Here is a 112,996-nt window from a genome sequence, read left to right as displayed (position 1 = left end):
GTTGCAAGACTAGGTTTTGTCAGGTGTGCCATCAAAAAAGCAAGGGAGTTGTCTCAAATTTGCATAGCGGGGACAGTTAAAGCCAGTATTTTTTTTTTCTTTTTGTGTATAACTTTATTTGAGTTGTTTTTCATTCAGGGTTGTCTTTCTTTGGAGTAAGGATGGTATGGTCCAGCGTGATGTAGTGGTTAATAGCGGTGGACTCTGGAGAACTGGGTTTGATTCCCCACTCCTCCACATGAGCGGAGGACTCTAATCTAGTGAACTGGGTTGGTTTCCCCACCCCTACACGTGAAGACAGCTGGGTGACCTTGGGCTCTCTCAGCCTCACCTCCCTCACAAGGTGTCTGTTGTGGGGAGAGGAAGGGAAGGCAATTATAAGACGGTTTGATTCTCCTTGAAAGGTAGAGAAACTCTGCATATGAAAACCAACTCTTCTTCTGTGTACTGCTTTTCACCATGTGTTCAGAGAGCATTGCATTAAAATTAATGCTGCAGTAGTGTTGCCTTCAGCTAGCACTGGATGCAGAGGAAAGACATGCCTTTCTTCTTGACCAGCTACCATGGACAGCACATGTTTGAACAGCGGCTCCTCAATTTGGTCATAGCAAGCTACATTTAAATTAGAGGAAGGAGGAAAAATCCCGCTTGACCCCCTTTCAGGATAGCTAAAGATAGACAACCGGAGGCAGCAGATTTTGATTTGCAGTGATTGTAAGGCGGCTGGAGAAGAAGGGAAGGGACGGAGCCCCGTTAGGCTTTTTGCCAGTGGTGGAATACAGGCTGGACCCTGTGATGTAATAATCAGGCCCATGGGCCTTCATGCTTCTGCCTAGCTGTGCCCCCAGCCCCTGCTACATATGATTCAGCTTTCCATGTTTTCAAGTCTCTGAAGAAATGGCTGCAGGAAAGAGAGGCCTTGAAAAAGGTGAGATTTGAGTCCAGTAGCAACTTGGAGACCAACAAGATTTTCAAGGCAAAGCTCCCTTGTGCCCTGCGACAACTGACTGTCCACACTTTTGGCTTGTAGCCAGGAGGTCTACTGTGGGCCCTATGTCCAAAGAAAATACTTTGCCTCAGTTGGGAGAGGTTAGGAATGCTTTTTATGGGATCCTGCTGCATACTTGGAGAGAGATGGCGCTAGCGGAGCAGAGGCTCAGGAAAGGAAGCTAACAAAGGCTGAAGATGCTAGCCACAGTCTCTTGACTTGGGTGAGTCTAGTTTCAATTCCCATTGCGGCTTCAGCAACAGAGATTCCTCCAGGAGTGGCTCTCCTGCACTTAGCATTTTTGTGTGCCTGTATATCTAGCTTTGGTTTCTACCACTGCTAATCCTCCAGCAGTGCACAGGACAATTGGCCTGTTTTTTTCGGTGTGTATGTGCATGTTTGCCTTTTTTCCTTTCCTTGCCACTCCCCTCCTCCCCAAGTTTCTGGCAGGAAGCAGTGAAACTGACAAAAGGCTGTCAATTTTTCCAGGTCAAAGAGAGAGGGATTACACTATCACTCTATAATGGCACTTCTACATTCATTGCTGATCCTATAAGATAACATTTTGCCAGAGTCTGAACAGTTTTTCACAACCTTTTTGGCTTAAATTCCATCGACTAGACTGATGAATGCTAAGTAGGGGACACTCCCCCCAATACTATATATTCAAATGGATAACTTTTTTTTTTGAGCACGTATAGTGGTTTAATAGAGGGCCAGCGTGGTGTAGTGGTTAAAGGGTCGGACTAGGATCTGGGAAACCCAGGTTCGAATCCCTACTCTGCCATGGAAACCTGGTGGGTGACCCTGGGCCAGTCGTACACTCTCAGCCTTGACCCTAGCTAGCATCTGGATGGGAGACCTCCAAGGAATACCAGGGCTGTGACTCGGAGGCAGGCAATGGCAAACCACCTCCCAACGTCTCTTACCTTGAAAATTCTGCGGGGTTGCCATGAGTCTGCTGTGACTTGATGGCAAAAAAAGAGGCTTGACCTGGCATCAGCAGCTGACAGATCACCATTTGTGGTGTTAGAGAAGAGTCTTGCTTCACTTGGCTTTCGGTCCAGTGTTCGACTGGGATTTAGAGAAGTTAGTTTAATTTTGTCTGTCTGCATCTATTCTTTCTGTTGCTGCTTATCCAACCAGACGTGGCTTCATTCTGCTCATGACTGTGCTAGCGCTTCCCATACTGAGCAGCCACATTAAGACTCAGACTGCGGTCTCTCGCAGGCAGAACATTTCCTCCACGTAGACTTCACAGTCTCTGTGTGCTGATGGCCTATAAAATGTTTGAACCGGTCATCTGGGAAGAAAATCCCCATTTCTTTGTCAGTTTGGGTCTGAATGATAGTTGAACAGGGGAAAGGGCTGGCTATTCTCTCTCTGCCCAGGATAACCTGATCTCATCAGAGCTCAGAAGCTAAGCAGGGTCAACCCTGGCAAGTATTTGGATAAGCGACCTCCTAGGAACTCCAGGGTCATAATGTGGAGGAAGGCAATGGCAAACCACCTCTGAACGTCTCTTGCCTTGAAAACCCCACGAGGGGTCAACATAAATCAGATGTGGCTTGACAGCAAAACAAACAATTCTCTCTCTGTACCCCATTCAAAATGAGCTGTTGCCCTAACCTTCCAACCTAGCTTTCATTTCTGTCCCGCTGTTCTTCTACCACGGAACCCAGGGCAACATACCGTATTTTTCGCTCCATAAAACACACTTTTTTCCTCCTCAAAAGTGAGGGGAAATGTCTGTGCGTCTTATGGAGTGAATGTCGGCTGGGAGTGTGTGCGTCGGGATGGCGCAAGCCGGCATTCCCCGTCCGGACGGCCAGCTGGGAGGCGGGCGGGGCGCACAGAGCCGGCTGGGCGCGTGCGCTGTCTCGCGCCGTCCCGACGTGCACGCGCCCAGCTGGCTCTGTGCAGCGCCACCCGCCTCCCAGCTGGCCGTCCGGGCGGGAAACGCTGGCTCGCGCCGTCCCGACACGCACGCGTGGCTCTGTGCGGCCTTGCCTGCCTCCCAGCTGGCCGTCGGGGCGGGGAACGTGCACACGCCCAGCCGGCACTCACTCCATAAGACAAGTTTTTAGAGGAGGAAAACAAGATTTTTTCTTGATTTCCTCCTCTAAAAACTAGGTGCGTCTTATGGTCAGGTGCGTCCTATGGAGTGAAAAATACGGTACTTAAATTCTAGGAAAGTGTTTCTTCCAAGCAGTGACTAATCCCGCACCTAGCTAGCTTCAGCAAGGATGTTGCATTGTGCCGTCTCTGATAATATCCTGGCGTTTATATCTATTCAAGTGGGACTGTAAAATCCAGAATGCCTCCATATTTTTAAAAAGCCCTGTAGCAAGACTTGCGCACTTAAAATACCCCCAAGTGCTAAGCACTTTGAAAGTTTTTGAAACCCTGCATTAAATACATCTCTAGATCTTTTGATCTAGAGAGATCTTTTGATCTAGAGAGGACACTAACTGCTTAGACCAGTCCTGAGGTCCACACGAAGCTGCCTTCTACTGAATCAGACCCTCGGTCCATCCAGTTCTGTGCGGGCGCCCCCCTCCCCAGTTCTGTGCGGAGGGAGTTCAGACTTTCCAAGGGAGGGGTGGCGAAGAGTTGACTCAGCCGCTTGGATCGCAGGCGGCGGCGCTCTCCCCTCGCCCGGCAAGGAAAACGGTGGCGGGGTCTCCTCCGGAGTTGCGTCCGCCCGAGGGGGGATGGGGGGAGTAGGAAGGTCCCGAGTTTGCAGAAGGAAAGGAGCGGAGGTCGCGCCTTTGTGCCCCATCCATCGGGAGCGCCTCTTGTGCAAGCGCGGGGGGACTCTGCGCAGGAGAACGTACCGGAGGATCGTTCCCTCGCGGTTCCCTTCCTTCTCCGGAGACTGGCCGAGCCCTGCCCAGCTGGCTCCCGTGGCTGTCTGTCAGAGGGCCCGGGGAGGCGCGGTGCCCGGCCTGGCTTTCCAGAGCAGGTGCACAGGATCATGCGCAAAGCCTGTCCCCCCTCCTCCTCTTGCCCAAACGCTGGGACTTTCCTCCCCTGCGGTCCCAGGGCAGCGCATATGCTCCGTCGGGCAGGGCCCTGCCATTGGGGAGCGTGGGGCGCTGCCTCAGAGCCGCTTCCACCGCCCCCTCTTTCGTAGGCAGCACTGGCTCGCCCCTGCCTGGCGGTCTGTGTCTCTTTCCGGCCGGCGGCCAGAGCCGTCGGGGGCCCTGGGTTGCAAGGCCGGCCGGACACTGGAGCGGGTTGCGAGGAGCGAGATCGGCGGGGCACGGACCGGCAGCACGGAGCACGCCCAGCCCGGAAGGGGCGAGCAGGAGCCACCCTGGCTTTCTCGGTCCCCGGGCCGGACAAAAGCCCTCGAGGGCAGGATCCGGCCCACGGGCCGTAGTTTGAGGACCCTGGTATAAGCTTTCGTGGGACATAGTTCACTTCATCAGATATTTTTGTGAGTACAACTTACTTCATCAGCCACCTTCCATTGTTTGATGAAATGAGCCTTACAACCTGGAAATTTTTGTTAGCCTTTAAAGTGCTACTGGTCTTGAATGTTGTTCTTCCATACAAAAAGTTTATATGATTATGCTGCATCTAATTTATTCATGGCACCTCTGTTGGCCTACTTTTTATTTCTGACATTCCCAAAGTGGCTTGAAAATTCAAAATTGCAGAAGTCAGTTAAAATTAGGAGAAGTGAATCCTGTTTGAAAATGAGTACACAGTCAGCAATGACAATAACTTCTATGTATTTTTAAACATATTTTTATTTGGCATTTTTTTAAAGTGCTTCTCATAATCTTATGTATTCTGTGCACAGCATAAAATTCTGAATTCAGAAATGAAAGGAGAAGATGCCTTCAGGAACTCTGAAGGAGACCTGGTGTGTGAAGCCATGACAGACTCCAGCTTCAGTTTGCTATATTGTTTCCTCCCCTCTCACCTTCTTTTTCACATTTTAAGAAAACTTTAATTGGAGGGCAGGGGGAATGTCTCCTAAAAATCTAAGGCTTTGGTTTAAAATTCTTTTATTTGAGGATTTGTGAGGCGAGCCTATCATCTTTTCGGCATCAAGTCTACTGCTAAAAAGTGAAAAAACATACACACATACACTAAGATTTATGAGATACTTGAAGATCACCTTGTGTGTGTTAAATTTTTCTGTTCTTGTCCTTTTTGTCAGTAGTGAGTAAGTGGCCCTGCTCTGCTAATGCTCTCAAGACTTCCTCCAAAGTGTGCTGATCAGATCATTCTAGCATTAGCAAAGATTTGTGTGTTTTTGGCTGATTTACTGCCACTTCCCTACAATGCATTAAAAAAAAAAAATACAAGCAGGGATATGCATTTGTCGGGAGCAGCCCCGTGGCGTGTGCTTTTCCTTTTGACATGCTTCTTGGCTTCCTTGCTGTCTGAGAATTTTTCTGGTGCTTACGCCACCGTCTTCCCTACAAGGTAGTTAATGAGAAAGAGAAGTGAACCGGATCGAAGCGGAGCCTGTGCTGTTCTGGCAGCCAGCGCCAGACACACTGCTGCTCCTTCTGGGAACCGGCAGTAGCAGCTTCAGCTGGGTGGGAGGGCGACCGCTCCGGTCACTGTCTGCCAGCAGAGGCTGTTCTGGCAAGCTATGCGCAGTCATTCTCTGCCAAGGGGGGGGGAAGCAGCTCATAAGTAGATGTTGAGGCGGCATCCTGTACTGCATTGCAGGGCATGAAATTGTCTTTTCTTCATGGTCTCTCTCTGTCACTCTCTCTCACACACACAGGCTTCTGCATCCACTCCCTGCACTGTTTATTGGCTTATTGAAATCTGATTGCCATTTATGCTAACGTAGCATGCTGGCTTATGATGGTTATATATGTGTGTGTGGAGGCAGGATATTTATGTGAGGTCCATTGTCTGGAGCCAGCCTGATAGTTTGCAGCTTGGTGTCTGGGTGAATTCCGGCTTAGGTATTGGGCGGGGTTTTTACCTAACAATATTCCTGCCTTCCTGATGGGTGGGATGAGCCCTGAGAGACAGCATGTATATGTAATCAGAGGATCCCCAGGATGGGAGGGAGGAGTTCAGCATGCACACTATAACAATCGCCCCACCCCCCAGTCACCTAGAGGATTCTTTTCACCGAGGGCATGGCCGCCCATCCTCAGGAGCTTTTAAAAATTGTAAGGAGTGGGCTTGCTCTAGACCAGTGGTCTAGACTTATTTGTTACGGGGCTCGATATGACATAAATGTCATTTGGTCGGGCCGGGCCAGGCCACGTATACCAGCCCACAGCAGGCTCGCCAGCCCAGATCTGGAGCAGGGGAGTGGCTTCCTCTGCTGGGGAGCCCGCTGCAGGCTCAACAGCCCATATCGGGGCAATAGTGGGGTTGACTGCCTGTGCTGGCGAGTCCGTAGTGGGCTTGCCAGCTCAGGTCAGGAGCTAGGGTGTATGGCTTCTTTGGCTGGAAAGCCCAGTGTATACATCACTCTCCCCAACCGCCCCTGACATCAGGGGAGGCTGTGAAGGGTGCTCTACGCGCTGGGCTGGACCCCCTCCTTCTGATCCATGCTCCCTGCAGGCTAGGACCTCCACGTGGAGGTCCCAGCTGGCAAGCGGCGTGGATTGGAAGGCCCCCAGAGCCTAGAATTGGGAGCTGGGAATGGGTAGGGAGCAGGGGTGATGTCTGCCTCTGCTCAGCTCACGGGCCAGATAACAGCAATTCTCCGGGCCAGATTGGCCAGGGATCCGGGAGGAGGGTTTTTTTTTTGGCCATCTTCTAGGCATGGCGTAGGGGTCATTGGGAGTGTGTGGGGAAGCAGTTGTGAATTTCCTGCATTGTGCAGGGGGTTGGACTAGATGACGCTGGTGGTCCCTTCTAACTCTATGATTCTATGATTAACAAGAGAAGTAAACTGCCTCAGACCGATTCTTCAGTGAGAGTTAAGCAAGATGGCAAAGCGAGGCTGGCGCTGTGAAAATAAAGGCTTATAAGCTCCTGCTTTTAAAGATATTAATTGATTGCCATCTGTATTGGTGTTCTTAGGAGGAATTTCAGTGTGGGAACATAGTTTTAGGTGGCTGGCCGTGTTGGTCTAGCACCTTAGAGACCGGCGAGATTGCCAGGGTATAAGCTTTTGATTTCCAGGGTATAAGCTTTCGAGGGCCCAAACTCTCTGTCATTTGCTGTATCTGACAAATGGAGCTTTGTCTCTCGAAAGCTTCTGTCCTGAAGTTCTTGTTGGTAGTTAAAGTGCTACTGGACTCAAATCTTGCTCTTCTACTGTAGACCAACACGGTTACCCACCCGAAACTGTGAACAAATCACAGACTGAAACTGTGGTACCCATGGAGATATAAAGCCAACTGCTTGTCAGTCCACAAGCCGCTCTGTTTGCCTGCCTCACAGTATCTGATGACAGGAACTTTGATTCTCGAAAGCTTATATCCTGGAAAATGTTGTTGATCTTTAAGGTGCTACTGGACTCAAATCTTGATTTGTATATGAGTGTTAAGCAGAGGCCTAACTGATGCAGCCAACCTTGTTTTTTGCCTTTGGCAGCTCTTATTACAACTTCCGTCTTTTTGTACCTTCTGCTTGCCTTGCCTCAGGTTTGCCCTACCGTGACCTGCCCTGGAAATGGAATCTGAAGGCTTCGGCGAGCTTCTGCAGCAAGCAGAGCAGCTTGCAGCAGAGACTGAGGGCATTGCCGAGCTCCCTCACGTGGAACGTAACCTCCAGGAGATCCAGCAGGCAGGGGAGCGTCTGCGCTCTCGGACTCTCACCCGCACCTCCCAGGAGACTGCAGATGTCAAGGCGTAAGTGCTCAGGCCGTTCAAAGTTTTCTGTCGTGTAGTTAGAGATACCAAACCAATGTAAAATTTTGATCGCCTGTAGGCAAAACAAAGTAGCCGTTTGAAAAATCAGTTGCCTCATCGGTTGGTTGAAGAGTCAGCATGTTGTAGTGGTTAAGAGCAGTGGATGCTAATCTGGAGAACTGGATTTGATTCCCCACTCCTCCACATGAGCGGCGGACTCTAATCTAGTGAACCAGGTTGGTGTCCTCCCTCCTACACATGAAGCCAGCTGGATGATCTTGGGCTAGTCACAGTTCTCTCCGAACTCTCTCAGCCCCACCTACCTCACAAGGTGTCTGTTGTGGGGAAAGGAAGAGGATTGTAAGCCCGTTTGATTCTCCTTAAAAGGTAGAGAAAATTGGCATATAAAAACCAACTCTTCTTTTTCTTCTTCTTCACCTCTCCATGGCTACCAGTCTGGACACTTGGTGGACCACTTAGTTTTTCCATGCTTAAAAGACAAACTAGATTAATTTTAATATCTGTAGATTCAAAGGCTAGTAATGATCAAATTATGTAATTAAATATGTGCAATTTTAGGATGTGTAAATGGGGAAATACTGTGTATGTTAATCATCGTCACTGATCCAAAACTGGGACTCTCTGCCTCTTGTGTGAAAGCACCCATAACCTTCTTCCTTCTCATCTGTCTCATAGATCGGTTCTTCTCGGATCCAGAGGGCTTGACATATCCCACATCTCTCAGCGGCTAGAGAGTCTCAGTGCTGTCACAACCTTCGAGCCTCTGGAGCCTGTGAAAGACACAGATATACAGGTAAGGGGCTATAGGCAAGACAGGCCTTGTTCATACAGTCAAGAGATGAGCAGCAGTAGCTTCTCTACGGCTCGCAACTCTTTGTGCACTGGGATCCATTTCTTGAATTTTTGCCACTGGGAGGGTTTTGTTCACTGAACTCATGTGAGGATTGTCCAGATTTCTTTCTAAAGGGTTTATACATGTGTTCTGTTTGTAGTAGGTAGTGGCAAAATGTGGCATAGCAGTTGGTGTGCTGGCCTAGGACTGAGGAGATTGGGGCTCAGATCCCCTCAGGGACCTCACTGGGTGGTCTTGGATTGCTATCTTTTAAACTTAACATACCTCAACATGACATAACATGTTGTGAGGGATAAAATATGGGGAGGGAAAACATACGTTGCCCCGGTTTAATAAAATCTGATAATGGAGAAGTCACCTGCCACAAATTCAAATATAGAAGAGTGTCCTCCACCTTTGATAATACCAATTATTTGATGCGTCAAATTCTGGGTTCAAAAGGGGTGTGTGTGAGATACGAGGTCCTGTAGATACGATGGCCCGAAATCGTTTAGGGTTTTATAGGTTGTTTAGGGTCTTATAGGTCAGTACCAAAACCTTGAACCTGATTCGGTACTCAATTTGGAGCCAGAGCAGTGGCGGAGCACAGGTTGAATGTGCACTCTCCGCGGGGTCCCCATAAGGACCCTTATCACTGCGTTCCTTACCAGTTGTAGCTTCTGGAGCAGTCTCAAGGGTAGCCCTATGTAGAGTGAGTTACAGTAGTCTACCCTGGTGATGACCGTTGCATGGTTCACTGTGGCTGGATCAGGCTGGGACAGGTAGGGGACCAGCTGCCTAATTTAGTGAAGGTGAAAAAATGCCCTCCTAGCAGTATCTGTGACCTGGGCCTCCATTGTAAGGGAGGCATCCAGGACCACGCCCAGTCTCCTGACAGAGGATGGTGGCACCAATTGAACCCCATCAAGAGTTGGCAACTGGAGCCCATACTCTGGGCCTCCCCGACCCAACCACAGGACCTCCGTCTTAATTGGATTTAGTTTCAGCCAGCTCTGCTTCAACCACTTCACCACAGCTCCTAGGCACATGGCCAACGTATCTGGGATGGTGCCTGGCCGGTCACCCATCAACAGATATAGCTGGGTGTCATCAGCATATTGATGACACCCAAGCCCGAAATGCCGAACCAGCTTGGCGAGAGGGCACATATAGATGTTAAAGAGCATTGGGGAGAGGATCGGCCTCTGGGGGACTCCATACACCAATGGGTTGAGACCCCCTCCCCTATTGCCACCCCCTGTCCCTGATTCTGAAGGAATGAGTTCAGCCATTAAAGGGCTGTCTCCCGTATCCCAGCATCGGCAAGGCGGTGGGTCAATAGGTCGTGATCAACCATGTCGAACGGTTTTACCACTAATTTTTTGTTCTAAACTGCTTCCTACCCATCTGTACTTCTTTGGAAAACCCAAATGTTGCAAAATTATAGAAAATCATATTGAGAATGGGTTCATGCAGATCTGCTTCTTGGGGGTGGGGGTACTTTGAGCTGGCGCGCGTAACTTGTTTTCAGCATAGACTTCCCCCGGAATTAATTTTGAGTGTGGTTGTGGTACAAAGTACAATCTGTCCTATTCCATTCCCGCATCTGATGTGTCTCCTGTCTTCTCATGTTGCATTGTGGTGGGTGTTGCAGACAGATTTGTTGGAATTTTAGCCTTTCAAATGAGGTGGGGAGGGGGGCAGGATTTGCAGTCAGAGCATCCCTAAAAACTGCTTTCCTGTCGATCAAATGCAACAGTAAACAAATACAAACAAACAGTGCTCTAGCTGGGAAGGCAGGTCCGTAAAAACCTGTGCCTTGAGTGGCTCAGTGATAATAGGGAGTCCAGAATCGTTTTGTCGTATTTTGTTAACCAGTAGTTTCTGGCCTGAATCTTTGGTTAAAAACAAAACAAAAAAACTTTAAACTATACTTTTTAATGCTGACGAGAGCAAGGCGTGCCAAATTGCACCTCGGTTAATTATGTGAATTATTTAGCAGTAATAAAATTTAGATGACTGATATAAAAAGCGGGTAATTCCAGAAGTGGCTCCCATTAGGGTAATTGGCCAGGAACCTTGTAGTAGGTTCCTGTCACTTGAGTGGGATGGGTTTGTTTTGTTGTGTTGTATGTCTTGGGAACGCAGTCGTCAGTTCTGAGAATATAAAACATTGCCTGTGTAATACAGCTTTCTGTTTCCAGCAGCGTATAGCCTGATGCCTGTGGTTTGCTTGCACGTGTGGCGTGAAGTCATGGGCCTTCCCACGTTTGTACTAATATTTAGTCATCAGAAGTGTACTGCCTTTGAACATGGAAGTTGTGTTTGGGTGTAATGACTAGTAACCGTAAAGAGATCCCGTACTGGATGAATTTGCTTACCGTATATACTCGCGTATAAGCCGAGTTTTTCAGCCCCCAAAAAGGGCTGAAAAAGCCGAACTCGGCTTATACGCGGGTCAATACGGTAGGGGAGGGGAGGGGGGAGGAGGGAGGAGGGAAGAGAGGGGAAAGGGAGGAGGGAAGAGGGAGAAGGAGGGAGGGGGAACTTACTGCCGCCGCCGCCGGGCCCACGCCGCTTCCTGGTGCCAAGAGCCGCCCTCGCCCGGCCGCACCGCCGCTTCTGCCGGCCGAGGGCGGCCTGGGGCGGTGGCCCCGGCCCTCGCCCGGCCGCGCCGCTGCTTCTGCCGGCCGCGGGCGGCCTGGGGCGGCCTGCGGCGGCGGCCCCGGCCCTCGCCTCGCCGCGCCGCCGCTTCTGCCGGCCGCGGGCGGCCTGGGGCGGCGGCCCCGGCCCTCGCCCGGCCGCGCCGCCGCTTCTGCCGGCCGCGGGCGGCCTGGGGCGGCCTGGGGCGGCGGCCCCGGCCCTAGCCCGGCCGCGCCGCCGCTTCTGCCGGCCGCGGGCGGCCTGGGGCGGCCTGGGGCGGCGGCCCCGGCCCTCGCCCGGCCGCGCCGCCGCTTCTGCCGGCCGAGGGCGGCCTGGGGCGGCCTGGGGCGGCGGCCCCGGCCCTCGCCCGGCCGCGCCGCCGCTTCTGCCGGCCGAGGGCAGCCTGGGGCGGCGGCCCCGGCCCTCGCCCGGCCGCGCCGCCGCTTCTGCCGGCCGGGGGCGGCCTGGGGCGGCCTTCTGCAGCTCCAGGGAGGCTGCCCCGGCCCTTGCCCGTTCATGCCGCCGCCAGGACCGCGCCGCTTGCTCCTGCGCCGGGAGCCCAGGTAAGCCTGCGGGGGGGGGAGGGGTTATAAGCCGACCCTCGGCTTATACGCGGGTGCCTAATTTTTCCCCATTTTTGGGGGGAGATTAGGCACCTCGGCTTATACGCGGGTCGGCTTATACACGGGTATATACGGTAATCCTTTTAAAACTGCTAAACTGGTAGCCATTACTACATATAAATTTAACAGTCTAATAAGTGTCAGGTAAAGAAGGACTTCCTTTTATCAGTCCTGAGCATGCTATCAGTCATTCATTGGATAATAACCCCCATTCTTATATTACGAAGGGGGGATTTGCTTTCTCAACAAAGCTCATAATTTTATAGTCTCTCACATTTGAGAAGACAAGATTCACTGGAAAATACAATAATGCTAGGAAAAGTTGAAGGCAGCAGGGGGAAAAGGAAGACCCGACATGGTATGGGTTGGCTCAATAAAGAAAGCCAGGCCTTCAATTTGCAAGACCTGAGCGAGGCTGTTAATGATAGGATATTTTGGAGGTCATTAATTCATAGGGCCCCCATAAGTCAGAAACAGTTCTCAACCTTGAGTTTTGTCTATGACACCTCTGTACAGTGAGTTGGTCTTTTCAGGGCGATGAGATTTCCATTGAAATCCCAAGATATTTCATGAATACTCATAGTTAGGTTTTTTTTTCCCCAAGGGTTTGCTTTGCATTTTTTATTTGTAATTTTTATTGAGCGATCCATTTGGATCTTCACAGTCTGCTTGTGGATTATCTTCTGATCTACAGATGAAGATCCCCCCCTTAAATCAGATGCAGTACATGAATACTGACCAGTGGCTCTTGTAATGGAATCAGGCTGTTAAGAAACTGCAGCTGTCTTCTTCTCCAATGGACAAGCAATTACTCAAAAGGTACTTCTCAAATTTTGAAGTGAACGTGCCTGTAGAGAAAAAGGCAGTTTCTGAAAAGGCCAGGTGCTCTACTCTGACCTCTCCCCAGTTCAGTTGTTGTATGATTGTGTTAGAAGGTGATGTTGGAGAGAGACTTCCCCCACCCCTGTTCCCAGAATGGGGACCAGAATTTACAAGGTTCTGCTAACTGCTGTTGCTTTCGGTAGTGAAGGAAGAAATGTAAAACAGAGAAGACTTAATGCTGAAACCAGCCCTCCTGTTTCCTGTAAGCATTTTTTCCCTTGTCTGTTGTTCTCAGGTTTTACTTGCTTTCAGAGTAATTCCCACTTGGATCAGCTAGGCGCTGAGGATGACGTGTCTTGTGGGCACACAATGCATTTCTAACAGTAAGGAACTGGATGTTTCCTGAGGCTGCTTGCTTGAATGATACGACAGATGAACACTTTCCTTTACTTGGGAGATCTCTGGCCCTCACCTGGAGGCGTGGAAGGCTACTTGCCTGTCAGTGTGTGTGCCGGTGTCTGGGTTAGAAGGGTTTGGCAGGCCCAGTGAGCTTGTGGGTAGATTTGGAAGATGGAGAATTTGCCACCTGGACTTTGTCATCTGGACTTTTAGGGGATAGGCCATGGCTCAGTGGTAGAGCATCTGCTTGGCATGCAGAAGGTCCCAGGTTCAGTCCCTGGCATCTCAAAGAAACTAGGCAAGTAGGTGATGTGAAAGACCTCTACCTGAGACCCCGGAGAGCTGCTGCCGGTCTGAGTAGACAATGCTGACTTTGATGGACCAAGGGCCTGATTCAGTATAAGGCAGCTTTATGTGTTCATGTGTCTGAGAGCCCTCTCCACCTCCAAAGCAAATCAGCAAGGTCGAGCTTCTAAGTAGAATGCTTATCACCGGTTAGGCAGGGCAAAAGTATGTCTGTGGTTCTTTCCTCCTGATTCACACCCCACCTAATAAGAACGGGGAAGAGGGGGGAGATCACTTGGAAAGGGAGGCAGCGTGCAAAATCTCCCTTGAAAGCAAACAGTTGGCAAAGAGAACTTATGCTGGTTGAGCAGACAGAGTGCACTGCAGGATTTGGTGTAGCTTGCCATCCTGTAGGCAAAAGGGATAAATGCTGGGCCCTAAGAAGAACCTAAGTGTCTGGTCGGCCAAAATAAAAAATGGCTGGGAATCTGTCATCTAGGGATGCCTGTCAATATTTGAAAATGAGTCCTTTGTTGGTTATAGTGGTTAGAAATGTCAAGCCGTTTACAAGCCTGGTGAAGAAAGAAGAAAAGAAAGGGAAAAAAGACGCTTTTGAGTTATCGAGTGCATTGATGAAGTGTCTTTCACAAGAGTTCTGCTGAACTCAGTGGCTTGTGTACACCAGTGGAAATTGACCCAGTACAAGAGACTGTCTTCCTTTCTTTTTGTGGTATATTGCACTGTGGAACTGGGCATGGCAAGAAATATCTATTTCAAAATATAGGGCCGGTGATACCCAAATGATTTTTTTTTTTGTATTTATGATTCCCTGAAATCTTTACACACTGTTAACCCTTGTGATTGTGTGCATTTTCCGGTGGCATTTCAGATCTTTTAGACTTGCAGAGAAAGAACCTTAAAAAGAAATGACTTGGTAGACAAATCTGGGGGAAGTTATCAGACTGCCAAATACTCTTCTAATCTTGGGGAAGTAGGGGAATTTGCAAACGTTCTTGGAAAAACTCTCTCTTCCTATTCCATCTGTTTGGGTGGGGCTGGAGTCAATGGAAGAGTGTCTGCTTTGTGTGCAGAAGGTCCCTGGTCCAGTCCTGGGCATCTCCAGTTAAAAGGATCCGGTAGCAGGCCGTATGGAAGATCTCTGCCTGACACCCTGGAGAATCACTGCTAGTCGAAGTAGACAGTGCTGATCTTGGTAAACCAGTGGTTTGACTCGGTGTAATGCAGCTTCATGTTTCTGCTCTAATTCAGATTCTGTTGTATTGATGCATGAATGTGCAGCTAAATGGGGGCAGGGGAGTAAAAAAATAGTACTGCAGTAGGGAGCTTCATGTTATCCTCTCTGTAGTAATAGATTTTGTTTTTCCTGCAGTGAGTTTACAGTAACTAAGAGAGCACGTTTGTTATTTCTCTCTTCTAGGCCCTGAGGTCATTAGAGAAAATGGCATATTTGAACCTTTTCTGTGCTGTCTTGCAAAATGGATACAAAGACTTGATAGGGTCTGATGGATGTAGAACTCAATAAGCTGAATACTGGTTGTATGATGAGGCTGCTCTCTTTATGGCGATGCGCCTAAGGGTTGTTTCACATGGTTGAATCTGGCCTCGCCACCAACTGCATACAGTCAACAAGAAACCAATTCTGTTGTTCAAATGAACATAACAAAATTGGCATGCGGGCTTGCAAACAAGCGTGTTGCCTTTGCACTTGACGTTTAAAACCTCCTGAGTGCCTGCCTAAAATCTGTACTGCCTAGAGCCTTTTTCTTTTGTAATGTTTTGCTTGATTCCATATCGTAAGCCTTGTTACATTTTGCGCATTCTCTATTCAGTGTAGTTCCCACTTAATCTGCCTGGAATTAAGGGTGACACATCCCATAAATGTGAAATGCATTTGTAATAATGGGGACAGAGATGTTTACTGGGGCTGTTTTAGTGATACAGCAAATCAGCAAGCAGTCTCTTCTGCTTTAGACTGTTTGGCTTCAGAATTGCCTGTAGGAAGATAGGCTTAATGGCATTATGTAAACTCCATTATATCGAGCTGTATATTTTTCGTTATTTCTCTGTGTTAAATCCACAAGGAAGCCATTCCACTCTTCAGCTGTTCATGAAAGCATCTTTTTAAAAATTGTATTTGAATATTGAGGGGTCAGCATGCATTTGTTTTTCCTTCCCTGTGAGTGAGTGTATTTTCAACAATAAATTGTAATTTGTACAGGGGTAGATAGGGCCATGGGGGATTACAACATGCCAGGTAAGAGAGCTCACCCCCTCTCTGGTTCGTCTCCCAGATAGTAGAACTCTAGTTGCCATATCAGTGACCATTATACCCTTAAGATGCTGTAGATAACAGGTTGACCCAAGTGGTAGACATGATACCTACTTGATGTCTTCTCCCACTGGCTAGATATAGATTGGCTCTCTATTATGCTGGGGATCTGGGGGGGGGGCAATAAAGCATTTGAGTCAACAATTACTAGAGAAAACACATGAAGTAAAATGTGGGACAGATGTGGCTGGTGATAGGCTAGAACAAGTTAGCAGGTCTTCTCAGAGGTGGTGATAGTAGAAGAAGAAGAATTGGTTTTTATATGCCAACTTTCTCTACCACTTAAAGAAAAATCAAACCGGCTTACAATCATCTTCCCTTCCCCTCCCCACAACAGACACCCTGTGAGGGAGGTGGGGCTGAGAGAGCTGTGACTGGCCTAAGTCACCTAGCAGGCTATATGTGAAGGAGTGGGGAAACCAACCCGGTTCACCAGATTAGCATCCGCCGCTCATGTGTAGGAGTGGGGAATCAAACCTGGTTCTCCAGATCAGAGTCCACCACTCCAAACCACCGCTCTTAACCACTGCACCATGCTGGCTCTCAAAAGAAGAAACGTTTCTTCTCTTGCTGCCATTGTGTCTGCTCAGTGCTTTCCTGATAGTGAAGGTGACCATGTAGATTCCAGAAGCTGGCCACTGTGATATGTTTTCTGATAACTTTCTCTCCCTGAACCCCATTTCTGTTGTCTGGTTGCTGGTATCTCCTTTTGGGGCAAGTTGCTCAAGCAGGTGGTGGTGGCCCACCTCCAGTCATTTTTGAGTAATGCCAATGGTCTAGCCCTACTTTACCTTGCCTTTCAGTCCTGTTATGGATCGGAACTGCCTTGTTCTCCCTGGTAAACAACGTACTGGGAGGTAGAGGGGGAAATGCAGCCCCTCTGATCGTTCTGAACCTTTGTCAGTTTTTAGTACTTTTAGCAATGGCATCCTTTTGGATCACCTCGGTTGGGAGTTTCAGGCACTGTACTCCACTGGTTCTGCTCCTACCTGATAGGATGGCTTCCAAGGATGCCCATTAGGGGCCTATGGATCTGGATCATGGCATTTATGCTATAGGGTACCATAGCGTGTGTGTGTTGTCCCCCATGCTATTCAATATTTGTGTGAAACTCCTAGGAAAAGTTGCCTGGAGATATGGAGTGATGAATCATTGGTATGGCAATAACACCAAACTCTCTTTATCTTTTTCATCTAATACAGGTGAGGCGATGATCGTTAAGCATAGTGTGTAGAGTCAGTAATAGGGTGAATGGGGGCTGATAAACTTGAATAAGACAGGACAGAAGTGCTGTTGGGCGGAATGCCAACCATGGAGGTGGTGTTCAACTTGTCTTACACAGTATCCTTAAAGATCAGGTCCGCAGTTTGCTGTAAGATTCCATGTTGCTTGTGAACCCACAAATGGTAGCCCTTTATAAACTTTGGTATAGTGTGGCAGCTGTAGCCTTTCCTGGAGAAGGGTGATCTTGCTACAGTTACCCGCACTGTAGCTGTCCCTTTGCTGGATTACTGTAATTTTGCTGGATTACTGTAACGTGTTGCATATGTGCCTGCTTTCGAAAATTGTTCATAAACTTGAGTTGATCCACTATACACTGACCAGTTCGTTAATGTGTTATCTGCTGTAGACGTCGTGTAGCTGCAGTACTCGGGGAACTCTACTAGCTCCCAGCTTGTTTCCAGAGAAAATTCGAAGACCTGGTTTTTATTTTTAAAAGCCCTGAACAGTCTGGGATCTATCTCATAGAATCATAGAATTCTAAGGGACCACCAGGGCCATTTAGTCCAACCCCCTGCACAATGCAGGAAATTCACAACTACCTCCCCACCAGTGACCCCTACTCCATGTCCAGAAGATGGCCAAGATGCCCTCCCTCTCATGATCTGCCTGTCATAGAATCAGCATTGCTGACAGATGGCCATCTAGCCTCTGCTTAAAAACCTCCAGGGAAGGAGAGCTTACCACCTCCCGAGGAAGCCTGTTCCACTGAGGAACCGCTCTAACTGTTAGAAAATTCTTCCTAATGTCTAGATGGAAAGGACTGCTTGGTCCTATATGAATCTGCCCATCAGTGGAGAATTTGAGTGCTCTCTTCTAGGCTTCCCCTATCCTGATCTTCCCCACCCCAGGCTATAAGCTTCCAAGAGACTGGGGGATCATTGTGTGTGAGAGGGCACTTGAACCCACTTTTAGGGGAACCCTAACTCCCCCTTGCCCCTTTACCTCATGTAAATTGTTGCTACTGATCAGACTAGCCCCCCCCCCCAAGCCTCAGTGGCTCAGCTCACCGAAAGTGGGGTGTTGCCTCTAAATATGGAGTAATTATCCCATTCCTTCCCTGCCTGCTAGCCCGGTGGTTTGGTCAGGTGTTTGATCATTGCATGGATGAACAGCTGGGCCTGTGGGTGAGCAGTTTAGTCACAGTCTGAGATCTTTAAAAGGCAAAAAAGACCCTTGTTTAACTAGAAAACACTCCTATCGCCAAGAACACAAAGGCAATGGGAACACATAGCAGAACAAGGCTGCAGGTGTTACAGAGACTAAGAAAAGAACCAAAAACAAGCAATAACTAGATTTTCTGGTCACTGGTTTTATTTTGGCATTTTGCCCTGAGAAATGGGCACAAGAAGGCTGCAACTTATAGAAACAGAGGGTGATCATTACGGACTTGTCTTTCCTGTTAGTCCCCAGGTTCTTGCATATGCATCTTGCGCCAAGTGGGATCTGTTAACCCTTTCCATCTGGAAGGGGTTCTGTTTGACGTATCCTGAAACGGGGGCTGAGTCCCCACGTTCCCTGCCAACTGGACATCGAACCAGTTGTCTCAAGATGTGCGTTTCTGGTACTTAGGGCCTCCTTGGCCAGGATATCAAACTTAATCAATCTTGCTTCTTCCTGGCCGTATGGCAAATAGTCTGTCGGTTGATGGCTGTAAAGGGGGGAACTTTCCTTCCTGCTTGTAACAAGAGTTTTTTATGGCCTGGTTCCCATACAGTCTTAGGCCTGTTGTAAAACAGGCTCATGTATGTTATTTCGAGGTATCCCACATTCCCTTGTCATAATGGAATTTAGGCAGATTTCTTAAGGGGGGTGCCCTTTATGGAGCTGCCCCCTGTGTGTGGGACTCTGTTCTGAGGGATATTTGCCTGGTGTCATCTTTGTCATTCTTTAGATGCCACACTATGCTATTTAGATTGTTGATTACCCCCCCCCAACTTCCTAGTGTATGTTGTAATTTCCTGAGTATTTTATTGTGTGCTCTAATTTGTAAGTCATCTCAGTTTCACTGCTGCAGTGATTTGTAATTTATTAGCTTGTTTATATTAACTTTTTCAGTCGTCTTGTAAGTGCCTGTGAGGCAGAAGGGTAGCATACTTTAAAAAACATCACTGTTATCTGTAATGTTTTGCTTTCTTCTGAGACCCCTTATATGTAACACCTGTAAGGCACCTCTCTGTAGTGTCTGCGGTGAAGTGTGTTCTGCTGCTTTCTTGCCTTCCTTAGTGTTTCTTAGTTATTTTTGCTGCTACCAAAGGCTCTTGCCTTAGAATTCTTAGTTGGACCCAAAGAACAGGATGGCTTATTTATATTTGGTAGAATCACAGAACAGTCAGCACATTAGGGTGGCTTTGAGGTAAGAGGAGATCCTTTTCTGTAGTTAAAACAGTTGTATTATCTTAAACATAGAGGTAAAACAGCATAACTGTTTCAGTAAAGGTCATAAGAGTAATGGTTTCAGATAGGTACAGTTGCCCTTTTTTCTCTGAAGTTTCTTAAATAGACCTAGCCCCTAAGGCTTATTTTCTCACTTGCCACTTAAGCCTGTGTGGAAGTCATTAGCCAGTTTTCCTCACTTGCCCCTTAGGTTAATGACTTCCACACAGAATTCCCTCAAACTGCACACTTCTTTACCCAATCCGCTCTCTTCTTCAATCCTTCTCTGTGAACAAACAAGAACTCCACCCCCTAGGGTACAGCTACTATCCAATCATAAAACACTTTGATCACCCATCCAGCCCCTCTCTTTCTTACTCCAGAGCCAGCGGATACCTTTGGAAATCTGACACAGGTGGTGGACACAACCACAAAATGGATGTTACAGGAAGCAGAGCCATCCTCAGAATGATATCATTAATAGCCTTGCTCAGGTCTTGCAAATTGAGGGCCATGGCTTCCCTGATTGAGTCACTCCATCTCTTTTCCGCTGCCTTCACGTTTTCCTAGCATTATTATCTTTTCCAGTGAGTCATGTCTTCTCATAATGTGACCAAAGTATAATAGCCTCAGTGTGGTCATTTTAGGTTCTAGAGAGAGTTCAGAGAAGATGCTTAATGAAATTAAGGTAACAGTAAAGGTAGTCCCCTGTGCAAGCACCAGGTCATTACTCACCCATGGCATGACATCACATCATGATGTTTACTAGGCAGACTATGTTTACGGGGTAATTTGCCATTGCCTTCCCCAGTCATCTACACTTCACCCCCAGCAAGCTGGGCACTCATTTTACCGACCTTGGAAGGATGGAAGGCTGAGTCATCCCTGAGCCGGCTACCTGAAACTGACTTCTGCTTTGACTTCAGTACAGCAGCTTACCACTCTGCCCCATGGATACACAATGGTACAACTTAAAAATATAGTCCAATCTCCCAGTGGTATTTTGCAGAGGTTTTCTGACAGTGTTGGTTGGCCAGCTTTGTAGTTTTCCAGTATTGGTGATTCAAGTAAGTACTTTTTAATGGATTTGATTCATCCAAATGACAAATTACATTTTACTTCTAGTGCTCTGAGACGGATGGATCCATTTTGGCCCAAGCTTGTGCTTTCACAAAGACAACTGATTCTCACTCTGAGGGGAGGGCATCTTGAATGATGGGTGATTCCCACCAGCTGCTCAGGGAGGCAGGATTTATTTTGTCACTTCCTGTCTCTTACGTGGGACTCTGCTAGCTGAGTTTGAGTACTTCCCGAGCTAGGATGGACAGGAAGAAGTATATATATCTATAACAAACAAATGACAGGTGAGAGAACACTGACTACAGTGGTGTTAGTCAATGGTTAAAAAGGTGAACTGGATCAGGAAAGGTTAAAGTAGTAGTCTTCTTCCCTTGGTATCTGAGTACACAAGATGTCCCGAGATCTTTACATTCTCCTGCAGACTGGTTCCTGTTTCCCTTTCTCCTTTTTCTTTCTTCATCATTTTTGGTGGGGTGGGGTGGGCAAGATGCCCTCCTTACCTCAGAGCAGAAGGAACCCTTCACTGTAAGTATCCAATGGTCCAATTTGATTTAACTTCCACGCTTGTTGGTCCCTCAGTTACAAGGTCCCTGTTAACAGAAATGCTTGTTGATCAAGTTGTGGCATCTAATGGTGCAGCTGCATCCGTAGTAAATGGCCAACGATCTTAATTTGATGACTCCAGAGACTTACCAACACTTTAAAAAGAGAAACTGCTGAGTTGTAATTGCAATCCATTTTCCATGTCAGTGCAGAGCATCCGTTAGCCAGGGTCATGGGGTTTCTAGCAAAATTTGTATCGGGAAAAGTTTCTGATGTCCTAAGTACAGTGGCATCTGTTTCAGAATGTTTATTTTGGCTTTTAAAAATACCCCAGTGTTAATTTTTTTATGTTACGGTAGTAACAAGTTCTTGAACTGAAATATATGATTAGGGGAAAAACATAAATCAAGTATATTTTAAAAGTTCTATTTGAACAAATTCAAAGTTTTACAGGGACATTTTTGTTGGAATGATACCTGTAAAAATAGACAAGATAGCATGTATTTCCCTTGCATCTTTAAATTTACACACACACCCAAATAAAAACAAAAGACACTGCAAACTCTTTGGTATCCAGATGACCTTTTCTCTCTTCCACTGCCAATCCTACCTAAGCAGGAACTATAGCAGCTACAGAAAGGCTATCTTTGACCCCCATTTGAAATGTTAGGATGGAAAGAGAAGAAAAACAGTGGACATCTTTGGAGATGCCAGATGGTCTGTTTCCTTGGTTTGCTGCATTAGGCATTAGCAGCCATTTGGAAGGAGGTGGTGAGATGCTGATATGACCCTGCCCCAACGCACACACATGATTGATGTTCGTGGAACTCTAGTTGATGGTACAAGGTGGGGGCATAAAAGAAAGTTGCTGCTCTTCATGAGCGCCATTCTCCCCTCCCCAGTCAGCAAACGCAGCCAGCTCTCAGAGGCCTTTGGAGTGCCAGCCAGGGCCGCCGGCTCGTTGCCTGTCCAAAATGTAGACTTTCCTGCACTAATGCACTCAATGAATATTTCATTTGCCATTCTTGGTTCGGAATGCAGCCTGTTCCTCCCCACCCCACCCCCAAGGATCTCGCCAATGCGTCTCATGTTTCATCCTGTTGGAACTTCTGCAGAGAATAAGAGCCTTCCATTTCCTGGTGGGCTAGAATAAGCTTAGCAGTTTACTTGCTCCTTCCTGAATGTTCTGCTCTTTCCATATGCAGATAGAACTGAAATCCTATATACTCAGTATCTTGCGAAGGGTCTTTTCCATACTGACAGCACAGAGAGGATTCTCTGCAAACACTGCTTGTTTTTTTTTTCCTTTTCTAAGTTCTAAACTGAAGGCATTCCCCATTCTGTGTGTTCCCCTTTAACAATTCTTAACAGTCCATGATATGCTTTAAAATAATAATGACTTACCTCTCCTACTGTTTATTCATTTAAAATACTTTTATCCTGCTTTTGTTCCCCACCCCACCCAAAGCAGTTTATAAAAAAATTAAACAATAGTTTACATAACAAGGTACTAAAACAGTAAAGCAAAGAAGGCCGCAACGAAACAAAAACCAATCTCAGTATAATTTTAACTAGCCTCAGATGCTGTCTTGTACTTCTTTCTGATGTCTGTGACCTTGGAAGGACTGAAGGCTGAGTCATCCTAAATTCTCAATGAAACTTTCAGTTTTCCTTTGAGGCTTTGGTGCAGTTTCCGCCCTACCTCTTTCTAATCTTTTTTCTCCCTCCTGCAAGGTAGGGCAATAAGCTACTTTTTACCTGGTCTGTGGGTATCAGTGTCATGGTGGTTTGAGGGAGAGAAGAAAGGGTCAGCCACAAGTCATGCCAAAAGGACAACAGAAGGTTTGCAACAGTTAAAACAATGAGAGCCCTTTTTTGGCAGTACTCCCCTGAATTTCCACTTTTTCCATTGGAAAAATTGAAGAAGGCTGTGCAAAAAATTTCCCCTGAATTTTTCCGTTTTTCCCCTGGGCCTTCACGTCTCTACTGGTGCTCCTCGTTTGTTCTTCGTTTCTGTAGATGGCATGCTAGAAGTTGACTCCAGAGGGGCAGCCATGTTAGTTTGTTGTAGCAAAATAAAATGTATGTCCAGAGACTTACATTTACAGCATTTATTTCCACATGAGTCAGAACTGACTTCTTCTTTGCAGTTAATCAGAGAGGGAGGAGCTGGTGGGATTCGGTGGTGTTTTGGTTTCTTATGGCTCCATTGTTCTTCGACTCTATCCCTAGTTCTGTGCGAACATGGATTTAGTGATGTATCCCTGCCCTGGATACCCCAGGCTAGCCCAGTCCCAACAGATCTTGGAAGCTAAGCAGGGTCGCCCCTGGTTAGTACTTGGATGGGAGACCACCAAGCAAATTCCAGGGTTGCTATGCAGAGGCACACAATGACAAACCACCTCTGAATGTCTCTTACCTTGAACACCCCACCAGGGGTCGCCATAAGTCAGCTGTGACTTAAGGACATTTTTCCACCACCAAAATGAGTATTGCTTAGTGCTAGTCCTGGCCATCTCCTATTCAGATTTAGGCTAAACTGTGAATGTAAAACTAGCATAATTGGTGGCGTATAGTAATCAAGAGCACGAACTCTTAAGGGAACATAAGCTTCACACCTGGAAACAGCTCTGAACATAGCTACATCTCATAGATTCCTGTACCCGCAAGCTGTCTTCTGAAACAGCAAAGGCAGTGGAACCATTCACTTTAGTTAAAAGGGCTGTGGCTCAATTAAAGAAATCTGTGCTAGTGAATCTCAGCAGGCATCGTCTTAGGCATCCCCCCTTCTTTCTTGCACAGGAAGGAGTACTTCTTCTAAGAAGGCTTTTATCAGCATTTGGAATTAAAATCAGCTGCCTTTCTCCAGAATCTTTTAGGTTTTTTAAAAAAAATGATTTAATTTAGCTGATGGACTAAACATTGCAGCCAGTGTGGATTCTTATCATCTGTACAGCGCTTTAGAGTGTTCAAAGTGTTTCATGGAGGTTATCATCTTGTAAACCTTATAACAACCTGCTCAGGTAGGTCACTATTATCATTGTCCCCATATGGTTGATGGGGGCGGGGAGCTGAGAGAGAGTGGCTTGCTGAAGCTCCCATTTGCATTAAACCCCCTCCCTCCCCAATTTGAATTGGGAGCTTGCTTATTTATAGCTCATTTTCTTGGTCGGTATAGCATACCAGTTCCTGGTCTGCTTGTAAATAAAGCTGTGTCACTCCTTGGCTCATTTCCTGCCTAACCAGCCACGTATGATGTTATACTTTTAATGTTCTGAGAAAGCTGTTAATTCCCTCCAAGACAAGCCAGTGTTTTTTTTCCAGTAGTGTTGTGGCTAGACCAGAAGTTTACTGGAAACTTACCAGGAGGTTCCTCAAAGTGATGATCACTCGCAGCAGCTGGACTTCTCCTACAAGGCCACTTGTTCCACCATGCCAGTCCCCCTCAGATGATCATCGTGGACACAGTGACGTGTTCAAGAATAGTCTGTGAACGGGCAGTTGAGTCTGAACGTAGATCAAAATCTACTGCAGTACAGTATCCAGTAGTGTACCTGTGGGTAACTTGGAAGAAAAATAACGCAAGTAGTGATTCCTTCTGTGCTAGTAGTTTGTCATGCCCTACCATAAGTAAAATCTTTTTTTATTTGCAAAAAAAAATGCAATTCCCTGATTGCTCACTGATTTCCATCTTTTTCTTAATGTGCTGCGTAGGGAGTAACAGTAACACTTTGCTGTGTGAACGTGCCAGCTGCTGTATTTTTTTGATTCAGTTATATTGGACCTAAAAAATATCAGTATTCCTGAATACAAAATACTGCTATGATATTCAGATTTGGTTTGGAGGGGGGGGGGGTTCTGACTTTTTAGGTCCATTATTCCCAATGGGGAAACTCTCTTAAGTGGCTGGGGGGTTGTTTTTAAAGATACAGGCCCCAAAATTGCAGCAGAACTGCTGGTTCCTGTCCTATAAATAGCCCCCTAATTTCAAGTAGATTGGCCCAAGGAGTCCAATTCTATGGGCCCCTGAACAGGTTGCTCCTGCCATCCTCCCATTATTTCCTAAAGAAGGGAAAAACAAACAAACCTCCAAGCTGATTTAAAGGCAAAAGCCATGCCTGCAAGCAGCACACCACTGGCCAAATGCCTCCCATGGAAGAACCAACACAACAAGCCCGACAGAACCATTGCAGAACCCACTAATCCCAGTAGAACCACAAGCCAATGTCCCAAGCCGAACAGAGCCAAAATCAAACCAGAGAATCTCTGCAGCGGCAACTCAAGGTGTGTGTGTGTGTGGGGGGGGGGTTTTTGCAAGGCCAACAGAACCAACTGCAGTGTGCAGAATCCCAGAAGAACCCAGCGCCACTGTGTCAGTGCAAGCTCAACAGGACTGTCAAACCGGAGAATCACAGCAGAACAAATTCAAGGAAAGAACTTTGCAAAGTTAAAACAACAACAACTCTTGAAACTGACAAACAGATTTGAAACTGACAGAAGCAGTCTGGCAAGCCACAGAAATCCCCAGGAGACACAGAAACAAAGGAAAGGCGGAGGGGAGAGAGAGAGAAAGTCCCGGGAGCCTGCATACGCTGACTCCTGATCTTTCCAATTAATCCTCAATATATCTGGGATTTGTGGGGACCATTTTTTTGGGTATCCCAGAAAATCCCCTAATATATTTGGGATGCCAAATATCTATAAAATATCTATAAAAATACCGATATGGTATTTTCCAGGTAAATTTTCAGCTTGGTTTTACTCGAATGCACATCCCTTCTCACAATTTAATAACCTATCAATAAACCAGTCAACAACAAAAACTACGATGATGGTAAAAACACATTAACAACCAGCAGCAAGTCAACCCTGTGAACCAAGTTACACACAGAAGTTAAGCGTCAAATGCCTGGCAAAATAAAAAGGTCTTCACCTAGATACCCAAGATAGAACGTGGACCTTGTGGGGAAAGGTATTGCAGAAGCGTGTTGCCAGAATCAAGAGGCCCCTATTCTTGGGTGGAGTGGGGACAGATCTCTCTTTTTTTAAAAGAAAAAAACTAAGTCCAAATTTGGAAATAACGTAAAAATGTTGATGCAAAGCATTTCATGTATCAGAGAGGCAGTGCTTGAACTAATCACTTAATCAGCTATGGCTTCCCCCTCCCCAGTCTACCTGTTGAGATGCCTGATTAATTGTTCCAGTATCTGCTACCTGCAGAATTGAGAGATGCCAGGGATTGGACCTTCCGCATGAGGACAAATCAGGGGTTTTGCCACTGAGCTACAGTGCTCCCCACTTTACTATTTAAAGTTCTTTCTATTTTTACAACTGTTTTGTGGTGGCCACGGGCCCTAGGATTAAAATATGTGGTGTTGCAGTAAAGCACCATGCAGGCAAGGAATAAGAACTGTGAAAAAAAGTTGCATTTCAGTCCTGCCTTTAAATTTTGGTTGCTTTGTTTGAAGCTACAGTTAGTCCTTTATCAGAGAGCGGGTCTCAAAGGTTGCCTCACAACTTACCGTAATGCTGAAAGCATTGATTGTTGATTTATTTGTAGACATTAATAGCGAAGCATTTCCTTACTCGGTGCCTTGGATGCCCATTAAGGTTTTGGCATTGGGCCAGTATAGGTTTGCAGTCCTGCAGTTTATAATGCAAGTTGTCTATCCATCCAGGAGCACTAATGTGGGTTTAATTTTAAAAGGAGATGAAGCCTGCAGGTTCTTTTGTCTTTAATATTTATTATTCTGCCTATAGTAGGAGGGAAGATTATTTAATGTACATTACTGAGGTTGGCTTTTGAAAGAGGGTGGCAGGCAGAAGACATGAACATTATTTTATGATATGTGTATGGCCTCATAAAGCTCTTTTATCAGTCTAAGCCTCGTCTTGCTCCTTCAGCATTTCCAAGCAGAACCTGTGTTCTTTGCTGAAACCTTTGCCATTTTACCACGTCACTTATTTTTCTGATTGGTAAATGGTCTTGAATTATTTTGATGAATGTGACAATTAAAGACTTATATGCCAACTCCAGTTATTTGTAAAAAGCCTTTATTTTTTGCTGTCCCTTCCCTTTTGAAGATTTATGTTGCACTAAAAAAAAAGGTAAACATCTCTCTCTCTCCCCCTGCCTCACGCTGTATCCTGTTTGGGATTTGAACTCCTGTGAATTTGATCAGGCCATCTGTCAAAAAATAGCCCTCTCCCCCCACGGTATATGAAATCTAAAAATATGTTACAAAATCTTCTTACATCACAATTGAGAACCTAAATAAAGACCTGGGTATGCTTTTCTTATGATGTTGGTATCATGGAAGTGACATTTTTTAATATCCCCATCTGGGAGTGTGCTTTACCCAATGATTCCTGACTTAAGGGTTCCAAGAAGTGGACATTAATGGCACGTAACTCTCCCCAAATATCTGAGCGTCTCCAGACAAAGGGTTGAAATAAGAGGTGGACTACAAACTTGGTCAGACTGCTAATTGGAATTACATGTGTGTGTATGTGTGTTAAGTGCTGTCAAGTTGCTTCCAACTCATGGCAACCCTATGAATCAGTGTCCTCCAAAATGTCCTATCATTAATGGCCTTGCTCAGGAATTGCAAACTGAGGGCCATGACTTCCTTTAAAAAGTCAATCCATCTCAGCTCTTCCTCTTTTCCTGCTGCCTTTGACTTTTTCTAGCATTATGGTCTTTTCCAGTGACTCTTGTCTTCTCATAATGTGCCTAAAGTATGATAGCATCAGCTTTAGTTATTTTAGCTTCTAGGGAGAGTTCAGGCTTGATTTGATCTAGAACAGGGGTCTCAAAACTGGGCCCCAGAGCCGCATGCGGCTCTTTGGCCTGTTGAGTGCGGCTCTCCGAACTTGGTTTGGAGCCCCTGCTCTTGCGCCCGCTTGCGCTGGCACGCCTGAGAGAGCGGGTGAGTGGGTGCGCTGTCTCCCCCCCTGCCGTGGAGAATGGCCGGGTCCCCCTTTCCCTTGCCCTCAATGGTTGGCAGGCTAAAGCCTCCCCTCCCCTCTAGTCGTGCGATTGCTGGGCGGGCGGATCGGCGGTTCCTGCCCCTCCCGCCTATCAGCTGTTGGGCGGGGCGGGCTTCCTTTGGTAGACCTGGCCTTCGGCTGAGTCCCATTGGGAGGCCATGTCTACCCACTGGCTTTCTTGGCAGTAGACCTGGACTCCGAGGAGGGGAAAATCCCCCTTCAGAGGCCAGGTCTACCAATTGGCTTCTATGGGCCTCCGGAGGCCAGGTCTACTGCCAAGAAAGCCAATGGGTAGACCTGGCCTCCCAATGGGACTCAGCTGGAGGCCAGGTCCACCAATAGGCTTTTATGGCGGTAGACCAGGCCTCCAGACGAGGACTCCGGACGGGGAGGGGGAAATGGCAGGGACTTACAATTTAATTTTTATCAATAAATAAGATCACTATTAAGTATGATATCAAGTTTTATTCAGTGTACCTATAGTTTAATTAAGACTTAAAACTTTAATTAACGTTTATTAAGTAAATAAACAGTGTACCTACCTATATAGTTTAAGTTTAAGAAATTTGGCTCTCAAAAGAAATCTCAATTGTTGTACTGTTGATATTTGGCTCTTTTGACTAATCAGTTTGCCGACCCCTGATCTAGAACCACTTATTTGTCTTTTTAGTGGTCCATGGTGTCCATAAAACTCTCATCCAACGTTATCTTTGACTCTACATACAAGTTGCTGGAATGCTGCATTTAGACTTTTTATTCTGTTTCTGTCACCTTTTATTTTTGCTTCTCCTCTCTTTACCAATTTTAAGGGTTTCCTCAGTCTTCCATACAGGTTTTTCATTTCTTTTGGCTACAAGAATAGTCTTTGCATTGGAATTACATAGAGTACATTTTAATCCAGTACTCTTCTGGGGTTGGGGATCGCAAATTCGATTGCGGAATCCAGTCTTGTTGCATTTCATGAACATCACTACCAAAAATCTCCTCATACCTGAGAGGAAAACCTATCACATCAGCTCATTGAGCTGATCAATAAGATTATTTGGTTTTATTTATATTCCAATTTCTTATCCAGTAGGAGAGGTGGAGGCTTTAAAGGCAAGAACAGCATGGCCAGATGCCTGTCAATTTAGGCAAATGTTCTAAATTCTAATACAGGTTGAGTATCCCTTATCCAAAAATCCAAAATGCTCTAAAATCCAAAAGTTTTTACCCAACATGACGCCACACCTCAAAACGCAGGCATTACTTAAAGCTCCTGGCCCTCAGCAGTGCGTCAAGCCTCCTGCATCTGCCAATACCCTACCCACCTCAGCAGCAGCTGCATAAATTTGGTATCATAAAGGTGATTGTAAGCCAGTTTGATTCTTCCTTAAGTGGTAGAGCAAGTAGGCATATAAAAACAAACCAAAAAAATCCAAAATCCGAAACACTTCTGGTCCCAAGCATTTTGGATAAGGGATACTCGGCCTGTAGAATAGTTGCTATTTACCAAGTTACATGCTTACAATGATTTTTAAAAATAGACAAAAGAATTTCACATTCAGAATTATTTGGGAAGGCCAAGAAGTTGCTGTTTGCCTCAGTCCTGGCTTTCTCATGCTTTTCATTTTGGGGTTCTTGTTATGAAACACTGATAACTACTAGCAGTTACCAGGACAGTGTGTGGGGGGGAGTATTTATATAGTAATACCAAATACATCTTTAGTGTATTGTGTCAGTTAAAGGACATGCGTGGATCACTACTTTCCTCTATAAAATACATGGGATCAACGAGTGACAATTATTACCCATGTGGACCCTTGGCATCTAATGGAGTGTTCATGCATTTTTCTACTTGGGCATTGTCACCCAAGTATCAGCCATCGTGTAAGAAGTTGCCCTTCAATGCAAGTATCAATCAATCTTTATTAAAAAACAGTCATAGACCAGCACAGCTCTTCACAATTTACCATTGAAACCCTTAGTATCACACTCTACCCACAGGTTTATACAAATAGTAAAAAAGTTATTTGCACAATTTGCATTAAAATTATTGGCATAGCGATGTTCTCAGCAGTGTCTGATGGATTCTATAGGCCCCTGCACAAAACTTTGCCGTTCTTACTGTAACCTGTGGATTTTCATCTATAAGCAACATCTTAGTATACTCCGGACCTGAATGGCTGGGATGCCGACTAAGCCAGGGGAGATAAACCTAGAACGAACCTCTTGGTCCGTTGTTTCAATTTCCTTTAAAGCACAGGGACAAGTTAAGAGCCCCATGGCGCAGAGTGGTAAGCTGCAGTACTGCAGTCCAAACTCTGCTCACAACCTGAGTTCGATCCTGACAGAAGTTGGTTTCAGGTAGCCGGCTCGAGGTTGACTCAGCCTTCCATCCTTCCGAGGTTGGTAAAATGAGTACCTAGCTTGCTGGGGGTAAAGGAAAGTGACTGGGGAAGGCACTGGCAAACCACCCCGCAAACAAAATCTGCCTAGAAAACTTTGGGATGTGACGTCACCCCATGAGTCAGGAATGATCCGGTGCTTGCACAGGGGACCTTTACCTTTACAGGGACATACCCTATCCTCCAAGGGAACGTTCAATGCAAGTATGGGATGAAAAAATTGAAGTAAGGTGGGTCATGTAAGGGGGGGGATTGCAAAACGCAGAAGGAAAATTCCCAGTGATTACTTCTTCTTCAACCCTTTACAAATACAGATTTGAAGGGGCTCAATGATATCGTATTGCCGTTTCAAGCCCAAGTTTCAAATCCCAGTTAATAGCATACACTGGTTGGCTTTAACAAGAGTTGATGTTGATGTTGCTATGACTTTTAATCATAGCTGAAGCTGGGGTAATTATTCCAGTCTGGAGTAACTGAGCATAGGATTGCACTGTAAATAACCAACATTTGCTCAAAAGGTGTGTGGCTTTCTCTCAGTTGGACCTAGAACACATTTTGATTCTTAATTTGTTCACATTCCATTTTGAGAGGATGCTATCTGGTGAAATGAATGCTGAAAACATATTAAAGGCGTTTTCTGAAGTTCAAGAAGTTCGTCTTTCAGTTTCTTATCTGTTAGCATGGGGGCTCTAAAGATGAGAGCAACATTACCCGCTGCCATGCTACTCACCAAACTAAGAAAATATTCTGAATTCTAATAGAATATTTGCTATTTAGCAAATTGCATGCTTAATTTTTTAAGACAGTTTTTTTTTAAAAGCAGGCTCACGTGAAGTGTTTAAAGAATGAACACTTCTCACGATACTATTTGTATAGCATATATTTTAAATACTAAATATTTTAAGAAGGCTGATTGATCCAGCTTTTTAAATGATTAGAATCAATATTCTGTTCTCTGTCTTGGATTAAACATGCAAATGCTTTATGTTTGTTTGTTTTTAAATCTGCACCCCTTCATTGGCTTGGTTTGGGGAGAAACCATGATAATCAGCAACACTATCCTATAGCTCAATGTGGGTGGGGCCCAGGGGCAAAAATGACTGCGGCCATGTCTGGCTGGTACAACTGTCCACTTTTAAACCCCGCCTGTGCCATTGGATGAATACATGCAGCAAGATAGTGTGGGTAGAGTAGCGCACAGCAACGTTTTGGAGAGTCACCAAGATTTCCTCTACTCGAGAGCAGCAAGTGTATATTTCTTATATTGGCTGTTCTGTAACACTTCCTTTTGTACTCAGTATTCACCGAGTCGTGTGTAAACAAATTGTTCGGGTATTAAGCAGACTGCTTTAATAAGGCCTGTAAATTTGAAGCACTATTGATTTTACTGTAGCGTGCTATGCACCAACATATTTCAGCTCAGCTCGGTTTTTAGAGACGCAAGAAAAGAAAAAAAAAGAGGGCATTGCCATATAGCATTTTAATTTATACAGTGACAAGGGCTATTTATAGGCTTAAATAATTACAATGCCAATTTGGGTCACCCTGCTCTACTTCTTTAGATACTTGCTGTTGCGAGAGATAATAAACTATCTGCAGGAGGGTGAATTAATAGGTGTCTCAATAGACCTGAAAGGGCAAGGATTTGATTGCATTTCTCAAACCTTTTTTTTCTAATTAAAAAGATTTTCTGTTACACAGGTAGGCATTCTGTCCCAACTCTTGAGCATGAAAACCCCCATATTGAATTGGGGCAGGCCATATTTAGTGTGAATCGTACAATCTAGCTTTGATTTAAGTAGTTAGTTTCACCTTTTCATCAGATACGCAGTGGTTAGGGTGAAAAAGCAAGCAACCAACCTTGAGTCAGGCACCTTTAGGACCAGACTTGGGTCATGGAAGCATTTACCCATTTTTAGACTTGGAATCCCAAGGTCAATGGCTAGATATAGAAGTGTAGCAAACAAAAGCCAGGCTCCCCATTATTTATGGGAGGGCTAGCCAATCCAGATGTCTCCTACTTCTTGACTTATGTTGTGAATCCCTATTCCATTCTGTGCCTGAAGAAGAATCTGAAGCACATCCCCAAGTTGCATGCTTGCCTAGATCCAGAGTCCCTGATACATGGGTGCAGGTGCCTAAAATATATGCTCACTGGGTCCATCTGGAGAGGTGCACGTAGATTTTATTTACCAGTTTTAAAAAAAATAAAGGTTCCCCGTGCAAGCACTGGGTCATTCCTGACCCATGGGGTGACGTCACATCCCACATTTACTAGGCAGACTTTGTTTACGGACGGGGGGGTTGCCAGTGCCTTCCCCAGTCATCTTCCCTTTACCCCCAGCAAGCTGGGTACTCATTTTACCAACCTCAGAAGGATGGAAGGCTGAATCAACCTTGAGCCGGCTACCTGAAACCAACTTCCGTCAGGATTGAACTCAGGTAGTGAGCAGAGCTTGGACTGCAGTACTGCAGCTTACCACTCTGCGCCACAGGGCTCCATTTACCAGTTGGCCCTTTGAAATAGCGTTCTGGTTGCTTCCTCAGGGGTTTAAAGGGGTAAGTCACACCTAAGGGACTTATAAACTCTCCCCAGTTAACACTGCATGTGTGTTGTGTTCATATATTTGTACTGTTGTAAGAGACGTTGCCTTGACTTGTGTGAGTAGTGAAATAGATTTCATTTAATGCCTATTGTTCCTCCGGCTTCATAGTACGAATGGGGCCTGATGTAGCAGTAGTAACTGACCAGGAAACCGAAGGAGGGTAATTCAGTGAAATCCCCCCATGTATACCTCCCCATATGTTGAAATCTACTGATTAGGGTTGCCAACCTCCAGGTGCTAACTGGATATCTCCTGCTATTACAACTGATCTCCAGCCAATAGAGATCAGTTCCCCTGGAGAAAATAGCCGGTTTGGCAATTGGACTCGATGACATTGAAGTCCCTCCCCTCCCCAAACCCCATCCTCCTCAGGCTCTGCCCCAAAAACCTCCCGCTGGTGGCAAAGAGGGACCTGGCAACCCTACTACTGATGGAGGTTTTTGTGTTTGCAAATGTTACCTCCCTGGAAATAAACGATTACCTCAAATTGTGGCTGAGGGGCAGACCCAGAGAAAAAAGTGGCATACTTGAGAGCGCCTTATGAATTTGTGACCGAGAAAAGAGTTGGACTCTTCAGCTCACACTATTCATGGCTATACATAATTCATGGGGTTAACTGCCATAATATCTGGTGATGTCTGTTAACTTAGACGGCTTTAAAAGAAGCCTAGACAATTTCACGAAGGACATTTCATCAATGGCTGTTAGCCATAATATCTAAATAGACCATTCATGTTGAGAGGAAGTGTTCTTGAATAGCAGTTGCTGGGGGGGGGGGCACACAACAAGAGAAGGTTATTGAGTTGGAGTCTTGCTTATATCTTTTCCAACAGCATCTAGCTGTAGTAGATGGACCTCTGGGCTAATTCAGCAGGGCTGCTGTTATGTAAGCTATTTACTTATTTATTTAAAATATTTAAATGCTGCCTTTTCAATCAGGGTCCCCAACTCCAGTTCTTGTTCTGAGCCTCTGCACTATACCAGTGCTCAGTCTACCAGCCATGCAAGTCCAAAGCTAAGGTGATGGAACTGTGAATTCTCATGAACAGGCCAAGCATTCTGGCATATTTCGCATGGAAGAGAATTTCACAAGCAAGGAATCGTCATGGAAAAATGTCCCTCCCCCATTTTTAATAGCCTACAATTTGTACATTGTTTAACCTGTGATGGAAAAGTTGTGGATATTGACAGGTTCACACAAAAGTTTTTTTAGGTGGGAGTCCCACAAGGTGTGGTGGTCTGCCTAAATATCCACATTATATGGTCTTACGGAAGATGCATGTGCATATGTGTGTGTTAAGTGCCGTCAAGTCGCTTCCGACTCATGGAGACCCTATGAACCAATGTCCTCCAAAACGTCCTATCTTTAACAGCCTTGTTCAGGTCTTGCAAATTGAAGGCTGTGGCTTCCTTTATAGAGTTAAGCATGTGCATATAGTCACATACAAGAAAAGGACATAGCCATTTATGATGTTATTGTATCTTGCAAATTTATTAAATAAACATGTTTTTACAAGAGCATTCAATCACTTGTTTGTCAAAGAGAAGCTCCTTGTGGTGGCCCTTTCCTGAAACCATTTCAGCAGTGAACTTGGGGGCACCCAATCAAGGTGATGGGCAGTAAAAAACAGGATGGACAAAAGGAAGTATTTTTTACTCAATGAGTGATTAAAATGTGGAGTTTACTGCCAGAGAATGTAGTGCTGGTCACAATCATTGACAGCTTTAAAGGGAATTGGACAAATTCGTGGAGGAGAGGTGCACCGGTGGGTACTAGCCAAGGAGACTAAAGAGAGCCTCCAGAGGCAGAAAACCTCTGAATAACAGTGCTAGGTTGCAAAAATGGGAGAAGTCTTGGCCTTAATGCCCTGTTGTTGGCCTTCCATAGTAACTGGTTGTCCACTCTGTGAGGCAGGATGCTGGACTAGATGGACCTCTGGTCTGATCCAGCAGGCTTTTCTTATGTTCTTATGAATCTTCCCCAAGTGAAGAAGGGCAAGGGATGGCAGGATTTAATTGCCTTCTGCACAGCCCTTGTAATTACTGATAGCTGGAAGCCTTATTTCTGTTCAAGTCATTGCATTGTTGGACCACATTGGAGAGATTCTTCTCAGTCCCCTCCAGTAGTGGCTTAAGAACATTACCAAGTTGCTGCTATGAGGCAGAAGAATGGCACTTAGATCCTCATTATGTTGCCAGCTGCTTTTACTTTACCTTGCAAGTAATTTATGGTCAGTACTTAGGCAATTCTTTCTAATCCCACTTGTGAGTTCATCTCTCAGCTTCTCTGTGTCGATCAGCGTGAGGTTTTTGACTGCCGAATTAGTCTTGGTAAAGCTGAATTTTAGACATTTCAACAGCATGAGAAAAGGTATTGGAAAAAGTAAGACTTATTAGACTGGTGTCATCTGCATTTTGTGCAGTCTTGTTCTGCTTACAGGGTGTGGGCTGTAATTTCATTTTCTCCCTTTCATGGGAACAGACCTCCTTAAGGTACGTCTAAAATGGTGAGCAGGAGGGAAGGTGACATGATATAGCCCGATCTTGGAAGCTAAGCAGGGTTGGTACTTGGATGGCAAACCACCAAGGATGACTCTGCAGTAGCAAATCACCTCTGCTTTTCACTTGTCTTGAAAGTCCCTTGCTGGGGTCACTGTAAATTGATTGTGACTTGACAGCACATACGTGTGTAAAATGGGGAATAGTTAAAGCAAGTAGTTGGAATTACCTTTTTAGGAGATTGAAACTGGGAAAGCAGCTGATTGAATCCAAGATATTTCGCTGTCTGCATTGAAGAGAAAACAGAACTTTGGAGATTTTGGGAATTGATTTTTGGGTTTGCCTTTCACCCCATGTCTGCTTTAGCAGTGATTATAATGACAGAGTTTGCTGTGTTCTGATCGGGGGCATTTGCCGATATTAGGCTATAACTACATTGTCTCTGCTAGTGTTTGCATACATTGGTGATGATGAGCCTGTTAGGGCTTCACTCAACTTGGGATTCATAGAATCATAGAGTTGGAAGGGTCCTGCAGGAAATTCACAACTACCTCCCCCCTACATCCCCAGTGACCCCTACCCCATGCCCAGAAGATGGCCAAGATGCCCTCCCTCTCATCATCTGCTTAAGGTAATAGAATCAGCATTGCTGACAGATGGCCATCTAACCTCTTCTTAAAAACCTCCAGGGAAGGAGAGCTCACCACCTCCTGAGGAAGCCTGTTCCACTGAGGAACCGCTCTAACTGTTAGAATGTTTTTCCTAATGTCTAGACGGAAACTCTTTTGATTTAGTTTCAGCCTGTTGGTTCTGGTCTGACCTTCTGGGGCAACAGAAAACAACTCAGCACCCTCTATGTGACAGCCCTTCAAGTACTTGAAGATGTTTATCATATTCTGTTCTTAAATTAGCTGCTTATAACAAAAAAGGTTGTTAACTGAGAAGGTGTGAGTGTGAGAGAACAAGCTTGTTGGTTCATCCTAGCAGCATGCAAAAGCCTCTCTAGTATATTTTAGTAGTCTTACTGAGAGCCATTTTAATGTAGCTTTTCATCTGATTTCTATAGGGGAGCACCATAAGCCCATAGTGAAACTGCACTTTGTACAAGAGAGATTCCAATTTGACTTAATCTGTCCTTGCAGTTGTCTGGGAAAAAATGTTTCACTGGGTTAACATCTGATTTTTTTAAAAAAAGCCACCAAAGGTGTGACTGCATAATTTGCAGTGTGCATTGCGGAAGGATTTAATGAGTGGTGCAAAATGTTAGGCTTTCAGCCTGATCCCCCCCCCCCCCCGTAGCTGTTGCAGCATCAGCGGAGGCTGTTAATGCCACAACACTTCCTGCAGCATCCAGCACAAGAGGAGGCTGGGCAGACCTGGAGAGAGATCCACCTTTCTAAAAGCAAGAGAAAATGTCCTTTATTTTGCTCCAAGCAAGTGTTGAGAGATGGGAGATTCTGGGGCACAAAGAATTCCTCTGCCATTGAAAAAAGAAGCTGGGGGGCGTGGAGGGGCTCACCTCCTAGCATTAGAGCAAAGCTGTAGGGCTCCATGCAGTCGGGAAAGGGAACCTGGTGGCCAGTTCTGAGCACTGCACAACAGCACACAGGATCTAGATGGTTCTCCTTTCAAAATAAGCATAGTTAATTTCAAGCAGTCACGGAATTCTTTACGCCAGACGTTTAGTTTGGGGCTGGTTTTTAAAAGCAATTCTTATTTGCTTTCTCTGTGTCAAGGTTTTAAATATTCACAGTTCCTGTTAATTTTGGGGGGAACCTAGTAGACCAAACCTATAACAATAATGCCTTTTGGATAAAGGAACTTGTTACTCTCTGTTTGATTATACCTCAATTATCACTTGATGGTGAGAGTGCAATTAATACCCTCGGTTGTTTGTTTAAAATACCAAGGAATACCAGGGTTGCTGTGCAGAGGAAGGCGCTGGCAAACCACCTCTGTTAGTCTCTTGCCATGAAAACCCCAAAAAGGGGTTACCATAAGCCGGCTGCGACTTGAAGGCACTTTACACACGCACACAGTGAAAAACCGGTCCCTGCAATCGCCTCGTGCATGTATGAAAAGGCAGGCATTCTGTCCGACTGCTGAACTGTGAGCAAGTTCATCCATTCAGCTTGGCAAATGACACCCTTAATTGGCGAGTGGGGTTTTCATGGCAGATTCACGGCAGCACAGCCCAGGCCGGTGCCAATCTTTGCAGCTACTTAAAGAAGGAAATCCCACACACACACACACTGCCACCACACCGCTGTGGGGAAGGGTGTCGCTGTGTCGCTCTAGGGTCTGCCCCCCCCACTGCAGTCCATTGCACCACAAACTTTGCAAATGCGTCGATTTGCAGGGCTGTCACCTGCTTTAGACTTGATCATTGTCTCTTGTAAACTTCTGTCAAATCTGAAGGGAGAGTGCTCCGTTCCGTTTATGCAGCAGAGACCAATCTGTGCCAAAGGCTGGCTCTAGCGATTGATACCATTCATCGATGTTGGTGTTAACCAAAAAAGGGGGAAAGTCCTTATTCTGCTTGTTCCTCCTTTAGGGCTGGAACAGCCTTTCAAATAGGACCACAAGCATTTATCATTCACAGTGAAAACATCTTTTTTAACCTCCGCCTAGCCACTCAAGGAAGGTATTTTAAAGTAGAAATTCCTCTTCCCTTTCCTCGTTCACCTGAAAGAGACTCCGGACAGATTTTTTCCCCCTTCTGAAATGGCAGTTAGTTGGATTTCCCTTTTAAAGAACATCTGTGCAACAGAGACCTAGGTGACACCCCTGAGACTGCTGTTACAAGCCTTCATCTACTGAGTGTGGCTTCTGTTTGATCTGAAACAAGAAGGGTTTGGCTCCTTGTGGTGTTAAAGGAATCTCTCCCCTAGGATTTCCCCCCCCCCCCTATTGCAGTAAAGTGAGCTGATGTTCAGGTTGTGCTAATTTCAAAGGAAGACCACTCTGAAGCCCTGAGAGCTGATCTCAGACTAGCAGTACTTCCCTTTGCCTTTGAGACTGATGTGCCAGAGCAACAAATCTCTGCAACCTCACTGAAATTGGGATCACGTATTTTAACATTTTATACTGTGCTTTGGCAATGTTTGCTTCACTCACAAAAGTTTACCCTCAGTTGAAATTCACTTCAAGTATCTTCTACAACAGGGGTAGGGAATGTCAGGCCCGGGGGCTGTTTAAGGCCCGCGAAATAATTTGGTCTGGCCCTTCTTGGGTCCTGGCAGATCTCTAGCTCAGAAGGATCTAAGACTGGCGATCCGCCCCCCTCCCGCGAACAGGAATAGCCTCTATTCAAGGCAGATGTGAGTTTGTTTTGCTGAGAAAAGGAACCTTTTTTCCCCCTTGCAGAAGAGTCATTAGCTATGGAGCTACTAGAACCGCCCAAGAAACTGTGTTAACCCTTTCCCACCCGGGCCGTGGAGAAACGTATTCCCTCTGGGGGCAGAAGTGGCGACAATGGAGGGGTTAAAGGGGGCAGGGCCTCAATGCGCGCGGGGAGGGGGGGAGTTCTTAGCCAGTGTGTCCTCATTTCATTCCTGCAGGCAGAAGCAGCAGGTGCCGGCTGTAGAATCCATCCCTGACCATGCGGAACAGGAGCAACTCTGGCATGTGGCTGGATGACTACGCCCGGCTGGTGCAACAGACCATCCTGTGCCACCCGGTGGGCGAGTGCGCCACTGGTTGGATGACTGCCTGCTTGCCCACACGAGGGGGGGCATCTGGGGCAGCTGCCTGCTTGGGGCTTAGTTGGTTAATTTTTAAGTTGATAATTTTGTATGGCCCGCGAATGATGTTATATATATCCAAATGGCCCTTGGTGGAAAAAAGGTTCCCCACCCCTGTTCTACAATATGGAATTCGCCTGCAGTGTTAAATTGAGATATACTTTTCTTTTTTAGAATCAGCCTACAGAACAGTCCTGTCACTTATTCTTTTGTGTTCCTTACAAATATTGCATGAAAACAAATTGTCCAGGGCACGTACCGTGCAGAGTTTTTTCTCCCCCATCAAGGTTATCATCATCTGCCGTACTCAATAGATGTAAAAACTATAATTGAAAGAGGAACAAGTGGCCCTTGTATAAATGATGATTTTTATGTTGTTTGCTGGTTGTGGGGTATGACGGCTGTGTGTCAGACAGAATATGAGCCCTGGGTTATCTGCTCACCATATTTTATTAAATTGTGCCGACCTTCAGGGCATCAAAGTATAAAACCCATTCATATTATCTGTATTATTATATTGAAAGTAACTAATTAACCCAAATCTCTCAGCTATCATCAGTCATGTGGGGTGGAAAATTTCCATATGGGGATTGATAGCAGATAGCATGTTACACTGCTGATCAACAGTCAGTGCTAACTTTCTGTAATTCATTGGGCACAGTGAAAGTGCTGCTTTGGACTCATTAAGCCCACAAAGGCCTTGGGTCCTATAGACTGCTTCCTAATGGCATCCAATGTGGTGATCTCTTTCAGCAGGGGAAAACTCATACACAAGTCCCTGAGGAGCTGTTTCCTTCTGCAGTGAATACGGAAAGGTCACTGTATCAGCACATCCTTAAAAATGTATATATTTGTTTTTACAATATTTAGGGTATTGTGTTCTCAAGCAATATTTGTTTGGCCTGAGGCCATGTAGGTAGGGGTGTGGTTATACATCCAGTAAATGAAAATCAAAACTCGTTGATCGGGAAAGCCGGTTTGCGACGGATCAGCACTACTGTTGTTTTTTAATGTGTGTGTGTGTGTGTGTGTGTTTTTTTTTTAAAGAAAAGCGTTTTAGTCCTGTTTATGTAGTCTGATTGTTAAAGGGGCAAGGGAATCTGAATCTCCATCGTGCTTTGAAAAGTGGGCGTGGATCCATTTTCTGTGTTTTCTGTAAAATGCTTCTTTGTAGCCCCTTCGGACTGAAGAGTTGCTGTTCCATCTGTTTACTTCGGCGCTCCTTATTTTTTCTTTGATGTTCGAGGGTGAGGAGAAACAGGGTGGTGGCAGGGAACACCCACTTCTCGATCCTTCTCAGGTTTTCTGCGCTGTAATGATGGCACCGTTGCCTGATTTCCGGAAAAGACTGGCCTGAGTTGAATCATTGGGTGACTGGCTATCTTAGCACACTTTCATCTCTGCTCTCCCCCCCCCCCAACCTTTTTAAATTATGTAGCTGCTGCGGGGATGAATTCCTGTTAGTGATGACTGGCATATGTTGGTTTATTATATTGTACACATCATTTTAGCTGGCAGCTTTCAGAACTTTTTTCCAGCACGGGATATATGTATGTATTTGCCCATCATTCATAAGAGCTCATCTGATTATATTTGTGTACACCTATAAATTTCAAGCAGCTGTTAAGTTTAAATATATGGTGTATAACAATAATAATTTTTTAAAAAACATATGCCGTTGTGTCAGGTTGAGTATGGATTTTGCTGTGGTTGTGCTTGAAACGCAGGGGTGTGGCTGTGTGTGTGTTGTTCCCCCGATGGTGAATTCAACCTGAATCGAATAGTCAAATGTTCACAAAATGTTCAAACCTTAGTACAAAAATACAAGTCACTGACTTAAATGAACAAAGATGCCGGGTAACCTCAGTCCTCGCTGCATAAACCCTAATTTAAACTTAAGTTTGGGGTTTTTCCAGGGTCTTCCGTGAGTCTACAAATGGCAGAGTCGGTTCTGATATATAACAGTCCGGTTTAAACCCCCCCCATCCACCCCAGTCTTAAGCAATGTGCACATTCATGCCTCTCAGTCAATAGGACAGCTTCACAAACTGGTATTCCAGTCTGTGGCCGTAGCCCTGCATCTCCAGTGCAGCAAATTCATTTTCCACATTAACCAAACATGACAGCCGAAATGGTTATTAACCATGCAAGATGTCGGAAGTCATCAAAAATTCACATCAGAGTAATTGCAGAGGCTGGGGGGGTGGGGGAGAGGGTTGACAGTGTTGTGTGTGTGTGTGTGTGTGTGTGTGTAAGAAGTAGAATCTTTTCTCTTTGCTCGCATCTCCTTTCTTCCTTTCCTTCCCCCTCGCTCCCCGCCCTCATATCTTAGATGGTACATTCCGTTAACAATAAAATATCCTTCTGTAACCTATAAACACTCCCTTCAGTAACTGGTTTCACACCAGTGATGTCCTTGGCGTGGAACAGCCCTGAACAGAATGCCATTGATGCTTTGCTGGCATTCATGCTCAGCTGTGGAGACAGCGGCTTTCTCATTGTCTTGCCAGACTCTTCTCTGTTCCGCCTGCAATTTTTTTTTTCCTTGAGAGGAAATACTGTGAGCGCTAATGCAGAAGAGCACGGCTACATGCGAGCCCAAATCCTAGGCATTTGCAAAGTGTCGCAGCTGCAGCTAACCCTAAAAGGTTTGTTACTTTTCTGGTGTGTGATCCACAGGTTATTATTTTTTGAATTGATATGTAGATGTATAAAATATATATATGCCTATTGGTCTTAAGTAGTTTAGCTGGGTTTTTTTTGGGGGGGGGGGGGTTGCCATAGATATGTAAGACACTGATGTGCAAGTTTGTAGAAGGAAATGGGAAATTAATTCAGAATAGCTGGTATTTCTTTTTTTTCTTTTTTTCTTTTGCTAATCCCCCCCCCTTCTAAGCAGACAAAGGGTGGGGCACCTGGAGTCTGCTTTAAAGGATCTCTGCCTACTTGCCTTTTAAAAGAATCCTTTTGGCTGCTGCTTTTCTTAGAATTTAAGCAAAAGCCAGGCAGGTCAGTGTTCTGAGCTATAGTCTGCTGATCTTATTAAATGTATTCCCTTTCCTTGGTTGGTATGTATTTAAAAGGTAAATATAGATAAAATGAATTTGCGACTGACATCGTGCTAGTAATGCATATGTGTATACATGACTATTTTAAAGAAGCTAGTGTTATATTCTCAGAAACATGAGTATGAGTTGTGACAGGAGAAGCTTTTAATTTCGACCTAGGGTTTCAGCGGTAAGAGAGTCCATGCCGTCTTCTGAAATCGTTTTCACAAGTAAATGTTGTCTTCATCAACTTAAAATGCATTGCAATAAATCACTTTATCGCTTTTCTTTTGTACTGGACTCAAGTCTTTACTCTGAAGCTACAATTTCATAGCTGCTGCAAGGAGGAATGTATTGTGGGTGCTGTGGGCTGGTTGGGGTGGTGTGTATATCAGCCTTTCGGTTGCTTTTGGATCCTCTGCACATCTCTTGATTTTGTCTTCTCTGTCACATTGCACTCCAGCTGGGGAAACTGGGTTGATAAAGTAGTTAGAGCCCTTCTTATATGGCAAAGGTAGCTGATAAGTATTAGTCCAGTTTGGAGGTTTTACTCGTGAAGGTGCATACTTGAACATCTCCTGTAGCACTATGCCTTGTTTCAAGGGAAATGCAAGAACTTAGTTTAGCAGAGAAGTGAGATAAATGTTTGAGAGAGAGAAAGGCCATTGCCCACAGAGGCAGCATGGCAAGGAACTCCTGAATTCCTTAAGACAACAGACAATGAAACGAATGTGTAAAGATGGAGGGACTCATTGCCACTGACTCCAGCTAGGAGATGCTTAAATTATTCTCTCAGTTTTGCACAGTAGTATTGCGAATTATTTTCCTTTGTCTGGAAAGGATGGAAGCCAGAGTTCAAACAGAGCTATGAAAATGAATGTATGGGAAACTGGTCAGATCTCTCTTTCTAACCACTGGTTCTGGCTCGTATAAAACCGAATCTCGCTTATCTCTGCGCTGCAGATTTCCTATTTGTGTGAGTGTTTTTAGATTCATGTGTCTTTTGTACTGTCTCATGCACATAGTATGGGGAAGGTTTTTTTTATAGACGGGTGTGGAGATGCAGACTGTTGAAAGGGGAAAATGGAAACCTTTTGTCTTCAATGTGTCTAGCATATCAGTCGTGTGATTGAAGTGTAAAAAAGTTTAAACTCGAGATTTCATTATAGTAGTTACCTTTCTTCATCCATTTTGATTGACATTTTCCCTCTGTTATAGCAGTAATTGATAAAATGTTCAGTTATTACTAAACAATTATATGGAATAGTTTATAAAGTTCCATGGTAGTGTGTTAAATGACTGCATTAATTTGACAGATGAATAATTTGTATTTCTAAATTAAGTCTTTTTAGGGAACATCAGTATACATTGTACTATTTTTATAAAGCTGGGCTCTTAAAAATGAATTTCAGCATCACTGTGACCCCTTTGTTAACTTTTTTTGGTTAAAGTGGTTTTAGAAATAGTATTTGTTTTACAAAATGCTCTGTTAACAAAACTAACTTTTCATTTCCAACAATGTTGCTGCTATAATGAACTGCAGTCTTCAGTTTTAATTTGCGTGGACTATTTTGTTGATGCAAAGGATGGCATTGTGATTTAAAAGATTCTTGGAGTTCTATATCTGTTGATTCTTTCAAAAGACCTTATTTTTCTAGTGCCTGCATAAGTGCAGCATTTTCGATCCGCGTTGTTCCTTTGTTACATTCTGGCATGCATTGATCATACCAGCCTAATGAAACAGATCTTTAGCTTCAGAAGTTTGACTGTAGCAACAGCAAAAAAAACCTGCAGCCCTTCAAATAGTCATAAAGAATGTACAGTAAATGGCATTGTCAAAAGTGCCGCAGCGAGTGAGCCCATCTGTGTCTTGGTTTCTGCATTTTGCGTCTTCGTTTAACTTGGTTATCATATTTCAGCGCAAGCAATATATTGAGGAGGATTCTTGGAACCAGGCGTTGCCTGGTCAGTGGGCGTTGGTGTGTGCAGATGCAGAGTACTTGAAATGTGGACAGGGCGGTGGGGGGTTGTTATAACTCTTTCTTTTCCACAGAAACTGCAAGATCTTTAGTGTGTCCAAGGAAGGAACCTCAAGCAGGTACATGGGATTGTCTCAGGGCAGGAGAAACATAGTATTTAAAAATCATTCAGTTCCGTTTTAGCTCTAGGGAGGCGTCAAGAAATGAAGCTGTTCTGAATCAAAGGTTGTAAAATGTGGGTCCTTTTATTAAAATTTCATAAATTTTCAGGTACATGCAGCGCATTTTAATCTAGAGGATGTGAAGAACGGAGGCATCACTTAAAATGTTACAAAACTGTGTATGTTGGTTATCACAGCTATGAGAAATGCTTCTGAAAAGCTGCAAATAAGCAGTTCTTATTGGAAGACAGGCAATCCAGATGTTAACAGGGAGGTATATGAATAGGAGCAAAAATGGTTGAGAGAGACATGGAATTTCCAGCGTAAGAATTTGAGTAGGCGGATAGGGGATCTGCTGTAGTGCTAATTGTTGCTTGGTTTCTTCCGTAAGTAATATATCCGGGGGGGGGGGGGGGTTGACAGTATTCCAGGAAATCTGAATAATAAGAGGGGAGGGGCAATTCATTGATATAGTCACATTAAAGCCTATGGATCTACCTATACCAATGATCAGATCAATCATGCTTAAGGATTTTTATCAACTATTTTCTGAGGATATTTAGGATTCACAATGCAGTGACTGTAGAAATTAGATTTTTATGCTGTTGCAAAAGAGCAGTGTTGTCTCCAGCCTAGTAACTGGAGGATTGGTATTGTGAAAATATCAATATGTAAATTGTTTCTCTCTCTCTCTCTCTCTCTCTCTCTCTCTCTCTCTCTCTCTCTCTCTCTCTCTCTCTCTCTCTCTCTCTCTGTGTGTGTGTGTGTGTGTGTGTGTCTTAAAATTACTTAGCAAAAAAAAGTGTATTTGTAATGTTTTTTTTTAAGCATTTGATAATGGGTCCTTTGCCTGTCTTTTTGTTGGGAAAGCTGAACTCTGCCATCTTGTATTCTTGCAATACTGAGATATTTCCAGTAATTTTTTCAAAAATTCCTAACCCATGCTTCGGTGCAGTGAATTAAGGTGGGGTCTTCCGGGTAACAGAGTTGTGCCTCTCTTTTTTTTGCCTTTTGGACCCCAAAGTACTGCATGAGCAGCAACAAAAGTGGTTCAAATGCCCATAATAATTTTAAAATAATCTAGATTATTTATTTGATACTAGAAAAGGAGAGCATTTATTTCCGTTCTTTTGAGGGGGGGAATGCATCTGTGTAACTACAGTACTAAAATGGCAGGAGAAGCAATAAAATGGCGTCATGAAGGGAAATTAGTTAAATAGCCTGGTTTAGGGCGTTCCCTCTGCTCATTCTGAGGAAGATGCTTCTCTTCAGTTATGGGTATTACTAGTTATGACTGTCAATATAAGTTCCATCCTAGAACCCAGAAGCCATTTTTAATTCTTTCTTTTTTTTAAATCTATGTATTCAGTTTGGAGAAGAGGATCCAGGAGCATCAGGAATATAATCTGAAACTATCTGCCTTACGATGGCATTTCCCAATTCTAAGAACATGTTCTCATTAAAATTACTTTCTTTTCAAGCATCAGTTGTTGGGTCTCAAGGAGCTTGACTGTGTTTCCTACTAAATTTTACAAGGGAGAATAAATCCGGAGAAAAAAATTGCACGAGTTAGGGGTCCAGTTGTGTTCCCATACTTAGTAGTATATATAGAACAGACAGTATAATTTTGTGGTAGTTCGCAGGATACTTGCCACAGTCAAAGAATTTCACTAGGCTTTATGTTCTTTGCACATAGAATGTGGCATTATGGGACCAGGTTCCCATTTACAGAGAGCCAGTGTGGCATAGTAGTTAGAGCGTCAGACTAGTATCTGGGAGACCCATATTTGAATCCCCACTCTGCCATGGAAGCTTTCTGGGTGACCTTGGGCCAGTCATTCAGTCTCAGCTAACCTTTCTTGCTGGTTTGCTGAGAGGAGAAAAGAATGACGAAAGCCACTTTGGGTCCCCTTTGGGAAGAAAGGTGGGGTATAAATGAAGAAACTAAATTACAGATATATGGCTTCGTTGAGTATTTTTCCCAGTACAGGCCACACATTTTATGATGAATATTGACTAGTGTTGGTATCCCTGAGCCCCAAAGGAAGGGTGAAAGTCAAATATTCTATTTAATCTGTAAATTATTCTTCTGGAAGTGCAGTATTTGATTTTTGCGTCAACATCATCCAAGCCATTTGATACAACAGCTTCTGAGCAAAACAGTACAGCAAGGATTAGCACTGTACAGACTTATTACATTACTGTTCCTTCTGGTACAGTGCCCTCAAACAGACCAGGTTTTTGGTGACATTTTTCTCTGTCTGGCATTAAACATTCGGGGTTCTGTTGAATTGACTAAAAGTGTAACTTGAGGCCATGAAATGGGACAAAAGTGTTGAGGTCTGTTGTCTGCACAAAAAATGGACTTCTAGCAGGTAACGGTGGAAATTTCCCATCACCCTTTATGGAAATTCAAACCCAAAAGCTGTATGGTTTTCAAAAATACGTATGTAACAGCCGCCATGAACTGCAGTATTGATTGGAATCTAAGAGGAGTAAAGGCTCTCCTAAAAATGGAAACATGGGTTAAAAGAGAGAAATTAATTTAAAATTAATTTATCTCCTAAGACTCAAGAGGGCTAACTTTATTTCCCCCCAAAACTTTATTTTGTAACTTTTCCACGTATTTATGTAGCTTAATCCTTGAAATAATTGTATTTTTTAAAACCAGGTGTTAAGTGGAAGTATGTTTATTGAATAAGAGAGCGAGAAGGCTGTTGCTGATAGTTCTAAATGGAATCCCAGCACATACTCATGTGCCCCATTAATTTTCCCATGTTTTTAAAAAATAGCCCAAAGGTGTCTGTCGCTGTAAGGAAACACTTCTGTTAGTTCTGACAGAAGTAATCTGGAAGTAGGACCGAATAGGATTGTCTTTGTATTGTTATCTATCCCGACCTCTTGAGTGAGTTCATTAATACCATTGAATTGATAAAAAATAAATCTATGAGCTTGTTTCATCAAGTAAAAGTAAAATGGCCACCCAAACCATTGCTGCTCCTTTCCGCATAAAAATGGAAACTGATAACTGTAAGTTCAGTCCTTCCTGTCTTTTTCCGATTAATGTTTTCTGCATGTTTCCTAGTGCAGATGGCATTTTCAAATGCCTTTTGTCTCCCGTGCCAAACCAGTTGAGGGCAGCGTGTTCCACAAGCTTAGGACAACCCACATTCTTGGTCTGCTGCAGGACATTCAAGCTCTGGCCAGTGCTAAATGGAGAGCCCTGATTATGTTTCCAGGAGTGGCGAAAGCTGTTCCGGTACACACCACATATTGGGTGTGATCCATGAATACTCTTACCACGTAGCTTCCATCCATTTCAGTGGGGGATTGAGTAGATGTCGTCAGAAACTCTGGTGGAACAAACAACGCTTGGTGGGTTGCACCCGGTTATCTACAAGAAGGAAGCTGTTTGAGGCACTGCTGCATGGAGTATGAGTCTCTCCCTTCTGCCTACACAATTCTAGCTTCCATTCATTAATAATAACTAAATGCCATCAAGTTGCAACCAACTCATGAAGACACCCCCCGTGGGGTTTTCAAGGCAAGAAATAAGCAGAGGTGGTTTGCCATTGCCTTCCTTTGCATAGCAATCCAGGTTTTCCGTGGCGGTTTTCCATCCAAGTACTAACCGTGGCTGACCCTGCTTAGCTTCTGAGCTTTGACGAGCACAGGCAGGCTGCTTTAAATTCTGAAGCATTTTGTGCTATTCAGCCTCATTTTAAACTATTGATTTTAAATCCGCTCCCCTTCCCATTTTGTACATTTAAAAAAACTCAAAAAAACAAAAGACACCACCACATTTATTAATGTTACTGGCTAACAGCTGTCAGGTTTCACCGAGCAAGGAGCATTGTGGCCATATATGTGTATTAATTATATTATACACAAAATTGTACTTACAGTTTGTAACTTGTGCAAGCATACACTCGCATAGGTATGTGGAACCATGTGTCTAATGTTCCACAGTTCTGTTAAAATATAAATCAGGGGAATCCCGGCAACAGTCTTCAGTGATATAGAAAGAACAGAACTGGTCCTGGACATTTTGCCATCCCTGCCAGCTGTGTCTGCATAATTCACTAGATGCATCGCAGAATCCTTTGCACTGTTCAGTAAATTCTGGGGCCCTCTTCTTAGTTTATTTGCATCCCTAAACATATTGCTGGCTCAAGCGTCTCCTTCTGTTACTTAGACTAGTTGGGTTTGCAAGGCGAGGGAGTCAGGTCTCTTGCTCATCCTAACTGCCTTGTCATTCCACTCTGCTCCTGACTGCCCCAACCATCAGTTCATGCTCTCCCTCTCCCTTCCTGTACAGAATCATCTGTGTACAGGACTCCTCCCCGATTGCCAAACTGTTCTGAATCTGGCAAGAACCTGACAGCCAGAGTGGTATAGTGGTTAAGAGCGGCGGGCTCTAATCTGGAGAATCGAGTTCGATTCCCCACTCCTCCACAGGAAACCCTCTGGGTGACCTTGGGCCAGTCACAGTTCTCTCAGAACTCTCTCAGCCCCACCTACCTCACAGGGTGCCTGTTGTGGGAAGGGGGAAGGGAAGGCGATTGTGAACCGCTTTCAGTCTCCTTATTGTAGAGAAAAAGTGGGGTGTAAAAAACAACTCTTCTTCTGAACAGTGTAGTTGTTTGAGACTATAATCCAGTTGCAGCAGTGCCTGTGTAACACTTAAGATAATTACCCCGAAACAATGTTTGAGTACCCAGTAAGTGTCCGTCCTTGAATGCATGGGCTGCAACAAATGGTTTCAACGTGTAAATTGGAATATGGTCAATCTTGTATGAATTTTTTGCATGTCAGCTTCTGTCAGTGGCTAAGAATCTCTTAAGAGCCAGCGTGGTGTAGTGTTTAGGAGCGGCAGATTCTAATTTGGAGAACAGGGTTTGATTCCCCACTCCTCCACATGAGCAGCGGAGTTCAATCTGGTGAACTGGGTTGGTTTCCCCACTCCTACACATGAAGCCAGCTGGGTGACCTTGGGCTAGTCACAGTTCTCTCTGAACTCTCTCAGCCCCACCTACCTCACAAGGTATCTGTTGTGGGGAGAGGAAGAGAAAGAGATTGTAAACCGATTTGATTCTCCATAAAAGAAAGAGAAATTTGGCGTATATATGCCGACTTTCTCTACCAAGAAAGAATCAAACTGGCTTACAATCACCTTCCCTTCCCCTCCCCATAACAGGTGCCCTGTGAGGTAGGTGCGGCTGAGAGAGTGTGACTAGCCCAAGGTCATCCAGCTGGCTTCATGTGTAGGAGTGGGGAAACAAATCCAGTTCACCAGATTAGCCTCTGCCACGCATGTGTAGGAGTGGTGAATCAAACCCGGTTCTTCAGATCAGAGTCCACCTCTTCAAACCACCGCTCTTAACCACTACACCACGCTGGCTCTAGACACCTTTTGGGCAGCTCCATGCCCTACAGATGATGAAGCAAGATGACAGTATTTTGCTTAATGTGTACTTCTAAGGGAGCTAGAATGGAAGGTGAGCAAAGCAAAATGATCCTGAACAGAACAGAGCCCCACTTTATTTATGGCTCATCTCTTATGCTAACAGAGACTTTTGGCTGGTACACTGCTGGTCAGGAGCACGCCCATTTAGGGTAGATATTTTCTGAGCCTTGCCTACTTATTTATACATCTTAAACCTGCCTTTCCCCACAGGGGACCAAAGCCCTTAAGTGTTAAAGATATAGCATATCAGAAGCTGATACATGCTACAAACATTTCCTAGGGAAAGGAACTGTGTGTGTTGCCTTTGATGGTGGTGGGATGATGTCAGAATATGGCTTGTGTTGTGTTATTTCCAAGAGCCCCTTTAAAAAAATATTTTTGTTCTCATCCTAGTAAGTGTACAGATATGTAATGTTGGAAGGACCAACCATGCATCCTTTTCCAGACTCTCATCCCATGAACATTAGTGTTTAATGTGAGATAGATATGTTTCTTCAAGACTGCGCTGAAATACTAGGGGAGAGTTACAACGTGCAACCGTTTGAAAAAAACAAAACAAAAACCTATGATGGGTACTTTCCAAATGCCAAGTATGGATGTCAAGCCACCCTAGAGAGGCATTCTGAATAGAAGGATGTCCAGAGCCAAGGTGTGACTGGTGAGAAGCCTCCGTATCTTCCAGAAAAGATATTTCTAGAAAGAGGATAGTCAGAAAGGGCTTCATCAGGGATGTCTAGGCATATGTCGTTTAGGTGCTGCACCCGCTGTGGAAATGCACTCACAAGCATTTGTGACACAAATTCAGTTTTTTACTCTCTCTTAACCTGAGAGTAACCAGGGATGCTGTATTTGCACAGCAGCAATTGACCAGCTGTTGTGTTAATTGCAAAGGTCTCTTTTCCCCCTCCCCTTTTAGAGCAGGGCTGTGCTGGGTTTGTGGGTATACACTCCAGCAGGTTGTGGTTTGCTGCTAAAGCAGAAATTACTTAGAATCATAAATAGAACAGAATAGAATCATAGAGTTGGAAGGGACCACCAGGGTCATCTAGTCCAACCCCCTGCACAATGCAGGAAATTCACAACTACCTCCCCCCACCACACCTCCAGAGACCCCTACTACATGCCCAGAAGATGGCCAAGATGCCCTCCCTCTCATCATCTTCCTAAGATCTGCATTGCTGACAGATGGCCATCTAACCTCTTCTTAAAAACCTCCAGGGAAGGAGAGTTTACCACCTCCCGAGGAAGCCTGTTCCACTGAGGAACCGCTCTAACTATTAGAAAATTCTTCCTAATGTCTAGACAGAAACTCTTTTGATTTAATTTCAACCCGTTGGTTCTGGTCTGACCTTCTGGGGCAACAGAAAAGAACTCAGCACCCTCCTCTATATATACTTTGTCGGCTTGGTGTAGTGGTTGGAGTGTTGGACTGGAATCTGGGAGACTCGGGTTGGAACCCCCACTCTGCCATGGGAGCTTGCTGGGTGACCTTGGGCCAGCCTAACCTACCTCACAGGGTTGTTGTGAGGGTAAAAGAGAGGAGGGGAGACCAGTGTATGCCACCCTGAGCTCCTCGGAGGAAGGACAGGATAAAAACGTAGTAAATATGCAGTGGAAGGTAGTGCGTGGGTATCTATATGTGCACACCCGTGTGTGTGCCAGTATCTTGCAGGCTCATTTGTTTAGAAGCAAACCATAGTTTCCCACTAGTCTGAGCTAAGCAGTAGTCTTTTTCCTTCTGAATAATAGATCTTTTTATTATTACATTATCTTACACTTCCTCCCAAACCTGGAGAAGAAAAGCACCTACAGTAATTTGCTAATGAGCACATTTATTAAAATTTAATTGATTAATCATCTGCCCTTTACCAGCTCATCAATTAAAATTCTTTTGTTGTTGACAGCCCTGGTTTATTTGTCTGCGTTTCTAAATGTTGAACCTTTGTAAGCCATCCACATAATGAGTTACGTTGCCCATCCATCATTGCATTTGCTCGCATCTTATATGGAACAAATATAAAGAGGTTTAAAAAAAAATGATGTTGGAAGCAACCCTCATTCTATTTGCAGTCTCTTTGTGGCCAAGTTTATTGTCTCAGATTTTTCTTGATGCTTGGTCTCTAGATCACTTATGTAAATTGTTTTGGGATTTCCGAATGATACCACGCATCAGTGTTCTTAACAGGGGCCAGGCACACCCTTCCCCTGATGATATACAAATCTTGGGGGCATTTGGGATTTTAGACAGCTTCTTTTCCCCACTTGGCAGTGGCTTCTACCAATCAGCAGAGCAGGTTTGCTTTATTCTGCTCGACACACTCTGAGGATAAGATCCCAGATTTCTTTCCCCAGGCCCTTCAAAAAGTGGCAGCCAGCAAATAGGAATCAAGACTAACATTAAGGAGTTGGCTCATTGAGTGTGTGTGTTCATATACATATATATACACACACACCCTTGGAGGCAGGCAATGGCAAACCACCTCCGAACGTCTCCTGTCATGAAAACACTATGGGGTCACCATAAATCAGCTATGACTTTTTAAATAAATATTTTTTATTGAAATTACAAAAACAAAACCACACACAACAAACTCAGTCATTCCCGTACATACAGAATAATCCACCTTCCAGGGGCGTCCTTTTAAATTTATCATTACCAGCTTACAAAATAGTAATAATGATTTTTTAAAAAGGTAATGGAGAAAAACAATGGCTTTTCAACTATCTTACAATACACTGCTTAATCTTGAACTATGCCAATAGCATTAATCATTCTTACCTATTTGTTTAATCTTCAATCAGCTAATGATCTCTATTTACCTTTCCTTAAAAACTATATCCTTTAAGTATATCATCTAATATTGCTACTCCAGTTATTGTTATTGCTTCTCCCCGCCCTCATTATTCCCCCCTCCCAAATAAACAATGTACCACAATCCCACTTTACTTAGTTAAAAGGCTGAGAAGCGATAAATCAGCTATGACTTGATGGCACTTTCCACCATACACACAAACACACACACATTGCCATCATGTTGCAGCTGACTTATGGCAACCCTGTAGTTTTCAAGGCAAAAGATGTTCAGAGGGGGCTTGCCATTGCCTTCCTGTGTATAGCAACCCTGGACTTCGGGGCGGGTGTGTGTCTCCCATCCAAGTACTAATCAGTGCTGACCCTGCTTAGTTTCTGAGACCTGATGAGATCTGGCTAGTCTAGGCCATCTAAGCCAGGTACTGTTTTTATATCCTATTTTTTTTGCTTGGGAGGCCTTTAATGATGATGATGTGTACTTGGTAGGCGGTAATGGATTAAAGATTAAGAAAGACTGCCATAGAATAACATTGGACGTGATAGTCTCTTTTGCTGCTTCTCCTCTTTTAAAAATCAATCAAGTAGATCCCCAGTTCTCGTCCTGATTTTCATATTACGAGCAGCGAAAGATAATATACTTCACATCTACAGTGCAGCATGTGTATTTTTACATTTGTGCACCCTAGCGGAGTTCAAAACAATTTTACGTGAGCTGCATTGTGTGATTCATGAAGCAGGTCTAAACGTACCTTTGTAAAAAAGTTCATCCCAGCTGCAGTCACAGCAAGTGGAATCGCATCTTCTCAGCATATCCTCTTTACATGCCTTTAGAGATTTGTGGTCCCTGATCTGGATGGCCCAGGCTAGCCTGATCTCGTCAGATCTCAGAAGCTAAGCAGGGTCAGCCCTGGTTAGTATTTGGATGGGAGACCACCAAGGAATGCCAGGGTTGCTGTGCAGAGGAAAGCACTGGCAAACCACCTCTGTTAGTCTCTTGCCAAGAAAACCCCAAAAGGGGTTTCCATAAGTCGGCTGTGACTTGACGGCACTTTACACACACAGAGATTTGTGGCTCCATTTAAGTTTTTCCTGTGTTCAGGGCAGCTCCTCAAAAGAGGTGCCAGCTACTTAAAATGACCCCCCCCCCAGATGCTTTTAAGGGTTATGAACAGGAATAGGGCCAGAAATGGGAATTGCCTTTCTCTGTGCCAAGGAATTCCTAATTCTGTTCTTCATTTGTAATTTGTCTGAACTCAGTATCTGAGATTTTTGCATAATTCTCTGTATATTTTTTTCTCTCTGAGTGTGAGATGCAAGAAAAGTAAGGGTAAATGGAAGAGAAACCATGACCACAGGCAGTGAGGGGGGAAATCTGCATACAGATGTGGTTTCCAGTTGAGGGCAGGCTTGCACAGCTGTCCGTCACACATGGTTTTGCCATTGCTAATGCAGTTGCTGGTAAAGTGCAGCAGCGATGGGGCTTCCGCGTGGCCAGTGTCCCTGCAGTTTCTTTGTCTAGAAACTTCATATCGTAGGGTTCAATAAACAGTATCCTATATCTCACAAATATACTTGATTTTCCTTTCCTCTTTTATAACAAGTCAGTTCAGTTAGCATTGCTACATTCCAAATCCATTTATTCCAGTCCATAAGAGATGGTGCTTTCTTTAATTTCCATGCTGCTGCTGGACTTATTCTACACTCCATAACCAAAGTCGTAACTATTTCAGTATCATCAGACCCTATATAACTCTAAAAAAATACCCAATTACAATACGTCAGCTGTCATTTGTATCTCATACTCTGTGAAATTTTTAATTAATATTCAGTTCTGTTCCCAAAAGGGAACAATTCCCTAAATACGGGGAGAGAGAGTGGCTCCGGGAAAGAATATCTGCTTGGGATGCAGAAGATACCCGCTTCAGTTCCTGATATCTCCAGTTAAAAAGATTAGATAGCAGATGATGTGAAAGACCTCAGCCTGAGAAGCTGGAGAGCTGATGCCAGCTTGAGCACACAATACTGATTTTAATGGACCAATAGTTTGATTCAGTATAAGGTAGTTTCTTGTGTTCATGTGTAACATAACGGTGTATTTCACTTGACAGTATCCATAGTTTGCTGTATCTAGGTCATAAATATATTTCAGTCTTAAAGGTGTTTGATACCATCTGCACTGGAATTTGTAATAAATTATTTTGTATAGACATTATACATTACGAGAAGACAAGAGTCACTGGAAAAGACAGTCATGCTAGGAAAAGTTGAGGGCAGCAGGAAAAGAGGAAGATCCAACAATAGATTGATTGACTCAATAAAGGAAGCCACAGCCCTCAATTTGCAAGATCTGACCAAGGCTGTCAAAGATAGGACATTTTGGAAGATTTTGATTCATAGGGTCGCCATGAGTCGGAGGCAGCTTGATGGTACTTAACACACGTAGACATTAATTATTTTCTTAATATTGCTCCACCTTCACTCCCATTCTTGTTGTATGATAGAGCATCCAATATTGTTTGGATTTAGTGCAAACAAACTAATTCAAATTGCAGTTTTTTTAAAAAAATTGCATTAAATTGTTGCAGCAGCTGCCGTTAAAGAGCTATTTCTAACTTCCTTGAAGTATTAAGATATAGTTTTTCAATTGAGTAAAAATTCCCTTGAATAATTTGTAAGCTCTGAGCCCATGTTTATCTGTTCCGTTTCTCACCAAAGGAACACAATAGGCAAAACCATCACTTATTGGAGCAACAAATTTTGTAAGGTAGTGTTGAAGTTCATAGGCAGGTTGAAGAGTTGAGACCAGTGGTGCCCCTAGTCTGGTGCTTCTGATAACATAAGAGCCATACCTGAGAAACAATCTGCAGCCCTGTTTGTTACTGTACTTACCACATCTCATTAGAGTGTGCCCTGAACACATGCAGCTGTCTTATCCTGAATCAGACCCATGGTCCATCAAAGTCAGTATTATCTACTCAGACCAGCAGTGGCTCTCTAGGGTCTCAGGCAGAGGTCTTGCACATCACCTACTTACCTAGTCCCTTTAACTGGAGATGAAACCATATCCAGGGTTAAGGGATTGAGTCAAGGGGTTTGCACTTGCCTCCTGCCTTGCCGTATCTGGATTTGTTGGTACCGTTATTAACCATGGCTGCTATAAAGTTAGGACAGTACCTACGCTCACCTTCTGAATCCAAATTGCATCTAAATTCTAAAAGGGGTCTTCTCGAGGTTTGCGCCAGAACTTCCTACATTTAAAAACTGACTCACCCTGCCTCTCATTTTGAGTGGCTGTTTCCTGCCTTGGGAATGGGACTGGTTCTAAATCCAAAATAAAGAATTTTTTAAAATGAAGGTATGTGGCAAAGGCAAATGAAAGAGGGAGGGCACCTTGGCCATCTTCTGGGCATGGAGTATGGGTCACTGGGGGTGTGGGGTGGGAGGTAGTTTGGCATTTCCTGCATTGTGCAGGGGGTTGGACTAGATGACCCTGGTGGTACCTTCCAACTCTATGATTCTATAATTCTATGAATGCATTTTTGTACATTCCCAAGCTTGAGAGCTGCTTCCCTCCTTGAGTTAAGGATCCTTTGCGAATAAATCGAATGGAGAGAGTAGGCTGCGTAAAATAAATGAGAGGTTGTTGGGCCTTGCCCAGACAATTGGCTGGCGGCTCAGGCTGCATCAAAGTCTTCCAAAACTAATCTGATATATAAAAATACAGAGCAAAGAGAAATACAAAAGCTTTGGAATTGAGGGTTTTTCTCACACACTGGGAGGATAAGAAACTATTGGCGATTATTTCTCAAGCGCTTCACCCGTCCGGTCTCCTTTCCTCTTTGTGAATATCTGCATGTTTTAAGTGCTACGGCTGTCCATGGTTTGGGGCTTCGGCTGTGCCTTTGCTGAATCATCCCTTCCCGTTTTTAAAAAACGGACAAGCGCACTTAATCACTTCTCATCTATCTGACAAGCTTTCATCCAATTCCGCTCAAACGGAGCGGGAGAGAGGAAGCCGATGCTGGGTGCCCGAGATAAGAGAGTACAGAAGCAGGACACTTTGCTTGGAGTTCATACACTTTAAAAAAGCGATTACCATATGTCATTTTCATATGAAACTTTATGGGCATCTCAGACCCCCCCCCCTTCAACTGAAACAGCCTTTCACTTGGTGTAGACTGGTGACCAAATTGAGTTGCACTTCAGTGGAATTTGAAGTAGCCTTGCGGGAACTGGTGTATCTGGATTTTCAGTGTCAAATCGACTTTCTGCTGAAAGCTGTGTTCTTTCTTTCTTTGTAGGGGTTCCTCAAAAATGAAAAAGATAATGCTTTGCTGTCTGCCATTGAAGAGTCCAGGAAACGGGTAAGTTGGGGGCAGGAGTGTGGAAGAAATTTCAGTTGATTTCTTGTGAATGTATTCCCTACGTATGTAAATGTTGTCAAGTCACAGCTGACTTATGGCGACCCCAGCAAGGGGCTTTCAAAGCAAGTGAGAAGCAGAGGTGGTTTGCCATTGCCTTCCTTGACAGAGCCTTCCGAGATATAAATTTAAAAAATACATATAATAGGATGTAGGACAATCTTTTGCTGGTTTTCTTCTCTGTATGCTGCATGGGCATCTAATGTGACTGAATTCAGATTCCTGAGAATGCCCCATTGCGCACACTTGCACGCACACACACACACACACTATGTTTCTCACCCTCCCGTTAAAACTTGAAAATGTAGGGGAGGGGCTGTGGCTCAATGGTAGAGCATCTGCTTGGCATGCAGAAGGTCCCAGGTTCAATCCCCGGCATCTCCAGTTAAAGGGACCAGGCAAGTAGGTGATGTGAAGGACCTCTGCCTGAGACCCTGGAGAGCCGCTGCCAGACTGAGTAGACAATACTGACTTTGATGGACCAAGGCTCTTATTCAGTATAAGGCAGCTTCATGTGTTCATGAGATCTGACAAGATCAGGCTATACCGTGCCGCCTTCTCTCCAATGTCCTTGATGGGGAGGTAGATCTCAAAAGTGTTGGTCGTAGCCAGCTTTAAAATTCTACGAATGGACGTGTCTCACTCCACGGGTTCCTGAAAAACTTCTGGCATCTTTAAAACTCAGACACTCGGTAATGCCTTGCTGTCCTTTCAGACATATCCCATCCTTGCAAAGACATTGTTTTTGTTTGTGTATGTGTGTGTGTGTGTGTGGATCATATCACTGACTGCATTGTAATGGTGCGATTTTATTTGCACCGCCCTGTCATTTTGTTCCGTTGCATACCACGTCGTTCATATCTGTCCTGTTGCCGTTGCCAAAACATAACTTGATTTGGTCGGCAGGTCAACAAGGGCCCTGTTTTGAATGGAACGAGGGGCCGTGACTTTTGCTCCCCACACTAGGTCACTGCCTCATGAGCCAAGATGTCGCGAACAGTCATCTTTCTGACATTTTGGCCCAAGACTGAAGAGCAGCTGCGGTTTGGGCAGACTTCAGTCCTCGTTCACCTTCGGCGGTTCACTTTCGGTTGCCTGTATCTTGACTTGCTCAGGAAAAAGAGCAGCTGAAGTGCATGAGGGGTTAAGGCAGGGGTGGGGAACCTTTTTTTCCACCAAGGGCCATTTGGATATTTATAGCATCATTCGCGGGCCATATAAAATTATCAACTTAAAAATTAGCCGACCAATACGTTTCTCCATGGCCCTGGTGGGAAAGGGTTAACACAGTTTCTTAGGCGGTTCTAGCAGCTCTATAGCTAATGACTCTTCTGCAAAGGGGGGGAAATGTTCCTTTTCTCGGCAAAACAAACTCACATCCGCCTTTAATAGAGGCTATTCCTGTCCACAGGAGGGGGCGGGTGACCAGACTTAGATCCTTCTGAGCTAGAGTTCTGCCAGGACCCACAAAGGGCCAGACCAAATGATTTTGCAGGCCTTAAATGGCCCCCCGGCCTGACGTTCCCCACCCCTGGGTTAAGGGCACCTGCACTGCAATTCAAGAGCGCACTTGTCTGTGTCTCAGCTTCGAGGAACGCAGTTGGGGACACAATACTGGGAAAGTCGTCCTTGGAATGCCGAACCGCATGGGGGCCACATTAAGATAGCAATGCTACGGTTGCCAATCCCTGGCTTAAATTGCTTCCAGAATCCTGCAGCTTACCACTCTGCACCACGGGGCTCTATGGTCACCATTTAGTCTTGCCTTCATTATTCTGAAACGTACTCAGTTAATAGCAGGAATAGTTAGAGGTGTTGAGTGATGTTTGCTCTTGAACTCTCGGTGTGTCTTGGGGCTTTCTGTTTTCTGCACATACCTCTTTTTGTCTTAGACCTTTGCCATGGCTGAGGAGTATCATCGGGAATCGATGCTGGTCGAGTGGGAACAGGTGAAACAACGGATCCTTCATACGCTGCTGGCTTCGGGAGAAGATGCCCTGGATTTTACGCAGGAAAATGAGGTACCCCGGGTCTGCTGCAGTTGTGTCTCCAGAAATCTGTATTTGAACTAAAGAATCTAATTCTTTGGCTTCAGGATTCTCAAATTAGCAAGCTACAATCAGGGTTGTGTGTCCACACTGAAATGTATATATTTATTCTGCCCCAAATCCTACACTGAGGATAGCTGAATTCTGCAGCATGTACCAGTTTATACCAGTTGAACAAATTTATATGAGTTCTCTTATTTTGCATGCAATGAAGAAAGGCCAGCTGTGACTCGGGTGACTGGAAATCACATTGAGCGATCCTTCTGGCTTCTGTGATCCAAGCAGGCGTTACCCGCTGTTCTTTTTCAGTTGTGTCTTTACATCTGTGAGAGCTAGAAACTTGCTGCAATTGTCGGGAAGCTGAATCCTGTGCCCATTACCACACTCTGCTCTTTTTCTCCACTTCCACAGAATCTCAGCATACACAATTCCTGTTTGGGCTTGGAGTCCTTCCCCCTTTCTGATTTCCTCTGAAAATATTTTTGTTGACGTTGTTTGAGAAATTTATAGAACCCTGAAGTTCTTTTTACATCAGTTGTATGAATTGGCTAGGGCCTGTATTGAGATTTGGAAATAACAAGGGGGTCTTCCGCAAGAGGCAGGGAAGGCTGAAGTCTCTGAGAATGGCAGAAACATTTTCTTTGTGGAACTGCTCCCCTTTTGGAACATGATTTGCTGGCAACTTACTGTTGAAGTCTCAGCAGGCTTTCCAGTAAGGAGGATGTGGATGAAATCCCCTTGAATCTAGCAAAAACCAGGAGAGCTTTTACAGACTTGGCAGCCAGTTGTGGAAGCTTTGGACTAATTCTGGGGTTTATATAAATGGCAGTTCAACCTTTCTTTGGAAGATCAAATATCCATATTCTCTATTCAACTGATAAGTTGAGGCTTGTCATCCCGCGTGCCCACCGTTAATTAGCGCGCTGCCTGATCACAGGCGACAGACAAATCAAAGAGCCAGGGGAGGGAAGTCCATAAGATTTGCTCAGGTTCCAAGAACGGGTTAAACGCCTGTCATCTTGCAGTCTCTGTTCTCCTCTTCAGAGCTTGCGTAATGCCAGTGTGACACTGTGGCAGCATTAAAAATCCTTGATGTGGGCTGTTCCCAGCTTCGGAAGTCAAAGGCCTGGGAAGTTGGAAGTACATCTGCTGTGTTCAAAGCTGCTTACTTCACTTTCCCATCCCAGGTTGCTCTTAAGCTTATTAGAGCAAAACTGTGTGTGTGCGTGAGAGAGACAGACAGACAGACAGGCTCGGATAGACAGTCGCTCATCCTGTACAATATAATAAGGGTTTTAATTGATACTTCTCCATTTACAGAATCAGCCAAAAGGCTCATATCCAAACCCACCAGGAAGCAGGTTAGCCAGAGAGAGTTTTCAAGCATTGAGCTAGTGGTAATACTAACCCGTCGCTCATAGCAGTAAGGCCAATTACCCGGCAATGCTTTATGATGCTAAGAAGCCAACAAACCTCTTCTTGGTGGTTTCTACTGCTCCTAGTCCCCTAAAGGACATGCTGTCTGGTAAAAAGAAGATGTGGAAAAATGCTCAGCTGTGTGCTTCAGGGGTGTTCGGGTCAAGAGGCCAATTCAGAATAGATTGCTGCTCTGGGAATGTTTCTCTCCCTCCTCCCCCCCCCCCCCCGGCCTTCTGCCTGTGTTTTGCTTTATCTCTTTGTTTTATTGTAAAGTTCTGTGGTCATGCAGCTTGCATCAGTAGCAACTACGGAGCACGGCTGCTCCATCATAATCTCCTTCTCCCCGGAGCTCTTTCAATCTCCCATGTATCTCCGGGACTCCTGGATGCACGCAAGCCATGAGGCTGAGCCAAAATGGCAAGCGCTCTGGCTTCGTTCTGCCTTTTCCCCGCCTCTCACACAAAATGCTGCTGGCCAAACCATTTGGAGAGTTGCCAGAACGTCTGCCGAGGGGTTGTTGTGTAGGAATGTTTGAAGGAATTTTGTGCCCGATGAATAATGCATCTTCAGGGTGCCTGCCATTTGCAGCTAGTGAGGATAAATGCTTGTCTATGAAAGGGGGGACATTGGTACATCCGCACAGGAATTTTCTGTGCTGTTCTTTGTCACTAAAGCTGCACTGCACGAGGAAACTAAAGGTGCTTTTTCTTCTTGCTTAGAAGTCAGAAAGTAGACCATGCAGGCAGCATGCATCACAGGCTGGTGCTTCTGAATTCTTTACAGGTTTCCTTGAGGTTGCACGCATAGTGTAAATGACAGGAGCATTTATTGGAGCTGATCATTGGTCATAAATGCTGCAAGTTTTCAATTATACATCAGGCATCAAGATTCAGAGCCAAATATATCTCTATATATATATATCGTACCCCAGCTACTCCCTCTTCCTTGGTCTGTGTTCTGTGAATCCAAATGGAATGGTATCTTCTGTTTTGCTTAACTGCAGGGTCTGGTTGAATGAAATGCCTTTAAAATAAGGCAGGTTTTTAAGTTTAATGAAGGTCAATGGAAGCCAATAAAATTCACAAAAGGGAGGCGTAAAGTGGCCAAGGTGGAAAGAGCAGAAAATAAGATGCACAGCAGCATCCAGAACAGAAAAGAGCAGGCAGAGGTAGTGTTCTGACCTCAAGCTTCAGCTGATCTCTCCAAGAGTCAGGACTTACCCTGCAAGTGGTCAATGAGCAGGGTCTGGGCTTCAGGAGCAGGCAAGGAAAAGTGTGCATTATAGAAATAGAAGAAGAGTTGGTTTTTATATGCCGACTTTCTCTACCACTTAAGGGAGAATCAAACCGGCTTACAATCTCCTTCCCTTCCCCTCCCCACAACAGACACCCTGAGGTAGGTGGGGCTGAGAGAGGGTGACTAGCCCAAGGTCACCCAGCTGGCTTCATGTGTAGGAGTGGGGAAACAAATCCAGTTCACCAGATTAGCCTCCACCGCTCATGTGGAGGAGTGGGGAATCAAACCCTGTTCTCCAGATCAGAGTCCACCACTCTTAATCACTACACTACACTGGCTCTCTAGGAATATGAGCTGGTGAATACTAGGAATAAGAGCTGGTGAAATTTAGCGTGTGTGTAAATTAGGAGAAAAGAAAAAATAGGTAGGATGAAAAGTAACCTAGATAACGCTTGAAAGAAGAGGAGTAAAGGTCAACAGAAAAGGAGGAGGAGAAGGAGGTGATGATGATGGGAAGACCAAGAATTCAGGCTTGCTGAGACGAAGTTTAAAATGATGCTGAGTCATCAAGGATGAAGTAGGCAAGGAGAAATATCAGAAGCAGAAGGACTATTGTGTAGGAGTAGAAAGAGAAAGTTGGAATCTTTGAAACAGAAGTAAAAGGGAAGTCCAAAGAAGGAACTCAATCCAGAAAGGGAGAAGGATGGCGTGACAGCCCTTTTCTACCAACGGAAGGGTCCTATGATTTTGGGGGACCAGGTGTGTTTTAAACTATAAACCTTCCCCTTAGTTTTCAGGTTTTCTTAACGTAGCAAGTGTATCAGAATGGGTTTGCTGTTGTGAGAACTAGAAATCTTGGTTGGAGTAGTTTTAGTAGGAAAGCAAGGACAAAATCACAATGACAACAAGAAGAGGCTATGTGCAGGCAGTGAGAATATATAAGGCTTCAGGGTTTTGGGTGGCAAACAGAAGAAAACAAGGTAGTAATGTGCAGAAAGAAGGATCAGAAGTTCACTGAAGTAGTGGATGCACTACAGTTTTCTTCAAGCTTCCAGGGAAGACACCAGAGGGGAATAAGAGGTTTAATGTATGAAAAACTGATGTAGTCTCCACAGGAGCAATGGAAGCCAAGAACTAAAAAGGCATAGGGGGGCAGAGAATCGGCTTAGAAACATGAAGAATAACATCATGAACTAGAACAGAGGAAGATACCTACATCAGCAGAATGCTTTGATAGGGAACTTAGGGTCAAATAAGAAGTGAAAAAGGAAAGTATTAATATATAGAGCAGCCCCCCACCCCAAATCTTGTTGATCCTACAGGCACTTCTGGAATTATGAGAACGGGGAGTATGAGCTACCACAAAATGGCTGCTTCCGGGATAAGCACAAAATGGCAGCCATAAAATGCTGCAGCTAGTCACAAAACATGGAGGGGGAGTTGTAAGGCAAGCATCCTCCTCCAGTTTAACCAGCTATTTCTGGATGGTTGCTCCCTGCAGGCACAAAAGTGATGCCTCTTGGGTTCTTCTGAAGCACCTCCTGCTCCAGTAAGGCGAAGGGAAAGCCAGAATTGACTGTTTTCTGGGGAAGAGGCGCTTTGTCAAAGAAGAAAATGAGCACCAGGAAACCTCTTGAGAATCCATAGAACCTGCAGGTTCCATGTTGGAGATCGCTTGTTAGAGGGAGATATGTTAGCAAAGGAAGAATATGTAGAGTCCGTTTCATCAGTGGAAAATGGAGCAGAGTCATGATGAGCGAGAAGAGAAGGCAAAGTGTGGTAAAACAAAGAATCGAACATGGAGGAATGAAGGTGGGATTCAGAGCTCAGGTTTACTGGCTGTTTTCTGTTGTCTGTCCTGTGGCCCATGTAGCCATCAAGACTAGTGCAGGGTTTCTGGCAGCAGCGCTTAGGAAATTGAGGAAAGCCAAACCCCTCCTACAATTCTTAAGTTCCATTTCCATCCTTTGTTCTGCCTCATAGCCGTGTGGTGCTGAAGAATCTCAGTGGTTGATGCTAATCTAATATAGTGTGATTTGTAGGTGAACATTTGAGTTTAATTACATCCAGTGTAATTGAATCCAGATTACATGTTCACTAAAAGTGCCAGCTTTTCTTCCTTCCTCATTAACTGCGCTGCAACCTTTTGCAATTTGAGGGCGGGAAGGCGCGCTGATTTAATTCTTACTACAAACAAAAACTGCAGTTTGTTCTGCCAATATATGCTCTTTCTTTCTTTCTTTCTTTCTTTCTTTCTTTCTTTCTTTCTTTCTTTCTTTCTTTCTTTCTTTCTTTCTTTCTTTCTTTCTTTCTTTCTTTCTTTCTTTCTTTCTTCCTTCCTTCCTTCCTTCCTTCCTTCCTTCCTTCCTTCCTTCCTTCCTTCCTTCCTCCAACCAACCAACCAACCAACCAACCAACCAACCAACCAACCAACCAACCAACCAACCAACGTAGAAAACTGTTGGAAATGTGGCTTTACCTTAGGGATTGTGCCAAAGCCATTGGGCAAAGAGGAGCAGTTGCCACAGGCCCGGTTGTAGTGGCCCTTGCCTACTCTACAGCCTGTCTCACTGATGAAGTTTATCCAAGGCCTGTAATATTCCTGTTACCTTTTAGCGAGGTCAGGTCATCATGAAGTCACCATCAGTTTACAGGACATTCTGAGCGCGCTCCACGTTGGTGATAAAATAGACCTTTACTATCCAAGGGGAACGGCTCTTCTGGCTGGGTCCCCTTAAACTGTATCTCTGCTATAGGAGGGGGAACTAATTAGTGAAACAATTATCACATGAAATTGCTGTTGCAATGTCACTTTTGGGAGACTTTATATATGCCCCAAACAGATTCCAGAATGGATATTTGGAAGTGAAGGTGCCAGATCCTGAACAAGTCCTCCCTTTGAGGCTGCACATTTCTAACTTATCATAGTCTTGCGACATAAAAATGATGAATCGGGAAATGCCTTAGCTTGACATGTCAGGATCCTATTTGTTCCACTACCCTCTGTGACAGTATCAGATACCTTATACAAAGCCTCCAAAAAGCCTTAATGTTGACTGAACTACCTGCTTATGGCTGGAGTTATGAACCCTTGAGCTCTGAAATTGATGCTACAGACTGGAACTATTCAGTCAGATAAACTGCTCTGCTAATTAGTTCAGAGATCCTGGTGCTGCCAAACTAGTGAACTAAATCAGGGAAGCCACACTGGCAAAAATTGATCGTAGCAATTTAGCAGGCATCTGTCCATTTCAAGATATCTTTGGTAAGTGGGGGAGGCATTTATTGCTTACCCCCAGCATCTGCAACATCCCCCCCAAAAAAAAACTAAATAGAAGTCTAACTCTAAATTTGATTTGATTTATTATCATACCATATGTTTAAAATTCTTTAGAAACAGTATTAGTTATGAGTTTGAAAAATCTGTCTTCCACACATGCTGAATAACCCACTTTCGATGCACTTTAGTGATCATTTGCAAGTGGACTTTGCCATTTCACACAGTAAAATTCAGTTGCAAAGTACATTGAAAGTGGGCTGAAAGTGCATTTTTCTGCGTATCTGAAAGTGCAGAAACAGGCAAATTTTTAAAGTCTGATTTTGTGGCTGCGCCCACCACCCTGTGTCAGAACTCACAAGGTGCCCACAGGCTCAAGAAGGTTGGGGACCCCTACTCTAAAAAGCACCTCCGGGCTCATTCTTAAAGGTAAAGAATGAAAAGCAGCAACTGATAACTGCAGAGATGGTGCTTAACTTTAGGGAGGTTCCTCTCAGTAACAGTCAAAGCTCAGTTATATACTGTACGGCGGGTTCCCAAACAATGAGAAAAACGTGTTAGTGTTGTATTTGCTTATAGCAGGCCACAGAAGAGGCCATGTGGATGCAAAGTGACCCTACTCGGTTTCTGTTACAGATGTTCTGACCAAATTTTCATAATCTCCCAACAGCCCAGTTATGTCAGTGAGTTGGGGCCACCTGGCCGCAGTTCTTTAGACAACATTGAAATGGGGTACGCCCGACAAGTGAGTAAACTGGAATCTTTTCTGTCCCTACAGGGTTATCCCAACCTCCCTAGTAAGACCACAGGTCGTTCTAGATGTTGCTCTTTGTAAGGAAATGATTTTGAGGTCACTGTCAATATCGGAGCTGGATTATATTTTTAAATTGCTTAAATGCAATATAAGCAATACCTTTCATCAGGGTGATCCGACCTTCCAGATTTCAAGGAAATTTAAAATTTCTTCAATAATTATTTTCTGTTACTCCTGATGAGAAGTGTATTTCTCAAATGTATCGGGATATTCATCTCATGTGACATTACCATTTGGACAATGTTAGTTAATTTAGACAGTGTTAGTTAATTTGGACAGTGTTCTTGGACCCCTAACCCTTCCACAAGTACTAGGGTACAGGACAGGACAGTCCAATCACTGGTGTGTCTGGTGAAGTATTGTCTACTGTGACTGGCAGTGACTCTCCAGGGTCTAAGGCACCGAAAGTCCTTAACCAAAGCCTGCTTACCTGATTTCCTTTTTAACTGTGGAAAGGCCAGGAATTGAGCCTCACACCTTGGGCACACAAAGCAAATGCTTTGCCATTGAGGCCCAATTGCTCAAATCTCTCTGTGGGGCTTGAGTATCTGCCAGCGCTTGCTTCCCTCTGTACTGCCATTAGATCAATTTAGGATTTGCCATGCAGAGCAGCATGAAATACTATATTGCTTCTGACCCTGGGGCCTGCCTGGAGCCGCGGAATAAATGCGAAGGAGCGATTTCATATTACTCTCTGTCCCCTGATGCGTCACCGCTGCAAGGCAGTGGAATTGGGAAGCTTGTGCCGGCTGGAGTACTCCCCCAAGGCCATCTGATCTGGAGCCTCGTTCGAATTTTGCTGCGGCTAGCAGCTATGGGAGAGGGTTGATAGGGAAGAGGAGGGGGCTGGGGGGGTTGCGCCGAGTGGTGGAAAGCTGCTTACGCTGAATGTATTTCAGATTTATGTCTATAATGAGAAGATTGTGAACGGATATCTGCAGCCCAACTTGGTGGACCTTTGCGCTGCTGTGGCAGAACTGGATGATAAGGTACAGCCCACCAGTTAGCATAAGGAGACAGCACTGCTTTGGAATTCACCTGAGATTAGCAGGTTGCTGACATAGGCTAGAATGAGCTGCTGCTTATATTCAGGTGCACCCTGGTTTACATTACAGAAGTACAGAGGGTAAAAAAAAAAATCGTAGCAAAGAGCAGCTGCCTTAACTGTATTCAAGCCTATCTGGGGCATTCCAAGGCTGTGTGGCCCTATTTTGCCAAAAGAACCACAATTTATTAAATGATGTTCCATGTGTAAATTGTGGGGGCACTGCAAATTCTGGAGCTTCGTGCTCTCCTGGCAAGTCATCCCTAAAGTCCGAAACCGAGAAGGTGATGAATCCCAAAGACCGTTTTGGAAGGCTGCTTTGGCTCTGTGACCATCTCCCTTCATGTGCTCTCAGCCTTAGAGAAACTCTTTCCAACTCTCCGCAGCTGGAGAAGATGCCAAGACAGGTTTCAGCCTGGCATTGGATAACGTTATTGCACTGGAGGGCTTTCCTCCGAAGAAAGATGAAAATTATACTGTTACAAATTGGTAGAAGGAGCTCTAATAGGATTTTCAACACCCTTGTCAATCAGGGCTTTAAGAGGGTAGTGGACATGTTCATGGAGGACAGGGCTATCCATGGCTACTAGTCCAAATGAATATTAGGCCATGATACACACCTATTCTCTTTAGGATCAGAGGAGCATGCCTATTAGGTGCTTTGGAACGCAGGCAGGATGGTGCTGCTGCAGTTGTCTTGTTTGTGGGCTTCCTAGAGGCACCTGGTTGGCCACTGTGTGAACAGACTGCTGAATTTGATGGGCCTTGGTCTGATCCAGCATGGCTCTTCTTAGAATTCCAGGGTGCGGGGTGTGTGGAGGTGGGGATAGTAAAACTGATTTTTGAGTTCATAATGCAGTTGTGGCCCTAAAGCAATACCAGTGGTCTAGCACAGTCAGCTGAATGTTCAGCGGTCATCAGTGATTGTGAACAGTCATAATAGACGACCTTCATTTTAAAATGCTCACAAGACTGTGTGTGTATCTTTTTCAGGACAGGATGGAATGGTTAACTGTTGTCTGTTTTATCACAACCGGGTTTGTCTCCTAGAACATTTCTGACTTGTGGGTTATGGTGAAGCAAATGACCGACGTCCTGCTGGTTCCTGCCAGCGATGCGCTGAAAGTCCGGACGAGCATGGAAGTGCAGATGGAGTTTGTACAACAGGCTCTACGCTACCTCGAGCAAAGGTACAAAGCTGACTCCTCCGTGCCTGCTGAGTAACTGGCAGTCAGGAACTTTGGTTGGCTGTTTCTCTGGCACATGTGCTGCAGACTGGGCTCTCCAAAGATATCCTGCCTTGCCCTTAGGCACAGACCTACTTTCCAAGCCAAGAATGATTTGCGCAACCCCCTCGAGCCTTTGAAAATGCAGTGCAAGAGAGACGGAACCCCTAATCATTTCTGATCTGTTCTGTGTTCCTCGTCCCTTCAGACCCTGGAGCTGGATTGGCACGAGCACTACAAAGTTGTTAGTTCAGTACCATGGACAAGCAGCCTTGAGAGTAGTTATAACAATGTTAAAATGCCTGCAATGGAGAGGAGTGGGGGGAATCCTTTAGCATGGTGGGAAACTGCTTGGAATCCAGAACTACCTTCAAGCTTCCACCCTGTGCTCTGTTTTTGACTTGTCATAGAGCTGAATAGACAGTATCCCCCAGAATTGTTCCTTAAAGTGGAAAAGGGGATAGAGAAAAGGGGATAGAGGGAGGCAGGTTATAGGGTCTCATGTTTCTTTCCCATTCCTGCTGTGACATAGGCCGATATTGAATGCTACTAGCCTAATAACACTAGTAGTTTCGTTTTGGAGGGTTATGGATGGGTTGTTCCATCTGAGAAGGGGACAGTTTCACCAGCCTGTTTTGGGTGCAAGAGGGAAACCTCATCCTCCCCTTTCTCCACCAGTTTGTTGTTCATGACCCCCCCCCAACCCTAAATTTAGATTATGAAGAGCTGTGAATACTCAGAAGTACTAATAAATGGCACGTCTTGTCCTAGATGCCTTTTGAACCTTTTCAGCTATGAGACCTTTTGTATGTAAATGGTTCCTACCTTGCTGTTTCTAAAATTCCATTTATGAAAGATTCTCCTTCGTAAGTGAAACAGTAAGAGCTAGCGGGGTGTAGTGGTTAAGAGCGGTGGACTCTAATCTGGAGAACTGGGGTTGATTCCCCACTTCTCCACATGAACAGTGGACTCTAATTTGAAGAACAAGGTTGGTTTCCTTACTCCTACATATGAAGCCAGCTGGGTGACTTTGGGCTAGTCACAGTTCTCTTGGAACTCAGCCCCTCCTGCCTCACAAAGTGTCTGCTGTGGGGGGAGGAAGGGAAGAAGATTGTAAGCCAGTTTGATTCTCCTTTAAAAATGGTAGAGAAAGTTGGCATATAAAAACCAACTCTTCTTCTTCTAAGGGCAAAGTTGTGCAATAACAGGTGCCTGAAACTCTCAGGAACAGGGACCACAACTGAGTGAAAATGGAAAATACACTTTGCAAGCAGAAAGTTCAGTCCCTGGCATCTCCATTTCGGGTACCATGGCTAGAAGAGATGGGGAAAGGGATTTCTCCCTGTGACCTTGGACTAGACGGCCAGTAGTTTGACTCATTATAAGGCAGCTTACCGTCTTCAGATGTCACATATCTGCAGAAGTTAGTGGCATAAAATGAAGCTTTGTCCTTTGCCCACGGGGTGTGGGGTAGGAATCTCACCCTGTTTCAGATGGGAGCTTTGCAGAATTTGATCTGTGTGGTGCATTGCATTTGCAGTCACAGATACAAAGTTGGCTGCCTATCTCGAAAATCTGATGTGCAAGAAAGCAGACAAAAAAATGCTCTGGTTTTTGTGCTGCAGCTAGACATCTAATGCTGAATGCTGCCAGTATTATAACCTGCTGCAGTATTCTGAGCAAGTGATTTCCCCCCGTTCTTGGGATCTCAAAGGGCATATTTAGACAGCTCTGACTTAAAGGACTTGATACACTCTTCTTTTTTGTTCTGTGAATCAAAAGTAATTTTTTTTGTTTATTCAAACATTTATCATCTTTGTCTCTCCAATCTGAGATTTGCAAACATAGCCAAAAACTTGATAAAACTAAACCGGTAAAATATCCTTGATGGCCAGAGCAGAAATAATCAGACCAGTAGCAGTTCTGTTAAAACAGCTGGCATGACACTAATGCTTTCCTAACTAGATGGGCATGCATTGCAGAGAGACAGGAAAGTGCCTCCTCTTGCCGCTGATTTCAGAGCATTAGAGCTACTGCTCAAAAGGCCCTGCTCTTCCCCCATCGTAATTCTGATCTCCCTAGACAACAGTCCAACCCCCACCCTCTTGACTGGCCGCTGGGTTTCGGTTTTCTGCCAGAAAAGCCATTCTCTGACTAGTCTAATGCTGAGCAGTGATTTAGTAATGTCTCTTGTGGCAGAATGTGCAAGACTCATTATTGATTGGCGGCGGACGCTGTCTTGCAGTTACAAGAACTATACCTTGGTGACAGTCTTTGGAAATCTGCACCAAGCTCAGCTGGGAGGAGTGCCCGGAACCTACCAGTTAGTCCGCAGTTTCCTGAACATCAAACTCCCGGTGTCTGTCCCAGGACTCCAGGTATGTGTGGCCAAAATGCCTCAGCCATCAGATCTTTTATGCATTGACCATTCCGATACGTTGCTTGGCTTCCTGTGCTGACCCGAGAGCGGCACGCAGGTGGGAAATCAGAGCTGGAGAAGGATGATTTATTTGAAGACTTTGCTGCAGCTCCTGCTCTGCAGTGCTATGCACAGTTTTGAGGTTAAAAAAGATGGTCTGACCTTAACCTGAATTTCACCACAAGCATGGTGTAGTGGTTAAGAGGGGTGGACTCTGATATGGAGAACCGGGTTTGATTCCTCACTCCTCCACATGAGCAGCGGAGGCTAATCTGTTGAACTGGATTTGTTTCCCCACTCCTCCACATGAAGCAAGCTGGGTGACCTTGGGCTAGTCACAGTTCTATTAAGAGCTCTCTCATCCCCACCTACCTCACAGGGTGTCTGTTGAGGTGAGGAAAAGGGAAGGTGATTGTAAGCCGGTTTGAGTCTCCCTTAAGTGGTAGAGAAAGTCAGCATATAAAAACCAACTCTTCTTCTTCTTCCTCTTCTCCTCCTCTTCCTCTGGCAGATACGAGTAATTTCTGTTTGCATAGTATGTTAAACTTGTTTGCATAATTTATTTGCAAAATATTATGCTAGTTATGAGGTGGGACAAAGAGCAGTGGTAGGACGTTGGAGCTCTGCTCCATGGGAAATCTGAGTGCAACCACCTTGCAGAACTTCTGCAGGTTTGCCATAACATAATGTACAGAAAGGCTTTTACTTCCATTCCTGAAGGAAGATGCTGATGAAGATCAGAGGTGGTGCAGGGAATCCAATGCTGATCAAGACCTGCCTGACTTTGGTTGCTGTTTTAGGCTGAATCATCTTTCTCTCTTTTTAGGCTTTTTTCTTCTCTTTTTTGGTACTCTGTAATTCACCTTGGTCCTGACCTGGATAGCCTGGTCTTGTCAGTTCTCAGAAGCTAAGCAGGCAGAGCCTGTGAACATCTCTTGTCTCGAAAACCCCACAAGGAGTCGCCATAGGTCAGCTGTGACTTGACGGCAAAAAACCCCAAACCACCTTAATTTATGGTGAGAGAGGTGGGCTCTAAATAAATAATTGAAACAAATAAAAACAAGCGACATAAATAAAAATGAAAAATGGCAGGATGATTCACCATGCAAAGAAAGTTCCATCCATAGCATGCCAGGAAAAGGCTACGTTCACATCCCTTTTCCGACTGCTAGTTTTCCATATGGAAGAACATTTTTTTAAATGGAAGCACAGTCATGTGAGCCCTTCCCTACAGCCTGAAGTGCTGGAGCCCAGATGCTGGTTAACCACCGCAGTAAAAAACTAGACCTTGGTTGCAGTGCCGGCAAAGCTCTCTCCTCCTTTCCCCTCCCCCAGGCGTGCCTCCAGTTTTTAACTTTTGCCTGCTTTTCAGGACGGAGAGGTGGAAGGCCATCCGGTCTGGGCACTCATATACTACTGCATGCGATGCGGGGACTTAATGGCAGCCTTACAGGTGGTGAATCGCGCCCAGCATCAGCTGGGAGAGTTCAAAACCTGGTTTCAGGAGTACATGCACAGCAAAGACAAAAGGTACCGGGGCAGTCTCTGGAGGAGGGTGGCAGACTGAGGGGAGGGGGGAGTGATACAGGGAGAGCAACCGGCAGAGGGGGACAGTGGTTTTGTTGAGAATTGGCCTTGCGTGTGTTCTAAGTTGTATACAGTATATTAAATCCAGGGCTGTGAAGTTGCGAGCGTTTCACAGAGGAAGAGCCTACTGAAGACATGAAGAAATTTCCTTCGAAACCTGTTTGTTAACATAGAATCATAGAATTATAGAGTGGGAAGGGATCACCAGGGTCATCTAGTCCAACCCCCTGCACAATGCAGGAACCCCCTGCACAATGCGAGCGTTTCACAGAGGAAGAGCCTACTGAAGACATGAAGAAATTTCTTTCGAAACCTGTTTGTTAACATAGAATCATAGAATTATAGAGTGGGAAGGGATCACCAGGGTCATCTAGTCCAACCCCCTGCACAATGCAGGAACTCGCAAACTACATTTTTTTAAAAAGCACCCCACCATCCCAATTTTAGTACAAGGTTTCAGCGTTTGGCAGCTCAGTCATCAGACCTGTTCTTCTGAAGCCGTGTGCTGAGGTTGCTCTGCTGGGTTATATCGGGGGGCTGGGGAGACAAAGCCAGCAGTGTTAACATGGGGAATAGTTTGGCACCAAAGAGTTTTGTCCTTATTGCACCCAGGAGACAGAGACAGTAGAGAGGGGACATGATGTAGAACAAGTGAAAGATCAAGGCAAGTCAAGAGAACATGTGAAGAGGAAGAAGCAGGGGACAGCAAAACACTGTGCTTTGTGGTGCCCTGAAGAGCCCCTGATCTTCTAGGTGGCATTTCAGGGTTCGAGTCTTCTAGGTGGCATTTCTGCTGGGCATGACTTTGCTGCCTTCCCCGGCCCTGCCAACACTGTGTGGATAGTGCCTTATAAACTCATAGCTTGTGCCTGCTTGCAGATTGTGCTAGCAGCGCGTCCATTCTGCATTTATTCTGAGGAGCTGCTCCTATCGCCTGTGCTCACTAGGGACTCCTGCTGGTGCCCTCCGCAGTTGGGAACAACAGTGGGGACCAGAGTGAAAAGTCAGCACAGGGGCGTACAGAAATAGTAGTACCTGTACGTTTCAGGGGAGCTTCTGCTTGTGCTTGGCCTTGGGGGGCGGGCAGGCTGCTGCCTGGAGGATGATAGTGCTGAGAATGAGAAGGCTACAAGTGTGGCATTTTCTAGGCCTTCCATCTGAGAGCATGGCTTCCTCTGATTGCAGGTTGCCCCCCTCCACCGAGAACAAGGTTCGCCTCCATTACAGACGAGCCTTGAGAAACAACACCGACCCTTACAAAAGGGCTGTTTACTGCATCATAGGCCGGTGCGATATTGCTGACAATCATGGTGAAGTCGCGGACAAAACAGAGGATTATCTTTGGCTAAAGGTAGTTCTGCTTGTCTTCCGTAACGTTCAGAGCCGGCGTGTCTTGTTTCTTTCTCTCCTTCCTTTCAGCGGCAGATTTGAACTTCCGAAGGCGCGCTCCCGATTCCTGTGCATTCAGATCCCCCCTACTCATGTTTTTACTGGACATGGTCAGCCAGGAGCAGTCATACCTCACAGGGTTCTTGGTGTGATCTTGCACATACAGGGCAGTGGAGCCATTCCAGTCTCTATACTGGCATCAGCGCCTTCTCTTATCAGTTTCAGGTCCAGTTGTCCATTTTTGAGGACCACATATTTTTTAAAAAATGTTTTGTCTGATTCCATGTTAGAGGCTTCACACGTGGATTGCTCTGGATTTTTTTGGTAACTTGTGGCAGACATAGGTTGCTTGTCAGTCATGGGAGTCAGTGTGGTGTAGTGCTTAGAGTGTCAGACTAAGATCTGGGAGATCCCGGTTCAAATCCCCGCTTGCTTGGGTGACCTTTGGCCAATCGTGCACACTCAATCTAACCAACCTCACAGGGTTGTTGCAGGGATAACATGGAGGAGAGAACAATGTGCACTGCTTTGTTTGTTTATGATTTCTATCCTGCTCTTCCTGACTAAGGTACAGGGTGGCTAACAGCAAGTTGCAGCAATATTAAAATCATGCTAAATGCCATCTATTGTTAAAACCCTCGATTTCTAATAAAATACCAATGGCATCCTTAAAACCTTATGACAGTAACAGGGAACCAGTCAAAGAGGGGGGAGGAAAAAGGGAAGAAAAAGGAACAAAAGGGTACCCTGGCAAGGGAAGAAATGGGGAATCGAAAATAGGTAAAAATGGAAAAGGTGGATAGGTAAAGGTAGGGAGAAAGGCAAATAAAGTAAATAAATAAAAGTGGCATCTGTCCAGGGGCTGTGGTTTTACAGCTCTTCATTGGGAAGGGAGAGAGTTATTTCTAAATGTTGCTTTCTCCATCTATATATATAGCTGAACCAGGTGTGTTTTGATGCTGATGGCACCAGTTCACCGCAGGACAGGCTGACTTTGTCTCAGTTCCAGAAGCAACTGCTTGAAGACTATGGTAAGCAAACCAGAGTGTGTTTGTGTGTGTTTGTTTGTTTGTGAGGGTTCTTCAGGATTTCATAGAGCTGCGTGCCCCTGGTGGCTTTTGCGAAATGCAGCCAACGCTAAGACTGGTCAGAGGGCTTTGAGGAGGCCTGACAATTTTAAAGGAATCCCCCAATCAGCCTTGATGCATCATGTCAAAAGACACTCTTACTTAGCAAGATCAGCCAAGATAATGGTGACTCTTGTCCAGTACTGAGGACTACTAAGTCTCATATTCTGACCAGCACATTTTTCAGCGTTGCCTTTTTATGATGTGTGCAGTGAGGTTTGCTAGGACATAAACAACCCTGTTTTAATTTAGTAGTAGTAGTAATGTGGTATAGCCATTTTAATTTATTATTGATTTGATGTATTTCTGCCCCGTTTTTCAGCCAGATTGGCTCCCTAAGATACTTGCAATTAAAATCTTGCCTCATCAAATACTGCAGTATTTTATTGGGATCTGGTAGAACCCTGTGACTGTTAGTTGGTAGAGATTATAGGTTGAGTGGGGGGACACTGTCTAAGGTCTCATTGTCCCCCTGTTCTCTTCTCCTACTTCCCACCTGCTGGTAGCTTCAGTAGCGGGACCTTGCCGTGGCCCTGTTGGAAACAGTACAGATAATCTTTCTTAAGAGAGATTCAGGAGCTTTTAAGGCCCATCAGAACACAGCTTTGTCATGTTTTGCCCACATTTGACAGTGTTGACGTCTCCCCCCACCTTGCTCTTGTGTGTTTCCTCAGGCGAGTCGCACTTTGCAGTGAACCAGCAGCCGTTCCTCTACTTCCAAGTGTTGTTCCTGACGGCCCAGTTCGAAGCCGCCATCGCTTTCCTCTTCCGCACCGAGCGTTTGCGTTGTCACGCCATTCACGTTGCCTTGGTCCTGTTTGAGCTCAAGCTGCTCCTGAAGTCTTCTGGGCAGAGTGCACAGCTTTGTGAGTTCCCGCATTCCTTTCCCAACAGTGACCTGATTTTCCTCTTGCATCAAAACCTTCAGAGCAGCAGAGACATGCAGCTAAGAACTTTGAAAGCATCCGTTTATGAGTTTGACTAATGGTTTGATCGCAGACAAGAAAAATAGCCTCAGTCATTGCAAAACAGACGATCTCCTTCCCATCCTCACCTTTACGATCTCTTCATGGTGCAGAAGGTTAAGAGCCAGAAGGTTAAGGAGCGGTGGACTCTAATCTGGGGAACTGGGTTGGATTCCCCACTCCTCCACATGAGAGGCGGAGGCTAATCTGGTGAACTGGATTTGTTTCCGCACTCCTCCACATGAAGCCAGCTGAGTGACCTTGGGCAAGTCACTCTCAGCCCCACCTACCTCACAGGGTGTCTGTTGTGGGGAGGGGAAGGGAAGGTGATTGTAAGCCAGTTTGAGTCTCCCATAAGAGGTAGAGAAAGTCAGCATATAAAAACCAACTCTTCTTCTTCCTTGTGGCTGGGGCACCACAGTTACAAAGACTGGCAGCCAGTTCTGTTGATTTCTTGGGATGTTGATTGATTGAGTAGGAGAGTGCTCTGACCTTGTGGATGCCTTGATGCACATGTGGGGAGCATGTCAGGGTCACTGCAGCACCCCTCCTGGCTTGGTCTCCTAGTTTGGATTTTTTTTCTGAGAGAGTGGCCAGGGGTGCATATTAGAACGTTTGCAAGAGAGTGGACACACACACATTAGCCTGCAGCAGCCATGTTATACACTGTATAAATATGTAATTAGTGATTAATAATTGCTGTATTTTATTGGGTTAAACCTACAATACATCCACTCCAATGGTCTGTCTTCAGCATGGGCCAGCTAGATGCCCCTTAGAAGTATTTTCAACATCTGGTACATAGAGGTTCTGCAAATTGCAAACGGATTGCTGGACTAGAAATACATGTTGGCAAGTTGGACATCGAGAGTGAAGAAGAAATTAAGCAGGAATCATATTTTTCATTAACTTTGGCAATAGCCAAAGGTACATCAAATAATAATAACCGGGTTGGCCTTAGCCTTAAACTCCTGGATGGCAGCTAGTATATAATCACCTCCTGAGATCTGAAAAATCTCAGGAGGCCTGCTGAATGTACAGATGCTTCATGGCAGCAGCCATATGACCTGTCCAGGACATGTTATAAGAGAGAAGAATGCCCAGATAGCAAAATTTATTAACCTGCTCAATTAAGTGGCCATCCATATTCCGTGAAAAATGACAATATGGGACACCTTTACAAAATACCTTAGTCTTTTGATAATTTATATCTAAGGACTCTTGAGAGCAATAAAATACAACTGGTACATAGAGGTTTCATACCTTTAAACGTGGAAAATCTGTTTTTGGTTGCCATCGCTAAAAGCCATTCATAGAGCTGTCCTTTTTTTAAAAAAATAGTCATCCAAGCTAGTGATTGTTATCGCATTACAACAGGAAAATTTGGTCAGCGAGTAAGGAATAGAGGGTGGTGGTCATGCAATGATTTCCTGTCCGTTTGATTTACTTGCATGATATGTCAGAGAGAAGTGAGATCCCTGGGGTGTAAAGATTCTCAGATTTTATTAGACTATCTTGGGCTCTGGGAGGGGGATGCTTTTTGCAGTTTCTTCAGCTAGCAACCCTCCTTTGTTTCCCATTAGTCAATGGTTGTGTCCAATCTGAATCTTAAGGTGAACTGGAAGCCAAGTAATTGTTTCCTTGGAAACCACAGAAATGGGGAGGGGGTTGCCGATGGCCATCCCTATAGCCGTCCTATTACAGCCATATCGGTTTTGGGGAGGAAGGGACAGAGGAATTGTCCTGTTTAGAATTTACGTGTTGAAGTCTGCATTGGGAAATCTAAATTGTGGAAATGCCATTCTGAGCCCAAGCAATTTTTTTTTTTTGCTTTTCTGTAATGACCAGCCCAGAGGGTTGAGGGAGTTCCATAAGCAGGCCATGATGGTGGCACCAACCACTTCCTTTATTTACAAAACCTAGGGGTCTATAAAGACTCTGCATCTGAGTATGGCAGAATGTTCCTGGCCACAAATAGACATGGCCTTTATGCAACCTTTATATAAGGCCCTGTGCATAAGTCTCTAGTCACTGAAAAACCCCTTCAGAGGTACGTTGCGCTGTTCATATGAATGCTGTCTTGGATGTACGAAAGAAGCCTGAGTGTTTTTGAAACTTTCAAGCCTGTGGCCTGGTTTTGTCTCTCGCATTTCAGTGAGCCACGAAGCAGGCGACCCTCCTGGCATCAGGCGCCTGAATTTTGTTCGCCTTCTGATGCTTTACACCCGCAAGTTTGAGTCCACCGATCCTAGAGAAGCCCTGCAGTACTTCTATTTTCTCAGGTAGGCTACCTCAGCCATGGACGAGCTGTGCATTTTTTGCTTTTGTTCGAACGGCTGCCAAGTGCAAGCATGAAAACTGCAGTGACTTCCCCCCCCTCCCCATTTTTTCCAGGAATGAGAAAGACAGCCAGGGGGAGAACATGTTCTTGCGCTGCGTCAGCGAGCTAGTGATCGAGAGCCGAGAGGTACACAGAAATGGCCTTGTGCCTTCCTCCCTTCTTTCCTTCCGTAGGATGCAATTCAGTCGTCTTTGGAAGAGCTTGCCATAGCACAGCTGTGTACAGGGGAACCCCGAGCATCCTCAAAATATTTACCAGTCAAAAAAATTCAGTAACGGTGAACTCGTTTCCCAGAAAGGCGTCAGTTCTGATCCAGACTTGCATTGCACAGCTCTAGGGGGCGAGGGAGGTTTTCGAACGTGTTTGAGGGGCCGTGCGAAGTGGTCATGGGACTGAAAGGCCGACAGGGCTGTTCTGTCACCTCAAGCGAGATATGAGTTTGCTTCCCACCCTCATGTAAATTTCTGAACAGTACAAATTGTGTTCATGAAAAATAACCTGCAGTTTCCTAGTCTACGAAGCAAGCCATTATTTCCACCCTGTTGTAGCTATGAGGGAGAAATGCCCGAGATGAATGCTCACAGGGTCTTCCCAGATCACACTGCAGCAGCAGCAGCTTATCCCATCACCAGGGTCCCACACTTTTAGGCAACAGACTTATACTCAGAAGTACAAAACTTGATTTCAAGTGATTTTTGAGCTAAGGCCCAGTAGTGAGCATGGATACACTAAAGGCTGTACTGAGATAATTTATTTAAAATTCTGATATGCTTGTGGTGTGTAAAGTGCCGTCAAGTCGCAGCCGACTTATGGCGACCTCTTTTGGGGGGGGGGAGTTTCATGGCAAGAGGTGGTTTGCCAGTGCCTTCCTCTGCACAGCAACCCTGGACTTCCTTGGTGGTCTCCCATCCAAATACTAACCAGGGCTGACCCTGCTTAGCTTCTGAGATCTGACAAGATCAAGCTAGCCTGGGCCATCCTACACATTCAAAAAAAAAACAAAAAAAAAACTTGAAAGCGATTGTGCCCTTCCTAATTTTGTTTTCTTTTTATTTGCTCTGACAGTTTGATATGATTCTTGGGAAACTGGAAAACAATGGCAGTAGAAAAGTAAGTTTGTATATACTGATACATACCCATCTCTATATATTTGAATGCTAGCTAGGGAATTGTTCAATTCTTCTGTGCTGGAGCCTTTTTTCCTTTGTTTTTCAGTATGACAGTTAATGCTTGGCATGTTGTTGTTGCTCATTCTTGTTTAGTTTCAGTGTCTTGTTGCCTGCTCGTGCTGATCAAAGGGAGTGGATTTCCCAATGTCGGGCAGGCTCCCCGTGCCTAAAGGGACAGGATCTCTCATGTTGTTTGCCTTAAATTATGCTGGTACTGGGATTCCCGAGACTTTCAAGTTTCAGTTTAAAATAAAATTTATAAATAATTGAAGATTATATCTGCCAGCAGTATCAATAAAGCGTACTGGCAGCATCTGTTCTGTTCCTTCCCTTATTCTTTGTTACTTCCTCATGGCTTCTTAATCATGTCCGTGCGTCCAAACTCTGTCACTCCTCCTCCTGCTTTGCTGCTTTGTGCAAAAAATTAAAATAAAGATCCGAAGTGCTAGCTTCAAAATAGTTAAATTGCTAGTTTCAAAATAAAGTGTAGAAACTAAGCAAATTTGCCGAGTCAATCAATTTTCATAATAGTGTTGACTTCAATCATTTTTCTTTATTTACTTGATTTGGCAAGGGGCAGAATTGCTGCACTGTATGATGACATCTCTGTGTTTTTTTAATGGTAATAGTTTGTAAGGGTTCTTTATATTATATTTACTAAAAAAAAATGTGGGGTGGAGGGGGAGAAGAGAACTCTTGGGCCAGCACAGAGAGAATGACTCTGACAGCTTTTAATTGCTGTTAAGAGATCAGAAGTCAGGTGCAGGAACCCAATACTCCCTCTCCTCTAGGAGAATTTAAAGAGTATGTTAGCACCATCCTTAACCATGGTTAAGTCCAACCTGTGTTCTTCTTAACCCAAATTCTGAAACTCTTTGCAATGGCCTCTTCAGCATCATGTTAAGGGAATCCTGATTAGCCTCAAGGTTTGTGGAAGAAAAAAGGGGGGAATAAAACCCAACCTGAAAACAGAAGCTGGGTACCTAAGGTTGGGTAGAAAGAATATACAGTATATAAATACTGAAAATATAATTTATTAGAAGCGCTATGTAAAAGTTAAAAATATTTAAAAACATGAAAATAGCACAATGCCATTTCCTAGGGTTGATAACTGTAACCACATACCAAACGCGTTTTGGCCTATTGGGCCTTCATCAGTGGTTAATCAAAACACATGTTAAGCCTGCACACATTTACAGAAATAAATAAATACATACATACATATACAAACAGTTCAAACCCAGCCAGGCATGTGTATAGGTTGTAAAATCTATTACCAATTACTCAAACATCTGGTCAGATTGGTTCTAGTTGTAATACTGGTTAGTATATGTCTCTCATATACTATGTGTGCAGGTATCAACCTAGAGTGCAGGTTATCAACCTAGTAGACTGCTTTACATAGCGCTTCTAATAAATTATATTTTCAGTATTTATATACATATATTTTTCTTTCTTTCTACCCAACCTTAGCTTCAAGGTTTGTGCCAACATACATTCCCTAACCATGCTGTCGTGTGTGTAGGGTTGCCAACCTTCAGGTGGGGCCTGGAGATCTCCTGGAATTAGAACTGATCTCCAGGCGACAGAGATCAGTTCCCATGGAGAAAATGGCTGCTTTGGAGGGTGGATTCTATGGCATTATATCCCACTGACGCCATGCTGCTCCACAGGCTCTACCCCTAAAATCTCCAGGTATTTTCCAACCCAGAGCTGGCAATGCTAGTTGTATGTGCCTCCCATGGCAGGCTCTCAATCTCTTAGCCATGACAAAAATAGCTGTATTTAATGTTTTGAGAGAAAAATACATTGGTTACCTTCATTGAGACATGGTAAACTGCTTTCTTTACCAGAGGACCAGGATAGAAGTGTATAGACTGAAATCAAGGGGTAGTTCCACACAACAACATGTTTGCACTGCTGAAGGGTCCCTTTTCCATTATCAGGTGCAAGCAGAAGTGAAGGTTCCATTCTGCACTTGATACAGCAATATATTGGTTTTAAAAAATCTGGCAATACCTCCTCCCCCCCAGGGAAGACCCCAATGCAGGTCTGCTTGGAAATACATCTCCTTTAGCAAATGTCACAAGTCTGGTCTGAAAAAGCAAAGAAAAACAACAGAATATTCTGAAACTCAGCAGGTTGGCCACATTGGGATTCTCTGTTTAAAAAACATATTTTAAAATCAAATAAAATTGAACAACTTATGCTGATTCCTAACTAAACAACTGGTGTGGAACAAGCCTGTGTATCAAAAATCTGATAGGAAAAACATAGTAGTTAAATTCCACAACAGTGGGCTGAAACATCCAGAGAGCTTTTTGGCAGAGGCCAGCAATAAACATTAATCACACTTAAGATTCAAATCTTAACTGATCCTTCTTTTGACACATTGAAAAAACATGGCGATTGTAGATATTTAATTCCTGTTCTGCTGTATAACAAGGTAACTTGTAGAGGAGCATTCTCTTTTAAACTTGTTCCTTTAGCATGTTTGCACAATTGCTGAGACTGATGTATACATAAATGGAAAATGTTAATTATTTTATTTGATCAAAAGAGCTACCCGCTTATTCTACGACTAGAGATTTTAGTTATACTTTCATGTGAATTATCATGTTTTGACCTCATAAATTGTTGAGTTCTTTAGGACTGATACCAACTTACTCGTGTAGCAAAGTGTTCAGATTTTTAAAAACAATTATCGTAAAGAATCGTACAAGATCAGAGCCACTATTACAACTGAAGAGGCCCATAGGATCTTGTATTTTTTCCCACTGAGAACGCATGCAAAACTAGTCATAATTTTGCATGCAAACTGTTTTATTTCAAGTTGACAGGATATTCCAGGGATTCGTATCCGTTCTGTCGCCCAAACGTTTCATCCCACCACCCGTTTTGTCTTCTTTCCTCAGCCTGGAGTGATTGACAAGTTTACCAGAGACACCAAACCTATTATTAATAAAGTTGCTTCAGTGGCAGAAAGCAAAGGGCTTTTTGAAGAAGCCACCAAACTTTATGACCTTGCCAAGGTAAGCAGGTTTTAATCGCTGCTGTCCAGGAAGCTGGCTTTAATTTTTTGATCAGTCTGGATTAGTTCGAAGGCATTCTGATCTTCTTGAATTTGAATTTGCAGCTCTACAGATAAGACCAGCCTCTCGATCAAGCTCTGCTTCAGCTGTTGTTAGTCAAAGTCATGCTAGCATTTATTTGGTCACTTTAGGAAGCAGTTCTAAGCTGGTCCAATGGGAAGCAATCCCCCATTTTATTCCGTGAGCCTTGCTCCCAGGAGAGTGTTCTTAGGAGTGTAACCTTAGTGTTCCTTCTCTGTGTTGAGTTAGGTTTGTGGCATTGCTTGCAGGAGCGAGCCACCAAATGGATATATGCACATAGGCCACGCTCCAAAAGAAACAGGACTTCATTCCTTGAAATCCAAGAAGCTTTAAGGATCCTTCACATAAGCTGAATAATGCACTTTCAGTTCACTTTAACAGTTGTTTGCAAGTGGCTTTTGCCGTTTCACACAGAAAAATTCACTTCCAAAATGCTCTGAAAGAGAATCGAAAGTGCATGATTCAGCATGTGTGAAATTGTGAGACTTGCTTACCACCAGCAGCGGTGCCCTTCTCAGTCTGCCGTGGCAAACTGTTTTGGAAGCTGATGGGAGTTTGATGTAGCTGTGGAGCCAGCTGTGCTGAAGTTTTAGGCTGGCACAATCCCCGTGCAGTAGCCTGAACAGCACAGGTTCCAGACAGAGCGGGAGGATGTATGCCCCACTTAATATGTGTAAAGTTTGACAGTTACACTGTCGTGCTGGTCATTGGAGTCTTTTAGTCTAAATTCAGAAAATGCTCTTCTGTGCAGTTCTGTCCTTCAGATGCATTTTAAAAAAATGTTTTTCCAGTTCTTTAAATGTACGTCCAGCAAACATATACCCAACATTTACTTCTGTTTTTATACCTTGATATCTTTTCTTTTTTTCGGTTACTTCCTACAGAGCCAGTTGTCAGGCAGCTGTTCGTGGCTCTTTTATTGAGCTACCTTGTGATAAGATGTCGGAACTGGCTTGCCCAAACGTTGCCTAGGGAATCACCAAAATGACAATTTATCTGATTTTTAAAAAAAAAACCTCTGCGGGCATGTATGTGTAAATCTCCCTTCAACATGCAACCTCAACACGCGACTTTTCACAAAAGTTACTGCTGGAATCTTGTATGTGGATGGATTGGATACCATTAAAGATGCTTTGCTGTGTAGACTCAGACATCCTGTAAGGGTAGAAAGGTGGCCTAGAAAAGTTTTAAATAAAATAAACATGCTGAGCTGAGCATGCAAAAAAAAAAAAATCAATTTTGCTTCTCGAGCAATCCATGTTTTGTGCTTGAGTCTGTAATTAGCATACATTATGCAAATTAAGCACATTTGTACAGGTGCTTCTTTTAGTATAATTCTGCTTTGGAGATTTCAGTTTTTGTATATTTTTTGTTTTGCTAGTCATAGTGGGAACAGTGATACTGAAGATCATATTTAGCCATTTCTCTGACTTGAGATTTTGCTGGGGACTGGGAACTTTTGCTTTCATTCCTTGTTAATAAAAGCTGAAATTCTAAGGAAGCTGAGATCCACAACCCGCACTGTGTCCTCCGTCAAAACACATGATGGTCCTGCCTATAGATCTTATTGTGCACCTGGAGGGTTGGCAGGTACCCCCTGGCAATTGGCTGGGGCGGGTGTGTGTGTGGGAGGGGGGTTGTGTTACCAGGCACAAATTGAGGCCTAGGCCTCAACATTGTCGGCGCATTGACAACATGCCTGGAAGGGATGCCATCACATCGCTAACAACGTGGGAGACACTCTAGTATTTGGGCAAAACTCTATGGTAGAAGCTGTTTTTACGATAGAGTTTTGCCCAAATACCAGAGCATCTCCCACATCATCGGCTACATGATGCTATCAATTCTGGAAAAGTGATATCAACGCGGCGACAACATTGAGACCTAGGCGTTAATTTTTGTCTGGTAAGATCCCTGCTGGATGGCACTGGGGGGAGGGGGAAAGAGGGGGAAAGTAGGGGATCCCCCAACCCGATGGGGGTCTGGCAACCCCACGCACCTGGTCTCTTCTGCAAGACTTCTCTCAAATGCTCATGTACTTATTTTGCAGGGGCAGATCATAATTTTTTTTCTTCAAAAGAGGTTTATAATGGTGGGAATAAGCTCCCTCTCCTCCTCTCCCCCCGCCCCCAAAAGCAGGCCTCTATTTTACAATGAATTTGTTTTGCATGTTCCACAGAACCCAGACAAAGTGCTGGAGCTGATGAACAAGCTGCTGAGCCCGGTGGTCCCCCAGGTCACGGCCCCCCAATCTAACAAGGAGAGGCTGAGGAACATGGCTCTTTCCATCGCTGAGAGGTAAGCGGAAAGTCTTGGGTTTCCACCTCAACCAGGGGGTGGGGCCCCTGGCCATTTCCACGCTGGCTTGGGAAGGGTCATCAGAGATGCGTTTAGAAAAGAGAGGCAAGGTTAGAAAGCATCTCGTTCTGGTTTTTTATTGCACATTTTCAGAAGCCATCAATCTGTTGAGCACGCCGGAGGCAAGAAATGTTACTGTTGGCAAAGCTGGAAAGGAGGAAATATGCAAGATATAATCTCGCTAGCTTACATTTAAACCAGAAGTAATTCTGAAAGTGTGCCACAAGAAACGAATGTTCCCAAACATCTAATGCCCACTGCTTGTCTGCATGATTCTCTGTTCTGGCTTTGCCTCCTTCTTCCCTCCTTCAGGGAGGGGCCGTGGCTCAGTGGTAGAGCCTCTGCTTGGCATGCAGATGGTCCCAGGTTCAAGCCCTGGCATCTCCAGTTAAAGGGACTAGGCAAGTAGGTGATGTGAAAGACCTGCCTGAGACCCTGGAGAGCCGCTGCCAGTCTGAGTAGACAATACTGTTGTTCTTCTGGCCACTGAGCTGCCTGAGAATGCCATGTTACCTATGCTCATTAACCACAGCTGAGACCTGTCTGGTCACTTTTGTTTCTTCCAGATATAAAGCTCAGGGAATAAGTGCCAAGAAGCCCGTCAACTCTACATTCTACCTTCTTTTAGACCTGATCACTTTTTTTGATGACTATCACGCCGGTCACATTGACAAGGCCTTTGATGTAAGTTTTGGATTTGTCCTGTGTAAGTTGCCTTGCTTCATTCGGTTTAGCACTCCTTACAAGCCAGATTCTCTTGGGATGCTCATGAGCAGGACATGAAGAAGGTAACTATCCCAAATCAAGTATTGATCTCTGGATGCTAGGTCTTGGGTTAACTTGTCCAATCGTACGTGGACCTGAGTCTTTTGTTGGGGGTTACACAAGTTTGGTTCAGAGCTTATCACTGTATATCAGACAGAGAGAAAGTCACTGAGCATATAAAGCAGTATATGAACAAAATTCAAGTCCAGCAGCATCTTAAAAAACCACAATTTTTAGGTCATAAGCTTTTTATGAGTCAAAAGCCTTTTATGCGTGGGAAGTTTTGCCTTGGATTTGCTACTCTTTAGATGCACATTTTCCCCATCTAAATTCTGAAAACTCATCAAAACCCCATGCAGAGTTTTGAGAATTTGGATGGGGAAAATGTACATCAACCTCCCAGACATGAATGGTCAGAGCTCACTTCATCAGATACAAATAAAGATTAAGATCAATCAGCCCTTATGCCCAGGACAGATGGTGGTAGGGGTGTCACCAAGAAGGGCCAGTTGGAGTCAGGATGAAAACATATGGTGCAAAGTGTAACGCACTTGATCAGAACAATGTATGGTATAGGTATAGATTTGTTATAGATGGTATAGTACAAACACACTCTGTCCCCCCATATACATATGCACACACACACACACACGTGTGTGTGCGTGTAAAACATTGGTGCCCACAAGTCACAGCAGACTTATGGTGACTCCAGCAAGGGGCTTTCAAGGCAAGTGAGCAGCAGAGGTCCTTCCTCTGCAGAGTCTTCCTTGGTGGTCCTTCATCCAAGTTCCAACCCTGCTCAGATTCCAAGATCTGACAAGATGGGGCTGCCCAAAATCAGGACAACTCTGTTCTCTCTTGACTTGATCTCTTCTGCTCTTATTCACGCATCTTTTGTTATAGATCATTGAACGGCTGAAGCTGGTCCCCCTGAGTCAAGACTATGTGGAAGAAAGAGTAGCCGCCTTCAGGAACTTCAGCGACGAGGTAAGCAGCCGTGGTGCTGTCCGGCCTCCTTCCCTCTGATTGATGGCACAGCCGGGCCGTGCTGATGTGGGAAGGTGGGGGTGCTGATGGCAGGGGCTCCCATTTCCCCTGCTCCCTGAGCTCAGGGGAGGATCCACGGCTCAGCAGCAGAGCATCTGTTTTTCAAGCAGAAGGTCCCAGGTTGCAGCCTCAGCATCTCCCGTTTCCAAGGGAGAAAGTTATATGAAAAAGCTATTAGGCCCCGGAGATCCGCTGCCACTCAGAATAGACAGCACGGACCTTGATAGACCAAGGGTCTCACTCGGTTATAAGGCAGCTTCACAGGCATGAATGTGTTTCTGCCTGCATTAATCCACCTCCTAGCTAACACTACAGAGAGACTGCTGAATTACAACTAATAATGAAGCTCAAGACTATGCATTCTCCAGAACTTAATGGAGATCTGGGATTCCTGTCTCATTACCAATGCTGATTTCTCCACGCCTACTACCCCTCTGCATATCACATCTAATCCAATCACACCTACTAATGTCATTTACTTGCTTTTGACATTTACATTGCCATTGTGTCTCTAATTCACTCGTCTCTACTTAAGGATAGATGGAATTACATTCTAGCTGTATCTGAAGAAGTGAGCTGTGGCTCACGAAAGCTCTTGCCCTACAGAAATTTTGTTAGTCTTTAAGGTGCTTCTGGACTCTTGCTGTTTACTACAGACAGGAGTGAGGGTTGGGACTAGCTTGAGGCATGTACTCTTCACAGGCAGGGGTGTATTCAGTCAGCTTCTCTGTTGCCCCCACCCCACATGGCTTTTGTTCATGTGGGTCCCATGATAGCTAGTGTAGCTTTTTTCAGTGGTCGAAAGAGGCCTCTCTTCCCACTATTGCTGGTATGTAAAAGTCAGTAGGATCCAACCCGTAGTTGGAGAAGACGAACCTACCATTCCTTAGTCAGTGGCCACTCTCCCCTCTGAGCTCTGTCCTGCCTGACTGGTAGCATGGAAAGTGCTGCTGTGCCGAGACTATAATAGCATGTTGCAGCTCTCTTTGAGCAGCGGCAAGAGGTATTCCATTGTGCGTGTGTGTTAAGTGCTGTCAAGTCACTTCCGACTGATGGCGACCCTATGAATCAGTGTCCTCCAAAATGTCTTATCTTTGACAGCCTTGCTCAGATCTTGCAAATTGAGGGCTGTGGCTTCCTTTATTGAGTCAATCCATCTCTTGTTGGGTCTTCCTCTTTTCCTGCTGCCCTCCACTTTTCCTAGCATGACTTTCTTTTCCAGTGACTCTTGTCTTCTCATAATGTGACCAGAGTACAACAGCCTCAGTTTAGTCATTTTAGCTTCTAGGGTCAGTTCAGGCTTGATTTGATCTAAAACCCACTGATTTGTTTTTTTTTGCCAGTCCATGGTATCCGTTAACACTCTCCTCCAACACCACATTTCAAAGGAATCTACTTCCTATTAGCTTTCTTCAATGTCCAGCTTTCACACCCATACATAGTAACGGGGAATATGATGGCATGAATTAATCTTAGTGGCCAGTGGCACATCCTTACACTTATTCCATGGGGGTATTTATTTACTTGTTTATTTATACCCTGCCTACCTCACTGAAAGGAGCCCCGTGGTGCAGAGTGTTAAGCTGCAGTACTGCTGTCAAAAGCTCTGCTCACGACCTGAGTTCGATCCCGATGGAAGTCGGTTTCAGGTAGCCTGCTCAAGGTCGACTCAGCCTTCCATCCTTCCGAGGTTGGTGAAATGAGTACCCAGCTTGCTGGGGGTAAAGGGAAGATGACTGGGGAAGGCACTGGCAAACCACCCCACAAACAAAGTCTGCCTTGGAAACGTGGGGATGTGACGTCACCCCATGGGTCAGGAATGACCCGGTGCTTGCACAGGGGACCTTTACCTTTTTTTTACCTCACTGAAACTCAAGGCTGGTTACCGAGTAAAAGCAATGTGCTCATCCAGCAATGGCATCCAACAAATGACGCATTAGTACAGAACTAAAAGTCAGTGCGGACAACAAACTGCCTAAGGCAAGATAATACTATAGGCAAGGTAGTAAGTGGAGTTACAAAGGAAGTGCCGTGAAGACAATCCAGTAAATGCAGGATAATTCCTAGAATAGTCGTTGCAGTTGACTACAATCCTGTTCCATTATAAAGGTCCCTTCCTGGCCATTCTGCTGCACTTCTAATCTCTTTTTAAAATTGTCCCCCTTAACATGTCTGTTTTCACATTCTGCAGAAGTACAGGAGCCTTCTTGACCTTCTCAGGCATGCCGTTAAGCTCCATTAGAGAAACTGGGTTGGATCCAGGCAAAAATTTCCATCAGCGGACTGGAACTTTCCTGCCTCGCTTCTCCCACTGCAGCTGGCTAATCTCCATGAAATGTTGCTCGTGGGGGATAGAGGACCCTGAGGAACAGTTGGGGGTCGGGTCTGCAGCAGGAAGAGGGAATTGGTGGAAATTGCCAATTTAGTTTGGATCCTGCTCAATGCGTTCGTTTTGGGGCATACCCTGGGAGGGAAGGTGGCTACATTTCTGTCTCTCTTTAAAACCTGTCGCCCCAAAGCAGCTTCCTCTCTAAAAACACTGTCATTCTTCAGAGCTCCTTGAGGATTTCAACGTGCACACAGAGCCCCCGCGTACACAGAAGGTGCCCTATTATTTGCAGTGCCAGAGGATGTTCGTGCCCATTCCCATTGTCCGTACAAAGCACTGCCCAGCACTGTAAAGAATGGGGCTTCCTCCCTACTCTGGGGCATTTTGTGCCCAGTGGGCGTACACAAGATTGAGCACTTCAATTTGTTACAAAGGGCAGGGTCTAGTCAGTATTATGGAGCTGTGGTACTGAGCAGGGAAAAGATTTGCTCAGTTTCATTGTTCTTGTGTCTTTTTTTAAACAAAAAGCCACCCTCTCACAGAATTATAAAAAATCATTAAAATAATACCTTCCCCCCCCCCAGAGACTGTGCTGACCCTTGCAGCCGATAGAGACCAGTGTTACCCATCCTGTTGCATTCCTGTTAGAAAGCAATCTGCTTGTCTGTGTGTGTGTGTGGGGGGTATATCTGCCAGATTTCTTATTATTATTTAAAACAGCAGAATAAAAAAAGACTTGTAATCTTTGCAACATATTTTAAAGCAGGCTTGTCAATAAGGTAATTGTTTTCCTGCTGCAAAGTAAACGGGGAGATAAAAGGCCTGAAAAATGGATGAATTTGCTACAAGTCTGGGAATGTATTGATTTCCTGAGTCATCCATTTTGTAGGCGTTCGGCCAGAATCTGCTTATCAGTCTCCAGCCTGATGGGCTGCAAAAATGGCTCTTTCAGTTTGACTTTGTGGGTTTGACTTCTCAGCATGCCAATCCTGGCTCTAAACTTTCCACTGAATCGAAAGATGGTAAATTTCCCACCTCTTGTCCCAAGGGAGAAAATGAAGTACTGTCTTTGCTCTGCACGCTTTAAAACAAAACCTAAACTGTAAATTAAAAATTGAAATGGGGGTAGTCCAATTTTACTGGGATTTAGTTTGATCCAAGTTGTAGGTTTCTTCTAGTTTCAGTGTCACGCCTTAATCCTGGGAAAAGGCAGTGGGCACATCTATGCAGTGCCAAGTCCATGCTTTGTTTCCTCCCACATGGAAGAAAGGCATCTTCTAAGGCACGGCAAGCCCTTTTTCTGGACACTACTTTCCATGTTCTAGAGGGAATAGCTGGTTGAATGTGGAACAGGTTACGCCAGGGGTCCCTAACCTTGTCGAACCTGCTGGTACTGCTGGAGTTTTGAGAACAGGTAGCGGGCACCACATCAAAACTGTTAGCCATGATGAGGAGACGCGGGGCTGCCCAGTCACAGAACGTAGAAAATGTAAGGCGTCCTCAAAAGGGTGCTTTTTGTGCAGAAGCGGGCACCAGGAAGCATGTCAGCGGACACTACAGAGCCCATGAACACCACGCTTGGAATGGTTGGGTCACACCCATACTGCAGCCTGTCCTCCACAAAGTACAACACAATTTCTTGTTGACCAAAGATTGGAGGGCTGGCTGGTGCAGTTCTAAGATGTAGAGATGGGGGATACCATACTTGTAAAATGTCTGCCGGTCATTCAGGGTTTTTTTTTAAAAGCACGCAGGAGGTTTTTTACCAAAGAAATAGTAACCCAAGAGGAAACCAATACCAAGGTGGGGAGAATGGTAGGGCGGTCAGCTGAAGGAAAGGGAGGCTTTAGCTGGCATCAACCCACTCAGGAGCAAACCAGGTTTGTGGCCACATTTCCGCTGGGATGACCTTTTCCAAGTCCTTGGAGGGTCTCAGCCGCTCCTTATTTCTAACTAATCCTCATTCACGTTGCAGCCACTGTTTGGACTTACTCTGCTAAAGCTGGGATCCTGTGCAGCCAAGCACTGAACAGTCAGGAATCTGAGAGACGTTGCAGGAGCTTGTGCCTGCTTTGCACATTCTTCACAACGTCAGCATCTTCCAACCGTGAAACATGAGCACTAAGGCTCCCTCTGGTGGCTTGTGTGGAAATTGTGGTCATCTGAACTGTGCCTCAAGTTTTTAGATTTAATAAAAATATTAAAATACTCGTCAGCTAGTTTTGCAGAGAGCTTAGAGGACAGAGGAGAGTCCGTGCAGGGCTTCCAGTGTGGAAGGAGGAGTCTCAGTGTGGAAGGAGAGCCAGTGTGGTGTAGCGGTTAAGAGCGGTGGTTTGGAGCAGTGGAGTCTGATCTGGAGAACCAGGTTTGATTCCCCACTCCTCCACATGAGCAGCGGAGGCTAATCTGGTGAACCAGGTTGGTTTCCCCACGCCTACACATGAAGCCAGCTGGGTAACCTTGGGCTAGTCACACCCTCTCAGCCCCACTGACCTCACAGGGTGTCTGTTGTGGGGAGGGGAAGGAAAGGTGACTATAAGCCGGTTTGATTTTCCCTTAAGTGGTAGAGAAAGTCGGCATATAAAAATCAACTCTTCTTCTCCACCATTTTACCTTCTACAGTTCTCTGTACATTCTCTGTTAACCTTTGCCCTCTTTCATCCCTTCATTCACTGTCGGCTGGAAGGCAGTTGCCCACCTATACCAATCTCCCCTCGCTATGCACAGCCTCGGGAGTGCGAGGTGTGTAGCAGGTTACACGCTCAGGTCATGCAAAACACACAGTTGAAGCCCAGTCACGCTACTCGTTGCTCCCTAGAGTCTTCTGCAAGGAACAGAGGTTTTCTCAGCAGACTTTGGATTCACAAAGAGCTCCTTAAAGACAGAACACTGGAAAAGCCACTGACCTGTGAAGTCAGCCTGTGCCTGTGTGTATAATATGGCTCAATCTCAGAGCATCTGACTAGAGGCAGTCTGAGATTGGCCCACAAGCAGAGAATTAGGCACCTGCCTCACCTGTTGGCGGGAAGCAAACCGAAATAGGCCCTAGCCTCCACCTGCCTTTCAAAGCCATCTGTATTTCTGCTTCCTGCCTGCAGATCAGACACAACTTGTCAGAGGTTCTCCTTGCCACCATGAACATTTTGTTTACCCAGTACAAGAGGCTGAAAGGTACCAGCCCAGCCACTCCCGCCAGGCCTCAGCGGGTCATTGAGGACCGAGATTCGGTAAGATTTCCTTTCCTATTGTTAATTTTCTTTTGTAACAAGAGTCTTCCTGATGGTGACCTGAGAGGTTTAGAGTCTTAGTCCTTAATTAACATTTTAATATTTAAAAGGAGCTTTGTGAATCCTCCTTTTTATTCTGACAGCGGTGCTCCTGTGGGAAAACCCTTGAACGGTCACATTTTTAGAAGGGGAACCGAGTTCTGAGAGGAGCTGATGAAGGGCCACCCACTGAGGTTGGGATTAGGGTTTCCAACTTCCAGGTACTAGCTGGAGATCTCCTGCTATTACAACCGATCTCCAGCCAATAGAGATCAGTTCCCCTGGAGAAAATGGCCGCTTTGGCCATTGGACACTATGGCATTGAAATCCCTCCCCTCCCGAAACCCCGCTCCGCCCGAAACTCAGGCTTCGCCCTAAAAAACTCCAGCCGGTGGCAAAGAGGGACCTGGCAACCCTGGTTGGGGTGGAGCTGAGATTTGAACTCTGGTCCCAAGTCTAAGTCTGGCCAACAGGCCTCGCTGTCCCACGACATGAAGGCTGTTTCTGCCACTTAAATCCAGTTATTACATAGTCCACCTTGCCCTCAAGGTGGTAGTATCATTTTGGAGGGAACTGTGGATAGCAAAGTGGCTGAGGAGAATTTTTGAAGGCCAACACTCGCCATTGGGTCGCATCAGTCCTCAGGGTTGGATCCCTCAGATCCCTCCTGCTAGTAGAGGCATTTTCTTCCATCAGAAGGAGCCTTGCTCTGATGCAAGAGGCCCTCTATCCTCCTCCTCCTCCTGGAGTAAAGGGCCTGTGGCAGTGGAAGAGCTATGTGGAATCTGACCCTGTCTAGTATCATGCTCACATTCATGGGCGCATGGAAGGCATTCTGCTGGGAATGTAAGAGGTGGCCTTCGAGTTCCTTTCTCTTTTGGAAACTTCAGTTCCACCAGTTTGGAGATTTCATGTATTTACTTGGTTGATATCCCACCTTTCTCCCCACTGGGGTTCCCAAAACAGCTCCCATCGTTCTCCTCTCTTCCATTTCATCCTCTGAGCTGAAAAGAGACATTGACTTATCCATTTCTTTAAATGCTGTTTTTGGTCCCAAATATCATTTTGGAAATTTAGAAAAAAAAATCTCCTCAACCACATATCTGTACACCCTGTACCATATAATTGGACACAGTTATGATCAAATGAAGACCCTTCCCTAAAATCTAGTGCAGTAGCTTCAACATTGCCACATGTCCACATAAGTTGTTGATTTGTTTGGGGCTTTCCATTGGCACTGGAGGGCATTCTCGTGCTGGCTAAAAGAGGAAGCAGAAAACAATTATCATTGACAGAGTTGGTGTTCCTGTTTTTTTGGTCCTTGGCTAAATAATTATCGCAAATGGAACACCCACACCTCCAGGCTTCCTTTAACCTTTGTGGAGAGAGCAACAGCGATTGTGTTCAAATGTGGGGAGGGGTTAGCTATGCCCATCTGTTTAGAAGGCTAATGCTCCATCCAGTTTAAATGCACTCTTGTTTCCCCACACACAAAATATGAAGGTTGTGTTTTCTTTGATGGTTGTAGATATTTCTGGCCACCTTTGTCAAGTTCAAGGTAGCTTTTAAAAATATTAAGGCGTTAACTGACAATACACAATCAACAATAAACCAGCATAGCAGCCATAAAACACACTGTATGGTGGTTATGCTGTTTTACTTGATACATGTTAAAACAAAGCCCTTAGCCAGGCAAGCCAAAAGCCAGATAGAAGAGATGCATTTTACACCCCCTTCCTAAAAGCGACTGAGGAAGAGGACCCACGGATTTCTGGATCAAATCATTCCGCGGCCTTGGGGCAACTGCTGTAAAGGCCCTGCTTCTCACCATGATGGATCTTTGCATAAAGTCGGAACACAAAGTAGGGCCTGACTTTTGTAACAGACTTTTGTTCTGTTTTCTCTGCTCTTCAGCAACTCCGGTCTCAAGCTCGTGCATTGATCACTTTTGCTGGGATGATCCCCTACAGAACATCAGGGGATACAAACGCAAGATTGGTTCAGATGGAGGTCCTCATGAATTAGTTGTTTTAAGACTCCTGCTGCTTGCTGCTTCATGAGCTCCGTGGACGGGCCCAGTTTGAATTTTTTTTTGTTTGGTATTATGTATTTTTGTCAACCACAATAAATTTCTTTGGTTTATATTTGCTTTTGACATTTTCTTTTACATTCATCAGTTTTTATGTTTTCTTATCTGTTAATTTCCCTTTTCCCCCCACAAAATTTCTTTCCCTTGGGGGAGTGGGGAGAAAAGACCATTAATTGGCAAGCTGGAGCTATGGAGACAGGTACTGTATCTTTATTTTATTTGCTGAGCATTTTGTAAAGCCACTTACTGTTCAGTTCTGTAACCCTAAGTTCTATGGCATAACCAGCCTTTCCCCAGACAGAATAAGGAATATTGGAAACCTATGTTTATGTTGTTTTAAGTTCAACAGCATTCCATTTGATTCAATTTTTTATGCTCTCTGGCAAGTGTCATTTTTCAAATAATGAAGTAGGCCTCTCTGGAGGAGGGTGGGGAGGTTTCTGGGTGAAATACTGTGTTTTTCTTGACTCGTCTTAGCTGAGGTTTAGGGTCTTGCCTGGTCAGAAACATGGAGAGCTAACTTAGTAGGGAATGGAAATGGCATTTTATAGGAAGTATGAACTGCCACTTAAAACAACAGCTGCGTGACACATTTTTCCATTCTTAATATATAGGACAGTTTACTTGTGACATCATGCCAAACATTTCATTGCCCATGACAGCAATTGTTATGAAGTAGGGGTAGAGAAATGCCCATGTGTGAGGTAAGTTGCACTGTGCACAATGGCAGAAGAAGAGTTTGATGTGGGGCTGCCTTTTTTGGCAGGAGCTCTGATTTTTATACCACTGTGTTTAGCATTTGGAGCTTCTGATGTTTATAGCTGGAAAGTCTCAGTTCTGCAGCCCAGAATGCAGTAAATAGCCTCTTCCTGTCCACTAGTCCTAATTTATTACAAGAGGGCTTTCTCGGGTTACTAGATGTTGTGAGGAAGGAGCATGCGATTAGAGATTCAGGAGATACTGGTCATGGGGGAAAGAGGAGGACTTATAGAGTTCCCCTGGCCCCAGTCCCATGTTAATTTACAGGGGGTGACCCAACTGCACCACCAACCCCAAGTGGAGAAGCCATATTTTTAGGAATGCCTGTGAAACAGAGAGCTCACTACAGTATTACACAGATTACAAGGATGTAGCTCTTGAATGATTTGGTGTAGCTGAATGCAACATCTCATGACGTTTTATAGCAAAAGGTATATGAACTCCTTAAAGATTAAAAAGAATGTTCCGTGGCTTGAAGCCCACTTTGGTAGGTTCAAGAACAGAAAATATTGGAGATGAAGAGGGGATTGGGGGTGGGGCTACCTTGCAAAATAAAGTGAATACATAGGGTTGGATCCTGCCAGCTTTTCTGCTTGATCTCACCCAGTTCTCCACCTCACCTCTGCTCCTACCCCACCTGGTTTTTGTCCATGTCAGTGGTCAAAAGGAGTTGTCCTTCCATCACTTGAAAAGCTGGTATGATCCAATGGATAGGGTTGGATCCCGCTTCTTGCATCGGTTGAATGTTCTCTCTATCAGGAACATGCTTGTACCATTGGAAAGGATCCACAGGATCTGACTCAAGGACACCAACTGAAAGCAGGGAGACTCATACATGACTCAATCAGTTAAAGAGTCGAGCAAGAGGGAATCAACTGGGGCGGGGGGGAGGGAATCCTTAGGTGGTGGATTTGAGTGTACCTATCCATTTCAAGACTGGGGCTTAAGCACCACATAGGAGATTACCTCTGGGAATGAAGTAGCACGTGTTGGTCTATAATCAGTGTTTCTAAGGTATCAAGATTGTTTCCACTCCTTAGCTGAAGCTTCTGCCAAACTGTTCATTGTGTAATATTGAGGTTAACGGAGATAATCCTGGACCCAAGTCAGGTTTTACAGTATACCGGATATGAAATGCAGAACTAATAATATGGTTACCTACAGACAGTTTTCTTCTGAATCTGGATGTAAGATTAATTTAAGAAAAATAGGTCTCAACATGCTCTCAGCTTACAAAAATAAGATTGCTAAAATATGGTGTATTCCATGGAAGTCTCGATTAATTCAGTATTTAGGGATTGCGATGCAAAAAGATACTATTTCTATCATGTAAGACAATAATTTTAAAAACTTCCAAGGATATTATAAATGATATTATAAATGGAAGGCTTTAAGAAGGGAGTGGACATGTTCATGGAGGAGAGAGGTATTCATGGCTGCTAGTAAAAATGGATACTAGTCATGATGCATACCTATTCTCTCCAGGATCAGAGGAGCATCCCTATTATATTGTGTGGGTGTGTTAAGTGCCGTCAAGTCGCTTCCGACTCACGGCGACCCTATGAATGAATTGCCCTCCAAAATGTCCTATCTTTGACAGCCTATTATATTAGTTGCTGTGAAATACAGGCAGGACAATGCTGCTGCACTTGTCTTGTTTATCGGCACCTGGTTGGCCGCTGTGTGAACAGACCGCTGGACTTGATGGACCTTGGTCTGATCCAGCATGGCCTTTCCTATGTAACTGGCATTTTGGAAAATACCTCCTCATTGATGGGTAGACTTGCTGCGTTAAGGTTAATATATTACCAAGGATCTTATTTTTGTTAAGTTAACATACTGTTGTCAGTGAAACCCTCTATTCTTAAAATTTGGGAGAAATTATTTAAGTAATTTATTTGGCTGGGAAACATCCAAGGATAGCTAATAAGATGTCAACCAGACTGTTGGACAAAGTGGGGGCTTAGGGGTGGCATGTACTATGTTATGTTATAAAGCTTCTAGAATAGCGGAAATAACAAACTGGGATGGCCCAGGCTAGCCTGATCTCATCAGATCTCAGAAGCTAAACAGGGTCAGCCCTGGTTAGTATTTGGATGGCAGACCACCAAGGAATACCAGAGTTGCTGTGCAGAGGAAGGCACTGGCAAACCACCTCTGTTAGTCTCTTGCCATGAAAACCCTAAAAGGGGTCGGCATAAGTCGGATGCGACTTGAAGGCACTTTACACACACATAAGTCTGATAAGGAAATTTGGATATTAGAACAGTCACTTAAAGGCAGTTTATTGTTGAGGGCTCTGGTTTTGTACCAGTGGAAACATTTATTTATTATTTATTTATAGGCTGCCTTTATCACAGAGACTCAAGGCAAATTACAGAGCCTAATACAACTCAGTCAAATGGCATGAGACATCCAACCAACAACGCAATAGGACTAAGCTTATCAAAATTGGAAACAATGCAAAGAAAGCATCAGACATCATAAACAATGCAAAAAAGTGGAACAACAGAAGTAGGAAATAATGAAGTAAGAGCGAGGTAACACAATAAACAGTGGAATAGACTACATCCCTGTTCCCTTTATCAAAGCTTCCTCCATTCCATCGCACTATTGCCTTATTCCTTTTATAGAAATGGTCTCCTGAACAATTCTATTTTACACCATTTGGAATGAGAGAGGTTTGGGGGAAGTATAATTTATAAAGTGTTTAAAATGTAATATTAATTTGTTTATTTAAAATGTTTATTTCCCACTTTTCTACAGTGCCCAGTGCCTCTCACAAAATATAAACTAACACAGTTAAAAGCATAGTTAAAGCACATTATGAAGTTGTTATTATACAATTAAACCAATGGCAAACGGAAAGAAACACAACCTCTATTTTACCAATATACAAGTGAGAAGAACCATTGTGGATAGGGCATTAGGTTTAATCTGGGGCAACTTTCTTCCCAGGAAAGCCCGGGCCCCATCACTGCCTTGCCCTAACTTGCCTGATGGGAGAATGAAGGGGAGGGGATAGGGGCCATGTACCCCCACAGTGAGCGCCTTGAAAAAAGAATGGCATTGGAAAATTTTAAAGAAAGCAACTTTGATTTTGACCCCGCACCAAACTAGGCTTAAGTGTGTGTAGCTGAACTGGATGCTCTTTGCCATGCCTTCCCTCTGTTCCTTTCCCTCTGTCACATTTTAGATTGTAAACTCCACAGGACATCTTCTTTGGGTGAAAGCAGGATACAAATGGATGGTGTTGAAGAGTGTCAGACTAGAATGGGGTGGCGCTGAGTTCAAACCCCCTCCTCAGCTATAAAGCTCAATGGATGTATTCTCTAAGCCTAACCTACCTCACAGGGTTGTTGTGAGGCCAAAATGGGGGAGAACCATGCACACCATCCTGAGGTCCTTGGAACAACGGTAGGATAACAATGTGTAAATGGGTGGTGGGGAAGGGGGGCTTGGGAGAGGGCTACACAGAAGCTCATGTAGTAGATCCCTACTCTAGAATGTGTCTTTTAACTTTACTGGAACATTTGCCATCTGATCTGTTTTTGCCCCTATCTGCAACCTGACATGGGGCTAGGGTTGCCAGCTCCAGCTTGGGAAATAACTGGAGATTTGGCGGGGGGGGGGGAGCCTGAGGAGGATGGGGATTGGGAAGGGGAGGGACTTCAGTGGGGTATAATGCCATAGAGCAGTAGTGTCACTCAATTGTTACAAGGGCTGGATATGACATAAATGTCACATGGTCGGGCCGGGCCATGCCTCGCCAGCCCAGATGAGAGTTGGGCGGGGGGGCTGCCTTGGCTTGCGGATCTCCCAAGGGGCTGGATCTGGCCCACAGGCCTTATGTTTGACACCCCTGCCATAGAGTCTACCTTCCAAAGTGGCCATTTTCTCTAGGTGAATTGATCTCTGTTACCTGGAGATCAGTTGTAATCCCAGGAGATCTCCAGCTACCACCTGAAGGTTGGCAACCCTACATGGGGCCCCAGCAGATGTGTGAACAAAAGGAAGCGCTTCTGAAATAGTTGGCTTTGGGAGAGATTGTGAGGTTGTCTGCAAACTGGTTTAGCTATTGAAATGGGTCAAGGTAGAAGCAGACAGAACATTCCCTTGCTGGTGCGGGAGCGTGACCACGCCCAGTTCATGTGTCTCTGTCTCATGGCATGGCTCTGTTTCTAAGACTCTGCATTCCTTCCTGGCTTCAAGATTTGCTTTGTGGCTGCCAGCCAACAGCCACGAGCCACCTTCCTTCCATATTCCCCATAAAATCCTCCGTGAGTCTCAGCAAGAAAGGAGGGCCATAAGTAAAGTAAGCACATAAATGAAACTGCTGGCCAGACCCTGGCTCATATCATGGTTAAGAATACACACATAGTGGCTGGTCAGAGGCTACCCAGCCACACTTGGTATCTGCAGCGGTGCTCTTGGGGCAGACCTAAGAGCTGCCTTGAAGCTCTTTCCTGACAAACCTCCTGGGATGCCCTGGGGATGAAGGAACAGCGGTCCTCCTGAGAAAGATAATAGTACGCTTAGTATTTTTTTTAAAAAAATTAGCGGAATGTTTAAATCAATGTGTTAATGCTAATATTTTATGTATAAATCCATATATAATCTTTTACCATCACCACCACCCCTGTTAAAAATTAGCAACCCTTAAACTTAGCATCCCAGCCATGGCTCAGTGGTAGAGCATCTGCTTGGCATGCAGAAGGCCCCAGGTTCAATCCCCAGCATCTCCAGTTTAAGAGACTAGGCAAGGAGGTGATGTGAAAGACCTCCGCCTGAGACCCTGGAGAGCCGCTGCCGGTCTGAGTAGACAATACTGCTCTTGATGGACCAAGAGTCTGATTCAGTATAAGGCAGCTTCATGTGTTCATGTGTATCCATGTGCACTCAGAAGTAAGTCCTACATTGGCTCTACCTATAGAGGAAACAGGAGGCCCATTTTTCAAAAATGATGTACAAGTGTAATGTGTCATTCTGAAATGTGCATACTGATTTCAATAGGACTTATTAGCAGAACAGGGTGCAATGATTGCCCCGAAAGAAATTATTTATTTATTTATCTTTAGATTTATAGCCCGCCCTCTATCCCGGCCAAAGCTGGCTCAGGGCGGCAGATATCAAATAAAAACATAATATAATGACATAATATAATAAAATTTACAGGAAAAATTCAATCCTGGTTAAAACCACAGGCTTTGAAATTAAAACAAGTAGGTGCTGGTTCATGTGTATCCATGTGCATTCAGAAGTAAGTCCTACATTGCCTCTACATTGGAGCCCCGTGGTGCATAGTGGTAAGCTGCAGTACTGCAGTCCAAGCTCTGCTCATGACCTGCGTTCGATCCCAACGGAAGTCGGTTTCAGGTACCTGGCTCAAGGTTGACTGAGCCTTCCATCCTTCCGAGGTTGGTCAAATGAGTACCCAGCTTGCTGGGGGTAAAGGGAAGATGACTGGGGAAGGCACTGGCAAACTACCCCATAAACAAAAGTCTGCCTAGTAAACGTCAAGATGTGACATCACCCCATGGGTCAGGAATGACCCGGTGCTTGCACAGGGGACCTTTACCTTTTTACCTTTAGGTGCTGGTTATCTGTACTCAGGGCCGCAACTGGCCTGGGAGAAGCCATCAGGGTCCCCTGTAAAGATTGGATGGAAAAGAGGATGGAGAGGAAAGTCTAAAGTACTTGCCACTTATGCTAATACTCTTATTTTCATTGGCCAGAACCCTGGAAGGCAGAGCAAGTGTGCTCCTTTCTGTGTGCTTAGCTTGGCAGTTGCCTGCATATTTCTTTATATGTGTAACAGCAAAGTTATAACAGCAAAGGCATAACAGCAAAGGCATAACAGCAAAGGCATAACAGCAAGAGAAAGGGAGCCTGGGAGATCCGGGGGAGGGGGTTGTCCCTGCCTTTATGGCTGTGCCCTATTTGGCAGGCACTTGACATGCAGGGCTTACCATACAGCTTTCAAATTCTCTTGGGGGGATGCCGTCTTGGGGCAATGTTTGGAGAGCAACCGAGCACAGATATTCCCATGGAGAAAATGGCCGCTTTGGCAATTGGACTCTATGACATTGAAGTCCTTCCCCTCCCCAAACCCCGCCCTCCTCAGGCTTTGCCCAGAAAACCTCCCATTGATGGTGGAGAGGGACCTGGCAACCCTAGAACCAGAGGACCTTCAAGAAACTGTGCTAGTTGCCAAATTTTGTATCTGCTTCAAGCATTTTCAAGATTGCAAGCTTTGTGCTGCAAAGCTAGCTGTACTTTGGATACTGTTCAGCCAAAGTTACGCACTTTTAAGTCACGATGATCTTGGTAGGGGAAGTTAAAGATATGTATCAGTCTCTCCTGATCAAACCAGTAAGACATGGAAGCGCTTAATTCTGAAGGGGTTGTGACTTTTCTTGGGAATGTCCCATTGCACTCATTGGGTCTTCTGAATAAGCATCGTTGGGTGGGCTGCATGTTGCTCTATCAGTGAGAGCCAGTTTTTATTGTTGGGTTTTTAACTTAAGACCGCACTCCATCAGAATGTTTTTAATAGTCAATTTGAATTATGATGGTCCCCCTCCTTCCAGACTGATAGTTTCCTTTACTATTTCAACAAAGGTTCCTATGTTGCAGTTTTGGTAATACACAATTTTATTTACATCCATGGGCTAAAAGGCAGTTGATCAATAATCTAACAGTATTGCATGTAGATAGAACAAGATGATATTTAGAGCTATCAGAGACTGCTTCTTTATGTCAATTAGATGTAGAATTTGCCTGTTGATTCTTGTGGGTTATCAGCATTGCCATGTGATGGTGCACTGGGGCCTGAGGTCTTTGGACTGTTGAATAAAATTCCCCTGAAGGAGAGGAGTCTTTCTGCTGGAAAAATGCACCTCTGCAACACAACGTGCTTTGGAAGGGAGGCGTCTGAGAAGCTGCGCTCCAGAGCAGAAAGTTATCCTGCAGACCCCTGGCCGAAGTCACGGTATCGTTGCTGCAGCTGGTGTTGTGAATCAGGCCGACAAAAAGCGCATCTTACTATCCGGCTATTTCACTACACCAGGGTTGCATCATACCACTCGCCTTCCCTGCGCATCCAGCTCTGGAGAGGCTGCGGATTCGTTGTTTCCACGGCCTTTGTTTTATTGTGCTTTTGTTTTGCTGTTGGCTCTGTTTCTTAAGTCTGTTGGGATGTGCAGTTTTGGAAATAAAACAATGATTACTTTAGGTGTGTATGTTTCTACATTTTTTAAAAGAATTACATTATTTTAGAGTCTGCCTTTCTCTCTGAGACACCAAGCGGATTACACAGTGTTAAGCCACTGGATGGGACATCCGATATTTCTGCTATGAATGTGAAGAGCGTGGGCTACTTCACATTAAGACTGACGGACACAGAAAAAGATCTTTGGGCTTCTGATATTACCATTCGCTGGCTGCCTCTGCCCTGCTTTGCTGAAAGTACCTTTCATTCAGCAGCATGTGCCGGGGAGAGGTGTTTAGCCTAGAATGCCTGCAGAATTTTCTGACAAGGATCCAGAAGCCCAGATTTGGACTTTTGATTGTGAATTAATATTTCCCTGAAGAACAGCCTTTGCTAAAAACGAGTTGAGATTAGTGAAGGGTGAACTATCTCGTGCTCAGCCCAAATTTGCTAGCATTTTTCTGCAAGCACCCCATCAAAAGTCAAAAACATTCAGCCAACATTTTGCAAGCATACAAAATGCTCACAAGGTATGTTCCTGTGCTCACAAACAATGGGCACAAACAGGTGCCCACTCCTTCTTGCCAGTTTCCCCTCCCCAAACTACAAACTTTACCTTTCTTGATGGTGTGTGTGTGGGGGGGAGATACTCAGTGAAGGGGATGGGTCTTTAAACAGAGTATAGCTCCAATCAGAGCTCATATTGCCTGTAGATTACTGTTTCCAAACCTCCCTAGCATGATTCCTTATCAGTGGTGATGGGAATTGTTTTTGTAGCCTACTTGGGGGGGGGGGGGGACACCAAAAACAAGAGAACTACAATTTTCTTCAACCCCATAATCCTATAAGGCCTGAGCATGTGCCACCTGTACCAACCAGCCAGCTGCCTACCAAAAAAACCGATATCAGAGAAGCAGATGAAAATATTTCCAAAATACATTTTGAACTGTAAATAAATAATCAGCATTAAGCATGTGGGATGCTCAACGGGATATCATAAGCAAGGTAAGTTGGTCAATAATGCGTTTGAAAATTAATGATCACAACGTCACTGGTTGAGAATGGTGCCTTCCTGATAAACGGTGGGCAGCACTCATATTCTCTTTTTTCTGGCTTTATCTCTTGGTACTGTCTTCTCTGATGACTCTGGAATTCTCTCTCCTGCCACGTTGAGTGTGTCCATCCTATCTCTAAGCTTCAACTGGTCTGCCCTTTAAAGCTGACTGGTTCACATAGGTGGATTCCATTTACAGGTAAACATTCCCAGCGTCTTCTTGGCCATTTGAGTGTCCCTGAGCACCTTGAACATGAAACAGTCCAAAGATACAGTCACAGCACTTTCCATAATTGTGGTGGCTGAAAAATAGTGTTGTTGGAATGCATTTGCATACATTGGTCTGTGCTAACATTTTCACAAGAAATGGCGAGCACACGTGTTGTTGAGGAGGGATAGCAATAGCCACATACAGCAGTTATTTTGTGAGCACATAGGAGCATGGAGAACATATAGGGGGAGTTGGGAATGGCAAGTCTCTGTGAAGGAAATAAAACAGAATAATGTAACATGGGATTTTAACTTAAAAATAAACAAAAGGGGCCTAATGTTGAAGTGGGTAGCTCCTGAGGAGTAATCTACATAGCAGAGAGAAGAGTCTTGACAAATTGAGAGATGCAGAGTCATATCTCCTGACATAAACTTTTTTTAAAAGGGATGACATTGAAGGGCTGAACAAACAACCCTTATTCAGCAGTGTGAATTCTTGGTACAGCGGCTAAAAAATGGCTGCAGTGCTGTTTTGGGTAGCAGCCACCGGGCCTCAGAACCGTTTCACTCTGTGCAAGAGCCACCAATTTTTGGAAGGCAACATTCTGGCAAGGGGCAGAGGCCATGTGAAAATATCTGTCCTTTTAAGTAGCCTGTGGTCCAACTGATTTGGATAGGCCCTGCATTTAGGCTATTTTCAAAAGGGTTGCCTTTGTCTAGCTGTCATGTGGGGGCCAGTCCCAATGGACTGGTGATGGGTGATGAAGCTTCCTGCTGTGATGGGTGATGGGTGATGAAGCTTCCTGCTATGGCTATATATTCCCTGGTCTCTAGGGAGGTGCCATCTCTCTTGTTCCCAATCACACTCTGGAAATAGTCACTGCCCCTCACGATCATAGAATCATAGAGTTGGAAGGGGACATACAGGCCATCTAGTCCAACCCCCTGCTTAATGCAGGATCAGCCTACAGCATTCTGCAATGCAATGTGGTAGAAAATGGTGCCGATTGGGGGGGGGGGAAACCCATGCACAAATTACAAAAATGTAATGGTTTATCAGGAAGCTCTAAAATGGGCTTCCCAATGATAACTAAAAATTGTGTTTGCCAGCTGGCCTTTGATAAAAAAATTAATTTCATCTCTACAGGTAGGGTTGCCTGCTCTGAGTTGGGAAATACCTGGAGATTTGGGGGTGGACATAGGGTTGCCAGGTCCCTCTTTGCCACTGGTGGGAGGTTTTGGGGTGGAGCCTAAGGAGGGTGGAGTTTTGGGAGGGGAGGGACTTCAATGCCATAGATTCCAATTGCCAAAGCAGCCATTTTCTCCAGGGGAACTGATCTCTATCAGCTGGAGATCAGTTGTAATAGCAGATCTCCAGCTACTACCTGGAGGTTTGCAAAAATCTATTAGTGATTATAACATAGATGACATTTTACAAAACAGTGTATATATCACTAAATACAATACAGTGTGCTATCCTACTATATACATATATACAAAACATGTAAGATGCAAAAACTATGCAATGCACAAAGTTCGTGTTCTTCTGGGTAAATGAAGAGTATAATTCTTGCTGGGTATCCAAATAATGGTATAGTCCAAAAGAATATGATGGGGGACGGCCGTTTCACAGTCTTTTCTTCAGCCCCATATTCACTCAAAAAATGTTTTCCATTATTTAATACAGTCATCCTTCTCAATTGTGGCCACACGTACGAGTATCCCTTGAGGAACTGGTGAACTATCCTGATGCAATGTTATCCAGAAGAACACAAACTTTGTGCATTGCATAGTTTTTGCATCTTACATGTTTTGTATATATGTATATAGTAGGATAGCACACTGTATTGTATTTAGTGATATATACACTGTTTTGTAAAATGTCATCTATGTTATTGTTGTGCCTAGAAAAAAACGCTATCCTAGATAGGTCAGATCAAAGGATAACGCTGGAGATCAGAAGTAGTTTTCAGCTCACTGTTTAATTCTACTAAGTTTTAAACAGCAAACACAAAAGTCAGACTACAGATAGCTGTTCAGTATTGAGCAGCTTTTATACATTTTCTCAGTAAAGATACATTTCTAAAATCACCCCATAACCGTCATCTCTTGGCTACTGAAATCAGCAAGCATTTCTGCAAAGCAAAGTCTTTTTCCCGGGACACGGAAGGCTTTGTAAAGCCAGTTCCCTTGTGAAGCTCTTGGTACCGAGATAAGAGCCTAGCAACGGCAGAGAGTTTTGGAAAGTTGTGAAGTAAGGAATTTCATGTGCATGCTTTGTGCAAACTGACTGTATTTGAAAGAGAAGAGAAAGACCCAGGAAAGGGGGGTGGTTCTTGACACGCGTTTATCTACACGCGTTTTGTCTGTCTAAAAGGAGGATTTCTGCACCTGCTTATGTACACAGGCAGTTAATAGGGCCCCAGGTAAAATGCCGTTAGCGTGGGCACTTCATTATAATCACTAATAGATTTTTGCAAATTTGTATCCTATTTCCTGTGCTGATTTTCTAACCCACAAGGTATAGGCCCAGGGGTGCCTTTTTGTTTGATTTTCTACTACCTGGAGGTTGGCAACCCTAGGGTGGAGACTGAGGAGGGCGGGATTTGGGGAGGGGAGAGACTTCAATGCCATGGAGTCCAATTGCCAAAGCGGCCATTTTCTCCAGGTGAACTGATCTCTGTCGCCTGCAGATCAGTTGTAATAGCAGGAGATCTCCAGCCACCACCTGGAGGCTGGCAACCCTATCTGCAGGCCAGATGTCAGCTATACTCTCTTCTTCCGCTCATGGATCCCTTTGGTTCTTCTCTCATTTAAGACCAGCGGTGCCAGGACTCTGGTGTGTAGTATGGCGGGGAAGAGTCAGTTTGGGGGGTGGGGAGTACAGCAGATGAACTTGTGCACATCTGAGCAAGAAGGGAGGTTGGGGCTGTCAAGTGGGGTTGCCAGGTCCCTCTTTGTAGGTGGGTGGGGGGAATGGAAATTAATCCAATCCCTTCTGTGAGGCAATATCTCAGCACTCACTTGGTGCAGGATATTCCACCTGTTTAAAGCAGCAGCAGTTCAAAACAGCCAGTACTATCTATGGGGAGGAATCTGAACAGCGCACGTATTAAAATAGAAGAAAACTGTTTTTAATAAATGTGCTTAAAGTCCTTTAAAATAAATTGGGATATGATCTATAATGAATTAAGACTGACCATAGAACAGAATATCCCGAAAACGCCGGAAATGATGTTGTTAAGTGTTATACCGGAAGCAATATTAACCCAGAGATCATTTTTTATATATGCCACTACTGCTGCAAGACTGGTTTATGCAACAAAATGGAAGCTTTCAAATTACCGGACAAGACGGACTGGATAAACAAAATGCCGGAACTAGCAGAAATGGCTAAACTTACAGCATTAGTAAATCTAAAGGAGAACACAGAATTTGTGGGAGAATGGGAGGCATGGACAATATATTGTGAAAATGAATTAAAGCTGGGAAGGCTTAAAGGTTATATTTTGATCTAATTCAAACGAGAGAAGTAGAAATATTATTAAGGATATTGATTTAGATTAAAAGAATTGTAATTAGATTGATATAAGAAATATATTATAATGAATTAGAATTTAAATGCAAAGGGGACAATTAAGTGATCAAATAGATAGAGGAGGGGAGAGGGGAAGTTAATGAAATACTAGCATTAATTAGTAATTTGGTTAAGAAAAATAATGTTTATATCATATAACAATGTTATTGAATGATGCAAATTATTGTGATATTAAAAAAAACAATATTTTTTTATTAAATAAAGTCCTTTAAAATAAACGAGATTTCCCTTTCGAGGTTCCCTTTCGAGAGAAGTAGAAATATTATTAAGGATATTGATTTAGATTAAAAGAATTGTAATTAGATTGATATAAGAAATATATTATAATGAATTAGAATTTAAATGCAAAGGGGACAATTAAGTTATCAAATAGATAGAGGAGGGGAGAGGGGAAGCTAATGAAATACTAGCATTAATTAGTTATTTGGTTAAGAAAAATAATGTTTATATCATATAACAATGTTATTGAATGATGCAAATTATTGTGATATAAAAAAAACAATAAAAGTTTTTATTAAATAAAGTCCTTTAAAATAAACGAGATTTCCCTTTCAAGGTTTCTATAACATTTTAGTTCATCTTAACTGAAACATTGTTACGTCTTGAGAGAGAGTGGGGCAGAGAGGTAATGGCAGTTGGCAGCGCCAGTTGGTTACAAGTAATGGTCACCAGAAGGGCGGGCACAGAACCCGCTGTCAATCAAATTAGGCTTCATCGTTTAATCCAACACTCTTCACTACTGGCGGGAGGCTTTGGGGGCGGAGCCCGAGGAGGGCGGGGCTTGGGGAGGGGAGGGACTTCAATGCCATGGAGTCCAATTGCCAGAGCGGCCATTTTCTCCAGGGGGAGTGATCTCTATCGGCTGGAGATCAGTTGTAATAGCAGGAGATCTCTAGCTTCTACCTGGAGGTTGGCAACCCTACTATCAAGACAGGCAGGAAGAGGGAAGAACGGGGTGGGGGGGGAGGTGACTTGGATGAGGAACTAAACTGATTTTAAAACGCAGAAGACAGAAGAGCCAAGGAGAGTTTCCATCCCCTATTACAGTTGTGCAGAGTTAAATTCTTGCAAATATAGCTATTTGAGGCCTCTATGGATATCTAAAACCCGAGGTTGTAATGGAGCCAAGTTTTTTTTTTTAAACTACAGTTAAAGCATAATGCTATTCAACAGACACCCAGAGGCACTGCAAAAAAACCAGGCTTGTTTTCCCATTAACCTGGCTAAAATGAGCAGCTGCACAGAATTTCAAATGGCTTTTCCTGGGTTGTACCTGAATTTTATGGCTGGGCTTCTACTCACTGTCTCCCAAGATCGCTATCTGTCACTGCTTTTAAATTGGCATGTGACTTTCAGAGCGCCGGGCCCCCAGTGTGACGGGAAAGCAAGCCCTTAACACTTTTGAGTGGTTTGTTTTCCCCAATGGTGAATTCTTTTCCTTAATGGGCTCATAACATATTTCCTTGTTCTGGGGGCAGCAATTTGGGCTTTGGGTCCCCATTGGGGAGAAAGGCAGGGTTTAAGTGGAGTAAATAATGAAGTAAACAATTTCAGCCTCAGTTTAAATTGTTTCAAAACTGGCTGAAAATTGGAGTATGCCCTTGACCGGATCAGAGGGTGTGGGGCGGGGCTGAAACAAATTTATTTCCAGAGACCTACAAAATTCTCCATTGTGGATCTCAGTGTCAAATGGACTTCAACTGTGCAATATTGAAGGGGAGCAAAGTGCAATAGGAGCTGGCGTAACCCCATGTCAGCGCCCATGCCACTTTGCACCGTGATAAAGTGTAGGGTTGCCAACCTCCAGGTACTAGCTGGAGATCTCCTGCTATTACAACTGATCTCCAGCTGATAGAGATCAGTTCTCCTGGAGAAAATGGCCGCTTGGGCCATTGGACTCTATGGCATTGAAGCCCCTTCCCTTCCCCCGCCCTCCTCAGGCTCTGCCCCAAAAACCTTCCGCCGGTTGCGAAGAGGAACCTAGCAACCCTAATAAAGTGGCACAGATGCCGGCGCAGGGGCACTTACGCCAGTGGTACATATTGACACAGCAGTGTGGGCAGCAAAAACCCAGAAGCAGGTGCCCACGCCAGCGTCGGTGAAGCGTTCCCTGTGCGTTCCCAGGGGCGGAACTGACAGCCTGCTTCCAACCCCCTTTTGGCCTGGGAATGAAGGAGTTTCACGGGTTTCTTTAAAAAATGCATTTTAAACTTTTTTTTTTTTTTTTTTTTGCTGGGAAATCTCTGTGGAAATGGCACAGCTGCACTGCTCCTGGCTGCTGCCTATCTACCTCCCCCTTCAGTAGGGTTGACAGCGTCCAGGTACTAGCTGGAGATCTCCTGCTATTACAACTGATCTCCAGCTGATAGAGATCAGTTCACCTGGAGGAAATAGTTGCCTTTGGCAATTGGACTCTATGGCATTGAAGTCCCTCTCCTCCCCAAAGCCCACCCTCCTCAGGCTCTGCCCCAAAAATCTCCAGGTATTTCCCAACCCGGGGTTGGCAACCATATCCTTCAGGAATGATTATACCCTGATTATTCACGGACTAATTTATATTTGGAATTGACATTCAATTCTATCTGACAGCATTTGAAAGTTGGGAGGTAGTGAAATCAGTTTTCAAAGTTATGTGGCAGCTGACATGCATAAGCATCTCATAAGAATGTAAATGGAGCTCTGCTGAATCTGACCAGAATCTTATTTCCTATAATGGTGAAGTAGATGCCCCGCACCCACCCCCCGGAAGCCCAGACGCATTGCAAGAAAGCAACAGGCCTTCTCTGTTGCTTGTCCCCAGTATCTGGTACTCAGAGATAGACTGCCTCTAACATGGAGGTTCCACCATTAACGACCTTGGCTTACAAGAACATAAAGAGCCCTGCAGAATTCTCTTACCCCAATGGCTAACTAGTGGGTGTTTGGACAGCTCATAAATAGTGCACAAAGCCCAAAATGTCCCCACTTTTGTTACCCCATCCCCCGCCCCCCAGCAACATATTTTATGTTTGATTTTTGGCAACAATATTCATTAATTTGTATTTGATATGAAATGGTATTTACCAGTTAATGATACTGAATGATATATGCAATACATTTATACCCCACTTTTTTCCTCAATGGGGATCCAAACTGGCTTACAAAATTCTTCCCTCTTCCATTTTATCGTCACAACAAACCTGTAAGGTAGGTTAGGCTGAGCGTGTGTGACCAAACTACACAAGCATCCATCAGCGAATGGCGATTTGAGCCTGGCTCTTTCAGATCTTAACCCAGCACTCTAACCACCATACCATGCTGCTTGTTACTACGGCAATAGTTTTTTATTTTTTTTATTTTATTAGATTTCTATCCCACCCCTCCCTGGCTACAGCCGTGTTTAATGTTTGATATATCTGGACAGCTGACAGTTTGAGATTTCATGTATAAATGTAAATCGAAACATTTTGCATTTTCAAATTAATCAAAGTTAATGGAAGTTGATTTTTTAAAATATTTGTTCAGTGCTGCATGCATCTAAAGTCATGCATACCTGGATGTTTATGCATACTTGGAAGTTTAGGGTTGGTCCCTAGTTCAGGTGGTAGGTGTGTGTGAATCAACCAATGTTGAGCTGAGCTGTAGGAGGGAAAGAAGTTTCAATGGAAAACCAGGGTTTGAGGCAGATTTTTCCAGGGCCTCTTACTTTTATTTGTTTATTTAAAATACTTATGTCCCACCTTACCATAATGCCCAAAGTGGTGTACAAAATGTAAGCATACTATGTTCTGGCAAAAGCTGTAAATAAATAAATAATAATAATGTAAGCATACACAATTAAATAACATAATTAAAACACATAAAATACAGGTTAAAACTTGATGGAATATCTACACTCCAAGCTGTATTGGTCTTAAACCCAGCTTAACCCTCATGCCCCCACCTCAATACTGGGAACTGTTATTTTGGAGTTGAGAATAAATACAATTAAAATAACGAATTAATGTTTTGCTTTAAAGAACCCTAGATACCTTCAGCCCTGACTTGGATAGCCCCAGGCTAGCCTGATCTCATCAGAGCTCAGAAGCTAAGCAGGGTCGGTCCTGGTTAGTATTTGGATGCAATACCTAGAGGAAAATTCCTTCATACCATATTAACTAGGTTAAACTCATTTCCTGATTCCAATAAATTGGTATTTTTATTGTCAGATACCGACTCATTTGTCACTTTTCACTCTAGCAGCTAGAAAGATAAGAGCCAAACTTTTGCCCAAGAATGTAACTAGCCAGAACTGATGGCTAGCTAGGATATATTTTAATTATATTGTATTTTATCATAATTTATATGGCATTTTGTATTTTATCTTTTATCTTTATTGTATAATTTTCTTGTTTTATAGTTTAATTTACCTTGTAATGGCCTTTGGCTCTCTAAAAATAAAAAAATATTTACTTACTAGTATTCGGATGGGCAACCTCCAAGGAATACCGAGGTTGTGACGCAGAGGCAGGCAATGGCAAACCACCTCAGAATGTCTCTTGCCTTGAAAACCCCGTGAGGTTGCCATGTCAGCTGTGACTTGACGGGCACAGACACAAAAAAGAGAGATACCTTCAGACAGCTACAGAGTTCCCTGCGGAAAGGCAATTAAGCCTGTGAAAGTCTGGGGTATAGATCCTCTGCCTTTTCTCTTGCAAGAGATTTTTTTTAAAAAATTCTCTTTGTTCTTTTAAAGCCTTTGTTGAACAAAGATAAAACAGATTGCATATTGTAACAAGCTTGGGTTCTGATCACCACGGCTACAAGGCAAAAGACTGGTAATGGTTTTTAATGATTGTGGATATCCCCTCTATGGGCTTTAATCTTTCAAGTCAAGCAGTGGTCAAGGGGTGGAGGAGGTGGCTCCCCTCCCATTTGGCTGAAGGCCAGAGTGTAACTGTGTAAAGTGAGCGAAAATAAAGCAGCTATGCCTTTATACCTTTGTGGTCTCCTTTGGATCCACAGAAAAGACTATCAAAAGATAATAGCATCCATATGTCTACATCACCTGATGTTTAATTTCTCAAGTTGGACCTAGGCCCCATGTCTTCTATTGGTCCCATGTACATAAACAGAGAGAGGGGTTGTAGCTTAGCAGCAGAACACATACTTAACCACAGGAAGTCCTGAGCTCAGTCCTTAGCCATCTCCATTTTAAATTTGTTAGGCAGCAGGAGTGAGAAAAGATACCTGAAACCTTTGACAGCTACTGCCAATCACAGGAGACATCAAATAATGAGCTAATTGAACCAATGGTTGGACTTGGATTGAGGCAGAAAAGAGCAAGAGTCCAGTAGCACCTTAAAGTCTAACAAAATTTCTGGCAGGGTATGGGCTTTTGTGAGCCACAGCTCACATCTGAAGAAGTGAGTGGTGGCTCACGAATGCTCATACCCTGCCAGAAATTTTGTTAGTCTTAAAGTGCTACTGGACTCTTGCTCTTTTCTACTGCTATTGACAGACTAACACATCATGATTGGTTTGAGGTGGCTTTGCAAATTCACGTATTCCGATAGACACATGATGTGGTCAGTTTTGACTGTATAAATCACCTCCTTGAGGCAGGAAGTCAGGAGGAAGATTCTGGAAATCAGTTTCATAGACCCGTTTTGCAGGGAAGATCGATGTGTCTGTAAAGTGCCGTCAAGTCACAGCCAATGTATGGCAACCCAATAGAGTTTTCAAGGCAAGAGACTAACAGAGGTGGTTTGCCATTGCCTTTCTCTGTGTAGCAACCCTGACATTCCTTGGTGGTCTCCCATCCAAGTACTAACCAGGGCCGACCCTGCTTAGCTTCTAAGATCTGATGAAATAAGTCTAGCCTGGGCTATCTAGGTCAGGGAGGGGAGAGCAATACCAGTGGGCAAACCTGTCTTTCAGGGAAGGTTCACTACCAATACTGATCTCATTCAAGAATCCCTCAGTAGTCACTGAGAACCCCATGGCCTGGGATCTTCAGAAGATACTTTGGA

General features: G+C 44.5%; 1 protein-coding gene across 2 annotated transcripts; it reads left to right on the top strand.

Moving 5' to 3' along the window:
* Positions 1–7,590: 7,590 nt before the first annotated feature.
* On the top strand, positions 7,591–94,228 carry NUP93 (nucleoporin 93). 2 transcript variants are annotated; one of them, XM_056862981.1, is made up of 21 exons: positions 7,591–7,779; positions 8,476–8,593; positions 57,027–57,089; positions 59,039–59,167; positions 65,797–65,871; positions 66,840–66,929; positions 68,036–68,175; positions 70,457–70,589; positions 72,003–72,160; positions 73,403–73,568; positions 74,544–74,637; positions 75,408–75,599; positions 77,854–77,980; positions 78,093–78,165; positions 79,105–79,149; positions 82,124–82,240; positions 84,501–84,619; positions 85,246–85,363; positions 86,348–86,431; positions 91,919–92,047; positions 94,001–94,228. In XM_056862981.1, exons 1-21 carry the CDS (start codon positions 7,601–7,603, stop codon positions 94,109–94,111), a joined length of 2,460 nt encoding a protein of 819 aa, XP_056718959.1. In that variant the 5' UTR covers positions 7,591–7,600; the 3' UTR covers positions 94,112–94,228. The 2 variants fall into 2 exon arrangements, with proteins under 2 accessions (XP_056718959.1, XP_056718960.1); XM_056862982.1 differs by lacking the exons at positions 7,591–7,779; positions 8,476–8,593 and adding an exon at positions 41,867–41,907.
* The last annotated feature ends 18,768 nt before the right edge of the window (positions 94,229–112,996 follow it).

Source organism: Euleptes europaea, chromosome 17, assembly GCF_029931775.1.
Source record: "Euleptes europaea isolate rEulEur1 chromosome 17, rEulEur1.hap1, whole genome shotgun sequence".
NCBI lineage: Eukaryota > Metazoa > Chordata > Lepidosauria > Squamata > Sphaerodactylidae > Euleptes > Euleptes europaea.
This window is presented reverse-complemented; position numbering and strand designations above follow the sequence as displayed.

Coding starts and splice junctions, on each gene's coding strand:
- NUP93 (XM_056862981.1), top strand. CDS start 7,601: ATGGAATCTGAAGGCTTCGGCGAGCTTCTGCAGCAAGCAGAGCAGCTT. Junction 84,620..85,245: donor GCTCTTTCCATCGCTGAGAG/GTAAGCGGAAAG, acceptor TGTTTCTTCCAG/ATATAAAGCTCAGGGAATAA. Junction 85,364..86,347: donor ACATTGACAAGGCCTTTGAT/GTAAGTTTTGGA, acceptor CTTTTGTTATAG/ATCATTGAACGGCTGAAGCT.